General features: G+C 43.2%; 2 protein-coding genes across 3 annotated transcripts; both read right to left on the reverse strand.

The window, feature by feature from the left end:
- Window positions 1-9633: 9633 nt before the first annotated feature.
- Window positions 9634-64560, reverse strand: ACER3 (alkaline ceramidase 3). 2 transcript variants are annotated; one of them, XM_010576610.1, is made up of 11 exons: window positions 64458-64560; window positions 42758-42868; window positions 34618-34670; window positions 30515-30567; window positions 28249-28330; window positions 27057-27092; window positions 18956-19014; window positions 15550-15651; window positions 12666-12770; window positions 10940-10985; window positions 9634-10720 (listed from the first exon to the last, which is right to left on the reverse strand). In XM_010576610.1, exons 1-11 carry the CDS (start codon window positions 64558-64560, stop codon window positions 10667-10669), a joined length of 804 nt encoding a protein of 267 aa, XP_010574912.1. In that variant the 3' UTR covers window positions 9634-10666. The 2 variants fall into 2 exon arrangements, with proteins under 2 accessions (XP_010574912.1, XP_010574913.1); XM_010576611.1 differs by lacking the exon at window positions 42758-42868 and having other exon boundaries at window positions 10054-10720.
- A 46097-nt stretch (window positions 64561-110657) lies between these two features.
- TSKU (tsukushi, small leucine rich proteoglycan) lies at window positions 110658-112545 on the reverse strand. The gene has a single exon (XM_010576613.1). The coding sequence runs from the start codon at window positions 112539-112541 to the stop codon at window positions 111483-111485; it is 1059 nt and encodes a 352-aa protein (XP_010574915.1). The 5' UTR covers window positions 112542-112545; the 3' UTR covers window positions 110658-111482.
- Window positions 112546-127592: the final 15047 nt, after the last annotated feature.

Here is a 127592-nt window from a genome sequence, read left to right on the forward strand (position 1 = left end):
TGGGTGGGTGGGTGGGGGGGGGGGGGGGGGGGGGAGTTACTCAGTGAAACAGCCAGGGACACGGAGCATCGTCCCCTCCTCCAGCACCTGAATCCAGGAGGTGTTACTCCAGTTGTACCCACAGATTGATGTTGTCACACCAGGGTCTGCCAGGAGAAATCCCACAGCCTCCTAATCTGGGTCAGCGCAAGTGATTGCAAAAATCACATTGAAGAACTGGGTGGGCTACTTCTCATTAGTCAAGCCAAGAAAAAAAAAGAAACGAGGCCTTTAATGCAAGTGCAGTAGGGTTTTACTCTTCACATTGACATGGACCATACCTCAACAGCTCATAAAGATATATGTTTCTTTCTGGGACCGATGTATGAGACTTAAAGCTACTGTCACACCTTAATGAATAACACTGGAGACTCCTTCTGCTCTCCCTAATTTGCTGACTTCTGAATTCAAGCTGCAGGAGCCATCTCTGAGATTACCAGACTGTATTTTTATATCTATATATAATTAAAATATAGCTCTCTGAGCAGAAACAGCCAAGCTGGACATGGATTCAGGCAGGAAAACACCAGGGTTTCATTTGAAATCGGAGGCTCTAAAGGGATATTCTCTTCCACCTCCAGCCTTCCCACCTGAGGATGTTTCTGCTCCAGATACTCATCACCACTCTTGCTGGAAGTAATTGCCTCCAGCACTCTGTCTAGCACTCTTGAATCTACTTAAGGCAAAAACGGCCAGTTTTTTATGTTGACTTGGGGTTCCGTCTTTAAAATGATATGTCCTGAGTGGTGTTTAAATATTGATTTCCCCCAAAGCCTGATCCAGGCCAAGATCTCATCATCGGTTTTGGGCTAGGGTTGTTGCCATGACGGTTGTACAAACCTGACATGGGGCTGCTGATGTGCCCCGTGATGCTTACTGGAGAGGAAGGGGTCTGCTGGGATGTAACATGGATCATGGCATGGGAAAAAGGTCTTTTACTCCATCCTGAACATGAACACCACGTGATGTGAGCATATTGACAAACCCACCAAGTATCAGATGTCCTGGGCATTACTGAAGAGCCGCAACTGCTCTGGAGGGGCACAGGTGAGCGCATCGGCTGCAAAGCAAATTGATAGTGAACTGTCAAATACGGGGGGATGTGGCCCAGAGATCTTCAGCAGAAACAAGTCCTCAATGTTAATCAGCCCTCCTGCTTCAATTAATGCCAGCAGTAAGAAAACACAGCTGGAGTTTGTTTGCTTTTCAGATAACCTGCATAAAAATACCCCTTCTGTAACAGCTCTGCTTTGACACTGTTGCTTACAGGTTTGTTGCTGGTTTTCATCTTGCAACTAGCACTTAATCTTGTTTTCATTCCAGCCAAGGTGAGATGTTAAAAACAAGAAGATTAAAGAAAAAAAACAAATAGAAGAAAAAAAACAAAAACCAAACCCCCCAAACCCTTGGAGCACTCCAAATGAAAACCCTGTTAAGTAATGACTCACAAGTGCCTGGACAGATTTGCCTGGGTGCAGAGTGGATTTGGCTGTCCTGTTCATCACTTCTCTTACCTGAGGAGAAGTAGTTGGACTTGTCCCCAGGCTTCTACAATACTGCAATATTTTAACAAATTTACTCTATTCCGCTGTTCAGCAGTGAGTCGACATGCCAGCTATGAGGAAAATGCAGTGCTAAGGTTAGGTATCCACATAAATCACTGCAGCTCTGATACATGGCCAGCCTATAAATATTAGGGGTTTGACATCAGTTTACATCAGCAGAGTAACTCAATTAATTCAATTTCTGTGGGATCATGCGAGCTGCTATTCATTAGCATTCACCTACCTGATCTCAGCAATGAGAAATCACTGAGTCAGAGCCCTCGATGTCTCAAGGCATCGCTGGGTGCTGTGGGCGCGCGGTCCACAGAGCTCCACACACCAAGCTCCGGCTGATCCCCATGCTGGCTCTACGTGTGTGTCAGTGCCATTAATTACTGCTAATTTCATTAAGTCGGCATGTGCCTCTTGCATGCAAATTACAAAGTCAGACTCAGTGAAGGAGATTAATGAGGTTGGATGTTTTTCAGTGGCTATTTGGATTGCCATAGCAGCTGGAAAGTGTCATGCACCAAGACCCTTGGGTGTTGCATGTGAGCAAGGTGAGATAGCTCCAAGCTGGGTATCTCACTTCAGTAAGGAATTTAGAAGCCAGGATGCCGAATTAACTATGCTCATTGCGAAGCAGGTCTAAAGTAAGTCTGTGCAGCTTCTGCTTGTAGGTTGGGATGTTTTATCCATCACACGTGGTGCTCCACACAACATTAGTCCCGTGTTCGCAAACACAGGTTCCCTTGTATGCACAAGGTGAATGAGAACATCATCCCAGCTCTGTTCCTGCTCAGGGTGCAGGGGACCTCCCTGAGCTCCAGGTCTCACCACATTATCCCCTCTCGGGCACTCAGGTGACTGAGGCTGAATCCAGACATTCGTCCTTGTCCTGCCTTTGTTGATCCTCCCTCCCAAGCCAGCACAACCATGGTGGAGTTGTCTGTCTGTCCTGTCCCCATGGGGACGCATCAGAGAAGCCCTGCTGAATGCCAGTCTGCTGTTGGACCTACCCCTTCAGGAACCCAAGTTTGCCCTGTCTTAGCTGTTGGAGAAGCGGCTGTTTGGGGAGGCAGAGACTTCTTCTTGGGGAGGCACCTTCAGGCAGATGGCCTTGAAGATGTTCTCTGAGGACACACAGCTCTCCTGGGTAGTGCCAAATCACTGATCTCACCTCCGGCCAGTTCAAGTCTTGTTTTCCATAAGGCTAGGAGATAACATAAGCATGTTCAACAGAAGCACGTTGAATGCTTGGTCCCTCTGGGTAAGAGCTAAACCAAGATCAGTTGGTCTGCTTAGGGTACATTCACAGCAAAAAGGAGTCACCCACTGACCCCCAGAGGAGACAGATCCATCATAGCTCCATTAGTGACTCCATTATCTCCACCATCCCCATGCAAGTAGCACCAAAGGTCCAGGCTGGATTGCCAGCTCCTCTGCCAAACTGGCAGCAACTGTCTCCATTGTGGGTACAGCACCGAGCACAGCCAGGTCTCTGGTTAGAGCCACTGGGCTTAAAGTGTTGCAAAAATATAGCTTCAGTTTAAGCCTTTGAGCAGGCTGAATAAAGAAAAAACCAGGGGAGCATGGGGGGCGGGGGGGGGAAGAGGGAATGGGAAATTAATAAAGCTGCAAGTAAATTGGCAGTCTTGAAAGGGAATTGTCAAGCTCAAAATTGAATTTTCTTGTTGGGAGGAGGTCTTTGACAGAACCACAATGTTTTTATCCCCAGGGAAATTTCAAAGTATTACTCAGTTTTAGGCTAGCCGCAAGCTCAAAATGCAAAGCTGGATTTCACCCAGCCCAGCATTCAGGCAATGCTTGTCTGTGGAGTTCAGATGTGCCTCTGTGTTCAGCACCACCGAGCAAGCAACGAGAGGAGGTGCCGGTGGTTCCCCCAGACATTTACACCACTGGCTGTGAGGTTTCCCGCCCCGTGTTTTGTCCCCCGAATATTTAGTTCAATGTTGTCCCTGTAACAGTCACGAGCAGGAGAAAATGGTGTCTCTGCGTAGGACCTGGGAGAGCTACCAGAAGTGGGGGAAATACCTAGTGGTCACTACCCAACCCTGGCTGCTGGGGTATGATGAGACTTGCTGGCTAAGTGCCTGCTGGTCCACGATTTCTGCCTGGAGAGGTTCTGCCCTGCAGTGATTATCCTCCTCTCTCACTGAAAGAAATGGAAAAGGGTGAGGCAAAGGATGTGCAAACTGCATGCTCCAAGCTGACGGCATGTTCACCTGACTCCTGCCTTTCCCTCTCCCACCCATGTCAAGCACCTGAATTCCCTTCTAACTGGTGTGCACTGGGGAAGGCCTTTGTAGGTGTGAAGATCCTGCACTATTTGCAGTCAGCACTACACCTCCGAGCAAGGTCCAGTGCTCAAAGAGCCCCAGCACACGGCAGTAAAGATGGGGGAACCCCAGAGCCTTGCACGGGAGTTCAAAATGAACGTAATCACATCTCCATTTTAAAATGTTTCTGTTTGCTGGATGGCTGCAGGCAAGAAGCCATGACGACCAAGCTTTGTGCTACTACCGTGGGCGCTCAGACTGTCATAGCTGCAGGCAGGCAGCTTCCCCATCACTGCGGGTCATACAAATCCTGCTGCTCTACTTGTGCACCCACCAGCCAAGACGTAGAACCACCCATCTACTGAATAGCGTCAAGATGAACCAGCCAGCCCTGTGCAACACAAAAGCCAAGAAACACCTAGGAAAAGCTGTATTTAAAACAGAATTCTTTAATAATTTGAACTATAAAGACAGAAATTAGTGCTTGACTGCAGCATGAATAACAAATGAAATACATTAAATATTTCAAAACTACTGTGCTTTGCAAAACAAGATATGCTCATACATATAAGCCTAATGTTAGTTACCAGCTGGTTTGGTATGAAGAATCAGTTTAGTATATCAAAACTGTCAATAAACATTGCTCAATGCAGCCGTGTTTTACAAGTCAACTGCTATTCACCTGTCACAGTGTTGTTATCTATCTGCAACAATATACTGAATTTCAGGAAAAACCCCACACACGTTAGAACTAATAGTGTCAATGTTAGAAAGTTTGGTCATGTAACACGCGGGGTATTTCATGTCCATTACAGGTGGACAAATGTTATTTGCTAAGACAGTAAACATCATCAGTGCATTAAGATGAGTTCAATAGTCAACATCATTTTGGAAGATCAAAAGGAAAAATCAGTTCCTGTTCAGTCTAAGAGTAACTACTGCTTATGCTGCTTGAAAGTCTCTCTTTCAAAATCCAGGGAGCAACAGCATACACAACCAAAATTCTTCCACAGCAGCTGGCCAAGGCTTTAATTTAGAAAACATTTTGGTACATGATTTGCTATGAGCATGTGTGAAAGCCCACTCTATTCGACATTGGCTTTGGAGAAACATATATATGTTCCAGAGCTTTGGGGAAAGAAGGATGAATCTGAGATTGTGCTTACAGCTATTCCTGTGGACAAATAATCAAAAGACCCTTTATCTTTGCATTTTTAAAATCTCAACAATCTGCTCTAAACATTAGGCAGATTCAACTTGTGTGAAATATGTGCAAAAAAAAATTTGCAGGCACTGGTTTAGGGTCTTACATTAGCTGGATTCTGAACTTGGTTCTTCTTAAATGTGCAATTACATGCTTAATCAAATCTAAACACTTTCAACAAGTCAAAAGGGAAAGTTCTGAAGTAAAGAGGTTCAGGCATCAACCCTGCCCCAAAATTGTACATATGAATCCCCATATCCCCAGTCCTGTTTGGAGCATCTGGCTGGGAGCTCCAGTAATGGGGCTCTGCATAAAGTGCTTGCTTGCCTGCTGCGCCCTCACACTGCCTGTCCCTGAACTACACACACTAAAATAAACAGCTGTGGGGATAAATCCCTCAAGGAGCTTTCAAAATCTGAAAAGATGCAACAGCATCAGGGACATGGGGTAGTCAGGCTCGAATTTGAGCCAAGCAGAGGCAGCCACGCACTGGATAACTACGTTTCTGGAAAACAACTAAAAAGAGTTCTGTGACTCCTGCAGTAGGAGTATTTTTAACAAAAAACAAACTGTCTTCCCACCTACCAAGGACCCTGTCTTATGGACCCCAGGAGAAAACACAGCCTCAGCTCTCAGAAAAGACTTGCGACAAAGAGATCAGGCACTTGGCAGCCATAGGCAGTCACAAGCAAGAAACTGAACAAAGAAACCCAAAACCAGTCTTAATAGTTATACAGTGTATTCTCTGTAGTTACATTACAGACTCTCAAACAAAGCTGGCAGAGGATGTTCCAGATGGGTAAGAAATGTGTTCATTCATGTACAAAACAATCCATGTCACGTTCCATCCTCATAAACAAACAGCTGAATAATCTACAATGAACCGAATGTAACAGAGGGTACATCACTTCTATGGTGAAGAGTGAAGAGTCAGCATGGAAAGTTAAATGTATAAATAGCAAAACATTCAAACTTGTTACGTAAGTATCTAAAGTGCAGTTATCAGGAAGGTGGTTGACCTAATACTACGGGATTCTGTGCTTAATCTTTTGTTACTCTCTTTTCATGTAAGATTTCTTAATCTCCTTCTGGCTTTTGCTTCTCATGGGTAATAAAGACTTCATCATTTATCCCTCTTCATACTAAAGTCTCACAGTTAAACAGTACTTTGCAGTTAAAGCCTCCCACCGCCTACTTAAAGTGCAGATGGGGTTTCTTTAAAGTCAATCAACTGTTTTACCTGAAAATGTTATTTTAAATTATGGGGCACACGTTCCACCAAAGTTAAAGTGTGTTCCTGGATTCTGAGGTCTACTGAAGAAAACAGCAGTGCTGCTTCGTTAGAGCTCATCTTCCACTGAGAAGTGTTATATTGAATTGTTTCACCACCTGCTATCAAATGCTAAAAATATATCCAGAGAGAAACAGGTTTAAAAAAAAAAAAAAAAAAAAAGAATGGTATTACCAAAATTCTTGAATGCAGACTAAAAAACGTGGTAGTGACTGAGAGAAACACTTGTGATACTGGGAGGATTTTCTGTTGCTAAGAGTTTCACATGGAGGGGTTAGCTGAAAAACTCATTCAGCTGTTCGAAACCAGCTGTTGGAAGCAAATGCACTATAGCCAAAAGAATCAACTGCATTTCAAATCATACAATTTCCCTTCAGCCAAACAAGACAGCACAATATTAGATTAAAAGAGAATTAAAACTAATTATAAAACAGTATTTTCCATCACATCTCTTCCAAAACCACGTAAAACAAGTTACACTGTTTGCATCTTAGCTTTAAATATAACTTAACTGCCAAAAAGGTTTCACTTCACCTGTCTGAATTAAAGTCCTCCTACTCGTATCTCTTTCTAAAGCAGCCGGACTTCTGCATGCAGATGAACAGCAGACTGAGCACAACCTGAAAGTGTCAGACACTGAACAAGTCAGGATGTTTACGGAGAGTGAACAGTCAGCCGCAGATCAATACAATACTGTTGCCAACCTCAGGGGCTGCATGGTCTAAGTCAGGCTGCTCTAACGTCTGCACATTCAGGCAGATATAATTAAGGGCACAGGTATTGTACAATACATGACAGAGGTAGATCGGCAAGTGATAAGACTGCATATTCCAATTCTGACTATGGGGTAGTCTTCTAAACACTCGCACGTAGCACATCGTCCTTGTGCTAAAGAAAAAGCATTAAAATGAAGTCCGGAGATGACTAATACTGCTAGCTAACAGCACTGCCTTCAAAACACAGGTGAGTTTCATCCTGATGGCAGATTTCTGTTTATCATGTCTTATCTCCAGTTCTGGATAACGCATGTCTTGAGCTGTATCCAGAGAATCTAGATTCCCAGCGTAAGGTATGGTGTTGATCTGTATTGGGAGAGTAATTCTGAGGTTTTTCTTTTAATTCCAAGAAGAATTTTTCAGCTCACTGTCTGCAGAACTGCGTGCTGTGGATCTGTGCCAAGCCGATGGTCGTAAGGTGGCAGATTTCCTGGTTCTTCACGGATATTAAAGAATAAGAGTTCATAGCTATCAAGTCTGTCCAATACGTCCTGTAGGATTCATATTAAACAACACCTACTACTTCCCTAATTCCCTTTAAAGTAGCTGCTGTCTGAATCCTACTCAAAAAATAGGATCAAAGACGACCCACCTTATAAGATGTAGTGCAAGAAAAGTTTAGGATATGCTGCTCTAATGTTTGTAGAAAAAGATCAGCATGTCATACAAGTGATATAAATAAAAAACAATTTAACAGACATTTAACACATTACAGGAGTAAGGATGTATGTCTTTCCAGGCACTAGAAAAAGCAGTCTGAATTTCAGTGACATGCAGTTAAAACTGGCTTGCCATTTTCAATATCACTCACAAGATCAGTAAGGCAGTGAAACCAAAGCACCCATAATTTTAGATTATTTATGCTCAGAAGGATACACAAGTAAATTACATTCTTCAGGGTCTAACATAACCTGAAAGAAAGGCTACTGGAAGGGTGGTAGAATGTTTTTGGTCATTTGGAATGAAGGAATAAGACAATTTTTTTAAAGATGAAAACATCAGTGACAAATGGTATGTGAATGAAAAGCTAAAATTAAAACAAGAGCTTTTCCAACCTTTTCTTAAAATCCTCACAATTTAATTCAACAAGATCTGAAAAAACCCATACACTTCCTAGTTGAAAACGTGTAGGAGGATCAACAAATGTCTTCAAAATATACCACTGTAGAGATGTCTTATCAATAAGAAAGTGGCTTTTCAGCACACTCTGGTTCCTGCAATTACAGGGAAACCAAACAGAGCCCCCAGATCCTCCAGTAACAAAACTAAGGCCACTAAAATAAAAGTTTTGTTCATTTTCTTAAAAATAATACCATACCTAGCAGATATCACAAGTGACTGTTGACATGTCTTGTTGCTGCGCTGCTCCTATTATGGGACTCTTTCCCTAACTTATGAAAACATGTAAACATACTAAATAAGAAAATCAGATACAGTGTGCAGAAGGATGTTTAAAAGAGCCTGGAGGTGAATAGGCAGGCACTTATTTTTAAGCTACATTTTTAAAACAGTTCTCAAATCTCTTCACAAAAAATATGCCTTCTGGATAATTGAAGACATTTGATCCAAGACAGCATTTTCCTACCTCTGTGATAGTTATTCCAACCTCTTTCAGTCTGAAGGTCACTCATATCCCAACACAGATACTGAGCTTGTCTATGGAACTGGAGTCTACTGACAACAAATTTGTTCTAAATTTACCATTCAGGAGTCTTTATAGTGTTTTACAGGTTGAAATGCACTACTATCAGGACATGCTTAAACCTCACTGAAGTCAGAAAAGGTTAAGTATCTTTTTCTAGCCAAAAGTTTGGGTCTATTTGATCCCAAGAGTCCAGGGTCAGTCACATAACAAAAGCTATGATTTTATTTGGAGATTTGCCAATTTGTAGGAGTGCTACTGATGGACAGATTTCATGGAAGATGCAGCTAAGCTGCAAACAGGAAAAAAGACATTAAAGGGAGGAGACCATTTTAGTCAGCGCTGATTGTACAACAGCCAGGACTTTGTGATCTGGGAGACAGCTTTATAGCTATGTTACTGTGCTTTGCTGCTGTGGGCACATTTTAAATCGATACAGAATGGGATTTCCAATCAGTCTGAGCTTTTCCCTTTTTTCCTTCACGGCAAGAAGGATAAATCCCTCAGAGCATCAAAAGCAGACAAAAATTGCATAGCATGGCAGCTAGGAGGCCCAGAGACAGGCTCCATTAGTTGCCCCAAGATCTGAAGAGTCAAAACCACAGCCTCCAATATGAGGTATATTTTGAAAAACTGTCTTAGTTCAAAGTTTTCTTTATGCTCACTTACTAACTTTCATCAGCTGGGTAGATAAAAATTGCAGAAACCAGAGGGTTTGTCTCCCCTGTTAATCCCCAAAGTTTGGTTTTAAAAAGGTGGTCAACTTTCCACAGACTAACCATGTGATGGACAGATTAAGAGCAAACAATCAAAGTGCTACCCATTATATTTTGGGGTATCCTCAACATCAATCTTGTTCTTTACTCTTTCTTCAGTATTTCTGAATAATAAGATGCTTCTGAAAGTCAGACCAATATTTAAGACTTGTAAAATAAGGGAAAGAGATGAATTCAAAGCTGAACTAGCACACATCTAAGGTGTTTGTCAATCTATAGTGTGAATGGGACATGGGGAGTAAAAAGTATGGATAGAAAAGGGAGACATGTAAATAATAATTATAAAAAATAAAAAAAGTGTTTCTTGTGTTTATACAGTCACCCTGCAGTCTCTTGATAGATCACTGGTCAAACAAATTAGGAATTCAGTTTCCACACACAAACCAGAACCCCTATAATGCTTCACCATCTTAAGTGTCTTCCGCCGGTCACACCCTGGAACATCCTCCACGATGTACCTCAGTTGGACTAAGAGAAAATGGAAGCTTGGTACAAAATCAACTAAATGGCACAGGTATCCCAACCGTTTCACTTAAAATATAAATTGCAAAGGAGGCTGTGGAAAAGCAAGATAGAATAAAGCCCTAAATCAATCTTTACATACTTCATTAATTGTATAAAAGTGCAAGATTAAAGTAGTTCAGGTTAAGCATTCAGTTCACTTCAGGCCACACAAATGCTTAGCTTGGCCATCAATGGCCTGTTTTTGTCATTCAGTTACTAACATTAGTTTAAATGACAGAAAGAACAACAACTGAATGAAAAACGTATGCAATCCACTTCAAAAATGGTTAGTTTTCTGTGACCAGCACGAAATATTAGCTCAGTATCATCAGCTATACAATATATACATAAAAATATTGTGTCTTAATCTTTGTTTTAACAACTTAGAATAAAGCTGTACTAAACATTATTTCCCTAGCGTGCCAGCTCTTTGCTCTGTTCTGGCTGGCTGACCTAGTAACACAGAGAAGTCCTTTTATAGCAATGGTACTTGAATTGATCCATAATTTTGACACTTCAGCCATAGTAACTGTTGAATCACTTTATTCAGCCAGGCTAGGTGATCGCATGTGACTGCCTAGGTCTCACAGTCAAAGCTTCTTGGGCGGCTCCACAAGAAGAACAGGCCATATTCCAAAAACAAACTGTTAAAAGAAAAATAGGAAAAGGGGAAAGATTTCCTGGAACTTTATGTCTCTTGGTTAACACCGTTAACCATCATTTCAACTGCACTTCTTGGGATGTAAGTAGAAATCAAAGACAGTACCCTAACAGGCATAATCAGTGAGCCCCACTGCAAGTTCAAAGCACAAGATATCAGAATGCTGCAGCCCATTAATGGACACAAAATATTGCTCGCTTACCTTCACCTTTGGCCTGTGTTTCAGGAAAAGTGTCCTTGTGTATAAACTGAGGAAAAGGAGAAAAGCATGCTTAAAATTTCATGTGTAAGACAGCATATAAAATAATAATGATGTACTAATACCAGTTATATTTTCCAACTAGAAAAGAATTGTTTCTCTGATTGCAGAGCTACCCATTCTGCCTAGATTTACACAAAGTAGGAGACATTAGCCTACGGTAAATCCCTCTGTGCTAGACTATGATTAGCAAACTAATCTACCTTATCACCTTTGTGGGGAGAAAGAAAGAAACCCAGAGAAGTAAATTCTCTCTCCACTGTGGAAAAGACCAAACAGAGACTAGAGCCTGTCATTTTGGAAGGATGAAATTAAATCAGTGTACCACAAAATATAGCAGATGTTAAGGGGGATGGGGGGGCAGGGGAAAGCATCATAGCTTGATTCTGTAGCTCATATAGACCCTCTCTCTTCAGCAGATGTTTTCCTGTGTATGACCTCACTTTTTTAAGCAGACATAGGTGATGCCGCTATGTGGCTGAGGAAATACTAGGGAAACTACTGCAGGGAAAGCATGGACTTCATTGGGGTAGGACAGAGAAATCGGGCACCTGCACGTTCCCCAAGGGCTAGAGGACACAAACCCAAATTATTTTTTCTGTGCAGCATGCTGGAAAAAACTTGCCTATGCTTTCCAAACTCTCTGCATCAGCTTGCTTTCTGTAAGGAATTTTCATCAAAAGAGTATCTCAAGCTGTTTAGGGCAGCAGACAACCTGTCAGCCAAAATGGAGCAGCTGTTTTCCACATACCATGACATATTTTATATATACACATACATATACAAGTACATATATACATGTGTATATGTACATATCTACGTACATGTAGATATAAAAAAAAGCTCTCAGAATAGCTACTGGAAATGTACTTATTTTTCCTTGCATTTTCCTTTTACTAGCTATTTTAACATCTGACGAAAAAGGAGAATCTATGTTAGATGTAGAAAAACTGATACGTAATCAAGTTTTCTCAACTACATAGAAAGTATCTGTAAAACAGACATTCTCTTATGGTTAAGTGGTAAAACATTATTTCATTACGTAACGAACAAACTACAGAAATTCTTCAGAGTCTAGCTTAAATTCTATTTTTGCTCCTGGCTCCACTAGATGGTGGTATAGAGCAAAAAACAGAGACAAAAATCTGCTGGCTGCAGACTTGCTAACTTAGGCTCTCATTTAAGTCTCCTTCTAAAACTAATATCCTGCCCTTCTGGGAGCAGCACTGCTCCAACTTCAGCCGTCACCCTTCTGCTCTATAGCATGATGCCTGCTAGTTTTCAGGAGCGACAGTGCCTATCAAAAAGATTAGTTACACTTCTACAATTAAACATGTTTTAAGTACTTCAAGATTGCTGCTCAAGAACAGAAAGGTATTAATAGCTTACATTTTGAAATTAATATACTGTCAAATAGTTTTGCAGTTTAACTGCTACAGGGTTCCCATTTCTGAATTGCAATTTCATGAAGAACCATGACTATTTAAACAATACAAATTAATTTTACATAGTTTTTAGACCAGTTGCAAAGAGGAAAGAAAAACTCCCACCAGTTTAGTAAGAAGTAATTTTCCTGCTTTTCTGGACAATACAACACCTTCAAGTAAATCTGAACCTGGGAAAACTCCTAAGTGCTTTATGAGCATCCAGTTTAGAAAACATTTCCTACCTTAGCAGGATATGAAGGTAAGAGCCCAGGCCTGTGAGAATATGCCACCATGCATGAAACTGTGTTACAGCTCCCACAACAGGAGGCATCTTCTCTCGTAGTGCTCTGTAAGAAAGAAACATCATGCACTGTTTAGGGTTTTTTTCAAGCTAAGTTATCTCAAATTGTAGTGCTTGACTGTTGGATCACACATTACTGTTTCCGTATCTCAGGCATGTGCTTCACGAGTAAGGCTTCACATAGTCAGGCTTTCAGCAGGTGAGGAACAGCAGTTACACCTTATACTGCCAGTACAGAAAGATATTAGCAAACTGGCTTTCTTACACATTTGAAGAAAGCACACACTTCTTCATACAATCAGTGATCAGTGACTTCTGGACTCAAATTTCAGGGAATTATATTTATGGCACCCCACAGTCCCAAATGAGTTCTATCATTCTCCTCCCCAAAACCCTGTGAACTACTGTCCACAGGATGAAATGCTGAGTTTAAGATCTGAGAGAGGAGATGGGATCCATCAGACATCACCACTTCACATCTGGCAATCACACCACCTACTCTCCAGCTCCACAGAGGCTTAGCTTGCCTTTCTCTGTTGAACTCTAAAAAACGGGCAAAATGGGTGTTTAGTAAGGAAGCAATGAAAGTAGAGGGTCTGAAGTACTCCGCCAACATGCTTTGTATTTTGCACAGTTATGGAGTGTGAGCTTCTTGGGAAGAGGCTAAGGGATGGACATAGAGAAAGGGAAGGAACTACCCTGCCCTGATTTCTCCTGCTCACTAGGCTTCTGCAGATAACGCCTATTTTGGTTGATGGTGGAGCAAATGTTTGCATCTGCCTGTCTCCTTTTTTGACTTTCATTTCACATTCAGTCAAAACAAAAAATGGAAAACAATGATCACAGGTGTTAAGGAAGAAAAATCTGCAGCTTCTATAATTCTTTCTTACTGCTTGATATTACAGTGTTCAGTCCTCCTGACTAAATGCTAATCCCTGAGCTACCTCTTAGTTTCCAGAGCTGCTCAGTCACAAATATGAACACAGAGCTTTGATTTAGTCAGCCCAGAAATGACATAGGGGAACACAAAGACTGTCACACTGGCACAGCCTCTGAGCCTTTGGATGGCAGGAAATCTCAAAGCTCAAATTCAAAAGTGCATGGATCCAACCAGGGAAGCTGAGTGCTATAGAGTATTTTTTTTTTATTTGGGGGGGGGGGGGGGTTGGTGGTTGTTTTTTGTTTTGTTTTGTTTTTAAATAAGTTCCAGATTTAATGAATATGGAAAACCAAAAACTGAACCAAAATACAATTTTGAACATTAAAACCAAAAAGAGCAGGTAGGTGGATGATTCACAAGTTAGATCATTAAAGAATAAAAAATTACAAGGAGCTGGAATATATTTTCCCCAAAGGTTCCATACCACCTGGACAAATTCAAGGCTCTGCAGACATCCGATTAAAGCTAGTAAACAAGCGTATTTATTTTTTTCCAGCACCATAACCAAACAAGTATTACAGGAGGTATGCTAACTTTTTTTTCCCTTTACAAAATGAGGATGGAAAAAAGTGCTTCAGCAGCTGGTGTAATCTTTGAGTCTAGGAACAAGTTCAAAAGCCCCACGGACCTGCAGCAGCTCATCAGGCTTGGAGAATTGGGGGTTATGATCTCACCAGTGATGTGATGCAGCTGCAAAAATCAACCCTGATGCCAATATTTGCAAAGTCACTGTATACCCACCCACTTGTGTTGGCAAATAACTTTTCTATCCCATCTGTATGAAGCATTTCTAGGGATGAGGCACCATGTATTATATTCAGTACACCTATATTTTTAAAAAAAAGTTTCAAGAAAACTCTGTTGGTGTTAACTTTCAATTGACCTAGCCTAGTGCAGGGACTACAGAGCCAAAAGGGACAGATGGAAAACACTAAACATCTTCACAGCACACTACGATCTGACCCTGACAAAGCAACCTTCTAGGACAATTGTGTACACCACAGATTCAGCAGCATAACAGCATATCAGATAGTCAAGAATGGATTTTCTGGATGCTGGCATCAACCTTTCCATCTTCTCCAGCTTGTAGTGGAACACAAGCATCATAACTAAGCAAAAGAAAGGTGCCACAATGCAGTTGCCCAGTTCCAGAGGAACACATGTTAAGAGAACAACCTGTTGGACTGGTGTTCTTTCTTGCACGGACAGGATATCTAGCCATACAACGAGATGGTGGGCTCCTACAAGCTTTGTCTGGAGGCCTCTTTTACCCCATTTGGCAATACACTAAGCAGAGAGGAAGTCTTTCCTGGCCTTCTCTATGAGTGCTAAGCTAGAAGACTTTAGGCTAATGATGACAGCCAAGCACAGTGTATTGACTCACAGTTACTGTTCCTTCCGAGATGCTCAAACAGCTGTTGTTTATTGTGACAGATATATTGAAAGAGATATTTCTTTAACCTGCAGAACTACTGGTTTTGATATTTTCCTGGGAAATGGCAAGAGCAGAAGCAAAAAAAAAAAAAAAAAAGCAGGATAAAACACTCATTCAGATGAAATCAAGTGTGAATAGTAGGCTTTAGCAAGCCACAGATCCTCAAAATTACTTCAGTGACATTACTTTCTCTCAATTTAAGTTGAAGCTAAAGAGAAATAGCAATTATTTAAAAAAATAAATCTATTCATGGATTAAAAAAAAAAATGTTAAAAAAACCTGTTGAGTGCTGAATCTAGTCATGAGCAAACTGGGTAAAACCCTCGTGAATATTTTGTAGGCAGCATACCATGCATACCATGAGATGGACTTGAATATACACTGCATTAAAAACAAAGCTTTATGCTAGAAGACTATTAAGAGCTATCCAGACAAATTGAAAGAACTCACCTCAATTTATCACAGAAAATATTGTCCACATTCCAGAGAAAAAATCCCATTAAAAATACAGTTAAAGATGTATAGCCTAGACCCCTAAGCCATGGGTATACCCTAGAGAGAGAGGAATAATGCAAGTTTAGTTCAAGATGCTTTAAAGGCAGCTTGTAACATACATACTATTACATACAAATAAACAGGGTTTTATTTTTCTTCTCCCAAAGGGAAAAATACCAACTTCAAATCTCATCTATTTAAGTACTATATTTTACCTCCTCCCCTCTCCTGAATTCTCATTCTCTGAGACTGATCTTTTAAATGTTTTACTTCTATATTTCTAATTGTTCCCCTAAATACTGCTCTCTCCTAACGCAAGTAAGTGGGAAAACTGAAGTTGGCTAAAAGGTACTGATTCTTCAGTCCCATGTATAATCTTCCAGTTAAAAAATAGCCATGCTACAAATTAGGACTCTCCCAAAAGAAGAGGCTCTTTTCCAACACATGATATCCCTATACTAGGGGACTTGTTTAAACAAGGTCTTTCAAAATGACTGTAGTCTTTTGTGAACATAGACCACCATGACCAACAACTAACCAAATGAATAGTTTTAGAAAACAGTAATTTCATGTTGTATTTTATTGTTGAGTGCTATTGGGGATGGAAAAATGGCAATTTCATTTTGGGAGAGAAAAAAATCTTCTTTAGGATACGGGAAACACACTGAAGAATCAGATGCAAGAAACTGCATCATTAATAAATTTACCATCACTATCTGCATTCAGGTTAGACCATGGAATTGTAAACTTCCTACACGAAGTTGGTAGCATTTGCTGCTTTCCCACTAATAAGACAAGTTCAAAAGCAAACCCATTTCCAAACCTAAAAGGCTGCCATGAAATACCGTTCAAGTTATTTTTAAACATTATGAATGCACAGTTTAGATTCTAGGTTAAACACATTCCTGAGCTACTTTTTCTCCACTGTGTTATACACAGTACACATTTCAGAGCTGTGAGCACTGGCAACCAAAATGCGCAAAACACAACAAGTCGAGCTTCTTCCACAAGGCAAGCTAACCAGATACAAGTTGTACATGTTCACAAGTGCACTGCCAAAATAAACTAGCAAAATTATTATTTGTTTAGTCTAATAAATGCATGGAGCACCATGTGGTACACAGCAAAGACTACACTATAATATTCCCAACTCAGTGCTGTAGAGACATAAGCAAGCCCAGGACATGAAAGAGCACTAAATGGTATGTTATACATGCTGGTAATTTGGTAATTATAGCTAGAATTGTTCAGGGAATAAATGGTGGTGTTTTGTGAAGGAATGAGAGAGAGGCTGGCATCACTTATTAACGGGGAACATGCTTTGTGTACAGAGAACAACATTTGCCAAGTTGTAATCTTGGGAAGGAAGCAGACCCAAGAAAGAGATGAAATGTGTAGGGGAAACAGGCAGGAACCGCAACAGACGATGAGGATAGGAGGCAGCAGCAGCTTGGAAAGAATAACATGCTGTTCTTTGCGATTTTTACTCTAAGCTCAGAGCGACTTCAAGCCCCACACTAAGAAATATGGGTGATAGGAAGCTAATATGTATTAAGGAAGTAAGAAACAAAATAAGCAGAAATTGGGGTCAATATGTAAGTTGAAGCAGGCTTGGACAAGTGCTAGCACTATCAATGGAAAGGTAGGAATATGTTTTAGCAATGCAGAGGAAGTAAATCTGAAAGCGTACTTGGGGATGACTTTTAGAGAAAAGAAAGGGTACCTTCAGGTTGGCACAGCTTCTCTAGCAGAACTAATTTAAAATTATTAGTAGTTTAGTTAAAATTTAAAAGAAGTTTAAACCTACTTCTCTTCCCGTCCTAACTTTCTAACCAGTTTGCATAATACAACCAAAGGGTGAAGCAAGTCTTTGTAGGGCCATGTTGCAATGAAGTGATCTAGCTAATTAAGAAAATACACTCCAAACTCCTGAAATTGAAGCAAAAAAGTAGGTGGAACTTCAGAGACAGACTTTGCTGGAGGAAAACAATGCATGATACCCTGAGAGGGAGGATGGCAGTGTTACTGATAGTGACAGAAGACAATGAAATGCTTCAGAAATAATGAGAATGCACAAGCGTGTGGAATTTGCAGAACTGCAAAGACAGCAGGCCTAAGGGTTTGTCTACACAGACAGAAAGACATTCAATCTAAGTGACTAGAACTGTGCTAAATCCTTGTATAAGAACAAAATTAAAATGACCTGAACTTGATTCAACTTAGTTTTCCTTGGAAGTGAATGAAGGTAATATCACTTAAGATCTCTAGCTCAGGATTAAAATTTCCATGTTCATGGGTTTGGAAAGTGCCTTTAAACTGATGCTTGTTTCTAAAGCCACAAGCAACACGCTATCAGTTTTAAGTTCTTCTTGCTTAATAAAAGTCTATGAACATTTACACTTGGTCTGTGGGGATTTCTTGGGGAAAAGTCAAACCAAATTAACTGAAACTGCAACTGGAAGGTGATTCAATGAATCTACTTTAAATTCACACCTTTTGTTAAATTCTTCCTTGTGTTCCTGAACAGATGTGTGTGTAACTCAAAACAAAGATTAACAAAAAACACATTTAGAATGAAGACAGTAGACAGAAATCAGTAACTTTCAGGGGCAATCCCCAAACAACACACATAGGGGAGAGCCAGGAAGGGGCAACCACCTGAGTCCCTGAGACCTAAAGGTATGTGTTTACTCCAACACTGATTCAATTCCTTTTTCTTCACTTCTACCCAGCAACTCTGTGCTCTGATGATTCTAATGCTTCTCAATGTCTCTTAACATTTCTAATACCCTTTTGTTTGTTATAAATAGTTTGTATTTCAATTTCCATAACGTATCCCTAACCTTATCCAGTCAAAACTGTACAGAAAACTATCATTTAACCTTTTGTGTCATTATCTTTTACATTTGAATTTTAGATACTTGAGCAGGGAAAAGGAAAGGAAAATATTAACCGATGGTTCAGCTCTGCAGTCTTACTCTAACCCTTCTCAAAGTATCATCCTTAGAGTTTGGACACTGGCAATAGATTTCACATGTTACCCAGCAATATGAAGAACAGAGACTCCACTCCCCTTGAAGTCCCAGGCTAACAGCTGAAGCCTCTAGCAGAACGCCTGGCAGTGAACACTGATCGTAAGTGTAGAGATATCAGTTTTGTTTAATGTTATCCCCGTCAAAAAAATGCAAGGAGATGAGCCATTCCTTTTCAAACAAGCAGAGCATATAAGCTAGCATTATGTACCTTGTTAAAGAAATTTTGCCATTGCCAATTTCTCATGTTAAATGTTAATTTCTCATGTTAAAAAAAAGATGAAATTGCTAAGTTATATTTTATAAAGCTGAACTGAACAGTTACTTACCATAATACTATATAAACAGATCGTAGAACTATAATGGAAACTAGTGTTCCATACATGATCTGGAAATAAAAACAGAGATAAAATCAGCTGAATTCAAGAGACTTTATAAAACACTACAGAAGTAAAAAATTTTTGAAGCCTCGGTTGATTTTTATTCCTTAGTCTCAGGAAAATAGTATCCCCTTTAACTTCCTCTCCAGAAAGCCTTCCATAAAAGTTTCAAATAAAAGTATGATTATAAACCATGCCCTTTATGCGAGTACAGGAAAAGCCAGTTGTGTAAAATCAGTTTCACTTTTTTGAATTAGAAAGCAAACACTAGATGGCACTCAGTAAGCATCCTGAAATCAAAACGGTAACTAACTCCTATCATCTCTTCTGTATTTGTGCATTTTAGCCCAGGATTGCATAAGCATCAGCTAAAACCATTTTTGAAAGCTATGCTTCCTTCACTGATATTTGATTAATATTTTTTCCTGAAAGCAAACACCTGAATAGACTATGCACTATGCCCACACTGGGCACCAATATGGAAGAAACTTTCCAGGAAGCATTTAAAACCAACTATTACAGATTGCTGGGATTCAATCTAATTATACAGTGGGAAGGCTGCACGCTCTGAAAAGATCCATGAGCAAAATCTGGCTCACTGTAGGCTTGATGAATTTGAATGTAATCGCCTGACTTATATAAAAGTCAAAGTAATCATTTATTTTCTGCCTCGTGATCTTTAAATCACTCTCCCTTTTTTTATTCACAAGCTTAGGATCCACATAACACCATCTCCAAGAGGTACAGACTAAAGAGAAGAAATGTGGTCAGTCATGCCTGAAAAGTGATGCAGAAGCCACTGCAGCAGGGCGGACTTTCAGACACAGGTTTCAGACATTAAATTACTCTCCATGCTTTTTATTCTGAACATCGTTTTCCTCCTGCCAAAAGGCAGTTTGTTCCAAGCAGTTGTGCCTTGCTCTTTGCCTCTCTCCAGTGGCCCACAAGCCTCTCACTATTTTTCACTTCCTTGTTCACTGACTTCCCTTTCTCATTTTGCTTTTAGTTAACGCCTATCTAACTGCCTTGTTTTACATGAAACGGACAAATGATAAACCTTTGCTGCCTATTTGTAAACCTCACAGAGGTGTGTTTACAAACCAGTGTCCTTACCATGTTCTACTGACCTCCTCATACCTTTCCTTCTTTTAGACTACATTGTCTTCAAGGCAAGGACTACCTCTTACTCTGCTGTAACTGGGACATTCAGCTATTGCTGTCCTGCAAGCATATGCATGAGTCTAGTCGTCAGACATAAAACAGATTGCTGTAGTAACACAAAGTGAAACCTACCCTTCAAAAGTCCATAAAGCCAAAGTTTCAAACTCCTTTTAGCTTTAAGGATGAGGTTAGTAGCACACACTGTATTATCAGTGCATATATACAGAACAAGACAGACAACAGGGCCCTTATGTTTGACAACAGGTAAAAGTAAGCTCCAATATTGACTATGCAAAGTCATTCAGCACAGCAGCTCTTTATTTGCATTCAGAGTGAGATCAAATAACTTCAGTAACTGAACTACTACTACTGTGTGTTCTGCTCTGTAGAGCTAAACAAAGCAAAACTATTTGAAAGGCTAATTGGTTCTGGCTTGTACTTTATACAAAGCTGTTAAGCTAATTCCAGTCCCCTTGCTGGGCTACAGCACATAAATTGGGGAAAAAAAACCCAAACAACAAAACCTGCTAGACACAGCCTGAGTATCAAGTGTTTATCAGTCCCAAGCTAAAGGTAGAAAGGGCACTGCTCAGGTGTGCCAGGTGCTGAATGCTAGTACAATTAATCATCACTGACGTTTTGCCTAAAAAGACCCCACCAGATAACAGAGTAAATTTAAAAGTTAAACGCCATTTTACTTCATCAGTCTCATTTAAAACAGCCTGTTGCATTTTCCTAATCAAATCCAGTAATTTATTCTAAGAGAGGGATGGCACAGAGGAATAAACTCCTAGAAAGGCTCCTCTGGAACCCAAATCAGTTTGATGCCCTTTCCTTGCTTATCTCCTTCCTCCTATAATTTCCATTGCTAAAATGCTCTTCTGCAAGAGAGACACAGGAAAAACCTACCCATTAGGGGTGCGACCACCTTCCTGCTTTTATCCGATTTGCTCTTGGGTTCTTTGTACAAGGAGTTAGTGTCAGAGTATGCCTAGAGAAACATGTCTTATAGGCAGCCCAAAGACCAGGTAAAACACAGGCTAAAAATGCTGATTTTTGCAGCAGCTGCTAAAAGCATGGAAGAGCAAAAGCTTTCTTTGTAGAGCCTCTGGCTTGATATCTCCTAGTGAGTTGCTTAATGGCTTGCAGAAGAGGACAGTCTTAATGGAGGGAGGAAGGAAAAAATAAAAAGAACCTTGCAGTGACTGAAGAAAAATATGCCCACAGTTGACACTTCAATTTCTTGCCTTTTCCGCTCCCCCACACAAACAGGTTGTCAGCAGTAAAACACATTCGTGTTTAAAAGCCTGTGAAAGACTGGCACAACAAACTGTTCTGCTCTGCATGCTCCAATCCTCCTCTTCACACCGAAGGCAAGCATCGAGGAGGTGTTGCTGTGATATGCAGAGACTGTAGCTGCACGTCTCGCTACAGCTGTTTCTTGCTAGAGGCCTATAAACTGAGCCACACAACTTAGTTCATACTTCAGGGAGCAGTGCTTACTTTTACTTCTTTACCACCCACAGATTTACTATTTTCATCATGCCAAAAATTTGTTAGGTATTATCCGTCCACCCAAAGAAGGGTAAAGCATTGGAAAAAAAAAAAAAAATCTACCTTATTCAAGTTGACTCAAATTTTTCAATTCCTTTAACTCCCTCTGTTGTTGTTCTTTAACTAACACATCACTTAAGTGACAGATGAAAATCCAAGCAAGTTGTGTGCTATTTTGCCTCACAGCCTTTAAATTGTAAGCCAGAGAACACCCTTGCACTACAATTGAAAAGGAAACAGCAAAATCTCATCATCTTTTGTTATCACTAGACAGTTCCCTCTTTGCTCTTTAAGATGCAAATAAAGCTGCATGTATTTCAGCTTTGAAGCCTGCATCTTTGCAATGGGGAAAACCCCAAAGTCTTACCAATACACAGTGGATTACCTGATAAGAAGGCTAAATATGAAGAACATCCTTCTAATTCACAAAGGGGAAGTGAGCATTTCAGGGCTCAGTGTTTGACAGCATTTTTGATGTGGAGGCAGTTACGCAAATCATATAGATTCACTTCTTACGCAATTTGGAGGCAAGGCTGGTACTCCACACCGCGGGGAGCATACAAACCTGGTTCTTCATCTACCCTTCTAGTACAGAAAGCAGCAACAGCCTATTATTTCCACGTCCCTGTTTCCTCTGCTCCTGGCCTTCTGCCCATCCTTGGTTAATAAAGTCAATTTACCAGCCTCAAATACTAGTGTACAAATTGGGAACTGCACTGAGAGCTTTTGGATTCTTGGCAACCACTGCTTATCTATTAATATACCAACCAGCTATCAAAAGATAGCTAGCCTAAGTACTTGAAGTTGGAAACTGTATTTGCAATTTACAACAAAGAAAACACTTTTACATGTTCTTGGATTTCTGGAAAAGAAATCCGAGCAGAGAGAAAAAGGAAGGACGGTCCCCACAATAACACTGAAACACTTAGTAACTCAGCATAGTTATGGCTGTTTAGTACCACATGCTGCCTTGACAGCTCCCAAATGAACTAATTCAGATTCACTTGGTTTGGTCCTGTTTAGGTGCACGTATGTGATGGCAAAGCAACACACAAGTCACTGCTGCTCCATGGCACAGAGCAGCAATCCAGAGCTTCTTGGACACTGCAGCAGGAAACTGAGCTTCCCCTTCAATAACTTGTAGAGCTGGTCCTTTGGAGAGTCTGAACATCCTTCCGCATTCCCTAAGCTACTGTGCAGGTCGAAGTACTAGCCAGAACGAAAGCTGTGCTCTCTTTCTGGAAGACATTCCCAAACAAGCTGTGTAACAGAGTGAAATTTCACTCAAATTAGTTTTATACGTCAGCAAGACAATGCCCAAGTAGGAAAAGCTCTGTGGTGAAGGCATGCCCTCAAAAGGTCATTTTTAACAGACTGCTTGGCAACCTGAACATGTAGAAAGTAAGAACACATTCCACTAAAAGGCACAATATATTAAGCCACAAGCCTACAACTAACGGTTGCCTTAGCAGCAGGAGGGGCTCTGGAGAGCTGTAGGACATCGAGTCCTACACATAGATTCCTCAAAATGGGGAAGTCCTGCAAATTTGAACAGGTTGTGCCCTCACATAACATATTCTTCATGCAGTTTCAGGCTCCCGTATGTACTTCCACATACACATTTCATCATGATATCACTTCCTTCTTTGCGTTTGTATATTTAAAACACCTATGGAGAACAATTTTATTAATTTTTTCAGGGAGGCAGATGAAATATCTTTTTCTCCCACACTCACTCTCTCCCTCTTACCCAAAGTCACCTAAATTGGTAAATCCAATATTTGTATCTTACTTCTATCACTGTTGCAGAAAATTCATTGGTCATATTATTATGCTGTGAACAGCGAACACATCCAGGAACTCACTCCCTCCCTCCTTTGGTAATATGTGTGCAGTTTAGAACAAGAATAGTTGGTATTTGCCTATTGATGCATGCTCTTCCATTTTGAATCATTTGTCATCCTAGACCTCAAGGTGTCCCAGTGTTCTCTTCATCTCCTCCTCTGTGCTCAATGATGCCTCTGAACTTTGTTTCATCACAGATATCATCAGTACACAACTCTGTTTTTCCTGCTACAGGTCGTTAAATAAAAACAGTCCCACTACTGATCTCAAGAAAGTCCAGACAGAGTGCCTTTCATCATCTCCTTTAGTCATCTTCCACTAGTCACTCACTCCCTTACCCTATTTGCAATTCTCATCCTGATCTACTTCTCCAGCTTGCTTAGTTTCTCACGGGACACCATAACAAAATTTGAATGTCTACACAAAAGATATTTTTTAAATCACATTTCCTAATGTAGAAGAAAGAGCTATTTAACCTAATTTTCTGTTTACCTTTTAATTATTTGTTTGCTCAAAATTTGCTTCAAACTCTTGCAGCAGATGACTATGCAAATAAAACAGGGTTTTAGATCTATTTCATTATTCACATAACTTGGCCCACTAGCTGAATGAGGTTTTTGATGGCTACAAGTGTATAGCCAGCATATTGTATGTAGCAAATAAACAAATCAGGATGGAAAACAATGCTTTGTATGTGACAGCTTTCTAGGCCACATCATATTAGAAAGAAGACTACTTGTAAGACTTGAGCCCAAGAGTTTTAACTGCCAGGGTAATTTCTTCTGCTTCCAGGGCTGTCTTATATTTTTGTATCTATGGATCAGTCCACACCAGCCGTCAGTCTTCCCCCACCTCTCTCCTTGTATAAGCAGAAATATACATGCAGTAAACAGTGATGAGCAACTAATCGGATTTAAAACTAATTCTTAGGAAACTTTTAACCTGTTGAGCTCCCCAGTCAAATTCACATGAGTCTAAATTTGTGTGCCAGATGGGAAAGAGGAGAGAGGCATAGCTGTTTTCTTTGACAACAATGTGGCTTAAAAACAACTAGGAAACTGGGATGTAGGGTTTTTAGCCCCATGGACATTAGGTAATACTAGTGTGTTAGCCTGAGAGATTTTGACATAAACAAGACAATAGATGCTTGTAAAGGCCACTGCTGTCTTTCATATAATTGATGAAGCAGCAAAAAAATACCAGATCAGCTGTCAGGCAGGGAAGTGGTTTTTTTCCTTCTTATCATGTGTAGCCTCCAACTGACCAAAACTTGCATCTCATCCCTCCTATGGTTAAAGCACTAAGACCCTTAAGGATCTGCAATATGGGGATGGAGAAAAAGGAGTTGGTCTCTGTTGCCACTGTGCCATGAATAACAATCTGAAATCCCCTTCATGCCCTGCTGGCAGTAAGCAATTTATGAGCCTAAGTTGGGAAGAAAAGTAGAAAGTAATTCACTGAAAAATGAGGCTTGGATCCTGACTACTAAATATAATAGGATCCTTCTCCATTCTTATTGCTCTCCTTTCAGGGAAAAAAACCCACACTGCAACAATGAACAATATAAAGCTGTCCATGTAGTTATTCCCCTTCTTGCAAGGCTGACAAATGATGATGATAATCACAGATGAATACCTAGAGGAATCAAACGCTGTTTTATGTCCTGACGCTGCTTTCCAATACAGTTAGGGACTAAGATTGTGATTTAAACTATGCTTGCATGAGCGTGTTTAACTTTACTTCAAGTCTACGTGACCCATTCAGTTGGAAAATACTTACTGAAATTATATTGAGATTTTTTTTTTTTGTGCACTGTAAAGTAAAGGACATGTGTTAAGAAAGTAACCTTGCTTAGCTGTGCAGAGAAATGTTTCCTCTGGATTTACAACATATTTGGCAAAGATTGTGAAAAAATGAGTGCAGTACTTGAACATTTGGAATTTGGCCATAACTGTATGTTCTCCATAAAAATAAATTTGGAAAGAGTTATTGTAAAAAGTCCAGCACTTTTATGGGCCTAAATCTTTTCTACATTGATTCCTCATGTATAAATTATAACAAGGAATTCATATTCTGAACCTAAGAGAAACCAGATGCAAAAAATTAAAGGTCTGGGGCAACAGTTTAAAGTTTCCCTGTTTCCCTCTTTCCCGACAAGTCATAATATCTATTGTCTTAGTATCTATCTTAGTATCTTAGTCATAATATGTATCATCTTAGGGACAATACCTATGCCAATGCATCAAACCGAAATATAGTGAAACTGTGATGTATTTATTGCAATAAATGTAGGTTGAGTAGATAATTCATTAAAGAAATAGAAGTCCAACATGAGCATTAAATTCTGCCACTGTCGTTAACAAAATTACTTTAAGTCACTTCATTCAAAACCAGTTATATCCAGCTCAGTAAAAGCATCAGAAATTGCTGCTTTCACCCCAGCCAGTATCTTCCTGACAGAAATGTAAGTAGGGGAAAAAAAAAAAGAATTTAATTAACATTATCAAACAACACCACACCCCCCTCAAGTTTCTCTTTTTATCTATAGGTGGAGTAACAAATCATGTTTCTAGGAGAGATTATTTGGAGCAGCTGGGAATTTATTTTATTCATCAGTGCTTCGCTAATCCACCAACAGGAATCACGTATCATTTTTACAACTGCTGATGCAGCAGGCACATTTTGACAAGCGATGGCACTACCAATTTCAGAAATAAAGGCTTTAAAGCTTTGTCCTGCAAAGAGCTCCACTGCTTTTGCTTGGCAATTTTTCAGCTGTTACCCCTAATCAAAAAAAAATCAGAAATGAGGGAACAGAACTCATAGGATACATAAACAAGCATGATTTCTAACCTCCTGTAAAGAGGCAAGTGATACAAGTCTTACTCCCACAGGCAGTGGATGCATATTAATACTCTTGGGCTGCTACAAAATGAACCTGTACCAAATACGCCATTAAACCAGTAGGACCATAACAACCAGTCTGCTACATAACCCTAGAAGACATTCTGTGTTTAAATTCAGCTTGAATTTACACAAAGTAAAACTGCGTAGTTAAAAAAAACCCCAACAAACGAATATGTTAAAGGGAGAGAAGAACATGGTGCTAAGTCACCCAAGCCACGTTAACCAAGCTAGTTTCACAGCAGCTGCTAATGGAAAGAAGCAGACCAGGACTCATTAAGCTCTCCCTCTCACATACACTTTAGCCCATAGTGAGGGTCACCTCATTACACTTGCCACTGATGAAAACCATGTGAAATATTAGGTCAAATGCTAAAACAAAACATGCATTAAACCATTCTAGTTTTTCAGGTCACCACATAAGAGGATGGCAACATGACAGGCAACAATACCGCTTGAAGAAAAAGCAAAAGGCAAATTGTGCTTGCCTTCCATCTTCCTTACAGCTATAAAATCCTGTAAAACATTCCTCTAAAACAGCATAGTTGAAAAGCAAGATTAGCTACTCCAAAAGAGCAAGATTTACCTGATGGAATACAGGCTCTTTCAAATTTAGGTAAACCTGGAAAGATTAAAAAGAAGAGAAATAATTTGCAACAGAGAACGATCATAACATTATTCATCTAAATATTGCCAAGACTTGTTCTGTTAGAGTCAAGACACAAGTGCCTATCCATGCACCATTAAAGTTGATTAAACATTTGAAGTTTCCTCTGGCAAAACCTGGGGTTTTAACTGTGGAATTATTTTAAATTAAGAAGCACAAATAGAGACATTAACATCTAAAATCGCCTCATTTAATAGAGTTGCAACACACACAAAAACAATTAAGATGCAGAAATTACCAGACACATTCTTGATATGCATTCAAGAAGAAAATGTACTCTACTTTGATTTGCTATTATTAATGTTTTTGACAATGCTTTAACATTTCAATTCATCTTACAAAAAACTAGTAGTTCTTCCTACTGTTAATGCAGTTCATTTAATTTCTGCTTTTGAAGACAGAAGGGCAGTAGACCTTCGGTGTAACATGCCACAAGTGTAAAAATTTTTAGGAAGCACAGAAGAGAACAGGCAAGCATTTGAAGGCAGAACATGACCTATAATAGTTCTTTTTTTCTTTTTTTTTTTTTTTTTAAGAAATGGTTGTCAATAAAAATAATGAAGGAGATTCCATCTGTGGTTGACAGCCAGCACAAAACTAATTTTATTCATAAAGGGAGCACACTGGACTGAGAAAGGGAATCAAGTTAGCCATGACACAGTTAAAGTTCTTCTAATTTTTTTTAACAGCTAAGTTCCTTTCTTATTCTGGCTGTATTTTAAAACACCAGTCAATATCCTGGACTGTCTATCACAGTTCACTTTTTGCAGTCTGTTGAACTATTCTCATTTCTGTAGATGAATTAAAGTGAGGGAAGTTGAGGAATGCCACTTGTCCAAGGTCTCATAACAAGTCAACGGTGACTGTTATTCTCACATTCCTATTCTAGCAACTGGATTACCACTTTTCTTCTTCATTTGTTCTATACGGTGGTTTAGATAGAAAGGTTTCAGGTTTCTCTGCCCATCCCATAATTTTCCCAACAAAAGAATAATTTGTCCATCTTGGCTGGAAGCAAAAGAGATTCAGTACTGCCTGTGTAATGTTCCTTCACTGGCAGGAAAACTGTCAACCTACAGGTGAAAATGCTGTATTAGAAAAAGTTACTTACTATGCTGACTACGAAGCTGTATGTTATTAACAAGAAAAGCAGTGGATAATTGACTGTGTTCTTGTACTTGAAACATTCATACCTGGAACAGAACATAAAGGAGAGCGATAACATTCATCACTTACCATATAAAGGACGCATTTTTCAAGGTATATTATCACAGAATTTGTGAGAAAATTTATCTGAGTCTTAGGCCCTTCAAGAAATTGTAGCTCCTCCAATAAAGATGTGTTATTTTAATATAAAAATTCACACTTTTACCAATAAATGTTTTTTAAAAAAATTTAGTGCAAAAAAACCCAGTAAGCTCACGCATATACAAAAAATAACCAGTCAGTGGAAAGCATTTGGGAAGCAGAAGTGTTTTCAGAAGGTGCTTAAGGGGTGATAATAGATGGCAAATCAGAAATGAGTTTAAAATGCAATACAGCTGCCAAAAAACATTACATCTGTGAGCTAAAGGCAGTGTAGGAAAGGCACTGCCTTACAAACAGTGAACTCTAGAGATCTGTTAAAATGCAGATTATTTATGGCTTTACTACAGTCACAGTGCAGTAAATTTGCTAAATTGGGTACTGGTAGAAGTGGAAAATAAAAAAAGCTAATTGCTCCCAGTATGTACAACAACTAATTAAAATTAGCTTCACAATCTCTACACTACACTTCAGTCACAGTTGTGATGGAATTACGCACACATATCTCAGTCCATATCTCCATCAGAAAAAAGGTCTAAAAAAAAAACCAACAAAAATGAACTTTGAGAAGCACAAAATCATATAGACAACTTCCTTTAGCCCTAATAACTCCAAGTTACATCTGCCTAGTTTACTTGTTTATAGACTTTTCGAAACAGACACCATCATAGATGAATAAAAGTAAAGAAAGAAAAAACATTTAGGACTATCTGGTGAAAAAAAAAAAATCTACAAGACAGCACAATGTGCTACATTGCAAAATGGCTTGCCAATGTAATTACACAGCTTGAGAGTCAGTAGGACTGAATAATGCATAAGGGAATGTCCCGTTCAGAACCACCCCGCCACCTACCTTCAAGAAAACCAAAACGATTATTAAAGGCCTCCTAAACTAAACATTAGCTCATTCTTCAGAACATTTTAATTACTACCAAACATACATACACAGAATCTTATTAGAGCTATAAATGCAGTAACAGACTCCAGTGCTTTTGAAGATAATAGAATAACCATTGCACAAAATAAGCATGATTATTTTTTCAAACAGATTTTTATAGCCACTTCTCATCCTTTTCCCCAATCACATTCAAATCAGACAAAATAAATGCAAAGGCAATTTCAAGGAGATGGGGAGCTACAATGGAAATATTTCCACTAACAGAGGCATTATGATTCTGGTCCTGAGTTTGCACAAATCATACTTACGTATGAATCACAAACCGATGGTAATTTCCACAGATGGGATGCTATAGGACTAAACCCGCATCTCCATTGCAAGCTACCAGTAATCTTCACCAAAGATATTCCAATTCTCAACTGCTGAATATTTGATATGTTCAAAAGCAAAAAGACATTTTTTTTTGTCTTTTTGTCTGCAACAAGTTGATTTATCATTTGGATTTTCCAAGTGACAGAACAAATCATGTTAAATCCAGGCCTTGCAGCAACAGGCAAGAAAAAGCCAACTTACAGTATCTTTTACAGTTGCCAAAAGCTACATTGCTCCCAAAATTAAATGGGAGAAAACATCCTGGCATGGCATTAAGCTCTCATGCATGTTCCAAGACACTCTCCACAGAGTATGCACGCAACTCTTCATAAAATGTTTTTTCTTTAATTTTCCAGATGAGTGGAAAGCAGGTTTAACCAGAAATCTGAAATTTGCATTTGGGTCAGACTACATCATAGAAATACAGCTCAAATAAATTATAACGTTGATAATTTTGTAGGTGTTACTGAAACTGATTTTATTATGTCTGCTGTTTACATACCAAGTAACACTGAGCTCTGCTTGTATACTACACAAAGTCTTTAACAAGAGTTACTTTTTTTCCTGCTAAACAAACACTGGTTAAACATCTCTAAATTAGGAAAAACTAGCACTAAAGCCAGCCTGGTGCTCTAATGGCCACATCATAATGCTATACTGCTAGCAAAACTGAGATCTCACTGAAATCATTAGAAGCTTCAGTGTCAGCCTCACTATACACTAGATTGGGCTCCACAGATTCTACATTTCAAGAGTTACTATTTCATAAATATTCAGAAAAAAACATTTAACAAATACTTACAGGCAGTAGACAAACACACAACAACTGTATATCATTGGCAGTTCATCCAACAGCTACAAAAAGCAGAGACATCAGAACATGAAAACTAGTTTTAACTCACACGCTTGTGTAAGTTAATCAAGGACATATAAGTCTTAAGAAAACAGAAGGTTTTAAGTCATTTGGCTATCCACCTTGACTGTACTTCAGTATGCAGCAGTGTCAAATCCTATTCAACTACTGAAAGTCTGTTGCATTAATAAGCTTATTATTCTGAATCTTTTGAATATTACGTTTCATAAAAAGCCCACACCTTCAAAGAATCATGCGATTTTTGCTGTTCATACCTCTTTAAACATTTATACGAATTAGTTTTGTAAAGTCAGATTGAATAAAACCACCCCATTTATAGCCTGCTCAATACAGCCCATAGCATTTCTTCCTTCTGTACAAACTTCACAGAGAAACTCAAATACATTTTTTCCATAACCTAAAATAGAACTTTAGCCCATTATTAAGTACCTTAGGAAGTAAACATGCAAGCACATCACAAGTTTGGAAATTTCTTACATTGTTGTAATTCAGACACAGGTTTTATTGGTTGGTTGGTTTGTTTGTTTTGGGGTTCTTGTTTGCCTTTTTTCCCCCCAAATTATTGCTGCCATATACTATTTTATTGTCTTAAATAATTTTTATACTTCAGGAGAAGACTGGCATGTTACAACTAAAACAGTTATTTCTCCAGGAACTTGCTACCTTAATGGAGATGGAATTAAAATAGTAATCACAAGAGGGGTGATTTCTCAAGAACAGGTAACACTCAAAATTGCCATTTAATTATCATTAAAGGGAAAAAAAAAAATCATAGCATTGTTTTATTCTAAAACTTTTCTCAAAAAACATTAACAAATTTCTGCTCATAAACATAGAGTTAAACTTACCTCCTCTTATGAAGGACTGAAAATCATGAAAATACAAAAGTATACAAATGGATCAATGAAGATCCACAGCCTCTGATTTCTAATATGTTAAGCAAACCTTAATAGTTAGGCATCTTAGTATTGTTATACCAGGTTTGACTCTTTCCTAAGAAAAAAAAGAACTGGATGCAAACAAGATTTTGACCTTTTTCCACCATCACTCTGAAAGTTGTTGATGGTCATGCCTGTACAGAAATTACCTTCCAACTACTGGTACAACATACTTAACAAGTTCACAACCATGTTTTTCCGAATAATGAGACACATTAAGAGCAATAGCAGCTTACACAAACCCTTTTATAAAGCCAGCCTAACTCTGCTTGGTTTGGGAGAATTTTTCTAACTGCACTGGCAAAAAATTTCTTTCCGTTTTGAAATTTCATACTGGGAAAAAAAGTGATCTGGTTCTTTACGGAAGGAGAGATGTATTATCCTGAGTGTGAACTATTAGCTTTTTGTGGTTTTGGTCATAGAAACTTCAGGAAATGTTTCACAATACTGCTAAACAGATCTACTGACTAGCTGCCACTGAAAGGGCAGGTCTTGCTTCTTCACCCAGACTCCCACTATTTCTCTCGAGTGAGGCAGTCAAACTCGTCTGACCCACAGTAAGCCAGTTCCAACAGCTGATCCAGCACACAGCTAACCTTGCAGAAAAAGGTTTAAACCTCTGAATCTGTGCATTACAGGGTCAGGGACCACAACAGGTAGCACAAAAAAGTATCAGGAACATAGATAGCAGCTGAAGCTAACAGGCATGTTAGGTGGAACCTTGCCATCCCATAGTTTACCTTTGCTGTGATGCCTTAGAGAGGAAAAAATAGAAGCAGTAGCTGAATTCAGCTTTATACTAATAGTTATTTCTAAGTTTAGTGATATGCTTTACCAAGTCTGATAGGAATTAGCTGCAGGATAAATTCATGCAGCTCTTTAAAAGCATGAGTCATTTAAGGCCTCATAAAATAAAAAGGGGGGGGGGCAGAGAATAAGAAATACAACATAGCAAAATTTTTCAAATTTGGACAGCTGATTACAGTCTGAAATTCATATGCTGGCAGCATCTCAGGGACATAATGGTAACACCAAAGAGCCTCTCAAAAGATCGTAGTTAGAATTTGCTTGCAGAAGACAATGGCTTCTGTATCCAAAGGAATTAATGCTTCCCAAAATACTGTCAACAGCATGTCTGAACATGTCTGAACAATGAAGACACATGGATAGAAGAGAACTTGGTGAGCTGATTTCGCTGGTTAACTAAGCATTTGGATTCTTGAGGAATGCACAATCAAGCAGATTCCCATAAAAATAAGAGAAAATGGAAGGTGATCGCTTCAAAAGTATTCTAAACTGCTTTCAAGACCAGAAGCTTTCGCATTTATCTTTATTAAGCAATCTGAATTAACCATTTACAGTATTAAGACTGTGAAACAAATGTCCAAAAAAAAAAAATCTCTTCGAACAGCTATCAATGCTGACTTTTAATCAGAACGAAAGATAAAGTGAACAAGAAAAGAGCTAGCCATCAGAGTAATTATGGGTCACTTGCAGATCTCACTTGGCTGCCAAAATAATAAATGTACTTTCTCTGCCTCACACAAAGCCTTTTACACCAGTCAGAAATAGCCTCTACATAGGAAAAAAAACCAAACCAAAACAAAAAACAAACAAACAAAAACCCTAACCAAACAAACAAACCCCATATAAGAATGTTTTAAGCCTGGATCATTTTAATGATCTGGGTTTCAGGGTGGCCGTGCTCACCTCTGCATCAGTGTAAGGAAGAGGATTTGAAACACTGGCAGGGTTAGGAACAAGAAGCTGAGGGAAGAGAGATGAAAAGGTGGAAATTCAAGGCAGTTTCACCACTGAAGAGAATATAGGTAAATCACACCCCAGTTTGGGAGGGAGTGGCGAAATCGATCTAGAAACCACCTTCTTCATGCCAAGAAAAGCACCAAATATTCTGACATGGTGGCAAAAGTATGCTCCATGGAGGCTGACAGTCTCCAGCACGTGCCAGAGATATAAAACTGAGCATTATGGAGGCAAGCATCACTACGGATTGTAATTCAGTTCAAGATTAAGACACATAACTTTTGGTATCCGCATATGGAGGGTCTCAGGTCCCATTATGATCAGCAGAAATCCAGGACTCAATTCCGTTGCCACAGCATAGGCACCTAATGCCACCTGAGATGCTCCGTCATCTCCAATACACCCACCCAAGACTGGCAGATGTGACAAGGGGGTCTAAGAGAGCTGCACCTTTTTGGGGTGGCAGCTGGAGGCCAGATAGAACACGCACAGGGTCTAAAATGACACTAAACAACTATATTCAGACAAACAAATATTACTGAAGACTGCCAATGGAGTCTGGAGAAAGATACAGCCCAGCTGACTGGCTCTCTAAACTCCACTGACTTAACTGTATTTCCATTGACTACGGTGGGAGCAGAGACTTCCAGCATACACTTTTAAATGTAGGTTTCTTAATTTCGAACTGAATCCCACTTCACCCTGACTTTGATTCAAAGACTTCCTTAATCTTCTCAGACCTGAAACAGGACAAGACTCCTTGTGTCCCTTTTGAAAATGGGAAATACCAGGACCAAATCCTTATGCTCAGTGATTTATTACAGAATGCCTTCTACGTGAGAATAAAAGAGAGAAAGGAAGACTCCACTATTGCTACTCAGAAAATACTGACTTCATTATTAATGCTACAGGTACATCTAGATAAATAAAAAACAATAGAAAACATTAGGATGAAAAAAAAAGGATACAATAAACATCTCTAGTCTATACTGCTTGCTATTAAGCCAAAGCTGTAGGAATTTTAAAATAACAACTCTAGTAAAAAGATAGTATGATTTCCCAAAGGATAAAGCGTCTTCTATCAATGTAAACAATTGATTATAGCCCTTATTTTAGATGCAAGTATATATTCCTGTATATCTATCAGTGGAAAACATCTAATAAACAAGACCTCCGCTACTCTCTTGCTGAGAGCAGGAGTCATGTGCAATGATAATTAAGGTACATTAACTCATGCTATATAAAGTTTCATCTAGTCAAGAAATGGCAATATGACTATATAGTGACATACACACATAAAATCATTTACAGCTACTTATCAATACTCACCTGCATTTCATACTTCAGGGTCATGTGGAAGCACCAAGATCCTAATCCCACAGCTGAAAACAAATCAAAACTATGGTTAACATAAAAGTCTGCATGTAAAACTTTCAGGTACATCAACTTAAATGCATGAACTTTACTGGGAAAAAAATTAGAACATCAGCATCCCATTTCAGGGACAAACCCCCAATTTTCCACAGCCTCCTACTTTATAGTTTAGTCATCAGTGATGTCTTTGAATTTATTGTTGTTTGGAGGGTGGGTGTCTTCTTTCCCTCCTCTCAATACTGTCTCCTACGAACTGGTATAATCTCAGTGAGGACAGGATTGGAGGGAACCAAGAATGAATGGAACATTATCATTCTATTTCTCTTTTTTTCTTCTTTTAAGTACATTAAGATTTATCTGCCTCAATCCTTCTATAATGCAAAGCATCATTCAACTGCTAATACTCCTGAAAGGCTGTGATACTTCTGCTTATTGTCCAGTTTTATAAGGTAAATTTTACAAGGACCTTTTTGTCAGCTCTAGAAGCAGAACTGAATTGCTACTAGAACTCAGAACTAGAAATTCAGGGTAAACAAACAAAACGCACGCAGTATGGATTTGTTTTGTGAAACACGATCACCATTTCCGAGCCTTATTCTTGGAAGCTCAGCCTACTGTGTAATGATTTTTATTTATTTTTAATACTTTATTTTTAAACTCTGAATTTACTTCTGAAATTAATTTATGAGTTAGATACTTTGCTTATACACAGCTTTTTCAGTTAGACAAGGACAATGTTTCTTGGAAGTTAGATTTCACTGTTTAGAGCAAAGCTGGTAGAGTATTTAATGTATCATTCATTACTTTGAAATGTTATCAGTTAAACACTCTCATTAAACACCAGCTCATTTTTATTTTGCAAGAACAAGTACATTAATGCGATGTCTTGTCTTCCTTCAAGAAATGATGTTTTACTTCAGACTCTAGTTTCAGCGAAAGCTAAGTAATTTGCACTCAAGCCTTGATCACTGGGTAGTGCTGCTGTGCTTTGCTGCAAGAGCATAACCTTTTCTACACACAACAGCTAGATTTCATTGCTACATAAACAGACCTTTATCTAACAAACTGCACATTTTGTAAAGGATTCCCAAGACAGTTGATACACATGTCTGGAGATGTTTCTTTAGATACTATTAAGCTAGAATTGTGATTATTACATGTACTCAATGAAATGAAATACCTAAGAATGTAACTTTACTGAAACATAAAACTGTAATACAGCTACATTTAAAAACTTATTGCCAAATACTTTAATGTCATTAATTCTCTGGGAAAATTAAGCATGGCTGTCTACCAAAACATAAACAACTATATGCACTTCTCTAAGTTCCGATTAAATTGTTTTGCTTCTGAAAAATCTTTCCAAACAATAAGCAATAACTGTTTTTCACCTTCATTGAGATTTTAATGAGAAATTCTCATAGCCATTTTTCTACGTATACAGAATATATCACAATTAATGTTCATTCTGAAGAAAAAAAAACACTAAGATCTTCATTAAAACAGTACCATCCATTATCCTGGCTGTCACTGTGATTTCAGTATCTTTGTGATACAAACTCTTACATTTGTAACAAGTGTAATTTTCAAATACGGGCAAAATCATTGCATAAGAATTTTCAACTGATTTTAAATTAACAAAATATGTTGTTAGAGTTGTTTTTGTTGTTGTTTTTTAGGGGGTTTGGGTTTTCTTGTTAATGTTAGTGAGGTTAAAAAAATCTCAACAATCAGCTACTGAGCTCCTCCCCTTCCTCCTATATGATTAGGAGTAGTTATTTCTCGATTATTTTTCCTTTCCAGTCTTTGCAAAAATCAAGAAAGCTGCAGATATTAGTGTTTCAGGTCATTAATCCTGTGACTATAATTAATTTCTAAAAATAATAAAAAAAACTCTTGCTTCTGTGTAATGATCACACTTGGGGTTTCTTTGATTATGAAATTTTACTATGCATTGGAGAGCAATGCTTATCTATATTGTGTAGGAATAAAATAGTTATCTGAAACAAGAAAAGTTTACAGGGACTCATCATATGGTCCTTCCTAGAATAAAAACCTCTACTGGAAATGGCAGTAATATTGCTTGCTGCAATCTTGACAGAGCTCATGAACACGGTCAAGTCTGTTTGGTATTTAAGTGCATTCAGCAGATAACCCAGGATGTTACATGACTAGAAATTACATGACTAGATTATTTGTCAGATGACACTCTCCCTCTCAAGACTGCATAGACACATTTCCTCAAACACTATTGTGGTAACTGTACACAATAGCATCTTTTTGAAGAGATGGTTTAAATGAAGACTAAAGAATGAAACATGATTCTTTACATATCCCATTTATACCTGCTTATTGCAAAGGCATAACTTAAAAAAGTATGTTTTACATTGCAGAGGAATAAATTTAAAATGTTTTACATCTAGAGATCGAATGAGCCAAGAACCAAGTTTCTCATTTGCTACCTTTGGCATACGTTGTATCTTAACACAGAATTGTACAAAAAGCTTCATGAATCTGTTCAAAAAGGAGGAAGAAGGAAACTGCATTAAGAGATAATGAACTGAACTGTAGCAGCTGAAGCATATGTCATACTCTGCTTCACTAACTTCTCTATATAACTGGCAAACTTCAGCAGAAGGGAACTAATATCTAATACTGCACTCACCGGGCCAAGAGCTGTGCTAGTTGGAGGTGCTGTCTTGTGGTTTAATGCAGGGTTAGTGTTCAGTGCTGAAAACATTGCAAAGTAAAAAGAGGAAACGCCTATCACATGCCAAGGACTGCAAGGAAATCTCTATTTCCTCTGCTATGCCCAGAGCACACTACCTTCTTGTCACACTTGAAAGTCTAACTTGTAAACTTACAAGGGGCTTGACATGTTATTTGTCTCTGGTAAATAGCCGTTTAGTATTTAAGCTCAAGTATCTTTGCATGTAGCTTCTACCTGCAGTTCTACAGGAATGCAGCTATCTTTAGATATACTTCTCATCATGTAACTTCAGGATCAAGACATTTCTAAGGAATATTGACTTCACAAAAGCTATCACTGCAATGGGATGTTCTACCAGCTTTGTACTTTTCCAAATATGAGTGAACACAATCACTGCGATTACACCAATTTTCAATAGAAGCAACTTTCCCATACAGCCATTGACAAACTGAGCAATAGATTTGCTTCTTATCTTGTAAGCAAGGGTTACAGTTATAATTTTAGGTGTTTACTTTTGCAAAGGAGCTTAACTCACTAAAAGCTGCATATCGGTTGGGAAGTTTTAACACCATCTGAAGCAATACCATTTACTCTCTAACTACTGTAACTCACTTTTCATAGATACTACAAGTCACTCAGCATTTTTACATCAACAAACCTCTCAAGTTACAGGGGATATACATAAATTATATATTAAGCACAAAATACACATTAAGTCACAATATTATGAGATTGGAACAGCACTTAAAAAGACTGGAAATCCAAAGTCAGGTTAGCTGCTATATGTAGACTAACATGGTCTTTTTTGTCCTGCAGCAAACACAATGTGTAATTACTGCCAGTTGATAAAACAGTTGTGTTAGTGATGATGTAAAAGCAATGTATCTGCAGACTTTACTTCATACACAGTTATTTCACTGTGCTTCAACACTGTCAAAGACTTCAAGGCAATATTCATGCTAGAAATATCCAATTATACACGAGATCCAGCTCCATATATGAACCACATATACTCTCAGGATTTGAACCCTAGAGGGATACAAATACCCCCCTATGAATTTTTCAATAGTTTTAGGAAGAATCACATAATCAGTAGTAATTTATTTCAATATAAGACTATCCATCAGCATTCAAAATTCTTATCAAAAGACTAAAGCCTTTATAGAAAAAGCAGTGTATTATGATTTCACAGATGTAGTTTGAATTTAAACTGTACAAGTACTGTATGAAAACTTTCTAAAGGAAGGATGCTTCAAATGCAAACACCATTCTTTAGGTATCTACACATGAACTAGGTGTCAAAGCTTCCACTAAAGAGAATAGCATTATAAAGAGTAATTCAGCTGGCCAAATATAAGGGGATATTTTAAGATGAGCCAAATGATTCTCTAGGCTTTACTGAATGCAATGGGAGACAGACCACTCTGCACAGGTAGACACACAAGTTTAGGTGTTTGAATCTGGAGCCGAATTTCACCTATGGTTTTTTGCAATGATAGAACTAAACCAAAAATAGACAACAACATACTGCATCGTAAACAGTCAAAGAATGAAACGAGATGAAAAAGTAGAATTAAATGAACAATTTTTATTGAATTACTTTGTTTTGTAATGGTTTCCCTCCACAGTGTAAGAGACAGGAGAGACCTTAGTTATTCCAAGGGTACAGCTCTACAAGTAAACTCAAGCATGGGACTGTTCCCAGACACTATAATGCAACCATATGCAATACTGAATTGTTAGAACAGTCTGTGGCGTGAATCCGGCCTGTTCCAACTAGCACTTTCCCCGAGCAGCTCCCAGGCACAGCCTAGCAGCCAGAAGAGTCCAGGACCCGTGCCCAGCAAGGAATTTGTATGCGGTCACCTTGTTTCAGAGGTTAAGACGAACAGACATGGGCTGTTCCACACTATTTGGCTTCAGCACTCAGGAATGTTCCCGAGCACATTTGATTTACTAACGTCGACATGGCCTAAGCACCTTCTGTACGGCTGTTAGATAAGAATAAGAGAATTAACTTTGACTGAAGGGCTTCTAACAACTATTTTCACAGATACTGAAATTCGTTTCCAGTGAAACTCTGTAAGGTGTTTACGAGTTCCTGTGGCCATGTCTAAGGTAGAAAACTTCTGGCATTCTTTTTCTCCCTCCACTTTGGCACAGCTTGAATGACTGAGTCCTACTAAACAGGCCAAAGAAATACACAACAGAACAATCCTTCCAAATTTCAAGTAAAGCATGTAATAAAGTATATAAATCCATTGACTTTTTTTCTTGTCTTCTCAGTCCAAAATAGTTACACTCTCTTTTTATTTATTTTTATATATATACACACACACACACACACATATATTTTTGATTTTTTTTTAAATCAAGACCCTTCTAGAATATGAACCATTTGGGAATCATAGTTTCCCAGGATATATGAGGAAATGACATATGGCAGAACCTTATACAATACCACAGCATCATAAGGAACCATCCAAAAACGACTGCTTATTCTTCGAGGCAGTGACAGTCTGATGATTTGTTCCACCTACTTCATGAGATGCAACATGCTAAAGCAACTGCTTAAGATTATTCTTCATAATTTATAGGTTGATGAAATACTTCTCTGAAGGTTAAAAATCAGATCCAGTTCTTATTGAGTTCATTGACAACATCCCCTTGGAGCTGAAAAGCAGCAGAAATAAGGGCTGAGAACAGCATGCTGTATCTCAAAGTATGTGCTGAAAAGTGCAACTCAGTCTCCGCACCAGTGCGAACAAGAAATTCATTTGAACAGTTATTTAGAAATCCCCCTTCTTGTCCTGCCAACTTTGGATCTTAGCATATATGTGAAATGAACAGTGCTTCCCTAATTCAAAATGCATTTGGTTCAAAGAGGAAATAAATGTCAACAACAGAAATTGTGGGGTATAAAATGAAGCACTGAACACAGCGTGGTAAAACACAAAGGAACTGACAATCAGCTAAATATCTGGAAGTATCCAAAAGAAACAGCTGATTTGGATCAAAATAATGTCTAGAAACAACACTTCTTATGTTCTGAAATGCTAACAGATTTAATCTTCATGTCCGCTTTGACAGCTGCCTTTTAACATCTTGTAAAATCTCAGTAATGATTCAAAGTTGTTAAAACCTCACTAAAGTGCCCTCCCTTCCACCCCCACCTTCAGAGCAGAATTGTTAAAGAATTTCTACTTTAAACAAAACAACGCTTAGACACTACTAGCTAGTTAGAAGCTCTGCTGTATGGTCTTTAATGAAGCATGGCGCCTGAAGTGAAATCAGAAGTTTGTGTTAAATTCACTATCCCTTTACAAATTAAGTCTACGCTTGTCTGTTACAAATTAAGTAGAGTGAAATCTGTTAATAAATAAAATTACTGTAAAGGGAAAGAATTCTCTCTGGTACTTCCTTAAAAAAAAAATTTCTATACGCTTACTCTACCTCGATTTCAGTATGCTTCTCATTCAGACACATGCACAGAAAGAATGCCAATGTTCCTGGCACATTTCAACTATATTTAAAATTCTGTTTATCTTCTCATTTGCTGCTTTTATTCTGTAGTAGAACAAATATTAAGAGGTTTGTGATTCCGAACCATCCTGTTCCTGTTTTTCACTGAGAAACTATAAAGCCTTCTATATTCCTTTACGTCTTTCAATTCAGCGATACCAATACTGAAGCAGAGACAAAGCAGAAGAGAAACATTTCTGGGAGTGACCTTTAATGTTAGGTTCCAACATACGAGATAAAAATCAAGCCATGCAACCATTTATCACTTCAGACAGGAGTCAAAGGCGTCCCAGTCACAGATGAGCAGAGCCCAGCTGGAACTCAGGACTGCCCTCCAGCACTGCTGTCAAATACGCAGGCTGACCTCCCCTTCGTGAACACCCAGAACAGTATAAAACTGAAGTCCATGGTATTTATTGTGATCAAAGACAGACTTTTTTTTTTCTTTTTTTAAACATTTTAAACATTAAACAGTATACGAGAAATGCCCACTCAGGGCAGTCTTGCTGTGACAGCCTGACACTCTGGTCAGATAGTGGCACACAGTGAAGTGTCACTGACAGAGGTAGCCACAAGTTACAGTGAAGACAGTCTCAAACACAGAGGGGTTTTTTTTTGTTTGGTTTTTTTTGTTGGGTTTTTTTGGGGGGGGGGGGGGTGTTAGAAAGAATGGCTGTATAGGATACTTTGATTCAGGAACACGTGAAGAGTCAGCTTCAGCAAATGCTTCCACACTGTTTCTTTCTCTGTCTTTTTAAAAGGAAATCTGACCTTTAAGAATTCCTTCTACCAAACTATTTTATACTGAGACAAAAATGAGTAATTACTCAAAACCATAAAATGCCTACAAATGGCTATTTGGAAAGTGTTCAGACAACATTCAATGCTGTACATTGGTGCTGCTTATCTTTCACATGTATCAGCAAAGCTGACGTAACTGAAAAATCACGAAGTTGTACCCAGTATATGTTACAGCTTAATTGGCATTAAGAATACATTTAGCATATGGATATGTGGTTTTCGACAATGTTTGTAAATACAGAAGTATGCCAATCTTAAAAGTAACATTTACAATAAACCGATCTCTTACCACTGAGAAGACTGGGAAAGATAGCCTCCACAGAGATAGGAGCTATAGCAAACATAGAAATCCTGTGAAACACAGAAATTCTGTGAAATCTACTTTGAGACCAAACTGCCAAATCTGAACCATCTTCAAACATCTTCTTTTCTCATAAGGAACATGACTTTTAGTTGCATAATTAGTGTTTTAAAGGAAGTTGGTTCTTTTCCAGATTTTGCTATTTTAGAAAAAACAGACCACCCTTAAGTTCACCTATGGACAAATGTCACATTGTTCTTCCGTCCCTGCAAAACTCCCCAGATATGATGGCAGTTAGGTCATTGGGTGATATATGCTAAAGAGGAACTGAAAACAAGTTCAAACTCATGAAAGAATGCTTTTCCAGTTCCTTCAAGATCTTGGCCATTTCTTGTATTACTACTCCATACAAATGTCACAAAAATATTAAATAGTGTGAAACTGTTTGGAAGTAGGACACACAAGACATCTTCTGTAAATCATCATAAAAGGACGTGGTAAGCTAAGATGCACTGAGCATGACTTAAAGCCAGAAAAGGATCACTTTAAAATCTCATAAAGTTATTTAATGAATTCTAACTTCAGGTCCTTCCAACAAATACCAATTTTCTGTAAATACTAACAAGTGTAACAAATTGAGGTTTACATTTCATACACATAGTATTTGGATTTAACTACTTGGTTTATTAATATTTGGATATTGTTCATTGCACATCTAAGCTCCCTTTATAATGAAAGAGCAAATTAAGTTTTACACATACCTGTAAGACACAAATATGCAGCTAAATACCGTTTTTCAAGGCCATCTTTATAGGTCTGAATCGCACCATAGATTGGAGGTAGAATGAAAATCAGGTTACTCACTGTGTTCCCTGTAGGACAGAGACCAAAAGCAGAGATTTAGAAGTGGGTACTATGCACTTTAAATAAATGAAGCTGCATTCACTCATTAAAGACAGGTTCAACAGTTTTCACCCAGAAAACTACACCTTTTCAGAAGTTGTCTTCTGCTTTCACACATAATGCAAAGTTAAATTTTGGTACAACACAGTTAACTACGTGAAGGCTAAGAACATTTTAACTCTTTCATCTTTTTTCACATGTATGGATAGTAATAAAATACTAAATTAAGTAAAAAGTTTGACTTAGATGGTTGTTGTGGTTTAACGCCAGCTGACAGCTAAGCCCCACGCAGCAGCTCACTCACTCCTCCCCAGTGGGGTGGGGGAGAGAATCGAAGGGTAAAAGTGAGAAAACTCATGGGCTGAGATAAAGACAGTTTAATAGGTAAAGAAAAAGCTGTGCACACAAGTAAAGCAAAACCAGGGAATTCATTCACTGCTTCCCACTGGCAGGCAGGAGTTCAGCCATCACCAGGACAGCAGGGTTCCATCACGCCTAACGGGGACTTGGGAAGACAAACGCCATCACTCCCAATGTCCCCCCTTCCTTCTTCTTCCCCAGCTTTATCTGCCGAGCATGACGTCCTATGGTCTGGGATCTCCCTTGGGTCGGTTGGGGTCAGCTGTCCCGGCTGTGTCCCCTCCAACTCTTTGTGCCCCCCCCCAGCCTCCTCGCTGGTGGGGTGGGGGGAGAAGCAGAAAAGCCCTTGGCTCTGGGTAAGCCCTGCTCAGCAGGAACAAAAACATCCCTGTGTTATCAACACTGTTTTCAGCACAAATCCAAACCATAGCCCCATACCAGCTACTATGAAGAAAATTAACTCTGTCCAAGCCAAAACCAGCACAACGGTGCTTACCTTCTTGGCAGGAGGCAGATAAATAGGGTTCACAACTCATGAATTAAAACCTGATTCCTTAAGGAGATAATAAGCCCCAAACAGTTCAAGCCTGGTATTTTAAAAGAGCCGTTTGTTTTTCTTTTCTTAAACCTATTCTTGGAACTCTCTCTTCCACACTCCCTTCGGATACTTTAAGGTCACCAAGTGACTCATTCCCAAATGAAAGCAGTTCAATCTTTACTGTTAGTGTGCTAGTCACTGCGCAAACAAAGAAACAGCTGGATGAGATGCTGTATCACAGATCACAATGTGAGACCAAAGACTGTAAGAGGGTACGATAAAGAAAAGCAAAAAGTCAGAAGCCACTACTGATCAGCATGATAGGCAACTGTCAAAGCTTGTCAAGAGCCTGAACTTCAGCAGGACACCGCTGCTCTCCATCCCTGCTGCTGAAGCTGGGATGCAACGCAAAAGAAATAACACGTGTTGCAGAGATTGAAGAAAGCAAGAACAAGCCAGGAGCCCACCTCTCATACCAGGGGGCATGAAGACTCCTCCAGCACTGGGGAAGATCAGGGAACCTTTCTTTTCACTTTCTTTAAGACTACTATTCCAGTCTGATTTATGTGGGGTTTTTGAAACTGTCCTGGCCTATGCAAAAGTACAATGAAATATTGAGAAGTTAAAGTGAAGCATAAGGAAATGGTACATTTCTCAGCAGAAGGGATGCAGATTCAGCTTTTTAGCCTAACCACAAACCATAATTTTGAGAATAAAGGTTAAATAAAGGGAATAAAGTGACATGCAATTTGGGAAAAAGAGCAAATCTATTAAAAAAAGCAGAATGTTGCTTACATAAATTAAAATGCACTTTCACACGACATCAGTTAAATATACATAAAATTGAAACTCTAACTGCCAAACATCTCAATGAAATGTACAACGTATGAGGCTATGGAAAGGCCCAAAACCCCCTAATTCCAGCTTTTTTATTCAGCAGAAAATCTCAGAAGAGTTTCACTTTCTAAAACAAAGAACAAGAGTGAGCAGGCCATGTCTAAATCACTCCCCTAATTCAAGCATTGAGTTTTCAAGAGTCTTACTTCCCAAGATCCATCCCAAAGAAAAGTGAAAACTACCAAACTATGATCATACGAAGTATTACAGCACCTCTAGAACAAAAATCCATACTTTACACGTTTACAGAAAATTCAAACCCAAATGGAAAAATGGTTAGTTCTGAACATGTGAAGCAGAAGTGTACCTAGTTAACTTTAACAAGTTAGCTCTTCTAAATTCTCATAAAGTAGATTCAAATCTCAGTTTGAGACAGCCTTCTTGACCAGGTAAAAATCGCATCTCATTTTTATGAGACTTTTTTAAATCACTTCCTTATCGATTTAACATCATGTCCTGCACAACCATGAATTTCACCAAGTTATAACAAGCAAAACAGAGATGTGCCAGAGATCTTACTCTTCTAGTCAGCTCTGTAGTAAGTTGCTCCATGTAAAAGAAGCCCAGCTGAAATCAAAACAGCTCTGCAAAAGACATACAAGTTTACACCAATATAAAAGGCCTTTTTCATGCTTAAATTCTTTGGGGAATCATTAACCTTTTACCACATTCCCACAGTGTTTCAATGGGCAGTGATTCATTTTCAGTGGAGACCAGGTTTGGAAGAAATCCACTAAAACTCAGTATTGTGTGGTACACTGACCATTACCATGTCCTCCCACAAATCATGCGAAGACGTCATCCAGCCTTGAAAAGAAGAGTAAAGGCTATGTAATCTGGATAGTGAATCTTCTGCTTTCCAAAGCGGTTCTCAACTATGCCCATTTTCAAAAGAAGTTATTAGACATTATATAACTATCACTGTTCAAGGTCAATTTATTATAAAAGTGCCAAAAACCTGGCAAAAATTCAAATATGAAAATGCCGAACAAAAGAAATACCATGATGTTTATCCATAACTGGGAAGGCACATGACTTCAGAAGAGATTTGCAGTAGGATATCAAACTTCAGATGGATGTAAGAATGCAGAAAAGAGATTCTTCTGCAGGAAAGTAAAGGTTTCGACACTTCCTGTAAAGCTATAATTATGTTAAATTTTTGAAAATTTATGACCGTTTAATCTAGGACCATCTTGCTGAGAGAGGAAATACCATAGACCTAATCTAGCTGTAAATTCCTGCAGTTCCTTCTCTGCACCTTTTGGCCCTACATTATTCAGAACATTTATAGCACGGATTAGGCAAGCCTATGTGCAAAACATACTTATTGAAAGCTGTGCAAATTTTTTAAAAAGGGAAATGGGGGCAGGGGAACAATGAAGTCCTCTGGGGTGCTGCTAGCAAAATTACTTCTTTCAAGAACAAAAACTACAAGGCCTCTTTCAAACCCAAGGTCCCTAGGAGTCTGTATTTCATAAAAGTCTAGCTAGTCTTTACAGGATTATCCTCACACAGAATAGCTTATAAATCCATTAAAAGGGATTTTGATTAATTCCATCAAAAAACGGCAGTGGGATATGCACAGAGATTAGCAAACAATACCAAGAAAGACAAAAAAAGGTGACACAACTACAGACCCATAACTCTCAAGTTAATTAACAAACAAGGAAGTGAAACGAGTTTTGAGGGAAATAGATATGGAAGTTGAAAATGGGAAAAAAGTTGAACTGTCAAGAAACCTAATCTTTTTCTTTTTCACCAGATTTTCTTTTTTTAAAAAAAGGAAAAATATCACGCAACAGACCTCCTTGGAAAAACTAGAGATTGGAGAATTTGCAACTAAGGCAAGAGGCAGAAGGTATGGAAAAAATAATTTAAAAAGAGATTATTAGTTATGACTCTAAGAAATATAGATATCAGAAATTAGATGGATGCACGTGGATGGACCTGGGCTTAACTCTGTACAACATTCTTGCAGTATTTCAGTACTGAATCCAGTATTTCAGTACTGGATTCCTTGAATGCTGGTCCAGGGAGTGATCTAATTTTTCTTTAGTGACCAAAGACTGCTTCTCAGCATTTTATCTTCAGCATGTCTGTCAACAGAAAGGAGGACAAGATTATCAGAGGAAGAAATGAATCAACTCGCAGACTGAAATGACAGGAACGGGATTAAATAAGATGGCCAAGAACACGCCTTCCAATGCGAGTATGAATCCTTACTCCAAATGTAGGATTCATCTATTTGAAGAGGCAGAAAAGTGAATTAAGATTGCATGGTGACTGACTATAAGCCATCACCGTAGGCACCAAACCCCCTATGTTTATTTCCAGTAGAGGCAGGGAAAACAGTAATGTCTTCATGCAAGCCAATAGTAGAATACGCTGTTCTCCAGTTATCGATAAAAGAAAAGCGAAAGCACATCAGGTGCAGAGAAGCATCACTCAGATGGAAGTGATAAATGGGAGCTTACAATTGCTTAGTTCACCTAGCTTAACAAAACAAGGGCTGGATGGAATAAAACTGTGCTCTGTAAATATACCATGGGTAAATGCCAAGGAAAGGATGCTATTTGAACTAAAGGGTAATACTGACAAAAGAATAAATAGATATAAACTAAACCTAAATCAATGAAGGCTAGAATTAAGGGGAAACCTTCCCACTGAAGAGGAGGTATTAACAACTGCTTCCAACAGAAATGGGCAACATGATGAACCTACCTGCTTTCAGGGTGAAGCTCAGTAAGCTCAAAAGCCAGATTACATTATGTGGTGGCCTATCACAGGAGTAAAACGGGCCATGTCCACAAAGACTATACATGGTACTAGGTAAAGTGCTAAATTAATGTCTAAACATAATAAATGCAGACTGTGTGACTGACCTCACAAATTTTCATAAAAGTCTTTCAAGACTGTTTTAATGCAAACCATTGTTTCAAAATACTGTTTTATTCATTGAAAGAATGCCATATGGTACCAGAACAAAATCAAATTTATGCAAAACATCATTTCAACAGGCCTCTGTCTACAGGAAGGACAGCTGTATGGGTGTTAAACCACATCTGCACCCTGTTCTGCAAATACAACTGCAAAACCTGACAAGTCTTTTTTTACGATGCATGTACATTCAGAGTCATCTTCAGGTCCTAAAAAATATCCATATTATCATAAATACACAAAGATCTGTACAAAGACTGACCACCTCAAAGACAAAAAAATATGAGCTTAAAGAGGAAATAGTATTTACAGGCAAACATGGGCATAATATACTGCTTACTGTTATACAGACAGCTTGGTACAGTTAGAGTACACAAATTTGAAGAACCTTACTTTTATAAAGTTTCCATTTCCCCAAATATGTAGCTAATTCTACATTAGAAAGTAATTTCTACAATAAATTTGTATGAGGAGTCAAAAGGATAAAACAAGTAAAGTTGTAAATAAGTTGTAACAGAAGACAGTCATGAAGAAATAATACACAGGATGTAAAAACATCAGAACACAATACTAGGATTTAGGATATAGGTGCTGTTTTCAGTGAGGGAGGAAAAGCGCTATTATAAAAAAGAAGCAAAAATTGTCATCTTCAGCTTTTGACAAGGTGACCAACGTGATTCACACAGTGTTAAGAGATCCTTTTTCCTATGTTTGTACACAGAATGACTGCAAGATTTACCAATTGCAAGAATCTTTTCAAATGTTAAAATGCTCTTTCTCTGTCAAACAAATGAAGACTTTTCACTCTACTATGGTTTCAACAAGTCTCAAAACCAACAGAAACAGATGTTACCCTCAGAGAGCAAAGAAAATATTTGCAGCTAAAAAAGTTGACTATACATAAAAAGCTCATTTAAAATCAGGACTAACAAACACAACATTCATTACAGGCTTTCAGCCTCCCCTTAAGGACAACTGCACCTCACTGTGAAACAGAAGGACAGTGGCTGCTATTTTCTAAAATAGATGCCTAAGTTGAAATAAAGTCAAAGTGTCCCTTTAAGTAAAACAAACAAGCAAGCAAGTAAAGAAGATTTTGAGGCTGAAAACATCCATTTCATTGTCTGGATATCATGGTGCCCTGCACAGTCAATTTTAGTGCACTTCCTGGATCACGTCGCTTTTTCTTTTTCCATCGCTGCATGAAGAAAATAAAAATAATTATAAAAACAAAGCTTGTCAGATGGCATCATGCAGAACTGAATCATCCTTCTATCTGCTTTCAGATATAAGGAATTCTATCTCTTGACTTTTGTTTCTGCAATCATCTCAAGCAGCTCTGGTGCAAACAACAGCTCATTATTAGAGGGTTTACCAAATTTGAAGAAATTGCAAAGCAACGCAATTCAGGCACATTTGAGAGCATAACCATCTACCATTAGGTACTGTCTCTTTTAAAGAAAGATTCTTCTCTTGGCACGATCTCTAGGGATATGAAACCGAAGAGGAACACACACAGAGAATAACAGCAAAAGAAAGGCATAAAAAGGGTAGTCCTGTGGCCCAGCAGCACCAGATAAGGTGAAACGATGAAAGACAGAAAGGTGCTTGGAAATTAGATTTGAACTGGAGGAGTAGGTTAACAGCTTAAAGACTGAGAAGGAATCTAGAGTATTTCCTTATAAGAATAAGAAACTCATTCAAATCTAATATGGGAGTCCTTGCTAAGATACAAGAACTTCACCGCTCACCTATCACAGCACTGTAAGTGTCAACAGAAGAATTAATTTGAATAAAATCCAACAAGTTTCAATACAGTATATGCTATATATTATCAGTCAATAATAACTAAGCCAGAGCCCAGAGGAGGTTTCTATCACTGACATTTCAAAATACAGGCACTTTATGATTGTTCAGAGGACACAACTACACAGAATCTGCTGTTTTGGCCACTAACTTCAATCTTGAGCTGTTTTCGCTTACGGCTTATCACCAGGAGGGCAGTATAGCAATTAGATTTTCACTTCCACCAGCCATTTTTAATATCTTCCACTTCAAAGTCTACAATAACTGCACTTCAGAGTGTCAGGAAATGAAAACTCCTGTCTCCATTTGATATTTCAGAAGGACCTCAAGGGGAGAAAACTGAGTCATCCCAACGGGAATTTTGCCAATGTGTAATTACTAAACTCCCTACTTGCTAATGCGCATGAAGGATCAATATAAACTTCCCGTTACTCAGTAAAACGCAACACAGCGTTACTCCAGGCTGGAGCACAGGACCAATGCTGACTTAAAATAAAAAATGGGGGCGGGGGGCTTTTAGAGTGTTTATTTTTAAGTGACAAGATCCATTTCTTACCTCCTGTAATTCTCCTTTCCAAATACTAAGCAAGCCTTGATTTTGTTTACCTGGACATTAACTGAAGTTGCAACTTCAGCAATTCAGCTGCAACTGGTATTAGCCACCACATTTCTAATAACAAAATGGGAAAAACACTGAAGGAAACAAATAGTGAAGCAACTACTGAACTGTATAAGCTATGTATGAAAGCTTCCTGAAGAACTACAAAAATGTGTACAGATAAATAACACTTCAAACTAATGTGTTATTAAACGGACTATTAGATCTCCCTAGGTATTTAAAATAAAAACAGAAATCTAAAGAGCAAGTTCATATAGATCATAGGAATCAAAGTTAAAAGGTAGATAAAACACCATAGAAAAATGTGACAAAGTGAGTACATTACAAAGGAATGCTGCATTAATCTAGCCCTGTACAGATGTTGACATACTATTATGAGAAAAACTGTAAGGGACAAATGAGAGGGAGGGGTCAGATACAGCAACCAGGAGTACTACAAAGGAAAAGTAAGTTCTAAAAAACCCAACCAACCAACAACAAAAAGCACCAGCTACCTAAATCTTGGCCAGGCAGCAGCTACAAGAAAGCAATGTGGAATCCAACAGATTTACATGGGGGAAGGACTGAAAAAAAAAAAAAAATTATTTGTATTACTAAAGAAGAGCAGGCTGACCAGCACTAACAAATTGAAACAAGGAAAAGGAAGTTTAGGCAGAACATCTAGAAATCAAGTTTATTTGGCAGCAACAACATATCCCAAAAGAAGCCATGAATCCTGGAACAGTTTCAAACAAGAGTGGACAACATGCTGCAAGATACATGACGAAAACAACACACCATGGGCAAAAAAAGGAAGCAAACAAGGCAAGAACACAGCCTCCTCCTCAATGCTAGCACCAACACAGATGCATACCACTAGTGTGAGGACACTGCGTTCCAGTCGGACATGTCTCAGCCCCAGCCACAACAGAGTGCTGCTTCCAGTAAGTCAAAGTGCTGGGACAAGGCCAAAAACAGTAAAGGCAGCACTGCTGCTGCAGCACTGGTGGCCAACTGGGAGGTTTTAGTGTTTAAAGTCAGCGTGGAGGGCACTGCTTCTAGATCTTCTACGCTGCTTCTCCCTTGTTGGGTCTCCATTTCTCCATGATATGTAAACGTACACTGATACCTTTCTGAACAAAAATTGCACAGGTGAACCATTTCAGTGATTTGCTGGATGGGGAGGGGTAATGAGGTAATTTTAGAAGGAAAAAAAAGATTAATTACTAACAACACAATTTGATTTTTATTCCCAGTGCTCATTTATGAGCAGTTCCAACATGCTGTGTCAAGCGATAGGTTCTGATTTATGGCCTTACACACTTTATATTCCAGCTGCAGAATTCATTCCCTTGGCATTAATCATACTAGTTCAGCTAATATTTTTGTAGATGGTTTTACTCTGATTACAGTATTTCGTGCTGCATTTGTGTTCTTCAAAACAATCAAAAGGTAATTAGAAGAAAAAGCTCTTGACATTCCTAACTAACAAAGCACACACAAGAAAGCTTAGTTCAAACCTGTAAAGTGTGGGTGTATTTTCTAATGCTCAAGCCTCTCTTTGGTATGCACATCTTACAAAAGCACTTATTATTGAACTGCTTCTGAATTGCCCTAGGTTACAATTAAGCTATCCTTTTCTCTACCCTCACCTCTCTGCAAAGTGCTTTGCTACGGTGTAGTGAAGACACTAGAAAATTAGAACCTAACAGGAGACTGTACTAACACTGACCTTGCTTCTTACGTGTATTATACTCAAAATGAGTGAAAGCTAATACTACATAAATCCAGATTTTAAAGCTCCACATGTTTCTTCACACAAAACCAATACACTTGCAATCCCAGAAACCCAACATTTGCATTCATAATGCAGATTTAAACTTAGATGGTGAAACATTCATTGCTGGGCTAAGAGGTTGTTGCTCTTCCCCCTCAAATCTAAAACATATTGGTTACCTATTTAGTCTCTGTTACAGCAGTGTCTGAGCAACCCCAATCTTCTGTGCACTTATCCTCAATATCCTTGCAAGAAGAGGACAGGCTAGAAGAGGGTGCCTGAGTCACAAAGAAACCTGCATAAAACTGAAGCCAGGACTTTTAAACACCAAAGTGTTCCTCTAGCCACTAGACCATCCTTACCTGCCACAATAAAAATGAATGAGTTCACCACAATACCTCTTGTAAATAAAGCTTCAATGTACATCAGAGTAAGAACTGCGTACTTCCAAGAAACAACGTTTTTGTCACCAATTCTTATGTTTATTGTAATGGAGTCCTCCTCCTCCTACTGGAATGCTTAAAGGCTATCACAAATGAAGAAGAAAGTACCTAAAGACCCAGAACTTGCATTGATGGGGGTTTTTTTTGAGGAAGGATGACTGATTTTTTTTTTTCAGAGGGATCTGTCTTGAAGCCTTTCATGAGTGAAATCCAAGGTCTGCACGAAATGCTGATCCTCAGAATGGGGTTAATAGGGCAGATTACAAAATGTGAAGGACCAACTGTGAAGTTCAACAGATAATTATGAGAGCAATTGCAAGAAGAATATTCTGAGGTGACAGGCCAGAATAAAGATAGCTACAAGAGCTAACTCAAAAAGCCACATTCCTCACTTTTGAAACCAATTTTGCTAATTATCTTACTGTGGCTCTAACTATGTCTATCACACCTGTGACTCTTACAAGTGCAGGGCATTCTGAAGCATTAATAAACAGGTTTGGGGTTTTAAAGGGACCATTACATGAAAAGTAACAGTATTTAAGGATGTAACAAAGTGCTAGAATCTATCCTTGGCCATTTTTTGAGATTGCAGGAAGCAGCCTGGACAAATAAGATAGTCCACAGATCCTTTACAGGACATTTTATTCCCAATCCAAGATATCCACAATTAACGGGACTACAAGGAATAAACTTGCATTACAATTAGCTGATATGCCATCCTGTCATATTTTAATGTTGCTTTCCTAGAGTATGGGAAGCCTCATGGAAAAGAAAGCATCATTTCCCTGATAAACATGCACCTAAGATGATAGCAAGCAGACCAATTACTTTAAAGTACACCTGGAAGCATATTGCAAGTAAATTTAAAGTAAAAACAGTTGACATAGGCAGATCATTTGAAATATCAATCTAGAAAGCTCACTAAAAGCAAATGCTTACAGCTGGAAAATGCAATCAAAGTCTAAAGAGATTAGGCTGAGATGATGTAAAGTTAGAATATTACATGCAATAAGCTTGTTGCTGAAGGGCAGATTTGCTTCTCTTATAGCCTTTACTGGAAAACAAAATGAAACGTATTTTAAATGTTATTTTAAGACAGGTTGATGATGTCAGACTGGAAGGAAACAACTGAGACAGGGAAGCTTACACTGCAGCCACTGCTAAAACTAAGCAGTGACCAATACAATGTTACAGTGATCATCCATTTAATTTTCATCATACTTAACTCCTTCCAACCTTTCTTCTTCTATGCTGGTGTCACCATCGCGGCTTCATGTTCAGTTTCTGCACCAACTCCTCTAAGCCTAAGGGTCTATCCAGAGCAGAAAGCACAGCTTTTGGCAGCTGACAGTTTTGAGCTACCAGAATACATCCAGCCCAGCATCTGCCAGTCCTCATGACTATAAATAGAGATACCAACTTGAGGCACAGTAAGCTGTGGGTATCGTCTCAGAGGCTCTGGTAGGTCTCTTCCAGGCACTGTGCAGTGACATACAAGAGACGAGCATTTGGGGAGCCCAATATGCTCACTGGATGGTACATGGCAGAGAATAATGCGTGTCAGTGCTCTTTCCCAGATATTTGTAGCTTTAGTTTGAGTGGCCTTTCTTTGAAATCCAAATCCTCTTGCTTCTCTCCCTTTCTTACTGTCAGTGTGGACTTCCCCTGGGTGTCCAGAGCGATTAAGTCTCTCCTACTAATGACTCATGCCATTCCTTTGCATTTTGCCCTAGCTGGATGGTAGGAAATAAAAGGCGAGATGCTATGTGACAAATGTAAAACAGAGCACATGGGGATAAAGAAACTAGTCAGCAACCACTGTCTGATTCAGATACACAGTAACCATTCAAACACTGATTGGTGATATTCCCCCTCTTATCAGCAGTACTAATAGAAAAATCCCATCTGTAACTAACTATCTTTTTTTGCAAGACTGCCTTAAATGAAAAATCCTAAGGCTACCTGGAACACGTGATAAAAGAAGGGCACCGGATCTCAGCAACTACTCGGACTCTTCTTCTTCACTCCTAAATACCCAACTTTATCTCTTTTACGTAGGCACTTCTTTTCTCTAAAGTCGTCATAAGCTTTTCCAGTTAATATGACAACCTCCAGCAAGAACTTTCAACAGTATCCAATTAATTCACTAACCCAAGACTCTAAGGTTGTTGCTCCTGATTCACAACCTCTAACTCCAACTCTATTCTTTAGTCACTGTCCAATTGTCATTTCAAGACAACTTTCTTGTTCTTGTTTGAAAAATGAAAAGAAAAAAATTGGTAATTGCCTATCTGCCCACAAACCTTGGCACTAGCTATTTATCTAGAGGGAAAGTGGAGCTGCTTCTCCACAAAGACAGTAAGATCAAAGTCCAAATCTTAAGTATCTCACAATCTAAACCAAATACAGGAAGAGATATGCAACACATTGAAGGTTTAAGCTTTAAAGACTGTCTTTTTGTTATAAATATAACTTAATATCATACCTACAAAGTAACAGTTCATAGGGCGGGTGGCAAGCATTTGGGCAGAAGTCAGTTTTACTGAATAATAAACAGCCAGAAACTGAACACAAAATCAACCAAGTTCCCGGCACAAATGGTGGCTCAAAGACTGGCAGAGGAAACTTCCAGAGGACAGATTTGAGACAAATGTGGAAAAAGTACCATAAAGGACAAAAAGAAAAAAAGTTAATGCAAAAGCCATGTGGAAATCAGCATGGAAGAGTTTAAAGGCAGGAAAAAAAGTGAAGAGCTTGGAAGGGAATGCATTTAAGAAAAGGAAATCGCTTTAAAATATTTATCTGCAGCCTATAGAACAGAGAAAGAAGAAAAGGACAAGAAAAATTAAATTGGGATGGACTCAAGAGTTTTAGCATTTGAGTACCGTGCTGATGTTAGACATTGTGCTGAAGACTGTATTCTGAGGGGCCTCATAGGAAGATAAAACTTGGGCCTTGAAAGATTTAACAGCCACCAAACCCCAAACCTCTGAGTGAAAAGCAACTGTGATATCACAGATCACAAAGCCATAGCAGTTTGTTTAAGTGAGCGAAAACAACATCTGCTCTATGATTTCACTACCACGGTGCACTTCTCTGCTGCTTTCCAAGGCATCTACACAATTCAATTGAGCTGATTCTTATTAGAGACCGCACTCACCAGCTCGAAAGAGACACAAGCGATACAAACTGGCAACGCTCATCTGGTTTTCACTCTGCTACTTGTAAAGAAAGCCATGAACTTCCACAGTGCTTCTGCTAGCTGAAGCTTTATGGAGGTGGCATTAAACTATACCCATTTGCAGAATGCAGATCTGCAGGTACAGGGCACTACGCACAAAAGTGCATTGCCAATCTTCTTTCTAAATTTCTGTTACTAAGTTGAAAAAAAAAAAGAAAAATGTTTTGCTTCTCCAATTTTCCAAGCTGTTTACTCATGCACTGATCATCATGTTGATAACAGTTAGTTCTCTCTGCCTATATGGGTAATTTCTACAACTGTGAAAAGGACCTGGGGGAAAAAAAAAAAAAAAAGAAAATCCCAAAGGAGAAAAAAAGATAAAGGCATCAGTTTTCACTCATGAGTAAAATATCACCTGGAGCAACTCTGAGTTTATATATTTTGTACTTTTTTTCCTCAAGTCTATAAGATTTAAAACCTGAAAAAAAATCTGTATCCTGTGGGAGGAATGCAGGGAATATCTGTAGAAATACACCCTGCAGCTTTCCTCCTGAGTGTAATAACCCACAGAGCAGGCTCCGCAGCTTGCCTGCTGCAGTCTGGGGCCAGCACTAGACCTGGCAGTCTCTGGCAGGAGAACAGCACTGGAAACTCCCTCCAAGAGCAATCAAGCCTATAATGAGAATTACACAAACATATCCTTTCTTATACAGCAAACCTTTTTATGTACTTGAGAGGAAAAACACGCCCAGTTTTCCACAGAAGAAATACGAATTCCACTCTGTGACAATAAAATCAATTCTTTGAGTCATTTTAGCTCCCTGATGTCATTGACCCATTTGATTTCAGAGAAAGCCAGATCTGCAGATCCTGTTTCTCAAAGACATTTAAGTAATTTTTCAGCTATCCCTGGGTTTCCTCATTGTAAGGTTGAAACACCCATTAGAAGGGATCACAGTAGCATGCTTTCCAGTTGGGAAGCAGGTCTGTGCCTGAACGAACAAATGGTATTGACCAGGGAAGATGAAGAAAACTGATGAACAAATGACAGATCTAATGCAGAAACACTCTGTCCCAAGATTATCAGTGTCCAGACTATTTTTAATGCTCAACTATGCTACACAGCTGTACAGGATGCCTTCTTTGATCTAACACTGCATCTGATTCCTAGATGCTGGATCTTGTCCAAATGAAAACCCTTATCCAACTGGAATTAGCAATTACTAAAATTCCACCCTACAGGGTAGTAGCATCTTGAGCTTCCGCTGCAAATGATGAGCTCATTAAAGCACTGTGTAAATCAGAGAGCTTCCAAGAGTCATGTTTCATGACCATGAAGCTTATACCTTGAAATCCTACTAGTTGGAATTCATACAAAACATACTCTGGTCCTTTGCAATACACCCATGACTTACAGAACAGCAGATGTGAATGAAGAAACTGAGGGAGAGTCACAGCTAGTACGAGTTACATACACTGTCCTGGCTTCACTCACCTCATGCTGTTAGGTAGAGGCAGATGTTCAGCTCACCCTCAACACCATGTTTTTTTCTAATTCTACTTGTCTGCTTTCCTACCTAAAGAAGACCAAGCCTTGCCTTCTCCTCAAACCTAGAAGTCAAGTCTCAAACTGACATCCTGAACCTTGTCCAGCTGAACCAGCCCACACTCTTGTCCCCTTCTCCAGCTCTTCTGGTTAGAGAGGAGCATCAGGACAATGTTGCCTGGACTAGGCTGCAAGGGAAAATACCCTCTTGCTCACAAAGCCAGCTGGAGATCCCTTAAGAGACACACAATCTGCACACATCATTCCAGGGTCACTCCAAGGACACTGGATTCAGAAAACAAATCCAAAGGAACCAAGGAATAATGCAAAAAAGCCAAATAAAATAAAATAAAGCCCCAGGACACAGCTGGGAAACAGATACACTCCTGGACACTCATCTCAATTTTAAAATAAAGTTTGGAATTTCCCTCAGGAAAGCTCTGCAACGTGGAGGGCAGGTTGAGTCACCATTTGGTGGAAAGGCAAAGAACTGGAGTGGAACCTTGTAAGACTGGGGGAGGCATGAGAGGTGTGTCTCCCCACCAGGACTGATAGAGAGGGCTACTTCTGCCTCCCAAACTCCAGACACACTGAAGTACATACTATGCCAGAGGTCAATGGACCTTAGTGTAAAGGAGATAATGATCCTACAGATCCTGACTGCACTAATCACTTTGAAAACATCAGTGCATATGCAGTGTATTTCTTCAAGGAAAATTAATTTTTAAAAAAAGAGAGAAAAATATAGCCCAGTCAGACACCTCAGGTTTTTGAGCTAGCACAAACCCCCCAAGTATTTTACAGTTGCACTTTCAAGTGGACAAAAGGGTCTGTGCCTGAAGCCTTAAATCTAAACAGTGCGCAGCAAAATCACTGGGACCCTACCAGGAGCTTACCTCTGTGGGGATATTCAGATCAATTAATGGTAAAAGATCAACATTAAAGCAGTGCTGCTTTGGTTTTTTTGAGTTGTAACATGCTCTAGAAACTTCTCTCTTCCTGACAGCTTCCTTCCTTCTTTGTAGTGCTTCCACAACCACAGAATTACCAAGCACCTTTAATTCATGGAGCAGCTCAGCTCCTCTGCTAACAGACTGAAAAATGGCTGTAATTAATGAGACCAGTATAAAGAGCCCCACACCTAGAAAACTCAAAGTAATCAAAAGTAGCTTTTCCCTGATAACCACTTGTAAGTGGGTTCCCTTCTAGCATTATACATTTCATTTTTTTGGTACATATTTTGAATTAAAAGAACTCTTCACATTTTCTTAACCCTTCATGATCCATGAACCTTTCTATGATCCTCTTTAGGCTTTTGAGGCAGCCAGAAAAACAGTCAAGTGTGTTAGGACTTGCATGTGTTGCAAGATAAAACAACCATATACTGCTGAGCTGTTGGGACTGGAGACAACTCCCAGAGTTCCTTTGAACATTTTTGCAGCACTTATTAAATCTTTCTTTTGTTTAAAAAACATCTTCCCCACTGATCTGTGGAAGGCTCCAGCAATTATGGAAAACGCATTACATAAATAGCAGTTTCACACACACACACAAAGACACAACAAACCCCAGACTAAAGACATTTTTGTCTTTCAATTATGACAACAGTCATTTTTATGTGTGAGTAAAGGCTCATTTAAAGGCATTTAAAAGTCAGCAGTGTCCTTTACCATAATTTATTTTACATTAATCTTCCTATTTCTAGCTACAAATATATATTCTGCAAATTCATATCATGCAGTTCATAAACCTGTCTGCCTTAGTTTGCACATAAGCAAAATTAAATTGTACAAATGCCACTGCTCTGTTACCATTTGGAGTAGCAGATGTCCAATTGCCAGCTGTACAAGTACTGAATATGAAGCACTAATTACAGAGTAATCAAATGCTTTGTTAAACCATATTTAAGAATTTTATTGTCACTTAATAACTACACAAGTATTGGTAGATAAACACACACGTGGTCCATTACCACAGCATCCGTCAAGTTTTAAGCATATCCATAATGTGATGGATAAACAAGAACTGTTGATTGGACCAATGTAGACTTTCCAAAAGCCTTTGACCCTGTCTTTCAACGAAAGCTCTTGGGAAAACAGAAAATTAAGCTGTCAGGAAATGAAAGCTAGAGATGCATCATGGATTAGAAAGTGGCAAAGAAACAAAACAAAACAATAGTATTTTTTTTTAAATATAAATAATTAATTTTGGCAAAATGCATCAAAACAGTGCACAAGATTATCTTCAGGCTTAAGTCAAGTATATACATTTACAACCTGGGAAGGGAAATAAATTAATGCAACAGTATTTGCCACCGACTCAAAATCACTTAAAATCATTAAAGAAATGAGAAAGCACAACAGCAGAGACCATCCAACAGGCTTAGGAGTTCATTTCTGCTACGTTATTCTTTGACAGAAGGAACCCCTCTTTCAACTTCTTTTTTGTCCGCAGCACAAAAAGCAAGCTAGAAGCGTTCATCTTAAAAAGCATCCCACAGCTGAGCACTGTTCTGTACACTCCACTTGACTTTATAGCCACCATCAATTAGTTTAATTTTCCCTTTACCTTTTCGTCTGTACTGCCCTCTAAATTGAGGGAGCTCCCTCAAGGAGCCCGAAAAATTTAAAGAGGAAACCTGTGATGTGGCTTCCTGCAATTAAGTCATTAAAGTTACACATTCAAATCCATTTCATTCTTAAAGTCTGTGAGGCTGTGACATTGTCTTCTCTTAAATCGCACTTTAGAACTTATCTGTGTCATGGTGTCTTTAAATGATTCAGCCACAGCCAGACAGTTGGGCTGATCACACCCAATTAATCCTGATGATTCTTCCTTCACCTGCCACTTTATTATTGAAAGAACAGACACAGCTCTTGAAGCTAGACAGAGTTGGCTTTATTTTATTTTTTTAACTTGCATGGATAGTACCTAGCCCAACAAACTCTGGCTGCTTTCCAAAGCCTCTGGCAAAAGAGGCAAAATACAGCAGGATGCCCAAAAGGAACAGGTGACAGCACATATGTGGCAGTCAAAAAAAAAATCAATATTAATGACATTATTCTAACTTTAAGTAAATTTTGCAAGTTGTTAAGTTCTAAAGTAATGATCCCCATGCAAAACAGAGATCTGTACATCTTTGACAGCTGCCTTTTTTGAGCAAAGCTTGAAAAAAAAACAAACCCAAACCCTCAGTATTTTTGTGTCACTGTTCACAATGTAGAGAATGCTTGGATGGCATTCTACATATTAATGAGATATCTCACATCTAACACAGGTAACAGTCATCTTATCTCAATCATTTATCTCCTGTCTGAAGAAAAAATAGGAAGGATTTAAGGAAGAGCAGCAAAAGTGGCTAGAAACGTGGGCAGATTCTCATGATCTCTTTGGTTGTTTTGTTGGGGTTTTTTTCCTAAATAAGGGTCCCATAAGGAAAGCACAGTTACAAATATTTGTTTATCAGATCTCTAATGAAAACAAAAAGCAATGGATTTAACTCTGGTAATTAAAAAAAAAATAATCTTTTCTTATATGAAGGTAGCAGAAAGTACTGAGACAGGAGCAGAAGCCAAGAAAGAAACGATTTCACCAATTCCTTGAGAAGCCTGAAGCTATATTTCAGATGTTTGCTGCTGTAAATGCCAACATAAGGATATACTATCTCAAAAGCAGTCATGTTGTAGACGATGTGTATTACTCATGGGCAATGATAGCTCAAGGCAGTATTTCACATACCTGGAAACATCACTCAAGTTTGGTCCAACTGAAACACAGCACTGAGTTGATAACAACAACAAACTCACCTCCATGATTCTCCTGACTGAGAATTATAAGCCCTCGAGTCCACACAGGGGTCCTTTGAATTTAAAGTATTTGTTTAAATTGATACTACTCTCCATGTTTTCAACAAAGGAAATCTATGAAGATTAGTTATATCCACTCCTCATACTCTACAAGACAAGCACTTCTTACAGGGATGACAGCGAATGCAAGAAGGGTAAGGCACTTGTCATATAGATATTCACATCAAAACAGACTGAACACTACATGGGCTAAACTGGCCTGAAACATCAACCCTGCTAAAATAAAGGAGTAAACTGCAACATTTAAGCACTTAGTGTTAAAGAACAGCAGTTATATGTGACCTTGTTCTGTTTGTTTGGGTGGGAGAATGCTGCTGTTTTCCTTTATTATTGTTATTTTGCTTAAGTTGGTGTACAAAAGCTTGGGTAATTCAGCATACAAGCACTGGGAGCTGGAAAAGATTAGTTTAAGGAAAAAAAAAAAAAAGCATCTCTACTTGCCCTCTAGCACACAGGAGTCAATCCAAAACTCCTGAGAAACCCTGAAGGAGGAATTACTACACCATACAATAGATTTGATCAGTGAGAGATAGAAGAGTCATTTTAGGGCTTAAAACAGTTAAGCTAACAAAATAATTCTTTTCAATTGGTCTTCAATTTCAATTGGTTTAATATTCTACAGAAGGATGTAGAGCAGTTAGTCATCCACCTCCACAAGGGAGGAAAACTGGCTAGGTGTAGACTCAGAAAGGCAAGAAAATGCATTTTTCATTATTAAAAAGATGAATCTTTGAATACAGGTGTTTGTGTTTGGGATACATCAAGAGAATGCAAGTATGAAGTGCTACAAAAACACCTTACCTCCTCTTCACATCTCTGAATACACACAATTGATTAGGGGCCATCATTTACACTAACTCTTTAAAGAGTGAATGGCAAAGAACTGCATGTAGGCTTCTGGAACACAATGTAGCAATTTGTACTAAAATTAGCATATTAAACCAAATTGCTAAATGGCACAGAGATGTAATTTGTACAACAAGCTTGCAGTTTGGCTCTTCAGCCTGCAACCTAAGGAAAATATATTTGATTTGGACCTGCCAGTATTCTTCAAGCTTCGGGCCTCCAATAATTTCTTATAAATTATTTGTACCAAACATTTAATTCAAAATTTTTAAATACCATCAGCTTAACTGAGTGGTACCAAGACAGTGAAGAGTCAGAAAGCTATTTTCACTCTTCTGTAAGGTAACACTTAAAATAATACAGGCTGTGCATGAGTTTTAAAAACAGTATCAGAGACATCAAAAATGACCACAGTGAAAACTCTTGAGAGAGGTGAGAAAAATATTTTTGTACTTTCTGGTTTGTTAGCTCTCTGAATTTGAATTTTTGATAGAGTAAGGAGGCCATAAAGGCACAGCTACTGACAGAAGACCACTGGGCAAAACAGACCCCAAATATACTCTCAGCTCTTCTGCTAAAGCAACTAGATTTCAGGGTAACATCTCTCTGATCTTCCAAAATAATTATCTTCACATTAAGTATTTTAGAGAAAGTTGGGAAAGACCCTTTAGTTGTTTTATGAAAGATACATTGCCAACCAACTTCTGCTGGCTAAGATTTAAATGCAGTGGGTTCGTATCATTAAAAAAAAAATTTATTTCCTCTGACCCCAAAAGTGCAGTTACAGAATTATTGCTGAAGAAAATCTAAACCTTCTTGACATCTCTACTGAAATTATCTACTGTTAAGGTAACCCTAAAATAAAGTGGGCTTATTTACTGTTTTGCTTTTTAAACTTGGACCATTTAAATGTTTTCATTTACAGCACAGCCCTTACACACATCTTTTTCAGCACAACTGACAGACCAACAAACTGTGGTCCCAAACACAAAAACCATAAAGGACGGACCAGACCTTCCACAATAAGTCCCTTTTTCTTCAGAACACACACTTTTCCACCTCCTACCATTAATCTCATCCTCATCTTCCTTCTCCTGCATAATCTAGAAGCAGATAAAAAGTATCAGTTCAATCAGTTCACAAGGCCAACAATGCGGGGATTATTTCAAAAACTTATGTGCTAGTCAAATTTATTTTTACATGGATGAAGCAACAGAGCTTCCTCTTCCCTATGAGGATTATCTCACAAATTACTTTTACCACAAGGAAAACACACACTTTGCAAAAGTCTCATTCTATTTAAAAACTTCTAAGTTTGTCCCATTTTAAGAGTATTTAATTTTGTTCCTTCTTCAGCTGGCCTTTCTCTTCTCAGCCATAAATCTACACACCAACTTCCTTCCCCCCCCGCCAAGTTCCTATGCCGCCTATGCTACTCAGATCCTGTACTCCTTCCCATTCCCACACTCTGAAACCTCTTTCACAACTATTCATTTTGGTCCTTCACCCATGTCAGTGTCTGTAACCAGGAGTCACAGCCTGGCATGGACACCCTCCATCTCCTGCATGCCAGGCTCTTCCAAGGTGCTGCTGAAGCATCCCAGCTATGCAAAAGGCCTCCTCAGATTGCCCACTCCAAGCACTTCAGGGTAGGCGAGCCTGTATTATTCTCCTGGAGTCCTAACACTCCAAAAGCAGCCGCCTATCTTATATGCATGAAAGCTTTTTGTAGGACAGGGCGTAACTACAACTACTACACCCTTTAAAGTTATTACCCAGGATACAAAAATATTTAATTTTTCAGCAAAACATCAGTGACAGAGGGCTTGATCCTTTACCTGCTGCCACAATATACTCCCTTCTAAAGCACCTGCTGGATGACCCTGTAGTCGAAGCACCTTTTTTCTTCCCTAAAATGCGCTTGAATATATCTAAGTTCCTGACTGCCTCTGAATAACAGAGTTTTGAGGTCAGAACAACAGCCTGCTCTCTTGCTGTTGCTCCGAGCTATCCTAAAAGACCACCACCTGCAACAGAGCAATCTAATGACGGTCAAGACCCATCAAAGACCAGCTGGGTGAAGGTCTCTCTCCAGGATGAAGACCATCTCTTCCGTACCCAGATACCTTCTCCCTCCCTGAACTGGTTTGGTTTGACCGGCCGTGGCTGGGCAGATGGTCCCATCTCAAGGGGAGCAGACCTGCAGACCCCCGCAGCTTTACAGCACGGCACCCCGAGCACGATTTGGGTGAAAACTCCCCTCTTCAGCCATCCGCGCGGTGCCGCACGACCACCCCTGCCCCAGTGCCGAGCCCCCCCGAGACCCACCTCACCCGGCCACCCCCTCGATGCCTCCCCAAACCCCCGGACACCCTCCTCCTGCCCGACCACCACTTCGGACGCAGGCCGAAGGGACAGACTTGGGATGGGGGGGCCAAAAACCACGCTGGGGCATGGGGGAGACAGGGGGCTACACCACCCCCTCGTTAAGACTCGGATTTGAGGAGGAAGGGGACAGGAAAATAGCCATTTCCACCCGCCGGGGCTAGCTGAGGGGCAGGGGCCCCCGTTATCCCGCCATTTGCTCCCCTCAGGAAAGAGGGGCCACGGAGGAGGGGGGATTCCACTGCCGCGGGGCCTAGTCGGTGGAGTGAGGGCACGGAGGTCCGGGGAGGAAGGCGGAGGGTGGGGGGAGAAGGTGTCTGAGGCGGCGGCGGGACGCGGCCCCCGGGGCAGGGGCAGGGGCCGGGAGCGGCCACTCACAGAACTCGGCGATGTAGTAGGAGACGGCGTAGTTCTCCTCACACCACTCCAAGGTGGAGGTCGGCGGGCCCCAGTAACCCTCCCGGTCAGCTGCCGGAGCCATCGCGGCACCCGCTTTTCAGGCCAAAGAGGAGCAAAAGGGGAAAGGGGAGGAGGGAGAAGGGCGCCGGGCCCGGAGCGCAGCGGCAGCGGGCGGGAACCGGCGCTGGGCCCGCCCCGCCGGGGGAGGAACCGCGGGGAGAGGGGAAGGCGGGCAGGCCGCGGGTTGCCATGGCGACGGGTTGAGGCCTGCGGGCGCGGGAGGGCCGGGGCGGGCGGCGTCGCGTTGGTCTGAGGCGGCGGTGGGGCGGGGGAATCTTGAAGGGAAGAAAAGTGTTGAGGTAAAAAAGGCAGATTTAGGGAAGATCCGAGGGGAGAGGCCGGCTGGGAGGACGTTTGGCTCAGAGGGCCCGCGCGACGGCCCTGTGGAGAGGAGGCAGGGAGGGAGGCAGGGCGCCATCGCGGCCGCGCTCTCTCCTCACCCGCTTTTCGGGGAAAAGGACGCTGCCCCGGGTCGGTTCGGTGGCACTGAGGTGGTTTCCCCTTCTCTCTGTTTTTCCTCGTAGGCTGCAGGGAGGGTTTGTAACGCGAGCGAGGCAGCGCGCTCGGTTCGTGTTTTTAAATGAGGAGGCAAGTGTTTCTCGTACTCGTGGGCTGGGAGGAGGAAGGAGGGTTTTTTATAGCGCTGCCTACTACACGGGGGTTTTCTCTCATCTGATGCCTTATTTAGTTTCCTCGGTGCTTACTACGCGTACTATACTTACACCCGTAATATGCAAAGTGCTTTTCAAGCAGAGTTGGTATCCAAAGGCAAGTAGAGTCTAAAAAGGGAAAGACTTGAAACACATGGGAAAAGAGTAAAGCGCACAAGTAAAGGCCTAATAATATCGTGGGTTTTACGTTTCAGAAAGAGGTCCGAAGACTTGAGGAGAAGCTTTAGGCAGACCTTGTGGGCTGTACACAGTGCTTATAGCCTGCCGGTCAGCAGAATTTATTATATCTGCAGATGAACACACAAACTTCTTTTTCCACATCTTATTTCTCCTCGCCTCCCCTTTTGTAAGCTAAAAAACTCCAATCTAAACACAGACCTTTCCTGGTGTAAATGCTGATGTTTCATAATGTATACATGTATCATGAAGAATAACCTGCCTTCTGCAGTTCCGCTTGTATATGATTGCTTTCGGCATCAGGTAGAGATGTGTTTAACATTTTTCATAGTGATATAAAGCCTTCAAAGCAAAATTGATTTTAGTGATGGCAATGATAAAATACTTAGATTGTCAAAACATCATCAAAATCACTGTGCATTTTTTTGTGCAGACCCATCTTTTTATTTTTTTCAGACCTAGATTATCCTCCCCAGATTTAGACTTTCAAGACTGAGGTCTGGAAGAGTACCAAACTGATTCAGAAGCACAAAACCGGTTGTAAACAATGAGGAGGATTCTAGCCTGCTTGATGCACTTTAGCTTTTTGGACTTTTGAGGGTTCCATTTATATAGTAAGGAAGGCTCTGATCTATCTTTTGTTATCATGGTTAGCCATTTTAAGATTAAAAGTTCTTAACAGAAAAATATTTCAAAGTTTGAAATTGCAGTAGTCCAGAAACTAAAGAAATAACTATTAAATATCCCATTGGCACACCAGGAGCACAGAATGGGAACAATATGAAAAACCAAGCAATTTGGATACTATTAAATTACAGTTGGCTTTAAATAAATAATTTGAAATATTGGTGCTTGTTTCTTTTCTCATCACATGCATGCTGGCCATGAGAAGATTTGTAACTGCAGTAGAAGGGGAAGTCAGACACGAAACTGGCTTTAAAACTGGGCAAGATAAATTAATGAAAGATTGTATGGGGTAGATAACAACAACAATGTGGGTTGTTATCCATTCTGTTTTTTCTAGATAGAAAGACAAGCCAAAACGTATAACTAGCCCTTAATTTGAGTAATTGGGGAATTTTTGTTTACTATTTGACACGTTTCTGTAGTATTCTCCATCACAATATGCATTTACTTCTGACTTACACTGTGGTTTGGTTCTGTGCTTTTGAACTCTGGCAAACCTTTCAGCCATTGCACTCAGAAGGATAGTATTGCAGAGGCAGCCACAAACCATTATTATACACGCTTTTTTTTTCCTAAAACTATTTTGTAAAAGTAAATTCATCTTCCACAAAACCAACTTTGACCGTTTCAGCTGTTACAATAATACATATTAAAAGCAATACTCTTCCGCTGTAACCTTGACCTATGCTTTGTAGTGTACCTTACTGCAGTGGATATAATGTGACAGCCTGGAGTTATTTGCATCTAAATGCGGTCTATCTGACTAGACGGTTAAACCTACCTATGTCCAGGTGTTGGATTTTTTTTGTCTGGTCTGTACAACCTATGGAGGGAATGCCTTGTTTCTGAAATAACAAGTAGAGAAACAAACACAGAGCTCCTGAAATGTTTATTTTCAGTATTACTAAAAATGTACTTGACATGCCAATGGAATAATTTCCTGTGGCCTCAGGTTGCCTATGGCAAAGGATCCTCCTTCTATACAGTTTCATGTTGCCCTGAAACCTCACGGTTTAACTGGTCAGTTCGGTTAATTGCGTCATGTCGGTTTACACCACTAGAGGGATATGTCCCGTACGTTTAGTATGTCGATCCAGTATTTTTTCGCTTGGGGAATAGGAAAGGGCTGCTGTTCAAAAATTGCACGTGTTCCGCTGTTTTTGTGATCCGTGAGATTCAGGGAGTGACACCTGAAGAAGAACATTTTTCTCTGTCCCTGCTCTATGCAAACACTTTATCATGGCTTGTACTGCTGGTTGCTTAATTTCTGCATAAAATGAGACCTAACAAACAGATTGATTAGAACTCATTATGGCTACATATGTTGGAGAGGATTGTACATATTCCCTCTTACCAGTATATGCATGCGAAGGGATAGATAAATTGACACAAAATCTTGAAGATGTTTTCACTGCTTGGTTCTAATAATGTTAAAATAAGGGTATCAGTCGCATAAATAAAGCTGAATTTTGTGCTAAAAATCACCTGTTCAATTTTACATTAATTATGGACCTGTGCCTCTTCTAGGATCTTATTTTATTGGGTCATAGAGTATACAACATGTTAGGCATGGAATCCTGATCCAGGGTTCTCAGCTCTAAAGTCTCACATCCCGTGATAATGTCGGTTTCCAAATACTGCAGCACAAAATGTCATTATTGGCAGCTTCCTGATAATTGTCTAGTCCATACTGGTTACAGAAAAAGGTCATCAACACCTCTAGATCCTGCAAGCCTGATCCTGTGTAACATGTAATTTATCCCATTGATTTATATGCAGATAGGATGAGTAAGCTGCTAAAAGCAGGACTGGAAGAGGCTGAATCAGACTCTTTGTAAAATGCCTTGAGGTTTAAGGGCTCTTTATGAGCACTGTTGTTGGGCTGATGATAATTATGCCTGAAGAAATATCACAGAAATGTATTGGCACCTGAATGAGTGAAAAAGAGAAGTCGTTTCCTAACGTGAAGAAGGATCTGATCCAAGAAACTTCAGCAGACTTCAGCAGAACTGATTTCCTATTCATAGCTAGGTAAAGCAGAAACGTCTGTGCTGAAGTTAAATGGAGTCATGCGTTTGTAAAGGATCATCAAAGGGACTCAAGTCCTAAAGCCATATAAATATTCATAAACTCGCCAGTGTAATATGACTGTTCTTAGTCATATTTTCAAGGCTACTGTATGCATTTTGGCAACTGACTGTGGTAGTGAATGACAGCATCACAGATTTCAGCTCTGTGGATGCTGCGAGCATCCGGCACTGAAGGGCTCAGATACGAATCCCACAACCTGAATGGTGTTATGAAGGGTGGATGAAAACAGGGGCTGCTGAGCGCAGGTATTTAGGAAAGGAGGTGCGACCTGCTGAGGACAGGACGTTCCCTCAAAGCAGATTTTGAGAAGACATTTTTCTTCACCCTTTTTCCTAGCACAAGCCTGTCTGATTGGGTCTATCGAGATGTATTCCAAAACCTTTCAAATCAAAAGCTGAGGCAGGTGATACCATCCACAACAGGTCCCATTTTACCAAAATCAGAATGTTTGCTTTCTTGTAGCAGTTGATTAAGCTGAAGCTTATCTGCACCCAGTGGTTACTACCCTGAAAGCAGACAGCATGCATAGGTGTCTCCAAGCACCTGCAACTTTCAACTCATTGTATTAGCATGAAATAAAACTGATGTCAGTTTGCACTAATTTGCAGGGCTGAAATTGGTACAGGAGGAGAAAAACCTGCTGTTCAGCCATTCCCAAGGGAGAACCAGTTGACACTGGGAAAAGTGTAGAAGAAGAGCTCAGCTTAGTAACTTTTCCAGTCATCTGAGCTTAACTCACCCTTACATGTGAATCAGAGCCCTTATGTAAACCAGTTTAAGCTGAAATACCAAATGAAAATCTGTCGTGGGAGGGAGGCTTTCCAAAAGCACAAATGGCATGTGCCTCAATCTCATTGACTTTCAAAGGAATCTGGGAATCGGTCTGCCTTTGTGCTTTGGACTTCTTCTCCTGCTTTAAAAAAGCAAGAGCAAATGCCATCACAATTCAGTGTTTACACTTGTAAACAGCTTTCTCTTTGGGGAAGGTATAGCAAGCTGTCTTTTTCTGCCTGCTAATTTACATACACGGAGCTCAATATGAAGAGACTTCCCTGAACTTTTAACAATATTTAAGTGTGTTAATCTCAATTTGGATCCTGTTTTAAAGGCTCTGTTCACTTCCTTAAATGCTGGCATCTTTTGTCACTTGAGATTCTTTCAGACCAGCAGCTGAAGGCCAGGCAGGATGCCCTGGGGTCACTGGATCTTCTCTAGATCCAGAGTCATACCTCATATGGCTCTCATCTGCTTTGTGTCCAAGAGCACTAAATCTCTGTTTTAGCAACTGAATTGAGCTGAGGTGTCTGGCTTTTTTTGGCTGGATGAAGTTGGGTGTGGTCATGAATCCCAACTGCTTACTCTCTTCCGGAAAGCACTCCACTCTGCTTTGAGGTCAATGAAGCTCCTGTTATGTTTTCTGTACTCACAGCATCCGTGGAAGGTACATACCTAATCGACTCTTGGGCTTGCTTTGACCTCAGTTGGCTGGAATTGAGGCATTTATGGGAAGCAGCCTTACTTCGGGATATTATACCACTCATTGGAGTCACCTGTCCTTAGGACAAATTATAAGCTCCCTATATGAAATCTGGGAGGAGAGATATACTGGAGGACAAGAGCCGTAAAGCGTTGGCTCTCTCCGGCACTTGAACAGGCAGCACCGAATCCATTTGGGACTCAAAAAATGGCAGTAGCCCTTTTCACGTGGTGAGAACAGGAGCAGCGCTCCTCTCTTTTTGTTCCTGTCCTAGCTCCTTCCCCATGAATAGAGCTGAGAAAGGGTTTGGAGGAGAACACATTGCTAGTTCTCTCTTACAACCGGCTCCTTTTGGGGAAGAGAAGGGAGGGCACTGGCAGCTTGCAGTTAAAATAAGAATCTGTACTTAGTATCGTGATATTGCTGTGGCACAGAGGAAACAGTTGTTGTATAACAAACATATTTTCAACCCTACAGGATATTTTGAAGTCTCCATGCAGGAAGGGAAGTCCCAACGATATGAAGGTGGCTTAAGGCAAATTTTGAAGGCAAAATGTTGTCAAGAAGCAAGAAACTGGCTGGCAGACAGGCTAATCTAAAGTCTGTGAGGGATAAGGGCTGAAGCTTTTTTATCCCCAAACCCTGGTGGGAATGGATTTAGAGGAACGAGCTATTGCCAGTGTCTTGCCCTTTTCTTACAACTTTCAGTTTAGGGAAGAAAGCACCCACAAACCATTCGTTCACTGTATCTTGTATAATGAATCAATTAGTGTGTGAACCTGGAAGGCGATATATCCCACCCCGTGCTCTATAAAACCCTTGCCCATCCAATTGTGACCTGCTTGGCACTTGGTCTCACGGATAGGGAAAGCAATTTCCTTGTATTGCTGCTCTTGGAAACCTCTGCAACAAAAGGGGAAAACCACTAGGAGCAAGCAAAAAGTCTCAGTGGTAAGCAGATACAGATACATTAAAATGTCAAATGCTAAAAGAACTTTTAAAAAATTGAACACTTGGAATATCTTCAGCTGCACTGCACTATCTGATTCACTGTAGGGAAGGCAGCTGCTATTTTCTTCCTTGATCTCTAGGAAAATGGCGTATTTACCCCAAACATATGCAAATTTTTCTACCTAGCCTGGAAATGAAGCACGTTCTGCTCATGTAAAGAAATGATTGTTATATTTCTCTCATTTACTGCAGGAAGGAGGAAGAGAGGAAAGAAATCAAGTCATTATTTACTTGACAAAAATCCTTTGTTACTTTTCTGGATATCATTTAATTACCAGTGAGCTAATCAACTTACACCTCAGCCAAACGCTTTTCCTTTAACAATCATTAATAAAGGAGACTGCTTAGACAGTTCAAATTGACTTTATTAGCATAGCTTGGGTATTTCAGACTGATGAACTAAAAAGGGAATAAAAGGAAACACAAGGAAATACAGTAATACATTTCCACTTGCAACATTCTTCTGGGGTGACTTGTGTCCCATGGTCATTCCCACAGAAAATGTTTGATGGTCAGCCTCAGTAGGAGAGCTCATTACTAGACAGGGAAAGAAAGAAGTTTTCTGGAGTATTTTGTACCCCTCACCCTACTTTCTTGTTGGCATCAGCTCCTGAGAAGTGAGTCACTTCAGCTTGTATTGCAAAAAGCCATTGCTTTAACCATCTGGCCCTCATGCTTCTTGTATTTATATGAGAGAGAGAGTTGGCTTCTGGGCATGGTAGTGCCCATGTGTTTGACACACCAAACTTCATACATCTGTCATACCAAAACTATAGGTGAGAGTTGGTCCATCATGACACACTTTTCTGAAAAGTTTTGTTCGGAAGTGTGACGTAATTATTTAATTACAATGTGAACTACCTAATTACAACATATGAAGCTACACCATGTGCATGAATCATATTCTGAATTCTGTCTGTGTTAAGGCATTATGGCTGCAATGGTAAGTCAATGTGATATAATACTGAATTACTGTCTCGGGCAACTTCTCTCTGTACCGAGTGCTGAGCATGGCAGCTGTGGACAGTCTGAATCACTCAATGGTTTTCTGAGTTCAAATGCCACCACAGGAGTGACCTAAAAGTTAGGCAATGCTAATATATGCTTTAAACTTGACCCAATATGCTTAGCAGAAACCCTAGAGCACACTCTGTGAATGCTGTGTGATTTCTGTGATCCATATTAAAAGCTTTGTAGCTTTCTGGTAGAACCTGGAGTGTGACTGTCTCAGGAAAGGGATACAGTGACTCCCTTGTAGGCTGGACTTCAAAAACCAAGTCTAGGTTTATCACCTGTAAAATAAGAAAAGGGCCCATAGAACAAGCACTGCTGGTCCCAGGGCTGGCTTTTCTCTAGGACCATTGCTGAACAAGGCTGGGGAACTCTACTGCTCTAGGACTGAATTGTCTGCATCACTTCTGCTATACAAACCATGTGCCCCGTTCACGAACAGGCACGACTGGCAGAGGTTAGGGGACTGCTAATGCTTGAACAAAAGGAGAGTAAAATTCAGTAAGACTCCAACGCAGATTGGCTGCTGTCTCATGCCAGTCTTCCCAAAGAAAGTTGCAATGTGCTCAGAGGCCGGTGTTGTACATCAGCCCATTTGATCAAAGGCTAAGCAGTGTTCCTGCATGAATTAATTTTTTTTAAAATGCCATCAGAGCAAAGATGCTCCCTACTACTCAGTGCTCCTGGTGTACCAGAGCCAACCAGAAACAGTTTAACACCTTCCTTCTTGTATTCGCCTTTTAAAAGGAGCATTTCTACCCACTGCTTCCATTGGCAGAGACTGCACTATTCACATGACCATCTCCATTTTTGAAGCCAACGCTCTCTGAAGGCTTTGGAGGCCAGACTGCTAATCTCTTGACAAGCAAGTGTATTTCTTGACAGTGTGACTGGTGTTGGCCCATCGCCCTTAATGGCTTGGCCCTCTGACAGCTGGCAGTGATTTTCTGACGGCTGGAGCCCCAGTCACATGCCCCCTGACAGCAGCAGAATAATATTCTCATGCCTGCGATAATGGCAAATGCGTTCGGAAAGCTCATGAATAAAATTCCCTTCTCTGTCTCTTTTTATAAATCTGACATGCTTTTCTGTTGCCCAGTTTCTCCTCGTTCTTTTTTTTTCACCACCGCCCCCCCCTTATTTGTCCCACTATTATTATTCCTCATGTTATCAGAGTGGCAGAGACAGACACTTCTAATTTCTTCCTTGCTCGAGACTCAATGCTCTTTCTTTTGGTCTTTGAGCGATATTCCCCAGATATTGTTGGCAGGAGGCTGAGTCCTGTGTGAAACTGCCGTGCAGAGCCCCTCTTATTTTGCTCCTACCAGCTTCTAACAATGCCAGTTCCGTCTTCCATCGCCTTCGCTTGCCAGCTTTGATATTTATTTTCAAAACATGCCTTTGACTCTTCTGTTTTCTCAGGAAAGTTTGGGCTTGGTTCCACAAGCCTGTCATACCTCCTAATTCAAAGTGCGGAGAGGAACCTTGGGTACAGGGAGGCAGGGGAAACGAGGAGCCACGATGTAGAAGCTGATTTTTATTTTTGCCTTAGCTCATGGAAAGTATGGTTTGCCCTCGGCTGAGCAGGAGGAGGTGGTTGGGGCTTATAGCTCAGCTACACGTCGGAGCAGGGCTCGAGGAAGCAGAGTCTGGGGATTTTCTTAATGCGACTTTCTTATTATCCCAGAGAAGCTGGTTGTAGGAGGAAGGGGATTGCTGCCAGCGTGCGGGAAACCCCCTGTTTCAGCAATTTGGGGTGAAAGATTAATGTTTAATTCTCTGGGGGTTCTGGTAAGATAGGAAAATAGATTATCTTGCTCTTTGCAATACCCCCCTCCAAAAGATAGTGTGTTGCTAAATGAACAGTCCTACTTCTTTTTCAAAGGTGGGACACTGCCACACAAACCAAACAGGTTTCGTTGTGCATAACAACAACCCACCCCGGCCACCCCCACTATTCCATGATACCTGATTTACGATTGCATTCATTTAGCAGCGGTCAGTGGTGAGCACTTCCATGTACTGCAAAACCTCTTTTCCTGGGGTTCCCAAGAAAAACCTGCAAGCTGCTGTAGCCTGAGCTCTCCCAAAGGCAAGGATATGCTTTTTGGAAGTGTTTGGGGGAACTTCAGGAGAACAGCTTCTTTTGGAGGCAAGGAGATCGCTGCAGCTACCTGTTCAGCCAGGTGGGCGAGCTGAAACAAGTGGCCCTCCGGAGCCCCCATCATTGTTCTTGGGAGCGTAGTTAGGACAAGCTTCTGCTCTGCGTTGCGTGGGTGTCTCAAATTAGGAAAAATACCCTGCAATTTCCTCCCTTTGCTGCACTATGCTGCTGCTAACAAGGGACTGCCACAGGGGATATCACTTTATTTTGTACAGAGACTTTCACATGGGCTGTCTCCCAAAATGCTCGGCATTACCTCCAGCGTGTTTTAACTGGGCATTTGTGAAATACTCTCTGGAACATTTACTGGTGGTCCAGGAGGATGATCTGGCTCATCAGGGGGCCTTGGTCCACCTTGGTTTTCTGTTCTCAGATATTGGGATGCTGTAGGATGAAGCAGACCAGAGCCCAGTGCTCTCCTGGACTCTGGGCATCGTAGTGCCACTGGGGTTTCTTGTCTTCTGTAAAGGTGTGCTGTGCTCCCGTATTCCTGTTGGTAGCAACAGACCATCAGTTTTATACTGAGTTTGCCAGGCCTCAGGACTAAGCCTTGCCACGTTTTCTGCATGAACTTTTTTTTCACCCGCCTAAGCTTTGTTTTACTTTAGCTTTGTTTAGCTGTGACAGCAATTTCTCCGATTGACCAGGTGTCCATGGCTAATTTGCTATACTTTTGTATAACCATAGTTTACATGAGTAGCAGTAACAAGCAGTTATTCTATGAAGAACAAGACACAGCTCTAACACAATGATGTATTATAGAGAAATACAGGGCTGGTACAGTAGGAGCGACCTTGAGAAGTGGAGATGCAGCGGTGGCCCTGAAATGTGCAGGCATGGCATAAGAGAAGATGGAGCATGGGCTGGCACTGGAGATCTCATGGCTATAAACAACTCATCCATGGGTAGTTTCGGAAGTGCAGACCTGGATCTGGACAAAACTAGTTTTAGGGGTAACAAAGAAAACAAAGAAATAGTATCTAAGATACATAACACGTGTAGTAAATTTGGATGTAACCTGGATCTGTAGACTCATGAAGAAAGAGAAAGGTGTAAAAGCATATTAACAAGCATATAAAAATGACCCAAAGTGGGGTTTAGAGGAAGGATAAACCAGTAACATAAACAGCATATTCTTGCCCATGAAGCATACCAGAGGCTGCTGGCTTACAGTGTTACCCTCTCCAGCAATCCAAAGTTACTGATTTTAAGACTCAATGGAACAATGGAAGAGTGACCATAGCACCAGAAAAAGGGATAGAAACTGAACTAATGAGATTTTAATTGTATTATTACTATTATTGAAACTTTTTCTGTATAGACTTACTCTTCATAGAATTATTATTCTTTCTTTTTCTCTAATAAATAGATCAAGACTAATAATGATTCTTAAATTAGGGAGTTAAGTTTTCAGTTATACTAACAATAAGTTCTTGGCTTTAACTGCATATATGGTGTGCTTCCTCTTTGCCCTTGCACAACATTTGGATTATAACACTGTAGATGTTGAATTTTGGGGGGGAAATACAAATATCTACAGAGTAGGTGTTTCCATCCAAGCTGATTACCACAGATGCCCATTGTTGTCAGCGGAGACTATAATTTAATCTTAAAGTAGAAGTCTAAAAAGGGGTCAGATTAATCATGCTGTAAGACTGTTTCCTTTTTTTTCTGTTAATTATACACAGAACCCAGGCTGACTAGCTTAGACAGAATTGGCTTAAGACTTCTGATGTCTTGAAATGATGTGAATCCAGCCCAGACTTGCACACTGTTCTGACTTCACACGATTTTGTCTGCAGACCTGAGATGTCCATGAGGCAGGTGATCCTGGAAACCCTTCTTAGAAGGATCCATTGATCATGTCGTGTTGCTGCAAGGGCAGAAGGGGCATGCAGAAGTAGCTGACCAGGCAGCTGCCAAGTGGGGTCAGGTCCCATTTGGGAAGCTAGGATTTCCTCAAGTTTTCCGCAAGCCAACACCAGAGCATGGTCTTGTATTTAAATAAGTGAATTTACATGCGAATGTAGGCTGCAGCTGACACTCTGAGCAGCATAGGCATAGCTATGCTGGTGAACGACAGCGACAGCTACGCTTGCATTCAGTTTCCTAATATCAAGCTGAATTTGTTAGAATGACTTTTCAGTTAGTTACCTAATCTGAGGCACTTAAAAAGACCTGATAACTCAGAAAACACTATTCCTTTCCAGGAACATTGAGACACTGATGTTACGGACAGCTGCCACATCAACAAACCAGCTTGTGTGTGCTAATGGATGCAATTCCAGGGAAGGACATGCATACAAGTGTGTCTAGGCTGGAGCTTGGGCTTTGAAGATCATTTCCTTCCCGTCTGAAGCATCTCTCACTGAACATACCAGTCCCTCACTGTTCATTTATTGGGTGTATTATTTACTTTACTCCCCTTGCTGGCTGGTAAGACCTGATTCAGACCTTACAGCCCTTCTCCAGGGCCCCTGGTGGACCCTGATTTATCACAGAATCATAGAATCATTTTGGCTGGAAAAGACCCTTAAGATCATGGAGTCCAACCATTAACCTAACACTGCCAAGTCCGCCGCTAAATGATGTCCCTAAGTGCCACATCTGCACATCTTTTCAATATCTCCAGGGATGGTGACTCAACCACTTCCCTGGGCAGCTTGTTCCAATGCTTGACAACCCTTTCAGTGAAGAAATTTTTCCTAATATCCAACCTAAGCCTCTCCTGGCGCAACTTGAGGCCGTTTCTTCTTGTCCTATCACTTGTTACCTGGGAAAATGGGTTCCTATTAAAAGAGGCTTATTTTTCATGCTGGTAGACCAAGTGCCTTGTCAGAAGAAAGCACCATATTGCAGGAGACCCCTGCAGCATGCATAGATGGAGTAGAGATGGTTCAGCTCAGAGATCAGGCTTTGAATCCTGGCATCTTCTGCATCTCAGGACACCTTCCACATCCCAAGACATCTTCTACATCTCTGAAGCCTTCATTTGTCCATGCATTCCTCCTGCTGTTCATCATCCCTTCCTGGTTTAGCGCTAGCATCAAGCAGGAGCTCTCAGGATGGCTTACATCTTCCATGTGCATTACCCTATGGGTGGAAAAAGGGTCCCAGTGCACTGCAACGGATAGCCAGGCTAGCCACTGAAAACAACCCTGCCGAACATCTTTTACCAATGCAGTCAGGGCAGGGGGAACCAAAAGGCCTTTCCTCCAAGAGTTTCTTTGCATGGAAAGGCAACTGTTCACTGAAACAAGAAAACCTGCAATTTTTCCTTTGCTTTTCAATTTGAAATTAAAATTTGCAGTGGAGAGCAGCCATTTCACAGTGCAGCCTCTGTTAATCAATTGTCCCACATACCGTTTTTTAATTAAAAAGACAACTGGAGTGAATTAGGTCAGGGACAAACGTGCAGGGAAATTTGGATTGCAGATGATCGTGTGGTGATGCAGTGAACGCTGGCAGTCAGGAGCTCTCGAGTCTGTCACCATCTCAGCCACAAAACCTTCTGTTTGACCTTGGGCACATTTGTAGCCTTGAACCTTTACATATCCCTCACCTACACAATGTATAGGTCTTCAGGATGGGCCCTGCCTGTACCTTTATATGGTACCTTCCCTAGGGACTGAATTGTGATTTGTGGTTGCTGCAGTGATACAGAGAGATATTGCAAAAATGCTGTAACACTGCAACTGTTAGAAATATTCTGTGTGCAGGTAGATAGAAGATCATTACTTAAAAGCTCTCCCATAGGATAGTGAGGATAAAGCACACAGAATCAGATTTGTTTGTGGTTTAAATCCACTAAGGATTAATTGATCTCTACCCTACTGATACAGAGGTGTTTATTTAGTCCATCTTTGCTTCAAAGAAAAGTTCTTTGTGCTAATTGGGAAAGTATTTTTGCCTGCATCATGTCTAAAATTGGTTAGCAGTAAATACAAGAGTTGCCAATAGGAGTCTTTTGGGAAGAAATGTCCTGTGTTGGGACAGGACCACTTGTGAAGGTGGTCACACTAATGATGTGATATTGCTGGACATCACTCTGTGAATCCCAAAGGCTGGTATGGATTTCTGAACAGACACTTATTCATCTAAAATCGTGTAACATTTCTTAAAACTACTTTTTGTTTGCAGTGAAGACCAGCATTTGCATCTAAGCTCAGAGTTTTACTGAGCTGGTCAATGTACAGGCTGACCCTCCTGCCAAAAGTGTGTGGTTTCACAGAAAAGACAGACGTGAGGGGGACAGGACGTCCATGGAAATAGGGTTATCCACCCCTGCACTACACAGCAAGTCAAGGGACAAAAAGACCAGAACTTTTGTCTCTGACATCCAGTCTCATCCATCTGACGGCACATGTTCTTCTCCATGTTTCCTATTCTGCTGCTTCAGATGTGCTTTCAGGATGGTCTGTTGGTGGCCACCATATGAACCCCAGCTCCTGGGACAGTTCATCTTACTCACCACCTTAATCTTAAAGGAGCTGGCACCCATGTCCCACATTGCAGAAGAGCTGGGTGAACTGGGGTTTTGCTCCTTACCATATCTCAGCTCAGCAAGGGTGGTTGAAGCAGCTCACTGGTTCTAAACTCAAGCCATGCTTCCCTTGCCAGTTATGAGATTAGAACACCAGCAAATTCTGTATGACTTTTCTTCTTCTTTTTTTTCCCCATAAGAGGTGCAGCAGGTTCTCATTTTCCAACTTTTTTTTTTTTTTTTTTTTTTTTTTACAGCCAAGACAGTTAGAAATGTACTTAAAAATTCAGACTGAGAATCCCCCATATTCACACAATCCCAAGAGCTGGGACTCACCCCTCTTCCAGCCCTGCCTCCTCACCTTCCCACAGTGTAGGATGCATGGTAGCGGAGAAGAAGACAAAAACAGTGAAAAGCTCAATAGATGATGATTTGGTGACTCATATTTGATGAATGCCTCACAACCAGCTTTACATGGGACTGCAGTAGTTTAACTGCTTCAGTCTGCTTTGTGTCTAAGGCAGAGAAGCTACGGTCCCTTTTCCTTTGTGGCAGCAATGCTTCCAGTGCCAAACATTGTGTTTTGTTAATCCAAGTGTATCAAGAGACAACTGCCTTTTGCTATTTGCAGCACGTAAAAATCAATATGCCACTTACATATCCTCACTAGCTGTCATCCCAGACACTTCTACTCTGCTATTATGTGCAGAAAGTTTACCTCCTTCAAGCAGAACGCTGTCTATTTTCTGCATGAGTGTGAGAAATGCTCCAACATTATGGCCCCATCTAAATTATAGGTGCAAGAAGAGGATTTATGAAGGATATTACAGGATGGGTGGCTTGTGAAAACAGAGTACTGGTCCCCATGGACAAGGATATCCTTTCTATTTCCACAGACCTAAGCTCTTACTGAGAACCAAATTTTGACTGTACACTTCAACTGTAAGGCGTTTGTAGACCTCTGTCTTGGAGATATGGTGGAATAGGTGAGGACATGGTGAGATCCAGCAGCCAAGAATCCCTTATATAGACCTGTCCTATATCTGACCTGCCCCGCAGTAAATTATTTCAGGGCTGAAGAGCCAAGCTGTTGTTGAAAGCCACTATGGCCTATGGGATTGCCGTCAGGATAGAGGGGAGAGATGGATGGAAAGGGAGCAAAGGAGAGAAAAGATGGTTAAGGAAATGATTGAGAAGGCCCTATGGAGAATGAGCTGCTTTGAAGCACTTGATGGCCAAAACGGTGCATGTAGACACTTATTTTAGATATCTAAATCTTGGAACGGGAAAATCTTGGAAGAGGAAAGCCAACACAGATGCTAAGGGACACACAAGAGGACTCAGATGGCAGGTGCCCTTGGCAGAGTTGGGGGAACCCAGGTCCCTGTGCAGCGGGAGGGCAGGTAGGCAGTACAAAATGGGAACCACCCAGCCAGGCAGCCCGCAGCATGCTGCACAGGGCAAAATCCTCTCATCTCTGGGACAGATGTGCCACACTGAGGTCTCCCTCACATGGCACTTAGAGCCTGGGTCGTCTCCTGAAGTGGAGCAGCCAGGGAGGCGGTTGCTTGCTTTCCACCCTTTATCTACTGCCCCAGAGGTCAGAAACACCTCAGCAAGCCGGAGGTTCAACTTCTTCCCCTTCCAGCAAGGATTTCTACCCAGACCTGGGAGATCTGCCTACCAACAGACTGCTGGTTCCCAGGATGGCGTGGAAGCAGTCTACGCCCTCCCAGTGATGCCCAGCAAGTCACCAGCAAAGACGCTATATTGAAATGATCCAAAATCCTTGCTGGGATAGTGAGCTTGCCCAAACAAGCCCTCCCTGCTGTGTGGCAGGAGCCATCATCCCCTTCTCCATCCCTTGCCCTCTCTGCCAGGTAGATGACACCCACCCCACTTCAGTGCTTGTTCTGATTGCAGCGAAAGGAGTGGGTTTTGTCTGTTTTCCCTTGCTCCATTCCCCCATGGAGGCTCAAAGGAGACCTTGGGGTTTCTCTAGCAGCCTTTCTCTGCTCTCAGCAATGCCTCCTCCACAGTCCTGGCCATGGTGAGGGCTGGCTCCGAGCCCACCCTGGCTCCTTCTGGGGGAATATGCCAGCAGATGGTGCTCTAAGACCCCAAATTTAGCTCTTCTGCCCCACATCCCAGAGTAGGGACACCTTGGCACAAGCACCCCAGAGCACCCTCTTTGCTCAGGCCTTTCCCACCCTGGGCACTGCACCTTGAAGCTTTTCTAGGGCCAAATGCTCAAGACGAAGTTTCAAAGTTATGGGTGTTATAACATCATCTAGCTCCATCCATCCCCCAGGGCCTTTTGTACCAGTAGCATTTTTCCTTGGCAGAGGGGATTTCCAAGCTAATACGAAAGGGTATTAACTTTTTTCATCAGAGTTGATCTGTTCTGGAGAAGCTCAACTAATTCTTTCCTCTAACTTGCTCATAAAAAACTGTGGCCCACATCTTACCAGCATATCCTTGCACCGCATTGACTTGCGGACAGTGCTTTTATGAGACTCTGCTCCAGCTCAGAGATGTACCCAGCAATCCTCAGGGATGGACAAAGCTATTTTCTGATAAAAAGACAAATTTCAAGTCAAAAAAGCAGATGACAATATACCCTGGACTCAGGCAAAAAAAAGGCAGTGCTGGGGAGAGTGAGTTATAGCTGTGCTCTGTAGTTTATGGGGGAAGTAAGGTCTGTGTTTACAAAGCAAGAAGAAGAGTGTAAGAAAGTGCTTTTAAGCTGTCAGCTATTTATGTCCCTTGCTTGTGTAATTATGGACTAAATATAACAGTGGTAGGGACAAGAGCGTGCAAATACTTGATGCCTTGGCACAAAAGCAGTGTAGAAACTTTAAATTCGTGCTGCACTACTGTTTGCTTTATGGTGATGATTTGTGGGGAAGCGATAGCAAGAGGTGAAGGTTTGCCTGCATTCCCCGGGGCACGGTTGTTTGGGTATTTGGGTTGGGAGGTCAGACAGTAAGTTCTGTCCCCTTGCAGCTTCTGAGTCCTGTTCAATAGCTGCTACGAATACAATTATTATTTTGTGGGGGATTCCCCAAGCTCCCATTTCAGTAACAACTCTTCCTTGCTGGAAACCAAGCTGCTGATGCTCACCCAAGAAAAGCCAACACTATGGTGTTTGGTCCAAAACTCACAACTGGTTTTCATGGCCAAATCTACAGAAATCACTTTTCCCCACCAAAACACAGCTGTCTCTGAGATAGATAAACCACAGCAGGGGTTTAACTCTGTGCAACTGCTTAGCAAGAAGACTCATGCGTCCTGCTGAAACTGTAAGGGGGAATTTGGGTTAGCAGGATATAATTACCAGAGCTGGAGTTTGGCTGTGTGACTAGGGCTAACATTCTTTCACTCCAGAAAATTGCTGTGAAGGATTTCAGGCGAACATGAGTCTCATTCCTGAGTCCCATGCCAGAGATGGCAGCTCCCGCAGTGGCTGTGGCATCTATCATGGGTGGAAGATGCTGGAAATGCTGCTTAGGAAGCCCTGCAATCCTCCTGCACCTTGGTTTCTGGGAAGAGGCTGGGGGAAGAAACAAGCAATTTGATAGAAAACAGAGAAATACGCCAGTAATGAGATAGCTGTCAACACTCCCTGTGGATAACCTCACGACAGCAGAATTATTTATAGACAGAAGTGTCTGAGAACTTATTTTCTTTGACACTGTGACTGTGGCAGAGTAATGGATAGCTCTACAGGACGGGTTTTCAAAACCACTCAATTAGGAGCAATGAGGTGCAAAATTACATGTGCAAAGAGATGGAAATGTAGATGTTTGAGATGAAAAGGGTGTTGCTGGCCTGCCAGCACCACCCGGTTCCCAACGGGGCAGAAAGAGAGCTCTTTTCTAAGCACCCTGATGTAAGATTGTTCTTTTTTTATGGATATTTTTAAACATGTGACTATGATACGTGGAGCCTGAAACCTAGAGACGGTTGGGTTATTGTTTGCAGCTCTGGATGCCTGTGTGTGTACAAACCCCTGTCTGCACAGGGAAATTGGTTTCCTTCTCTCCAGAGGAAGAAAGTTACAAAGAACTTGCTTTAAAGTAGGGTTCCTGTTTTGATTCATTCCTTGGGATAAGAGAAAGAGTAGCTTTTTCCAAAAGGGCACATCCATTTGAGGAGGTCATCAGACAGAGGGCTGATCAGAAACTGCTCACTTAGAAGTGCAACCAGCAAGCTGTCCTTTTTTTTAATCCTTCCTTGCCATTGCTCACAACCCAAAATAAAAAAGTATCACTGGCCCAAAAATTAGTGGTCTTCTCCTTGGTTAAGGAAACGTTTTGGTCAGGGATGGACAGGAAGATTTTATTTTACTGCTACAAATTTCTTTGTTAGACTGGACTGGCGTTTACTGACCTTTGGGATTTTGAGGGATCCAGGCTTTCAGATCTCACTCCGTACCTGGGAAGAATGTCCCTCCAGTTCTTCTTTTTCTGATTACAAATTAACTTGGGTCCTGTGAGGACAGTGCAGCCCACTGCTTATTTCAGCTGTTTTCGAGGCTTGTGCTGGTCTTTATCCAGGATGTCTCTCTCGCTGAATAAATTTGAGGAGAAAGAAGGGAGGAAAACTGGTACCCAGTAAACCGCTTGCAGTAGAGACATTTCCCTTGCTGTGCTGCAGCAGAAGGTGACATTATTTCATAGGATAAAGGGGCAACCACCCATTAAGGGTCATAAAGATGCCCCGGTTATTATTAAGACTGAATTGCAGCTGCAATGATTTGAATGGCAAGGGGTCCAAATGCAATCAGTTGGCTCACCGGGTTACTGTGACCGTGGTCTGCAGGCTGCATCGCTCCTTTCTTCTTTCCTGCTTCGCCCTCTGCTTTCCTGACACAATCTTAATCTTCTTCCATGATGTATATGTACAATACAAAAGTCGTTATTATTCCTGTTTGCAGTAGTCATTACAACACTGGGGGATAATCAGCAGGGCAAAATCTGACCAGTGGATGCCAGCAGATCCAAGCATAGGCATTTGATCACATTTTGAAGCCTCAGCATTAGGAGTCAGCTGTGGTCTAGCAAGCAGGGAGGACAGGTCCGAGTGTGGTTTTGTACTCTTTTGGGAGAGCATTTCTGAGCCCTCGGACAGATGGGGTAAGCAGCAGTTCTGCAGTTTGAGCACTGACTGTATTTCATGTGGTTGGTCCCCTTTTCCTGACCCTACCCAGCATCCTTGTGTTGCTATACACAAGCCACGTCCATCATAGGGTGGGATTAACTTCATTTTCCTTCACACATCTAAATGCAAATATCTCCATTTGATTAAGTCACCCTCAGCTCCCATTTTTAGTCACAGAAGAGAAATGGCCACTGCTAAAGCAATTCCCCAACCCATTTTAGGTGCCTGCCTTAGGATAAGTCAGATGATGTATCGTACCTCTAAAATAAAATGAGACAACTCCTCGCTGACTTGGGTTGCCTATGCCAATTGTAAAGGACTGAGCTACAGCCCCACTAAAACTTCACTGTGCCTCATGTGCCTAATCAGCAAAAGGAATTTTCCCTAAGCATTTAAGAGCGTGGCTAAAGATAAATTTAACACAACTATTAACCGTGGACTTATTGGGCAGTGCTTTGGTTTTCTTTGAAGGTCACACTCCCCTGTGGTGTACTAGGAGGGCGGTTTAATCCTCTGGTCTGCAGATGCTCGTGAGTCCAGGAGACCTCCCCAAAGGGACGGTGGAAGGTGGAAACAAACAGGCTTGGCCATCTCAGCTGTTGTACAAAAGTCTGTAGTTCCATGGAGGAATTTGTCCAGTGCAGGTTAAAAACCACTGTCAGAGGACATGTCCTCTTCTGGGCTGTCCTGACATCTGTGTTAAAGTCAGTTGATGACGGCAAACCCTGCTGTCCCTCCTGAGTCAGACTCGGGGGTGTGGGTTCTTGCGGTCATTGCAGCTGTGTACCCAGGGCACATCGATTTGTCCATTCGGGAGAAGCATGTGTGGGGTGTTGAGTCTTCCCCTGTGTGACCTATGCCTGATGCTGAAAGGTGCTGTGGACCACATGCTATCCCTGAGCCGTGAGCCAAGACTCATAGAGTGATCAGAGACACAGGGAAAATTTGTATCTGAGGCCAGTGGAAATAAAAGGGCAGCCAAGACCTCACCGGAGACAATTCCCAACTTTAATCCCCAATTTTTCCCTTCCCTTAATTTGCTGCCCTTGCCTCAACCCCAGGGCAGACCCCAGGCTCGGGCAAGGGGCTGTGAATAGGAAGAGCCATCCCCTCAGAAATGCCCCAACCTCCAACCTCTGGGCTCCTACAGAGGAGCCGGCTGGCACCACCGTGTTGGTCCATGTGGAGGTTGCCCTGCCTCCTCTCCGCACCGTTGCTCCCGTAAAATGCGCCGTGTTCAGCCATTACAGACGCGGACTGTATTGGCGTGGAGGGAGTGCCATTCATCAAGGGGCTCCGGTCTCTACTCGTTACGTGCCGGCTACAGTGAATCAACATTAATGAGGCAATTTTTGGTCATTTCCACTTTGTATGCACAGCAATTGTTTTCTACCCTTGCAAAATAGTCCCTAATTAAACTGATGGATTTCAGCAAGGTCTTGCGAGACTAAACCCTGTTCCTCTTCTATAAGGGCAGCGTGGCCTGTGAAATCCTTTGCGACCAAGCTCTGCAAGGCACAACAGGGTTTTCAAATGCCTCCCTTTGCTGGATTTTAATAGGCTGAACAAATGGAAACCTGTGGTGAAATCAAAGATAAAGAAAGAGGCGACACATCTCTTTCTTGTGGAGAAAAAAAAAACAACCACCCAACCTAATTCTTTTAAATGCCTGAGGACAATGTGATATCAAATGTGCAGGAGAACAAGATGAAACTCATTAATTCACTCAAGTCAGGAATGCCTGCTCATGAAAATGCAGGCAGGAAACGTCTCTCTTTTTACAGTCTGAATTAAACAAGGGGCAATGTTTCCATGTATTGCCCCCCGCTCTGTAAACATCCCTGCTGCAAAGGGACTGTCTGAATGCAGCATCTCCAAGCCGTTGCACCACACTAGATAGAGTCCTATTCCTTCTCAGTGATAGCTGTTGAACCAAAAGGAGGTCAAGAACCTGTTACTACCGGCCTTAAAGACAGCAGTGCTCTTAGAGGAGCCTGGAGAAGCCCCTGCTTTAAAGCTAAATGGTCTCGCTGTCAAACTGTAACTGCTGTCCTTGGAGCAAGCTGTTACAACAGCTTTGGAAGTGGTTGGTGCTTGTTGCGTGAGCAGATTACAACAAATCAGCTAAGCCACAGCAATTTCTTGGGTGTAAACTCATCGCTGGGCAAAAGCACTGTTACTGGTCCGAGCTTAGCTGATGAGCGGAGAGGATGAGCCTAAACTAGATTACCTCTGGTTATCTGCAGGCTGGAAGCTGATGAGCAATATCTCAAGACAGAGTAACATGACCTTGTGCTTGTGTCTTCAGGCATTAGGAATATGACATCTGTGGCTGCTTGTTTATTTGGAGGTTGAAAGCAAAAGCAAAGAAGGAGTTTAAGTCCTCCTGTAGAGGCTCCTAGCCCATGTGCTCTGAGACCAGTAACCACTTTATGGGGAGCCTTCATGGAAGATAGATGCAAGCCCAAAGCAAGCAGCAAATTGGGGGTGACCCCTCCACACCACACAGGAGCTCATCCTTTTATGCCCCGGAGCCCCCTTCTGTTCCTAGGGAATAATTCATGCAAGCACTGAAAAAAACAAAGGAACTCAAAGCTGAAATGCACAGGGCTCAATCAATGGCGTCAATAATGATATAAAACACCAGTTCACCCCAAGGGCAGCATCGTAGCAGGTTGAGGCATTAAACACCATGACAGGGCTGGGATAGAGGGTAAATGCAGCGACTGTGCAAAGCAATGCCTATTGCAGACCATTGCTGCCTCTTTCTCAGCCCATCTTCAGGGACCATGCCCTGTACTTTTCCTTCTCTACATCTCAGCATCTTACATAGCACCTTTCAGCCTGATTTTCCTTTTTATTTGATGTGCAACCACCAAAGAAAAGACAAAACAGAGAGAAAGACAACCGAGACGTTAAGCAGCATGCTGGCAAAATTGTGCTCAGAGCAGAAGTACATCAGTTTGGATATGGAGCATTGATTTCTTTTTATCACCCTGCTTATTAACTACACAGGATTTGCTCTTAAGAAAAAATAAATCAAAATGAGCCTAGAGGAACTGTGAGAGATAAGGGGAAGGATGTTTGCTCAAGTTATTTTTCATCATGAAATGCTTTTAGCTCCAGATCTTAGGTAGGGAGCCAGCTCCCCATCTTCCTTTTCAGTAATTAAAAGAAAAAAGAAAACCTGGCACATTACCAGACATTCTTTACACATAGAATTAATATCTTTTTATCTTCCACAGATAATACATTGAGCTGGAGGAGTCAGATCAGAACATTAATATCTTTGTTGTAATTCCAACTCAAAGGAACATTTTTGCTGTAATAAAACCTAACAGTATTAAGTGGCCTTGATTTTCCATTGCAGTATTGTGGCTTGGTGCCTGAGTAGCATCATATGGCTGGAACTTCAGATGGGGTAAGCTGGTTGCTTTACCAGTAAAGTAAAAGCTGATGCTGTTGATTTAACTGGGACTCTATTGCTCTGATTAAACAAAGTATCTAGCCCATTGTTTTCGGTAAAGTTACCTTGAGGTGATGCAGCAGAGTATCAGGGTTAGAATCAAGTTGCCCAGCACTAGGGACACAGGATGCAGTGAGACAATTAGTGCAAAAAACAATGCAAAGGTACTGGAAAGAATAAGTAACCCAAGGGAAAAGAAGCAAATTCCTCAGGTGTGGAGATTCAGGGAGACAACCAGAAAGTCAGCGGGTTTACTAGAAAAGGTGGTGTTGAACAGAGAGAGTCCTTACACTAAAAATGTAGCGACCTGAATCTCCTGCCTGAGACCAATTCCTAGTGAGCAGCCTGAAAGAGGCGAAGCAACCCCCTGCCTCCCTCCCACATTCTTTCCTTTGATTTTTTACCTCCTTTCATATCAAAGACTCAACTTGGGTGTCTTCCATCTTGGCTATCACCATCGCCAAGGAATGAGCTTCAAATCAACCTTCTTTGAAGCTGGCTTCTCAGCAAACCTTCTTCAATAACAGGTTTTACGTGTCTTCTTAAAATCCATTTCAGAAGCACCAAAGTACCCACTAATTGCTGTGCCCTGCCTCACAAATACCCAGATCTGAATGGATGCATAGAATCCTCTCAGATTGGTTGACTTTAAAATATTTCATTATTTCACTCTCCGGTAGACAATCAGAAAAATGTTGCTATAGTCAAGTGACTTTGAGCTAAGCAACTAAGCATTGCTCTGCACCTCGCAGTCTTCATGTTTATCCAAGGTCTTCATGTCATTCCCGTCGTTCTGGTCTTCATGTCATTCCTGAGAGATTCCTGAAGCTCTCATCTTCCTGTAGCAGCTTAAATGAGCTCACAGAATCACCCACTCACATCCTAGGTGGAGGAGGCCCCACAGATTGATGGTTGTGTCTTGATGAGATCAGTTGTTGCTTCACCAGATGCAACCTGGATTCCAAACCAAATCGCTCTGAGTGTCTACCCAAAACAAAAGAAGGTGGTCCCAAAATGATCTTCCTGGATTCTGGATTCCAAGACTAGATCATCTGTAATGACCCCATATGCAGTAACATCAAACTGTCTGTTCCCATCAGCAAAGAGAACAGAGATGGACACAGAGAGGAAACTATCAGGTTTAATCAAGTTTTAGCTGCAGTTTCTCACACTCAGGGCTGTGCTATAAAAACCCAGGCGATGGGTATCACACAAACCATCTGAGCGCCCAGGGAATAGGATGGCTTGGAGATACAGCTCTTGCATGCAACTGGCGTGTGAGCCAGGAGAGCAGCTTGTGGTCCAGATGCTGAGTCCCTTCCCAAATGGGACCTCCAGTTACAAACAGAAAGGAAATAGAGCAGGTGAAGTGTTTGCCATCCAACAGACACCTGTTAAATTAATCGCAGGGAGATGAGCGCTAAATAACTGATCATGCTGATGAGAATACTGGATTTTGGCAATGCACTTATTCTTTTGATCAGAGAGAATTGTGGATGCTGGTGTGGAGGATGAGACAACGTGATCCTGAGAGATTTACGGGGGCTTCGCATTGCGACTCCAAGAAAATTATTTTAAAAGCTTTTATATTAAAAAAGCTTTTATATTAAAAAAGCAATTACATTCTAACAAGAAAATAACAAGCTGAGACCTCTAGTTGTCAGGTGCTCTCTGAGGTTTTCAGTTCTGGTCTTGCTGCTGCATAGAGTAATGCTTTTTTTGTGTTCCCTGTTATTTACCTGTGAATTTACAACAGTTTTAAGTCCATCACACTGATTCAACCTCAGATGCACTACAGATCTATCAAATTTCCAGAGATCACCCAGGCCTATGTTTGCCATCAGATGCACAGCAGTTTCCTGGTCCTTTGTTGTTCCTAAGGAGTATATGTGCCTTCAGAAAGATTATTTAAATGCTACTAATAAGCAACCTTGGTTAACGAGATTCCTCTCTTGTTCCTGCAAGCCTCATTCCTTCAGGGATCTTATGAAGGACAATTTGATCAAAAATCTGCTCCCATTTTTCAGGATTAATCAATTAATTAGTACCAGGGCATGCTCTGGGGCCTGGAGCATCCATTCAATTATCTCTTGCTACGTTGCCAGCCTTGTCTGTGGCTTGGCTCACACCTCTGCTGAATTTCTGAGCAGGTTTCCAGGGATAACATAGTGCAGGAACCATTCCCAATAGGCAGCTGAGGTCAGTAATTTTCATCCCCCCATCTGCTGACCATCAGGGACCACAGGAGGAGATGCAGGGGTTGTATCACAGTGTCACAGACATTTATATCTCTGCCACACTGGACAGCTTCTCTTAGACCAGCCTTTTGCTATTATTTCCCCTGGTGCTTCAAGCTCTCTGGGGCCACCAGGACATGGTTAGCACAGTGCTGAGCCCTGACACAACTCTGTGCAGGGACAGGTACAGGAGCAGAGCTGCACTGCTCAAAATCCTTTCCAGAGGCTAGCAGGGAGACAGAGACTTCTGCACAGTGATTTTTAGCAAAGTGTGGGTCATAACTTTACACTTTGTTCCACATCTAAGTAGATTTATCATTTGAAAATAACCACCTCCTCTCTGAAAGGCTGCACCAATGGAGTTGAATGACAGTTGGAGGTGTTCCCATGTTTCTACAAGAGGGTTGATGATGCTTTTGCATAGAGGAGACCCAGTTTTCCAGCCATTTCTGCTCTGCCAGCCTGCAGTCTCACCAACAGACACGTGGCAGCGGGCAGCATCCTCAGTCTGCTGAGGCAAGAGACAGGCAGACCATGTGCACAGCTGGGGTTTTCAGGTCCTCCTCGTCTCCTGCACCTTCAGAGCTCCAGCTGTTGTGTCCATCTCTTGGCGGGTGTCAAGTCCCATGTAGGGATTTGTTCCTGATGCAGTGATCATTGTCAGATAAAATTAACGAAGGTCGTCTCATTCACACGGAGGCTGGTCAGCTGAGCAGAGCTGCGTGACAAGCTTTAATTAGATCGACAATGATTGCCCTCCCTGGGAGAGTTGCTTGGTGGCTTGCTCAACACATGCAATGTCAGTGGCTTGTTGCCACCACATGCTGGAGGGCAGCTCCCAAGTGCTCTCTTCTAACAAGAGTGGGGAGAAATTTGTGTGAAACAAATTGGGATGGGGTTTGGGGATTGCTTTCCTTCAAACACACACTTTTGAGCTGTTCCCTCCCACAATTGTGTATTTGCTCTTACTTTTTTCCTCCCACGTATGCACAATCACACCTCTGCACACCCTATTTCTGCTGGTCTTATGACCATACGCTCTTCAGTCTTTCTCCACTCTGTTGCTCACAGGTCCCCCCACTCCATCTCCATCACGTTTGAGCTCTTTTTGTCTCTCTCAGGATAAAGTGTGGTGGCAGAAATGCTTGCAGACAAATGGGTTTGTGGGGAAAATTCCCCTCATGCCCAGCTCTGCTACAGGGGACCGATGGGGAGGTGGGCTGGTGTGACCACCCAGGTACAGCAGTAGGTGGACGGAGAAGATGGGTGCAGAGGGAGGCATAGGACCTTCAGGGGAGACCGAGAAATGCCTTCTGCTATCAGCTGCAATTGTGTTAACAGTCAATTAAGTTACTTTGGACTATGGCCCAGGCTCCGCAAGGCCATTCTTTAGAGTATGTCCAACCCAAAGCAGGAAGGAAACGGTACAATATGAATGAGCTGGTCATAGGTTTACAGTTCTCTCTGCTCCAGGCTCCTACACTTTAGCTAATCACCCTTTTTCTGCCCCCCTTTCTTCCCAAGACCTGGCAGAGATCATATTTTGGACAAAGCTTTGGGCACAGTCCTATTGGGGTCTTCACTGCTCAGTTCAGTATTTTGACATCTGGCAGCAGGAGTCTTCCCGGAGCAAGACCTCTGGGCTTTGGTTGGCATGAATGAAAGGGAAGGAGAAAGCTGGCACACTCACGTTCCCGCCAGGCCAAGTCCTGTCCTCCACCCACGCTGCAGAACAGCAGCTCCTTATCCCATCAAACCCACAATCTCCTTCACAAGCTTCAGGCAGCTTAGTTTTGTTTAACCTTCCCTTTCCAGTTCTTAATAAACTTCCTTTGGGCTTTATTTAGAGCTAGCAGTGGTTCCTACCGGGATGTTGCCAGGCAAGGAATTAATTTGTTTGGATGGAGATATGAGGGGTCAGCGTGGCAAATTTAGGCAAAGCTCGGTGTTGGACTGGATGGTCATAACATCTGGCTGTAGCGGACTGGACTGCATTTTTCTTTAGAAAGTCTCTGTGGCATAAATGGGGCAACCTGAGGGAAAAGAATTGACAGAAGAGCAAGGATCTACCTGTTCTCACACACATTTAACAGCAGACTTTCTTATATCTCAAGTTTATCTGGCATTCAAGCTTGTACGTGACCCTGCCCTATCTTCTTCTAGCAGGTACTGCTGCCATCAGAGCCTCAGCCTTTTACTGTGCCACCTTACTGCTGCCCAACTATTACAACTCATTTGTCTAGATGATATTTTAATTAACAGAGGTGACAGATGATGCTGAAGTCTGTCTCCTTTGCAAGGTGATATGCGGAAGAGCGAAACTTCAGCGCGACAAGCTGTCAAACGGCTCTTCTGGAGAAGAATTTCAGTCCTAACCTTTAAGACACGTGGCTGTCAGCGTCTGCCCAAAGCATCAGTCTCTGAAAGAGGCATCATACAGTGAGACTCTGCACAGCTTTGCTCCCCCACTGCTCTGCTCTTGTGAGACCCCCCTGCAGTACTGCGTTCAGCTCTGGGGCCCCCAACTGAAGAAGGACATGGACCTGTTGGAGCGAGTCCAGAGGAGGCCATGAAGGTGATCAGAGGGCTGGAATACTTGTCCTATGAGGAAAGGCTGAGAGAGTTGGGGTTGTTCAGCCTGGAGAAGAGGAGGCTCCGGGGAGACCTTATTGCAGCCTTCCAGTACTTAAAGGGGGCTTATAAGAAAGATGGGGACGGACTTTTTAGTTGGGCCTGTAGCAATAGGACAAGGGGTAATGGTCTTCAACTAAAATGTAGGAGATTCAGACTAGATGTAAGGAAGTTCTTCACTGTGAGGGTGGTGAGGCACTGGGACAGGTTGCCCAGAGTTGTGGCTGCCCCATCCCTGGCAGTGTTCAAGGCCAGGCTGGACGGGGCTTTGAGCAACTGGGTCTAGTGGAAGGTGTCCCTGCCTGTGGCAGGGGGGTTGGGACTAGATGATCTTCAAGGTCCCTTCCAACCCAAACCATTCTATGATTCTATGGTTCTCTGATTCAGTTCCTAAATTGTTCTTTCTCCCGCCTTACACCTTTGGTGGCTATTGGCAAAATGACGAATGAAGGAGAAGAGACATTGGCTTGCTTGATAGCTTTATTTCTATTCCCATCTTTGCCTGCACCTTTGTTCCACTGGGGAAAACCAGGTAGAACTGTGACAGGTCTGGAAATTAAGTGGAATCAGAAGGAAAATGGGAGTAATTTCTTCTTGCACTTGCTCCAAAATTTTGAGTGGCAGGTGCAGAGATGGAAGAAATTGTTTCTCTAAACAGCCCCACAGTGGGACTTGTTTCACCTCTCTGGATCATCGTGGAGCTGGTCACCATGGGCTTCCTTAATAGTCAACGGAGGGAAGTAGGTGCTTCTGTGATGATTCATCTGCCTGGTTTCAGATCTTCACCCCTGGATGAGAGGATTCATACACAGCAGTGCCTGTTCTCCTCCATTGAGTCTGGGCTGCTAGCTTACATGGAGATGTCTACACAGGACAAAAAAAAATCCCCACCTCCTGCCCCTGTGTCTTGTCTTGGCTCCTGAGCTGTCTCTGTTTTTGACCCAATGTGCTCAGCTCTCTCATGGTACAGAGGCCCTCAGTAGTCACAGCAGGGTGTCTTCTCAAAGAAGGCAGTGTCATAGTAAATGGCTCTAAATCAGAAAGACTCCTACTCAGTGGAACACAGCTCTGGGATTATGTGGTGGTATTGGATCAGGCTCAGAGATGAACCTTGAGGATTCTTCTACTCTGCTCCATTAGGAAAATGCAGTCTTTCTCCCTTTTTTGGGGTGGTGGAAGGCTGCTTTCTAGGAGCAGCTTGATTTGGAGGCATAATTTCTGTTGTTCTGGGTTGTGCAGGTCTCACTGAAACCCATTGGCTTCTGGATAAAATTCTGGATGCAAAGACAACTCAGAACCCACCCTCCAATCCATTGCATTTGGCTCCACAAGAAGGAACAAGTAATCAAACCCAAGGGCCCTAACCTATCAAAAAAATAAAAGATGAGGAAAACCAGGCACAAGAACAAACATTTAGGAGGTAAGAAAGGAGTGAGAACACAGCAAATGCCCCGTTTGCTGGTTAGCTCTTGACTGTGTCAGTCTTCTGTAACATCACCCCTTGTTTAGCTAGCGCTAGGCAATCTTTCATCATTTCTTTCCTCTGGCCCAAGGAGAATAATGTGATCTCCAAGGTCAACGTAATTACCTGCTCCTTCTCATTAAAGGAATTGCCAAAGTATCCATTTAAAATCATTAGCCTCCCCGCCCCTTTCATTGCAAATGATTTATGAGGAGGTTATTTATTCCCTCCTCTTTTCTCCTGAACACCTTTCTAATTAGTGGCATGTTGAGATCCCCTGTTCTCCATGGTGGAATTCTGTTTATTGCAAAAGGGGGAGCATGGCAAGCTGGAAAATAAAGCAGGCAGCTATTTGTTTTAAAGGAATAAAATCCATCTCATGGCTGATAGTAGAGAAACAGCTCCAGCCCCAAGTCCTTTGCTTACAGACCATGGGACAGAGCAAAAATCAGCTGTATAGAGAAGGGTTTAATAGATACTGGTTCAACTCTTGGCCGTGCAGGCGGGAGGACGATGGAGTGGGTTCCTTAATCTCTTAGCTTCCCACCCACCAAAAAGTCAGTAATTTTGGCCCATTTAAGCTGCTTGGAGCTGTGTGGCTGTCTTTCCACTTGTAAGGCTGCATGTCTTCCTAGCAACACAAAACAGCAAATCACACTTGGACACTGGCTATTTTGAGCCAGCAGAACAGTCATGCTTGGCCAGGCTATGAAAAATAGTCCGTAGATCCCCATTAAATGGGAGAATTTGAAAATTTGAGCCCTGCATGGTGATGCTGGGAGCTGCCAGAAGTGACAGTAGCCTTTTGTTGCGAGTGTTTGGAAACTACAGTGCTAATGTTGTGACAGTGCAATTAGCTTTAATATTTTCAAGGAGTTTTAATGCTCTTTCATAAGATCACAGCTATATGCCATCTGAGATCTGCCAGCACTCAGCAGACGCTGTTGCCGACAATGTTATTCATTTAAACCTAATACAGCGTGGATCTTGTTACTGCAAGCCCTCTGTTAAGCAGCTGTAGGAACCAACTCATTCGCTTTCTGGGTAATCCCAGGAAAATCCTTGTGGGGAGAGGGATGAAGAAGTGGCTTTTGGGTCCCGCGGATTTTGTCTGGTGGTGTGATCATGGTGTGACGATCTCAAGAGCTGCGCATGCAGCTAAGCAGTGTAATTTGTACAGCAATTTCCCTGCCAAGTTTTTAACAAACGAGTCCAGGTGATGGAATAATGAGCAGGGAGCTTTGTGATTTAAGGGACGGTGCTTGCACACTGCTGCCGTCCCCCAAATCATTGCAAATACCTGCAGGATCAAAGTCAACCACATGCAGGATAAATGTAGCTGTAATAAAAAGGAAGAGGAACATATAGGGACTGGACAGAAAATCAGGATAGAATTGGTCAAGTTCTGGTCTCACATCAGTTTTGAGCTCCCGTTCCGGGGGTATGAAAGGAGCAATTTCTAAAAGCTCCCTGACTGTGGTTGAGCAGAAGCTCTTGGTGTAATTATAGCTATTAGCATGAACTCTTTTAAAATTAAAAGCGTTAATTAAAATTAAAAGAGTTGCATCTCTCTTCTTGGTCTCAGCAGCCTAGCTTAGAAACCCAAGACCTGCCATTTCCTCCGAGTGTCTTTTTTCTGCCTGCAAATGAAGCCTGCCTTAATTTACTCACCTCCAACATCTTTCCATTACTGGCCCTTATAATTACAGGATTGGTCTTGCAGGGTGTCCGTTGGGAATGAACAGGCAGAAGCTTATTCCTGCTGCTGCCCTGTGTTGTGGGAGGTGTTATGGGTACATTATAATCCTAGCTCTGTGCTTTTTGCCTCAGTTTCCCCGTCAGTAAAAGAAAGATAATGACACTGGCTTTGGAGAAGATGGGGAGTCAAGCACCTGGGGATAACTGGTTTTGTGGACTCCCTGGGCGTGCTGGGCTTCACAGCCTCCTTGAGCACTCTTCACTTCAGGTCTTGTCCTGCACCAGAAACAAAGCACCTGTGGCCAAAAGAAGGGGGAAATCAGCTTTCCTAGTAGTGTTTTTCTGCAAACACAGAGGGACCCTCAGACAGGAGGTGCAGTTTGTCATTGCCTCCTGAGCCTCCGTCACAGCCCTGCTCCCAGTCTGGGGCTTTCTCCCAGGCCACCCAGCCCCTTTGCCCTTTCCCCACCTGGTCGCTGGAGAAGGTTGGGTGTCTCAGGGCTGGTTCTCCCATGTCTCAAGCATGGAAATACCTCCCTGCTTCATCCCAATTCACTGTGAAGTGTCAATAACTAGTGGCTTTTTGGCGTGGGGAGGAAATTTATCTCTCCCTGGGGAGAGAGGGCTGTGCCTTGTAAGACAGAGGACATGAAGCCCCGTGATGGGCTGATCTTCCCTCCAGCACCACCCAGTCTTTTGGGATGGGAGATATCTCCCTTGATAGGTTTGTGCAGTGCACAGCATGACAAAGTTCTCCTGGAGCATCAGCCGTGGTCCTCCAGCCATAGACCCATCTAAAGGACCATCCCTGACCCCATGTCCTCACAGGGGCACGTGCCCTGGCCTGGCTTGGCACCACGGGCAGGGACCAAACAGCCGGGTCTCTGCCCTCCGTGCCTGGTTTGTGCCTGGCAGACCCAGGCGGTTTGGGTCTGAGCTCCCCGGCGCCACGAGGAATGTTTTGATGCACGGACGTGCTTGTTCTACACTGCCTCAGCTCTGTGCTAATTAAATCCAAAGGGTAATCATTATTTCATTGAGTTTCCTCCAGCACTGTAATTCCATCTCTGCTGTGGCAGAAAGCCCTGGACAGAGAGGGAGTTACAGGGGTAGTGCTTTAGGCTAGGTATTTTTCTCCTTTTCTCTTCTTGCCTTTTCCTTTTCTTTTTTCTTTTCTTTTCTTTTTTTCTTTTCTCTTTTCTTTTCTCTTTTCTTTTCTTTTCTTTTCTTCTCTTCTCTTTTCTTTTCTTCTCTTCTCTTTTCTTCTCTTTTCTTCTCTTTTCTTCTCTTTTCTTCTCTTTTCTTTTCTTCTCTTTTCTTCTCTTTTATTTTTTCTTCTCTTTTCTTCTCTTTTATTTTCATTTTCTCTCTTCTCTTCTCTTCTCTTCTCTTCTCTTCCCTTCCCTTCCCTTCCCTTCCCTTCCCTTCCCTTCCCTCTGTTATTTCATTCTTCCACTCTTTCTTTCTCTCTCTCTCTAATAAAAAGGCAGTTCTGCATGCAATGAGCAATTCCTTGCTGCAGAACCATGGCAGTGTAAGAAAGTCACACAGGTTCAAAGGGAGACTGCTCAGGTTCAGCCCATGAGAGGCAGGATCCATGCAGCATCACACAGGAGAGGGTTAAAAACGTTCCCATTGGGAGCAGGGACCTGAGACAGCAGAGGAAGATGGAAAGATGGCAAACCTGCATGCCCTGATTTTTGCAAACATATTCCCAGAGCATGTAAGTGCATGTGTATTCACTAGGACTGCTCCGTTTTCTCTCTGCTCCTGCCTGCAGAGGGATGTGTAGTGAACAGGGGCCTCCGTATCACCAGTACCCAGGGCTCTCCGAGAGACCTGAACTGAAATTGGATTTTGTGGTTCAGTGACCAAAATCAAGAAGATAAAAAAAATCACTTCTGTTTGAAGCAAAAGGGGTCTCCCAAGGGGGTTTCAGTGAAATGATTAAAAACCCCTACCAAATAATAAAAACCACCTAAAGTGACTTCACTGTGGCTTAACACTCAGTGTTCCCTTTCTGTCCGTAATGAAACATTTTGGTATTATTCTGGATTATTTAGCACGTCTTAGCTTTATCTTTTTTCTTTTCTCTCTTCCTGCGTCCCCCCCGCCCCCTCCCTTAGAGATATATAATTAAAGGAAAAAAAAGGGAAAACACTAGTCTGGACTTTTGGCTACGACACTTCATTTCTGACACTGCTGGAATGGGATTTTTGAGCACCCTCCCCAGCCAGCCAGCATAGGAGGCCACACAGCAACCTGGCTTCGCAGGCAGCTTCAGTCCCTCTGAAATTCCCTTTTTTCATTAAATGAGTCGTAGATTATTCTAGACAGATGATATTGAAAGTCCTTTTTCACAGCTGAGAAACTGAGTCAGAGGGAGCCCTGTGCCTTAGGGAAATATTTCTCTGCTGTGACCGCTTCAGTCTGGGCCTCCTCTGGCTCTTTGGAGTTCATCTCACCTGAATTCTGATGTCTAAGGTATTAATGTCTCCGTCTGGGCCAATCACCCCTGGCTCCCTTTAAAGTCAGTGGGGAGAAACAAGCACTTTCAAGAGTTGCTCTATCATCTGGCATATTTTGGCACTCCTACATGTGGCCGGATGACTCCCAGCCCTTCTTCTTGGTGGTTCTTGGTCATTCTCTTCCCTGGAGATGACACCATCCAGAATTTTGCCTTGTTTGGATAGATCCTGGCTTTGGCCACATCCCATTGGGGCTTGCACCCCTTTCTCCATCACAACCACTCTATCTGCTCTCCCAAGGTTTGCCTGCTTTTCTTCCTCCTGTTTCTGGCATGGAGGAATGGGTTGCACGGTCTTGTTCAGTTGTTGGAGGACTGTGTTTGCAGGCTGCCACTGCCGAGTGGCAGGTGGGTCCTTTCTTGCTTGCTTCATGTCCTCAGCAAGATTTTAAACCTTGTTGGAGCAGAGGACACCTTTCCATCCCCTATCAATTTAGCACAGTCAGACTGCGTCTTTTTATTGCTGTTGCAATATAAATACCAGGCAAAACCAAAAACCTCTAAGTAGTTTTGTGATTCATATGAGGTTTGAAGAAATGTGGAGGCTTATCTATCTTCCAGTCGGCTAATGGGATAAGAGCCAGGAATTTCTGAGCTCTCTTCCCAGCACTGGCTGCATGCTCTTGAGCTGGGATCTCAGCCTGTGTTATGTATTTCCCCTTGATTTGCCTGACACGTCATGTACCAGATGAAGATGGATCCTTACACAGGGGACTTTATGCTTCCTAAATTCACAGACTGCACAGTCAAAAGACACCATGAGGATCATCTTATCTGACCTTCTGTATACAGAAAATAGATTTTTCCCAGAAATTGGATTAGAGCATCTTCTTTCATAGATACCTAATCTTTATTTCAACATAAGAAGCACTGGTGACTTGGCAGCCTCCCTGATAAGCTGTTCCAATATTTAATTACCTTCATAGCAGTGAGTTGGTGTCCACTTCAAAGGCTGAATTAATCTAGTGCTATCGTCCACCCATCATGTCTTCTCGTTCCCCTTATCAGCATGGCTGAAGAACCTCCCCTTCTCTGCCTCACTATCAGACAGCTTTCCCCTATGTAAATACCCATACGTAATGATCTCTCTTAGCCTTCTCTTTGATGAATAAGGTTACGTTCCTAAATCTTTACGTTGGCGGGTTGTGTGTCTAATCCCTGGCCTTCTGCTATTTCCCCAGCCTCTGGTTCACAGCCAGCAGAACTGACCCGTCACCTCCTAGCAGCCCTAGCCTACTGTCTACGAAGGCAAGAAGGTGTCCTTTCTGTGGGACCTTTCTTCATTTTGGATGCCCAAGACCTTTGTGGGCCTATTCTGGCACATCAGCTTGGCTGGCTCTCACCCATCCCCAACTCAAGGGGTGTTCAAGAGACTTCAAGGCAGTCTCTCACCCTTTAGGGGTGAAACACCCTCTGACAGGGTATGTGCCCTCCAGGTTGACACCCCTTTGACTCTCTCTCCTTCCATGGATGCACCTATGTATCAGCCCAGTATGTTTCCCACCCTACAGACCTTTGCACTGCTCCTGCAAACCCTGTCCACTTCTCAGTCCCCTTAAAGTCCTTCTGCACCTCTTTCCAGTGCCTCCTCCCCAGCCCATGCTCCTGAGCCTGCCCTGGGGCTTTGAGCTCTTTAATCCTCCATGCCTGGACCTGCTTCCATCTGCTTCTCCACCGCTGTCCACATTAAGCCATCTCTCGTAAGAGAAGAGTTATAACCCCATCCCTTTACAGCCACGTTTCGAGATCTGTCAGGGGCCCAGTTGTGACACCATTTAATGCATGTTTTGTTAATCTCATCTAATGCAGTTTAGAAGGAAAAAAAGCAGAATGCCTTGGAGGAACTGTGATGTATTAAACTGCCACAGCTGCCTTTATCAGCAGAGGCTCAGGGGCTGAAACGTGATGAATGCTGATGAAGGTTTTCTGCTCTGCCATCTGACTGTGTTTATAGACATATGTGCATTTGTCCAGATTACAAGCTTGTTGATGAAATCCCAAATTAACTGCTCTATTGTTTTGCTAAGAACTGATGGTGCTTACCCTTCTGGTTGTCTCCTTCTCGTCTGCCCATGTTGCCATGACCCAGGCCCTGTGCCAGCTCATTCCTCTTCCCTGAGGTTCCCCAAGACTTGTTAGATTTAATGGTAATGGCTCCTTGGGTCATTTTTTGATGGCTCCTGGCAGTGAGTTATCCAAGCCTATTGATTTGAAAGATGTCATTACAGCAGATAATTCTCCCTTGCTGCAGATGGTTAGCTTTCTGCTCCATCCACCTCGTCATGGTGTCTTCTTGCAAACAGGGACTAGAGAGGTCTATCAGGGATTTCTGAGTCACTGGTTGTGATCCTGCTGAGCGCATCCAGTGATCAGCCTAGTCCTGACCTTGTGCTCTTTTTGTATGTGTGAAATTTTTAAAAAGATGCCTCTGAACCTCGGGCCTGGAGCTTTCAGGGCCCGAGCCAGACTGTCATGCCCCATCAAGGACCTATCGAATGAGCTGAACATCTAACCTGGTTTTAAGGGAATTCACACCCATGCTCACCTAAACTTTTCTGCCAGAAAGAGGTTAACCTGAGCCAAGGGCTGAATCTTAATTGCAACGCATTCTCTGTTCCTAGCAAAATCAGTCCTCCTGGACAAGATACATCAGGTGGCAAGGGCTTTTGCCTGTCATCAGGGCAGAAGGATTGTGGGTGGTCCCCTCCATTTCCCAGTGCCATTGCCTTCAGCCCCGATAGATGCGTTCTTCTCTAGTGAAGTGCCATTCCTTTGCATGGATGAATTTGGTGGCTATGTGACTTCTCTGGCGATCTAGCTGACTCACGTCAATACAGGTGTCACAGGAAAGTTGCAGGCACTGCCTGACAAAGTGATTGGCAGACACACACTAGATCTCCAGGCTTTTGCTTTGGGAATGCCCAGAGACTTGCTGTGCTTTGTATTTTACAATGATTTGCATCCCTGATGATGCTAACACTGGACCCTCCTCCTGGCAGCAGAATTCATACCCACCACTACGAGGAGGTGCAGTGGCATGTCATCCTGACAAAGTTATCTCAAGGCCAGAAGAGGTATCAATATTTACAGAAAGAAGTGTTATCTAATCACTTCGTTTCCCCCATGAATGCATGCAACTTTGGAACGGGCAGCAATAACCCATGTTGCCCTGACATCCCCCTTGGCAGTTCGATGCGTTGGCAGCACCGCTTCACTGCAGTGGCTGTGAAGGGGATCGATCCACAGGCTGCCACCCTAACCAGACCCCAAGTCCCTTCTAAACCTCACTTCTGCCTGTCCCAGCCCAAAGAGATCCTGACTGGGTCTAGCAGAAGTTCTGCCTCTTGCCAGCACTCCTTATCTAGCGATGGGGCAATTTCTGTCCAAGGTCACCGTCGTGGGGCAATTTCTGTCCTTATCTCCTCCCAACAGAGCATCTCCTTTGTTTTCTGAGCATGCTGTCTGCTCCCTGTTTAACCTGCAGTGCATAGCAGGTGCCTGGGAGAAGAGCAGGTCCTGCAGTTAATGTCTTGCAAAGCTGATAAAAATGCTATCATCTGCTGCATCCCAGGCTGTGCCTGGTGCTGGAAGGTGGTTAACGAGGGAACCAGCCTTCATCAGGGGCTCAGCAGTTCAAACATAGCTGATATACGCAGCATCGTCGCCTGTCAGTCATTAATTTTGTGACCTCGTCACCACCTCTGTGGAGGTAAGGACAAGGAGTCACCGGCTCAGGCTGCAGCTAGGGAAGATTCAGGTTAAAGGCTGGGAAGTAGGTTTAGATTAGACATAAGGAAGAAATTCTTCACTGTGAGCGTGGTGAGGCACTGGAACAGGTTGCCCAGAGAAGTTGTGGCTGCCCCATCCCTGGAAGTGTTCAAGGTCAGGTTTGACAGGACTTTGAGCAACGTGGTCTAGTGGAAGGTGTCCCTGCCCATAGCAGGGGGGGGGGACTAGAGGATCTTTAAAGGTCCCTTCCAACCCAAACCATTCCATGATTCTATAATTCTATCATGAGAAGGGCAAAACAAAGGCTGAAATTTACTTCTTTAGAGAGGATACGGCACCTCCACTGCTGCAGGTCTGCAAGAGCAATGGAGACACACTCCTGTCCGAAAGTGTAAATCTGGCTGATGCCAATCTGATGCCATGGGTGAGTTGGCCATTGAGGCCCCTGGTTGTAGGACTTGAGCCAAGGTGCTGGGCTTTATCTATAACAGAGCAACGCAGATGCAGCAAACAGCTTGGGGTATGCTCTTAGCCCTTAACATCCCTGCAGCCCAGAGCTCCCATGCTGAAAGCAAACGTTCCCATGTACGGGAGCATTTCTATGGCCTTCACAAATTGTATGCATGTGAACAGGGTCAAGGGTGTGAGGGATAGGGGATATCCTCAGTGTCTTTTCTCTGTGGTGGAATGAGCCCTGGAAACAATTTCTGCCCAGCCAGGTGCTGGCTCTGATGGAGACAGCAATGGGGCAGGCACTGTGATAGGAACAGCAATGTGATACCTTGCTTTGGGCTCCTAGAGCAGAGAAAATCCTTTCTGCCACCCCAAAGGTACTTCTGCCCAGGACTACTCTGGTGGAAAAGACCGAGAGAAAAGAGAGGTGGGACTGCTATGGGCACAGGCTGTCTTCCTCTCTCCCTAGAAATCATGAAGGGGGTTAAGAAATAGGGTGTAGATTTTTGCAACCATTAGGGAAGATCTACCATGTACTGGATCTCCAGAGCCTGCCAGCTTCTAGGATTTTGTCCTCTCTTCCAACTGCTTATGGGATTAATTCAATCCCTGAGAAGAGCCATGCAACTTTCTTCTAGGCTTTCAAGCATATCTTGCCTTTGAAGGAGAGAAGATAAGCAATGAAAGCAAATACAACAAATTGCTCATCCTTCCTTGCGCCCAGCTGCCCAGCACCATTTTTGTCAGATGGAAGGGAAATCTCTGTTCTTGGACGATCAAGTACTTTGCAAGGAACTGTTTGAATTGCAGGGATCTTTGGATATACAAAGAGGTCTGGAGTCTGAACAGCCCCTCTAACCCCCAAGTCTGTAGCTATCCCCATTGCTCCGTTGGGCAGGCACGCAAGTTTGCTCTGTCCAGGCTGAACCAAGAGGGTAGGGAAGTGTGATGAGGAGACACCCAAGCTAGTGGGATAGAAGCCAGGCAGGTCCAGCTGCAGCCAGAATGCCTTGGCCAGGTGTCAGCTGAGCTCGGTGCCAAAGCTAATAAGCCTGCCAGGAGCCAGGACTTCCTTGCTTGGATGAAAAACTAGGCTAATGGTGCTTGGCTGGCTCCAGAGCTCTGTTGGGAACTGCATAGCTCTGCTCTGCTGTGTGAAACTGCTGCTTCAGACGGGGCAACCAGCTTCCCTTCTGCAGCAGATAATGCAGGGACCTGTGGCACTGAAATGGGGACATGGCCTGACACAAGGGTTGTCCTGGGGCCCTTCTCTTCTGCTGTGGCTTGAAGAGAGAAAATGAAGGAATTACCACCTCATTTCCATCAAGCTGCTGGGGCTGTTTTTTGATAATTTGAAAAATTAAGTTCGATATCACCTTGGTGACTCTAGGATGGGGTCCCTGCCAGCTGTGGTGCTTCCATTCTGCTTTGGGATGCCAGCACAACACACACTTTATAGCTCTGATTTTAGCTTCAGGAAGAGGGAAGCTGAAGCAATTCCAGGCAGAGCTTTTGCCTGCCTAAATTGGTTGCCCATGGACTGCAGGCTGTGATTGGGGCATTTTCTCCATGCATAAAGTACCTACCACTGCTTTTCTGGGGCTGCTGAAACCCAGCAAACAGTATTTGCAGAGCCACCGCAGAAAAGCACTATTTTTCCCCCAAAGCAATGAAACCCAAACCCATTGTGAGCCTGGTAGTGCTCTTTCCCAGGACAGCACCTCTTTCTCTGGCATCACCAAGTATCTACACTCCTCCTGTGGAGCAGAGACTGGCCTGCTTGTGTGTGAACGTAGAAACAGATGACGAGCAAAAGTAGAGTCAAGAATATTCTTACAGGGAATATTTTGGGGTGAAAAGGTGTCTCACTGGTGATTTCAGACCCAGCTGTGAAATAGCATCCAAAGGGAGAAGCCTACTGGACTTATTGAAAGGCTTGACATATGGTAAAGGCAATCTTACAGCAAGCAGATAGGGACTAGATGGGGCCAATGTGGGTTCCTAAAGCAACCAAGGAAAAAATACAGCTTTGTGATGAGGCTTTGGGAAAACTGAGTCAAACACAGTCCTAATTTCCTGTATTTCTGTGATAATATCCTCTTTGGAGGTCTTCTCTGGTTGCAGGATCTCTGTGGAAGGATCCTTCCCAATTTAGCCATGGAGGAGCATTGGTCTTGGGAGGCTGAGGATGCTCCCACAGGACATTTAAGAAACAGTGGTAAAAATAGCATTGTGGCACAACTGCCACCATGGATTATGCAGGCATTTCCCATGGGGTATCACAGGGACATGTTCTGTGCCCTCATCCTTTCCTGTTTATTCAAGGGGATTTTCACCTCTGTAGTCTCAAGAATGTAGGTCCCAGATGGCACTATGATAAACAGACAGCTGTTGGCTGGGGTTTTTTGTTTGAAAACAAGAAATCACTTTACAAATGAGAAAAACAATCTATGAATGAATGCTTGTGGGGAAAATGGAGAATTTTTATGCTGGTGAATAGGATTATTAGCAAAACAGGGAAAAATCTTGCCCCTTGTGTTCCTGCAAGAGAGGCTTCAGGTAAGGACCAAACAGGAATCTGTTTTCCTTGGCATATCTCACAGGAAAAGCTACTCCCTCTTCAGAATTTTCTTACCTTAGACAGAGACAGCAGATTAGCAGGTCTGAGAATTACCTCCAGAGATGCCCAGTTCTTCCAGCAAATAAATCTAGCCATTATTTCAGGTTTTGTAATCACTGAAGCGATAAAAGAAATGATGGCAGTGAGTACAGTTAAAGTAAAAAAAGACTGTAGAATATTGTTCTTCAGAAATATCCTAAAGGTTATGGAGCAGCACAGATAGATTGATTCATGCTTTGATATAAGTTCTCAGATGTTTGATCAATGCAATGAGGTTTTATGAATGCTGGCTGACCTGTGGTAAATATATGCACTTAGTTGATTGCAACCATGAGGTAAGACATATTAGCATAGAAGTTTGACTTAAGTTTATACTGACGTGGTCTCCCTCACAAAAGCTGAAGCTAAGAGCTTATAATTGGTCAGTTGAAGTCTAGGGATTTTCTGAGCTGTGATAATTATTGTCTGGATGAGTCCTACAAAAAGGTAAGGCCAATCATTGGCAGAAGGTGACTTAAAAGCCTGGTGTGGTTGAATTAGGGACAGTAGTAGAGCAGTGAGGATGTGGAAGACTTGCCTTCCAAATTCAAGGGCAGCTGAAATGAAGTCAAAATGAGATGAAAAAAAGCACTGGCTGGAAAGAGCTTCAGGCCTTATAGCTTTCTTCAGAGCTATAGAGGTGTGTAGCCCATGAAGGACCCCAAATTCAGTTTTGGGGTCATGCCAGAGCTCTGCTCCATCCCTGACCTTCTTCCTTCCCATCATACCCAGTCCTGTCCTAGGTGGTAAGAAGAAGATGTTGAGATAGTTCCTCTTAAAGACTTACTGAACAAGATGGCTATTGAACATATTCCAGCCCCTCAGAGATGCTTGGTAGAGCATCTACTATGGGGGGCAAAGAGGATAGCTAATATGGGCTGAAAAAGCATCATTAACAATGCAAGGATTTTAGGACCATAGGCCCAAAGATGACCCCAGTTATCAATGGAGACCTACCAATGCAGGTGTCAGCTCTGGTGATGCAGAGCTTGTCTTTAAGGACATCGTCTAATCTAATAGTCCAACGCCTCACAGTCCTACATACATTTATCTTCAAAGCAGGCCAACCAGGGCTGACTTGTAGGTTATAAGCAGGCAAGATGCTCAGAGGTACTTGGAAGCCTTCAGTCCACCTGTTTTGAACCTAAAATGGATGCAGACATTGCTTATAGAGTCCAGATACTATTGTGAAGAGGGACTCAGAGTGCTCGTTGTGCAGAGCACCACGCTCTTCTTGCTGTGCACTTCTGCTAGCGGCTGCATGGCCACCTGACGGGTTGGTTCAGCTCACCGATCTGTCTGAAAACTGGCCGTCTTTTTGCTTTTTTTGATACAGTGAAGGGCTCCACAAATGCTGGCTTTGATGTAATAGCAAGGAAGGTCAGGACAACCTCCCTCTGCTGCCCTGCAGTCACAGGGGGACTTAAACCACCCATGGAAACACACCTCAAAAAAGTTGTCATTCATGGACCCGAGCCCGTCTGGGTGAGCGACCCATAACCTGTGGCCCTTCCTTGGTCCTCTGTTGGCTGAGATCCCCCCCACGTGCTGCCGGGACAGCAATGTTACGTGCCTCAGCCAGTCCCTTGGGCATCTCTGGACCATTCCTTTACCTGCAATCCCCTCAGAAATCAAGGGGCAGCTTGATCCCACCAAAATGCATCATCACACGCCGCTTAGCAGCATGCTGCTGCCAACATCATCACTGGTGAAAAACCACCGGCTCTAATGTGCCAGGATTCTGTCAAAAGGGGCTCTGGGAGGAAGAAGCCGTGTGTTTCCTTTAACCTACAATAAAGCAAAGCAGTTCAAAGAGAAGGAAAAGGAGGTTAACAATCTCTTTGAAATGTAGGTTCAAATTCCCAGCACGGCCCCAGTCAATTAACCAGCAAGTGCCGTGACACACATCCACCGCTAACGAGGAAGAGGAGGGGAGCACGTGGCGCGGAGGTCCAGGCGGGCAGCGGTGGGGGTCAAAGGACATCACCACGCTGGTGGGAAAGTTGCCAGGGGCAAAAATTTGTGGTTTTTGTCAGGCTTTTTAATCCCCCTGAGGTGCACCCGGAGTGGAGGCTGGACCACTGGAGGGGATGGAGCTGGGCAGGGTGGCAACACATCCCCCTGCCCAAACCCCCTTGGCAGCTGGCAGGGGTTTTTTTTGAAGGATGCACAGCGCCTGGCACAGCGGGCTGCTGCTTTCTCCGGGGTGCTCCTCCGTGGCAGAATAAACCACTTTTATTTTCATGCCATTAATGAAAGGCAGTGCAGGGGTGGGGATGGGGCAGGAGGGGGGAGGGTTTGTTCTGGCGCTGAGGGACGCGTGCACACAGGCATACAAATGCTAGAAGACAAAGGCTGTGATTAAGGGCCGGTGCTCCGACTCCCTGCTTATTACAGGAAAGGATTTATCTGATGGCCTAGTTTCAGCTCCAGTTTTCCACCTTTTAATCAGGTTCCCAGGTCTGCTGGTCCACTCAAAAAGGGAAGGAAGGGGATGTCTTGGGGGCGATGGGGCAAGAATAATGCTACGGCGCTGCCTCGAGAAACATGCACGGGGCAGATGGTTTCGCTGCCCCGAAGCCTTCCCAGGAGGCAGATCCTGGGGTAGCCAGAAGGATTATGCCCAGCCATGCAGCATTATTTTCTGGCATGGCAAGAGTACATCCATGCTTTCCAGCCTGACCAAGTCAGGGTATGCAGAATAAACGTGCTGGAAATAAAAACCTCCTGCAAAATGGAAAACGTACAGAGGAGCAGCTATTTTTAAAAGGGACAGCACTTACTGCTGCTATGAAGTCAGGCTCATAATCAGTCAGCGAGGGACTTCTGTAGGCTGACAGCTGACAGTCAGGAGAAACAGCTCCAGCAGACTGGTGAGAAGAAAATGGGAGCTTTTGGGTACCAAGAGGTTCATGTTTTCAAATAAAGAGAAGAAGATGGTTGTCCGATGCTGCCCTGGTCACAAGGCGGATGGGGCAAAGCAACCCTCAATGTCTTTCCCAACGTGCTGGGAAGGGGGGTGAGATGATGATAGCCCTCCAGGAGACAGAGTGCTGCAAGCAAATGCCAGCTCGGCCACTGCTTTCCCCTCCCTAACCCAGCCTATCCTTATTGCCCAGCCTCCACTGAGGTTTTCCTGCTTCTAAAAATGGTCAGCCTCTAATTAAAATGCCCATTTGCCTTGCCAGGGCAAAACGTATCCGGCCGCAGAGCTGAGCTGGTCCTGGAGACAGCCAGAGCTTGCAGCTAACCAGCCTGGCCAGCTTTCCTGGCATGGGTGGCTGGGGTGACACCAGGGTTTATAGTCCATCACGCCATGTTATCAAGCTGACAGCAGCTTCAGAAAGCTGGCATGAGGGCCTTCTCCACTTTTCCAAGCCTGAAGCCATCGTGTGCCTTTTCCTCCTCCGTGGGGACATTAGTGCTGTGTTTCTGGTGTCCACATTCTGTGGTGGAGAGGGACGTCCTGGGTGGGCAATGTAGGGGGCTCATGTGGCTGACAGAGCTTTGAATGCTTCTTCCCATCCAGGGGGCTTCAGAAAGACTATTTAAATAATAAAAATCACTAGCAAAATAAGATGTTAAGGCAAAGGAGTACTGGGAGGGTCAAGGTCCAGCACAGCGCTGGAGCATCATGTAAATGGGGCGTTTACAAGAAGTGGGAGAATCTAGCTTCAGACCCATCGCTCCTGGGACAGAGTCCTTCCCCAGGACAGCAGGACACTCTCCACCACTCCAGCTGAGCCCGCATCCCAGGGCAGGAGGGATCCCATCCAGAAGGAGCGTGGTGGTGCAGGCTAATGGTCACAGCCTAATGGTGGACACCAGAGGAGCAGTCATCTCTAAGGGTTGGTGATGGCTTTTTCCCCTACAGCCCGTAATACTGCTGGGAGCAAGATCTGGCCTCTCTTGGCGATGTCAACCCCCAGGTTATAGTCTGACTGTACCTTGCATGCCATCCTGGAGAGCAGGGCAGTTTTGGAAGGCAAACGGAGAACCCATAGTCTTTTCCAGGCAGCCTGCAGCTCTTCCTGCCTGGATGGAAGATGAATTTGTTCCTTCAGGCTTGGGAGGACCGGGAACACTGCCCAGAGGCGGTTTCCTCACTGGGGCTCTGCTTGCGTTGCTTTTATACACAGCACCGAGAAGTGCTTAAAATTAAATTTTTCTATTTAAGAGCAGGCAAAGCCCTCCAGAGAGGTTTCTGTTTATTCTTCAGTTGCAATGGCTCTGCATGCTCTTAGCCCTCCACGCAGCAGCCCCCCGCTCCTCAGAGAGCGGTGCTGAGACCGGACCACGTGTATCTCACCGCCAAAAGCTCTGCGGTCTGGCAGTGTGTGGTTTGCCATGCCGTGGCATCGCTCCTGCACCCATTCGCTTCCCCCCACCCCCAAGGTCCTGTGAAACAGCTCATGGGCTCTCCCCACATCACCCCCTCCGCAAATCCAGCCTTTCAACCCTAGCAGACCATGTCCCAAACTGGCAAAATCCATGAAGAGATCCCCACCATTTCTGACAAGCTTTGGAGCAGATCCTGGAGCAGGAAATTTGCTCCAGATACTCCTGTGCTGCTTCACTGCCACGTGTCCATAATTTCCTTTGAGTCAGCCAGTGCAGCTCTCAAGCCTTTCTGCCAGCGAGGAGCCCAGCGAGCCAAACACAGTGGGACAAATCCTGCCCCCAGTTTGGAGATGCAACACCCACGAGGCTGGTGGGGCTGAGGAGAGCAAGGAGAGAAGCCGCGTTGCACTTCGGACGCAGTGACATCTGTCGCCCTCCCAGCACTAAGGCAATAAATCCGGGGATCTGGGTTTATTCTCCTCCAAATCACTTTATTATATCGTGAGTAATCACAAAGCCTTACAATGCTGCAGAGGTTCTTTAAAAAAACAAACTAACACAGCGACGGTATTTGCCAGCTTTTGCTAAGACTTGTTTAGCTAGCAGCTAGTGTGAGATTACACAAGGAAATCTTGCAGTCTTCAATTGGATTGTCACATTGGGTTTTAAACTTACCACAGTGGTGCAAAGACAGTAACTTTGACAGTACGTGATCCCCGAAGCATTTCATCTACGTACAGATTTATAAAATTAAACAACTTTTTAAAAAATTACATTTTCTGCCAGCAGAAAAGAATTCTCTTAAAAAGGCAAGATCTACTAAAAAACACCTCCTCCCTCCCAAACTGCCCCCATCTTGCACTGCAGTTGGTTACTGCTCCCCTCCAAATCCCTGCCTGTAGGCAGTCCCATTGCCTTTTTAAGAAAATCAATGTTTCCTGTGACTGTGAAGGCTGGTCGAGCATTGCAAAGGCTCCGTAGAGAGGGAAAACCCCCAGCACTGAAAGAAAGGGTTAAAATCCCACCCTAAGATCCACAATTGAAAAGGAGATGGATGAAAATGTGAGAGAGGGATTTCAGTATCCAAAGTGAGGTGTTGACTCTGCCTTTTATGGGCTCAGTAGATTTCAACCACCCCTGGAGACAGCTGCTTTGGGCAACAGGGTTTGCATTCGCGAAGACCTTTGGGGGTGTGAGGATGAAGCCTGAGCTCCTCCCAACGCTCCCAAGGAGGGTTGTGGGATGGATTTATATCTCTATCACCTTTGCATGGACCTCCCTAAACCAGCTTCAAACTTTGAAGGTTGCCCTAATGCAAGGCTGGGTTTAGAGACCAAGCTGCAGAAAAACCCGAGCAGGACCCCCATCCCCAACATCCCTTGCCATCCCCAGGACGGACCATGGTAGATGTGGACCAGACACCTCCATTGCAGGAGCTCCTATAAGCAAATTGAAGGCTTCCCACACGGCATTGAGTCGTGCTGTGCTGCCTTCCCCCACTTTCTCCTAGCCTGGAGAAGAGGGACCAGAAGGGTTCCTCTTTACTTTGCCAGCATTTCAGCAATGGAGTAAAAAAGAAGTAAATCTCTGAGGCTTTTTATCAGATTTCAGTTGGCAGCCAAGGAGCTGTGTGAGAGAAAGAAAAGCCACAACTCTGCAAAAAACCCCCCAATATTTTTCCCCGATAGGCAAAGCGCTCCAGGGTCCCAGGCATCAGTGTTAATTCTTCTGCTGGCATGTTCTGGAGAGTTTTTCGGCGCTGGAAATTGCCTCACACGAGCCCAGCTGAGTCGCAGATGTTGTGCTCAGATGGCAGACGTCAGCGTGGAAGCAGCTTACTCTCACGTCCTCTGGGTCTGCATCTTGGTTTGATAAGGTCGTCAAAACGAGAATCCCTGTCAAGGTTTTCTTCCAAGCTTCCCCAGAAAGGGAGGAGGGATTTTTATTCTTTTTTTTTTTTTTTTTAAGCTAGGCTACATGATCTCTTCAGTTAATTTGCTTCATCGGAGGCTGGTTCCTGGGTGAGATGCGGCTGTTGGCAGACCCCTCTGCTTCCCTTGCTCTGCTGCACATCATCTCTGAGCAATGGCTCTCTAAGGTTAGAAAGACAGGAGGTTGCCAAGGTTGGACCTGAAGTAATTTGACATGAAAAGGATCGAGATGGGAAAACAGGGAGAAAATTGTGGGAAAAGTTCTCGACTTACTCAATGTTCATTGCACACCTATGCAAATAACATGTAAAAAGCAGCACATTAGGAGCACCCTGTATTCAGGTTTGTCTGGAAATGTTTCTTCAAGACTGAAAGTGCATGACAGGGAACAGGGTGCTGCTAATGAAGGCAAGATCCAGAAGGCACTTCTTGGGGAGTAATAATTAAAAAAAGGATGATGCATGGGTTTGTAAGCAAGCAGCTATGGAGTTGGTACGTTTTGGTGTGTGCTCTGGAGAGACGTAGCTTTGCTCCTACGAATGTGTCTGGGGCACAAAGGTTTGCTCCAGACTGGCTGTTCTGCCCTGGGACCTGCAGAGCAGCTTGGTCCCCGTTGTCCAGAATCACTGCTCTTGAGCTAACAGGCTGCGTACAGGACCTCAACGCTCTGGGCAAAATCTGGAGCCTGCAGATGATGTGGACCAGGATTTGAGAGTTTATAAAATCCACAAACAATCAAGTATTGGCATATACAAATATATAAATTATTGACAATTTTACAAAAGGCACACTGCAAGCCATCTCAGTCCGACACCTGTACAAATCCCACAGCCCCCCCCCCCCCCCCCTTCCCCACCCCTTCTCCCCAGTTTTCATCACGAAACGTAAGGGGCTGCTGCTACGGACCCGTGGCTGTCGTGGCAACTGAGGACCTCTTTTTTGGTCAGCCCAATTTGTCGGTGGTACTGTCCTTCTTTGATGGTCTTAAGACACTGTATGTTCTTCCCCAAGGTGATGCTTTTGATGGAAGGTAGGTATTTCAGCACAGTCTTTGGCAAGGATGACACGCCTGTCCCGGAGAGGTTGAGCTCTTGTAGGGAGTTCAGACCAAAGATAACTTCAGCAGTCAGTGACTTCAGGTCAGGATTGCTGGATAAATCCAAAACTTGGAGGGCTGGTAGTTCCTTGAAGCTATAAGGAGAAAACTCTCCAAAGCCACGCAGGCCACTGAGGGATAAATGAATCAAATCCTTCAGCCCCATGAAGTCTCCTTTCTCAATCTTGACTAGAGGGTTCCCATCAAGATTTAAGTATCGGAGAGGAATGCCTTGAAGGTTTGGCACAGACATTAGCCTGTTTCCAGAAAGATTTAAGTTCTGGATGTTGGGGATGCTCTTTTCACGGTGCCTCGTAACTGTGCTGAGCATATTATTGGACAGATCCACATTCAGGGGTTTTCCTTGACCTTTTGAAGCAAAAATGTCCATTGCTATATCCAAAAGCTTGTTATTGCTCAAATCTATGTCTCCCAGAGGTGAACTGGAGAAACAGTCCTCTGGAAGGACTTCCAGAGAGTTATGACTCAGATCCAAGGACTCCAGGTACCGAAGCCTGGAGAAGGTTGTGGAGGAAATCTTGGCAATTTTATTGTAGCTCAGGTCGAGGCTCACCAAGGTGGTGTATCCAGGGCCAGTAAGCATCGATTCATTGATTGTTTCCAGTTTGTTTGATGATAGATCCAAGTAGGAGGTATCCAGAGGGATTGGGACAGGAACAATGTGTGAGCCTATTCCACTGCAGTCCACCTTGGTCAGGCTAAAGCTGTCAAAGAGACCAAAGCTTTCCACTTCGCAGTGGCAGCCGGGGAAGCAGGTTTTGGTGGTACCGAAACAAGGAAGGAGAAGCAGCAAATTGAACCAGGCTAGGAACTGCATTGTTGACCTAGAAAACAACACAATATGAAAATAGATTTAATTGCTGCAGAAATTACTGAAGATCTGTAACAGTTTGAGGCATGCAGTCTTCTCCACTCCCTTTCCAAAGGAATAGATTAAGTACACCCTTAAATAGCATGGATGTCCCAAACACTTTGTCTCTCATGTTATGAACCCCATTGGGAAATTAATGGAGAAAAAAAAATTGGGTTAACAGTCTTTGCAGATATAACCAAGTTAAGACACAACTGTAAATTAGCTGTAAGAACAGTGGGCTGCCTTAAAGCAAAACCTATGCAACATGCACCTTTTCGACTGGACCATGCATCAGGCTAAATGACAGCTCAAACACTGAGTCATTTTACAGCCTGGCAAACTTCAGGACGCAGAGGTCTTCACGTCAGGGCATCCATGTGAGATTTGGGAGCTCCGGTTCAAGACCCTGCATTGACAGGTTGGAGAAATCATTTAGGCTGTGTGCTCAGTGGGAGCCTCAGGTGTCCAAAACCCTTATCAGGGAAGGAAAAACCAAAGCTTTGTTCAAATTTCCTATAGATGACAGAGATAATGGCATCATCAGAACATCCTCCAGGATGAACAGCTTGAAAGGCCAGCTGCCTACCGCCCAAGCGGACAGCATGTCTCCCTTGCTTAGACTTCAGATGCAAATTTAGACGTGTTTAGATAGGTAGGATCGTTGCTTTATAGCAGGTGTCTAAAACCAACGCTCCTCGGGCTGGTGGCAGGTAGGACAGACAACAGCCTCTTGGCTCCTTGTCTGTTGGAGCAGAAGAACCAAGGACTGCTTAGTCTAACCCAGACTCTGCTGTGGTGGGCCCAGCCTCCTGCACAGGCATCAGCTGAAGAGAGCCAATTTATTTCACACGGAGCCTCTGGGGACTCTTTGCTAATTACATTAAGTATTCTCTCTGATTAACGATGCCAGCAAGCAAGGAGCTCTTTCCACCCCTCTGGTTTTGAACCTCCTCCAGCTGAGACGTTTCTGTCCCTCCATCGTTGCAGCCAAGGGAGGAAGAGAGCTGATCTGCATCTCACCGGCTTGCTGGACCTCTTTAGATCACATCCTAACAGCTCCTCCGCACAACTCTGGGCAACAGCAGCTGCGTGCTTTCAAGACCCAGCCAAAAAACATTTAGCTCTGCATCACTGGAGAGGGTAAACTGGAGCATGCCAGCATCCTGCAGGTCAGCAGAGACAGCAAGGGCTGTCCTCGTTGGTTCCCACTGCAGTCATGGGTGATGGCTCCTCGTGCCTTACCAACAAAGTCTCTGGGAGGCCAGCAACAAAAACCAGGCAAGCAGATCCACCAGCACCGCTCTTTGGCTGCACTGCTGGTGATAAACAGAGGCTCGCATGCCAAGCACTCATTTAGCCAAAAAAACAAACAAACAAAATCCCCTTTAAACGTGTGTTCCCATCCCCACCTCAGCCCCCTTGGTCTCTATTCTCACCTTTCCCACTGCTGTTTAAAAGCACTTTATTGACTTCCTTGCAGTATCATCTTTCCCACACACTCTTTGATCTGGCCGAGGCGCCTTCCCCACAGCTCTTACACCTTCCCAGGACCATTTCCTAGAAGTTCATGCTTCCTTTCATCTTCCCTCACCCACCCCTTGGCAGCAGTTTCTCTCCCTTCCCAGCATGGTCTTCCTGACCCTGCGCTTTTTCCCAGGAGACCGATTGGGGACTACTTGCCGATGTGCAAAAGAAGTGCAAAGGGGAAAAAGCGTTGCAAAAATATTGTCCTGATCACTGATATGACTTGTCTGGCAGTAACTCCCAGACCTCCTTCAAATAGAGAGCAGAGATTGGGACTCTGGCCAAAGTGCCTGCAACCAAAGCATTGCTAAAGGCCAACACGCAATCCTCTGGGGTCCATTATTCTATAGAAACAACAGAAAATCAGTAAGATGAGCCCTAGTCCCAGCCCATCTCAACTGTTTCTTGAGAAAACACATATGTGTGCAGAGGGGACGCAGGGGGTAGAGCTCCTTTCTGCAGCCACGTTTCCAGATATCCCTTTCCTAATGACATCAAGGCTGATCCCCTCTGGTTCTGTGCAGACAGACCATAGCGTGCTCCCTTCTGCAGTCCCTCCTAAACTACATACTACTTTTCTTTTCATGAAGCTGCATTTGGAACGCACTGAAGTGTTTTATTACCAGGGGAAATTACAGCAGTGGGGAGCTCTTTGGAAACTAAAAAAGCGAAAACTCAAATGTTAAATGTCTCGCATACAGGGAAGTACCCGCATTAGTGTCAACTCAGTCTACTGGTATTTCTTCTTCCAGATCCCACCCAGTGGCTATTCCCATTTGATGTCTCAACAGGGAAAGCATCTCCTAAATTCTGTGAAAGCCCAGTTCAGTTCCTCATGGCATCCTGTTGACTCTGGTGGGAGCTGGATCAGAGTCCAGCAGGTCCAAAGACACATCAGTGTGAGACTTGGTTTTCTGAGCACCGCTAAGACCTTCATGGGCTCCTGCTGGGCCACCTGAAGAAAAGCAAGAGAGCAATCTCCAAAGTCCTAGTTTAAATGGGAACAGACTTTTTAACAGGGCCTGAAGTGATAGAACAAGGGGTAATGGTTTTAAACTAAAAGAGGATTGATTCAGACTAGATATAAGGAAGAAATTTTTTATGATGAAGGTGGTGAAGCAGTGGCCCAGGTTGCCCAGAGAGGTGGTCAATGCCCCATCCCTGGAAACATTCAAGGTCAGGTTGGACGGGGCTCTGAGCAACCTGATCTGGTTGAAGATGTCCCTGCCCATGGCAGGGGGGTTGGACGAGATGACCTTGAGAGGTCCCTTCCAACCCAAACCATTCTGTGATTCTGTGGTTATATGAACTGAGAGGAGAATCAAAGCCAGTGCTGGGCTTCAATATGCGGCTGCTCAAACCCCTTTTGACATGGGAATTCCCTTCCCAATCAGCCTCAAAAATGATCACCAGAAGTGGGCAGATACAGTGACTCCCACTGCAACATCCACGGCTCCAGCCAGCAGCAAGAACAAACCATTACACAGCTGAAATGCAGTACGCAAAGCTCAGCTTAGATATTTGCACAGCATCTATTGGATCTTCCCTCCTCACAGCACTGCCCCAAGTTCTCCCTTACTGGCTCTGCAATTGCTTTGCAGATGAGATGCAATCCATTACTACCAGTTAAAAACTTCTTTACGGAGCAGCACGAAGCATTCACAGGCTAACAAGCCCCTTGGCCAATAGGTCTGATAAAATATAGGAGAAATAAAGGTACTGGTCATCTTCCAGTCCAAGAGACTCCTGCATTGCCAGATAATCAACAAAGAGCTTAGTCAGGTACAGGCATGCTTTATCATCACATGGAGCAATCGATAGCGCTCTTTGAAATGGGGAAAGAAACATGCCGCAGGCATTTACAGTTCATCTGTGTACAGCGTGCTTTTGAAACCGCATCAAATTGCCTTTGGATTGCTGCCTACGAGCTGCTCTGTTGATAAAGGCAGGAAGCCAAGGTATCCCCTTGTAAAAGGAAGATGAGTTATCCTCCTGCGGCACTGGGGAGATTCACCTGGAGGAAACACCATGGACCAGAAACCACTGGCACCATCACCTGGGATGGCAAGGGGAAAGCCATCGGGAGAAAGCAGCCCACCCTTGGGCTGGTTCATGACCATGACCTCTTCATTTCTATGGCTGTTGTGCTGTGGAGAGATCCCAGGGATAAATTTTGGCCATCTGACAGCTCGGGGGGGCTTGTTATACTCATTGATTTCAACAGGAGCTGCTGGGGGTGCAGCAGCATCCCCCACATTTCAGGTGCCTGGGGTGGCTGCAGGGCTCTGGTCTTTACCTCTTGCTTGTCCTTTCTGCACGGAAAATAACCTGAGACAACCCCAAGGAGATTCAGCGGTGGACGATGGAGCCAAGCTTGGACCAAGCTCCTAGCAGGGTGCTAGCCTTCTTCCCAAATCCCACATCTCTCCTTGAGCCTGCAGATGCCCTGATGCCTCCTCCCTGCTCTGCTCATACCCTGCACTGTCATGTGGCAGGACCCGGGCAGAAACCTCACACTGAGATTTCCCTGCCAAGAAAACCATTAAAATCTGATTTTAAAACCAGACTGTAGAGGAAACCCAGGTCTCAGCTGAGGGTCAGGGGGTGGGAGAGACAAAAGCCTTGTTAAGGTGTTGTTGCAAATTCACGCTTCTCACTGCACTTGATTTCCTCCTTCTCCTCTTCCTTAAAGACTTTTCTTACTAGTCTTCCCCAATCCACAGCTGAGACTTTTCCACCTCGTTCCCACCCAAGGAGGTGTGCTAACACATCCTGCCCTGGATGGAAACCCATTGCTCGGGGACTGGTTCCCACCTTGGGAACGCGGAGATGAAGAGGATGCTACCTAGGCTACCTCCATTTGCCCTGGCATCCACCAAGCCAGAAATCCCTATAGCCAAAAATCAAGGACTAATTAAAAAATAATAAGAGGGGGAGGTATTTGAAAGTTTGTTGTTTGTTTTGTACCCAGGATGAATCAGTTCAGCTCACAAAAAACCCCTGATCTTCCTTTTTCCCCTTTGGTGGGTCAGTTTTCCAGCAAATCGGGTTGCCCAGCCACAGGGTTACCAGCTCTGACACAGGAATGGGGAAAACAGGACCTGTCTTTTCAACACCAGCCCACCATCAGAGCAGATGAACCCCCGTGTATCTAAGGCTTGGTGGACTGATCCTGGTAATTTCCATGTTTCTTGCCAGTGTGCTACTGGATTAATTCTGGATTAACAACAAATATAGCAACCTTTAAAGGAAAGAGGCAAAAAGGAAGGGCTGGAGTCTGCCTATCCCAAATAGAGTTGCTGTCCTAGCAAAGGAGGGAGGAGTTGATTAGCAACAATATTTCATCAGGAAGAAAATTTGGGGATTGTCTTCTGTTTCTTGCATCAGCCAAGTGAAAAAAGGCAAAGTCTTTATAGCAAGGCCCACGAGGCCCACTTGGCTGCATTCACTAATTGGGGGCAGGGAAAAGGGAACGCTATTGGAAAGCAAAACAAGCTGCATAGGTTATGATAGAGGCCATAAATCCTCCAGACTGGAAAAAAAAAAAAAAGAAGAGATAGTTGGCTCTTTCTCTCTTTAAATACTTGGGAGGCTCTGCAAGGCAGCTGGGATGGCAGCTCCAGAGCACCAGGATGCTCCCCAGTTGCTTCTCCAACAAAAAAATTGCTTCAGAGACCTTTCCCCGCCTCTCCTCACATGAATTATTCTGTAAAATAGGAATAATTATTGAATACAGTGCAGCACTAGCAACAGCTACACTTTTCCAGTATGGACTGTCCCGGGCTCGGTCCAAATGACGCAACCGCAGCCTCGTCTCCAGATCCCATGTGCCAACGTGAGCAGACAGCAAAGCTGGTTCAAACCAGCCTACAGCCAGAGACTATTAATCCCTTAACTCGCAGGCACACACCCCTCACATGATAAAGAAACTGCTGCTGACAAGGTTACTCTTTTTTTTTTTTTTTTTTTTTGTGTGTGTGTGTCTGAATCCATGGAAAGTAAAGGTCATCCAGGCTTTTGCTCTGCCTGCTTCAGACTGGCTTTCCCCTGCAGAAGGGGTTCCCAGATGCATGCATCAAAGAGCTGTGTTTACCCCCTCTATAAACCTTATTAAACCAATTAGTGCTTCCTCACAAAGGAGTTTTGGTGTAAATGGGAACAGGGCTTTCTGACCCATTTGTTATTTTTTGTTGTTTACTGGTTTGGGGTATGGTTTGCAAATACTGGTCCCGGTTTTACACTCAGTGTTTGTGACTTCTTGGATTTAGGGAAAGGACAGCTAATGAGAATGCAAGAAGTATCTGCTATTTAGGTTTGATCCCGCATTTGCCTAGATGGGTTTGGGGGAGTTCAGTGGAGTTACTCTAGGTGTCAGTGACAGCAAGATGAGAATTAGTGCCTTGGCTCTTCTAAATTCAACTCGATTTCACGGAGCCCTCCATCAGGAGCCATTGCACAAGTCGCTTTGGGGTGATAAGTTATCACCCTTCACTTCACACTGATGGTTTTATCAGTGGGAAGAGCAAAGCTGGTTAGACAGCAGAGGCATCCCCATCAAGATATAAAGAAGGAGATGTGCAACCCAGTCTTCTCCTTCTCATCACCCTATTTCCCCCACCAGGGCATGCAAGCATTGGGATGAGGGGAAACTCAGCCACTGGGATGGTGGCTTTAGCCCTTATGGCTCAGTGTAAAGAGACATCGAGGGCATGAACAGGAGCTGAAATCATCCTGCAGGTGCCTGAACACTTTTCGCTCCATCTTCCCGCTCACTGGGGAAAATCAGAATTAAATGCAGGGAATGAGGGGGGAAAAAAAAAAAAAGAAAAAAAAAAGAAAAGATTTCTCTATGAATTGGTTTCTGCTTTAATGATTTCTAATAATGGATGTAAAAGCACCTCCTCTGCATTCAGTCAAGAGTCCCATCACCAAAGGAGGAGTTGTTAGCAAGTAATTAACCCAGTGGTATCAGGAATCTACATTACCAGGCTATGGAAGAATAAAATACAATAGGCACCAAACTGGGGATGGAAACAAAAAGTTGTCTCTCCTCCCTCAAAGCAGACCTTAAGGCAGACCAGGATGGGCGGCATGATGGGGATGGGTGAGCTCAGGACAGGATTTATCCTCTCTGACCTGTGGGTCCCCAGGGATCACAGGAGGTAGCCAGGACAAGCAGATCTTGAGCCAGTGGTTTATTTGCTCGGTGGGTGCTTTGTCCCTGTTCACGTGATTTCAAGAGGGGACAAAACTGCCATAAACAGAGACAAGATGCTGCTCCCAGATCTGAACAAGAACCCCATTGCTCTGCATCAAGTCTGCCTTTGCAAGACTTGAATGTCTCCAAAAAACATGGAATTTGTGTTGTAGACAGCCAGAAGGGGCGAGGAAGGAAAAACCAAGACACCATTCCTCATTTTCCCCAGATGTCAGTTATCTCCATTCGCTTTTCTCAGCTCCAGACATAGAGAAACTGCTGAGCCAAAACCGCAATGATTAACCAGCATCCCACCCATGCTCTCCATCCTTCAGGGAGATTTTCATAGACATTACAGGGGATGGGATAGATAAGATTAGCAAGAGCAAAGCCAAATTGTTCAGCATCAGGAGCATTTCACAATGCCAAAGCCGGAACGAAGCAGCCACTCGACCCACCATGCGGGCTGCAGAGAAGACATATGGGATTGATCTAGAGGGAACCCAGCACCTCCAAACCCTTCTCACTATGGGTTTGTTTTCAAACATGTGACATCCCTTGCTCGGCTGAAACAGCCTCTGCTCTATTTTTTTTTAAGTAAAATAAAAATAAATTATCCTTTCTTTATAAAAGAAATTGAGAGACCTATTAAAATAATCTTTGCTCCAACTGTTAATATCACAAATCCCATCTGCTTTGCAAGAGGCCATGGGTAATTTATCATCCTAGTGTTTAAACAGCTAATAGTTTATTCCACTTGTGCAATCTCTCCCCCAGCATCCCTCATCCCACCCAAGGAAGAAATCAAGATGCCGTGCGGTGTATTTTGGGCTCTGACAAAAGGAAACCTGTGCAGGCAGGTCTGCCAGCCCATACAGCGAGTTCCAGATGCTTGACATCCATGGCTGAAATATGGACAATTTCTGCCACCTCGAGAGCTGCATGCCTCGAAAAGCCACATCTTGGAAGCAAACTGCAGCCCAGCTCCCGGAAATTTCGCCTCGAGTGGGAAAAGGTCAGTTCTACCTCCAGCATGAGCAAATCAGGAATTAAATCACAGCATCACCAGGGTTTTGCACAAAAATCCCCCTTTCCCGCTCAGCCCAGGAAGCTCTCAGGTTAATAGCAGTTTTATCCAGGGTGGGGAAATAGCCTCCCATGGCTTCAGAAAGCAATTTTGCTCGCCAGCCTCACGCTGAGCTGTGCTTGTGCCTGGAGGAGGCGTTCCCGAAAGGAAACTGAAGTTTGCCAAGCCTCCGGAGCAGCTGCGGGCAGGGGAAGGCAGGCGTCGGAGTGGCGTGGCACCTCCCGGCAGCACCGAGACGTATTCACGAGGTTCACCGTGAGCAGATGGGACGTGAGCATCCCGGCCCCATCATTGCCTCCTGGCTTTGCCAGCTGCAGGACCATTCAAACTGGGAGCATTGGCAGCCGCACGTTGGCTCCCAGCAGCCCGGGATGCATGGGATCAAACAAGGTGCCCGCAAGGGATGCAGGAGCTCAGGGCTTTCTCCTCCTCCAGCATCACCCCGAGGGTAACCACCCCAAATCCTTTTACCCCTAATAACCCCTGCTTCCCATCCTCCCCCCTCTGCTTTTTAACCGTGAGCATTTCCAGGAACAGGAGGTCTCGCTATCCCGGCACTCGCTGCGCATAACAGAGACCTCATCTCAGCCAGGAACACAAATATTTTCTTAACCGCCTCGAACTCAGCCCGAATAGGATCTTTATCCTAAACCCAGCGACACATCCCAGAACGGGAGGTCTCCGTTGCAGAGGAGTTATTTTGACACAAACGGGAGGACAGACCAACCTTTTGGCATGTAATTTCATAGCAAAAGGAGATGTTTGCACCAAGCTTTACGCCAGCCCTAATGCATTTTGCTGTAGAGGAACCTGGTGAAGACACCAACAGATCCCCCTGCCCCACCATCTCCGATGCCCAAGGGCTCGCTGTGATGCACGGAGGGAGGCTGCGAATACCCAGGCTTTACCCAAATCACAGCAGTAACCTTGGGAAGATTAAACCCTCCTTCTTCAGGGCTTCATCCCCCTTTGCAAAAGATCAATTTAGAAATGATAGATCACAGCTTCATCTGCAACGTCAGGGTTGCACATGCTTCCCCCTCCTCTCTGACCTCTCCTGGTGTCAGACTAAGAAAGCCAACAAGCTGATGTGAATTTTTAAAGCATAAAACAACTGAGGCAGGACCTTATTTTTTAGGTGGTCAATTAGTGAAAGCTGAAATGATCGTAGCGTGCTCCTCCTATAGCCTCAGCCTTTGACGATGCTCTCCCACACCTGACCCCCAGCCCCAGCCGGTTCCTGCGCCGGCTCCTGCTACGACGATACTTTTTCGTAGCACTCTGGCTCCCAGAGACGTGATATAATTCAAGAGGAATGCATTCCGGGACAAACACCATACACCAGGCCAGCGAGAAACATTAAGAGGTGCAGCACAGGGAGAGAAAACCTCCTACCCACGATGGACCCTTTTTGTTTTTAATTGTTAGTAGAGCTGCTCGGCTGTATCATTGTGCCTGGCTGGGAAATGCCACGTGCCGTCCATGTCCCTGGGATGGCACATGCCACATCCCACCCCGGGACAGTAGAGATTGTGAGGACCCACCAGCGGCTGTCTGGTCCGTGAGGGAAAAGCACAACGTCTGTGGATGTACCATGTAACCCACATCCCCACTGTAGTTTGCTTTCAATCACCCCGGTGGGTTGGCCTGAGCTGTTGAAGGACCACGCTGCGTGGATGGAGATGGATGGGTTCCCTTGGAAAGGATGAGCTGGGCAGGGGGAAGGAAGGAAGAGAGAGGAGGGATGATTCCAGGATGATTCCACATCCCAGGGTGATGCTTCTCCCTTCCAGGTGAGACATGGCCCACCAGGAGCGAATAGCTCATAGCAGCCCCATCATCCTGGGTCTCTAAGGGCTTTCCAGCTCGTTCTCCTTGAAACAGAGGTGGCTGCAAATCAACTCTCCAAACGCTGCCACTGACGGCGTGCCTTGGTCACGGTGCTCTGCCCTGCTCCAGCAAGCAGGGGAGGCTGGCACCGGCCAAAATCATGCGAAAAGCAGAGGGAAAAGAAATCTGCCCCAGTGGGACTCCAGCTGGGCAATGCCTCTGGCCTGGCAGAAGGATTTTAAGAGGACCCCATGCTGCTTTAGCTCTCTGAAAGGCAGCAGCTCCCAACCTCCCTTCTCCTAAGAGCCCTGCGGGGCTGCTGGCTTCAATAAGGGAGGGCAAAGAGAGGAGGCAACATTAGGCTGGGTGCCCCTCAGCACTGCCCCAGCCGGCCCAGGGCTTCTTTGTGGGCTTTTTATTTATTTTTGTGGTTGGGATTTTTTTTTTCATGCACAATAATCTCCGGGCCTCTTTGCTTCCTATGGCTCTCAGCGTGCAGCTGCAGACCCTCCACCGAGGAGATAATAAATACAATCCTGGCCGTTATTGTTGCAAACAGCACAGCTGGAGGCTCCCGTCTCGTTCCCCTCCTGGCCTTTCTTCTCTCCCCCCCCCAATAATTCCTGCAATGTGACTCTGCGAACAATGAACGCCAGCGAAACCGCTCGGTAGAGCGGGGCTTCAGGAGCTGCCCCCACCCCAGCGAAGCGCGCGAGGCATTCGCTATGCCCAGCGGGTCTCCTACAAGATTTGGGAAGGGAGGATTTGGGGAGGGTAAGGGGGTCTGGGTTTAGCAGCAGGGCTTTGTCCCCACGGCGGTTCCCAGTCCAGATGATGCTCTATTGCCCCAGTGATATGGTGTGGTGGTATCTCCTCAGGTCTTTGCCTCCCCTCCCTGGCCCAGGATCCTCCAGTCCCTCTTGCCTGGTGCAGGATTTTGGAGAGAAAGGTCATCTAAAGTGGGCTGGGAGAGCCACATCCCCAGCAGGACCCATTTCTCACCGCTGATGTTACCACGAGTCCCCATTCACGTGCCTCAGTTTCCCTCCTGACACCTTAAGGATGACTAACCCCAGGACCGAGAGGTGTTCATTCCTGTGTGGGGTTGGGGTGATGGTTGAACCATCCCCAGGTTCAAATCCCACCAGTTTAACTGGGAGAGTGGAGTACAAGCCAAGATGCCCCAGTCTCACCCCGCGCAGAAGCCACTGCCGCAACCGGTCCAGCCCAATGCCACCACTGTCCTCGTGTACCGTGTCCAGCTCCTGCCTTGCCTGGACACTCTGGGGACACCAGCCTTGCTTTGCCTTCTGCAAAATGGGCAGCCAGGCTGGGGGACAGGGAAGGGGACATTTGGGGAGGTGGTTGTGGGGGAGAAGTATCTATGTGCCTCTCAAATCAGTGTTCGTGGACTCTGAAGCATGGCTGCGGTCTCAGTGGCTGCCAACAGCAGGTCTGCCTCTCCAGGGACCTCTGCCCACCCGCACTGCTCAGCTCCATCCTGTGCCCATCCCCGTCCCCTTGGTTCTGGCGCAGCTCTGTGGCACTTCTGCCGTGCCATGGAGATGTCGCAAGTCACCCAGGATGCACAAAACCATCTTCTTTTTCCATTTAACCCTTTATTAAGCCACCTCCTAACCCAATTTGGCCTGATTTTCTGACCGGCAGAGTAAAAATTCCCAAATCACAGCATCCTCATACATACCCGCCATATGGGCTACATGGTGCTGGCCCCTTGCACCCTGTTCCTTCCCTCAAAGCCAGGGGAGGTCACCATGTACCATGCTGCAAACACAGGAGGTGGGGACATCACCACGGGACTTTTGGGGACAGTCCAGAAGAGCAATGCTCCCCCTCAGCCGTGAGACTGACCAGGTTATGAGTTACCCCATGATCCTGTAATCCTTTGAGTTGGAGATCTCCTGCAAGAGGTTGCAACTCTCTGCTCCTGGGTAGATATGGGGGCTGCACCCTGGGTGGGAACTGAATTTTGCACCGGGATTAAAGGGCTTTGGAGGAAGGGTTTGTGAAACTTGGCCTCACCATGCCCCCTGCTACAGAGATCTCATTCTCAAGGATGGGAGGAAAATGGGTGATTTTGGGGTCAGGGATTTGTCTTGCCCCACTTGGTGAGCTCTGCGCACATTTGTCACTTCAGACTTGACGGGGGTGAGGAATCACATCTGGTTTGACCCATCTGCCACAGGAGGGCTTTGCCTTGAAGTTTCAGCTTTTCCTGACAAGGGTTATCTTATTCAAAGTGAAAAAAAAAAGGTCCTTGCTTCTCTCCTCACCCCTGGGTTTGAGCTGCCATGCATGAATCAGAGGAAGGGAGAGGAGTCAGCATCACAGATATATGGACAGCAAAAAAGAAGCAGAAGCAGGGAAAGGGGAAGGAAAAGAAAACCCACAGATGCCAGCACTCAGATATCACACACAGCACATGGCCCCGCGCTCAGCTACGGCAAAGATAAAGTGCTTTTTTTCCAGTTTGCCACTGCTCCAACAGGCAGATTTCCAGCCTGGTTAATACAACTCAGGAATGTCCCATGCTAAGGCAGCCAGGTTGGTTTAATCTCTTGCAGCGTCTGCAAGCAGGGGGGGAGGCCGGGGCAATTCTCAGAGCACGTATTTCCTTCCCCCCCGCTGCACATCATGAATACTCCAAGAATGAACGATGGAAACTCCCAGGAAATGAAAAAAAAAAAAAATTAAAAAAAAAAATTGCAATACAAATTAAAATCTCAAGGCTTCCGTGTAGTGAATGGCTGAGCCGTTCATACGTTCCCCCTTGATAGGTCCAGGTGCCAAGTTTTAAGACAAGAAACGGCTTGCTCAAGCCAGCCTTTATCTTTTCCCGGCCCTCAACATCTCGGCGTTCGGAAGTTTCTTTTGATAGCCTGCCAGGAGGCCAGCGCTGCGGCTACCGCGCACGGCCCAGGGGTGCCGGGGGTCAGGAGGGCCGCCGGACAAGGATGCCTTGTCTTATCCCACCCTCCAGCCTCTGCTTCTCCCCACTAACCAGCTGACAAGTGAGGAGGAGGAGAAGGGAGAAGAGACTGAAAGAGGAGGAAAAAAAGCGGTTAGGGATGGAGGGAAAACTCTAAATCTCCGGAAGACGGTGGCTCACCTTTTTTTCCAGCTCTGTCTCACGCCGGGGTGGCACACGCTGCTGTTTGCTGCGGGGTTGGGGGAGCACAGGATGCTTTTTCCTATCTATAATAAAACCAAACAAACAAATAAAAAACTTTTGCTTTTTTTTTTTTTTTTTAGAGCTCTCTTCTCCCAATTTCCTCCTACCCATTCAATGCTGTTTTATTCCTTGCATTCAATCTTAAAGAATAAGGGTGCTGGAGACCCTCACCCTGACCCTGCAGCCTTCCCTGCTGGTCTACCTCACCATCAGAAATTAATGTCCCCTGGGATGTCCCTCACATCCTCGTTCCCTCCGGGCATTTCGTAATTGCTCCCCACTGCCTCTACCAGCAGCTGCTCAAATTCATTCACAAACCAACAGCATCTCCCCGCAGCGCTCCCGCTCCAGGATGCCACAAGGGAAAAACCCGTCCGGGTGCTGCCACCCAACCTCCTGCCCATCTGGATCCCGAGCATCGCTCACCCCGCGCACCCACCGCCTCCAGAGAGGGACCCCCGCGTCGGAGACGAGTGACGGCTGAGCACGGGTCAGGGCCTGGCCGGGTCATTTATAACCCACATACATGGAAACACCTCCCGTGTGCCCTCTCCGGGACAGAGACTGGCTCCCGTGGGTCGTGGAGGGATGGGAGCTGTGCCCCACGCCAGGACGACGGCAGACGCTAACCCACTTTGCCTTTGCACGGCCAAGTTTCTCCTGCAAATTCTCCCAGGGACCTACCAGGCTCCCTCCGAGTCCTTCCAGCATCTAACACATCCAGCGCTCTCCTTATTCCCGGAGAGATCGGCGAGGCGTTGGTCTAACCCTGCCTTTCCACAGTGCCTCTTCTCCCGGTATTCGCTCCGCTCTCTACCGCTGCAATAAAGCTCCGCACGCTGCCAAGCGAGCTTTGGAGCGGCGATCAATGCAATATTTCAGCGCGACGCCAGCGATCAGCACCGGCTGCTCTCTGCAGAGCAATGGCACAGTGTCCACCCAGACAAGTTTCCTACTGTAACTTCAGTGAATGCGGTTATTCAGGCTAACGGCAGCTGATTTATCATGGCAGACACCCCGGGGAAATCTTTCGACTCGAGAGACTGGAGGCTCCTCGCCCGGCTGCCGCGATGAACGCCGTGAAGCTCGGCGCGGCTCGCCGTGCTCTCCTTCCACCCGTGCTCGAACGCCTTCGCTGCCACCGAATTACGTTAGCTAACCGCGATGGAGAGCGTCGGTTAACGGAGGCGATGCCACTTCCCCAGCTCCGTCCTCGCCGCTCTCCTCCCAGCCTTCCCAAAGCCCAAGCAGAGGAGTAAAGTTGACGGACCCTTTTGTTTCCAGAGAGCTGGCACGTGTTGTGGTTTACTGGGCTAATAAATCTGCCGTGGTCTGCGCCTTTTAATGACTGCAGCATTAATAACAAGTTTCCATGGAGCTGCTTAAAAGTTTACAGGGTGTGTGCGTTATCAGGGGAACCCCGTGCTTTCTGACCTCCTGCTTCAAAAGTCACAACCAGCAGTTGTTGGGTTTTTTTTTCTTGCAATAAGAGAACAAATAAATCCTGATCTGCTTCCTCTCCCTTCTCACCACCCCCCCCAACCAAACACACCTTCCCCTCCAGCTTAATCCACTTACAGGCATGGGAAATTCCCAGGCAGGGAGCTTTGCCTTGCCTTTATCTCCACAACCCGGGGGAGAAGACCCCCCTTTTCACCTCCCACCCTCTTCACCCCATCCAGGCGACGCCCTCTAAGCTTTAACCGCCCCCCCCCCAATTTTCTCCTTTCTCCCCTTACCTTGGGTGAGCTGCAAAACCCCTGCGAGCCTCCCAGCACCAGAACCCGACCAAAAAAAAAAAAAGCCTCTCTCTTCTCCCAGCCAGCCGTACTGGGAAGGGAGGGCCGGGAAAAAAGGCAGGGAGGGGTTTGGGGGGTGGGAGACAGGGAGCCCAGTGTGAAATCAAAGCCCCGCAGCCGGGCACGGGAGGCGGTGCGGAGCCTCCAGCTGCTGCTCGGATTACTTTGCAGCCGTGGCAATCCCAAACCCTCTGCAAACCACCATTGCACCGGGGGAAGGAAAAAAGGGGAAAAGATCCCGGCTGGAGACGTTTCATATCCCCCCAATCCTTCAGGCTGCAGCCCCCCCCGGGGACGAGGTGAGCCGGGTTGGGGGGCTCGTCCGCAGCCGCCGCACCCCCAAAATTCCCCCTTTGGCAAAACCAGAGGTGGGGAAAAAGTAGTT

This window comes from Haliaeetus leucocephalus, unplaced genomic scaffold, assembly GCF_000737465.1.
Source record: "Haliaeetus leucocephalus isolate CR32 unplaced genomic scaffold, Haliaeetus_leucocephalus-4.0 Scaffold536, whole genome shotgun sequence".
Taxonomy (NCBI): domain Eukaryota; kingdom Metazoa; phylum Chordata; class Aves; order Accipitriformes; family Accipitridae; genus Haliaeetus; species Haliaeetus leucocephalus.

Bases quoted from the DNA above. Each gene is read 5' to 3' on its own strand.
- ACER3 (XM_010576610.1), bottom strand. From the start codon at position 64,560: ATGGCTCCGGCAGCTGACCGGGAGGGTTACTGGGGCCCGCCGACCTCC. The intron at 42,869-64,457 runs GTGAGTGGCCGC...TCTGTCCTACAG, and splicing joins CTACTACATCGCCGAGTTCT to GGAACACAGTGAGTAACCTG. The intron at 28,331-30,514 runs GTAAGTATTTGT...GTTCTGTTCCAG, and splicing joins TGTGTGTTTGTCTACTGCCT to GTATGAATGTTTCAAGTACA.
- TSKU (XM_010576613.1), bottom strand. From the start codon at position 112,541: ATGCAGTTCCTAGCCTGGTTCAATTTGCTGCTTCTCCTTCCTTGTTTC.